The sequence below is a fragment of the Crinia signifera genome, chromosome 1, assembly GCF_055691185.1.
Source record: "Crinia signifera chromosome 1, ASM5569118v1, whole genome shotgun sequence".
Taxonomy (NCBI): Eukaryota; Metazoa; Chordata; class Amphibia; order Anura; family Myobatrachidae; genus Crinia; species Crinia signifera.
In genome coordinates this window covers 421795631-421919878 of record NC_139217.1, presented here as the reverse complement: position 1 = coordinate 421919878, position 124248 = coordinate 421795631, and the positions used below count along the sequence as shown (strand labels likewise).

At 45.3% G+C, this 124248-nt stretch overlaps 2 protein-coding genes across 4 annotated transcripts; both read left to right on the top strand.

Annotated features, from left to right (window-relative positions):
* The first annotated feature begins 6909 nt into the window (after nt 1-6909).
* Nucleotides 6910-49559, top strand: CCDC125 (coiled-coil domain containing 125). Its single transcript, XM_083151868.1, has 12 exons — nt 6910-7092; nt 14280-14619; nt 20649-20707; nt 25499-25585; nt 32308-32385; nt 36565-36650; nt 40031-40113; nt 43068-43183; nt 45503-45607; nt 46336-46513; nt 47765-47898; nt 49144-49559. The coding sequence occupies exons 2-12, from the start codon at nt 14304-14306 to the stop codon at nt 49486-49488; spliced, it is 1587 nt and encodes a 528-aa protein (XP_083007994.1). The 5' UTR covers nt 6910-7092; nt 14280-14303; the 3' UTR covers nt 49489-49559.
* Nucleotides 49560-65128: 15569 nt separating this feature from the next.
* ZFYVE16 (zinc finger FYVE-type containing 16) lies at nt 65129-113896 on the top strand. Of its 3 annotated transcripts, none has more exons than XM_083151865.1 (18): nt 65129-65257; nt 70287-70391; nt 74614-76685; nt 82015-82111; nt 83484-83591; nt 87583-87734; nt 87980-88223; nt 89943-90065; nt 90196-90351; nt 92652-92876; nt 93253-93335; nt 93580-93684; nt 95578-95728; nt 99494-99574; nt 100885-101047; nt 102508-102613; nt 104147-104314; nt 106882-113896. In XM_083151865.1, exons 2-18 carry the CDS (start codon nt 70322-70324, stop codon nt 107041-107043), a joined length of 4266 nt encoding a protein of 1421 aa, XP_083007991.1. In that variant the 5' UTR covers nt 65129-65257; nt 70287-70321; the 3' UTR covers nt 107044-113896. The 3 variants fall into 3 exon arrangements, with proteins under 3 accessions (XP_083007991.1, XP_083007993.1, XP_083007992.1); XM_083151866.1 differs by having other exon boundaries at nt 65135-65265; XM_083151867.1 differs by lacking the exon at nt 83484-83591.
* The last annotated feature ends 10352 nt before the right edge of the window (nt 113897-124248 follow it).

Genomic DNA, 124248 nt, shown 5'->3' with positions numbered 1-124248 from the left:
CTAATGCAGATTGTATGAATTGTATGTAAATAGTACAGAGTTAGCAAAGATTACATAGCACTCGAATCTCAAGTCGAATAGCAAGGGAATCTCACCCTGTGTACACACCATTACATTGCCAGCTGGCTGTGATACAGAGCAGGCACAATATATACAACATATGTAGCCCATACACTTATGCATACACTCATTTGATTTCGACCATATCTGTTTGATAAATTGAATTGTGTGCACATTATGTGTACCATATGATGTGTGGGTCCGCCGGTCTAATCTCGCGTCAATAGATATTATGTGCAGCACATAATATTTATCGAATTGGAGGAGCAATCACATGTGGTCACTCAAATGGGTACTTGTGTACTAGCACGGCGCCCATCGCATCGTAGACCATAAGGCATACGATGGTATGCGATGCGATGGCAGCCGATGTTATACAATTCTAAATTGTATACCATCGAATTGTATGCCATAGTATCGCATATACAATGGTATGCGATTTAAAATTGTATAAGCACCCTAATGGGTTTTTCAATGTTAAGAGTGCCCCCTATAACATAATTAATGGCGATGGGTGCTTAGTATGTTAAAAGCACCCCCACTATCAACGCCAACCCGAAGCGTGGCGAGCGGCGGCGGAACGCGTCCGCCGACCTTTTCATACCCCCACTATCCACGTCGGCGTGGAGTTGATTTTATATAGTGCGGCGAGCCACCGAGCCCAAAGCGTGGCGAGCGGACACGGAATGCATGTGAAGTAATCCGCGTCCCCTCACGGGGCTCACCACGCTTCAGGCTCGGTGACTCGCTGCGCTCGCCACACTCTATAAAATCAACTTTGCGCCGAATGGATAGTGGGGGTATGAAAAGGTCGGAGGACGCGTACTGCCAACCCTCGCTGCGCTTGCCACGCTTCTAGTTGGCGTTCATAGCGGGGGTGCATTTAACATTGTAAGCCCCCATTAGGGTGCTTATACAATTTTAAATCGTATAGGGGGCTTATACAATTTAAAATCGCATTGGTGTGCATCGGGTGTATGGCATGCGATGCGATTATATGTCGTGCAACTTAATATCGTGGGCGCAGTGATAATACACAAGTACCCTCCAATGCAATGTAGGTGGAGGGAGCGGTTTTTGCATGCTTTGGGGAGAGGGGCCGGAGGGAACACTGGCGGCATCCGTCGGAATAGCATAGCGCTGGCGGGGGTCAGCGGAGGCGGCAGAATTTGAAAAAAACTATTCAAACACTGGGCGGACCTGAATGTGAGGCCTCTGATTGGCTGAGCTATCTCAGCCAATCAGAGGGCTGCACAGTATTTTAAACTTTTTTTCAAATTTAAAGGCCGCCGCCTGCCAACACTCCTTCACAGTGCTACACTGCTCTGACTTACTCCCTCTTCCAGCACCCAATGTGGCATCGCAGATGGCATGTGACATCAGGTGCTGGAAGAGGGCACTTTAGGCTCCATAAGATGCATTCGGATGTGATGGGACATCACATTGCGATATCCCATCGCATAAGTGTATGTGCACCAATATATCTGCATTTAAACAATCTCAAGGAAGTGGTGTCCAATTTCATCCTTATAAAATATGGTATATTTAAAATTATTATTTACAACTGTCACCTGACACTGTAGGGATGCCGGACGGGTTCCCGACAGTTGGGATCTCGACAGTCATTTACCCGACGTCGGTATCCCGACTGTCAAAATGCCGACAGCCGGGTGCCCGACGGCCACCCGCTATTTTCCCTCGTGGGGGTCCACGACCCCCATAGAGGGAGAATAGAAAAGATTGCTTGCGTAGCGCGCCACTGTGCCCGCAGCATGGCGAGCGAAGCGAGCCCGCAAGGGGCCTTTTTGTGCTCGCCATGCTGTCTGACTCCATGACTATGGATAATGACTGTCGGGATCCCGACTGTCGGAGTCACATACCACACCCCACTGTAGTTAGAGTGATAAATACTAATCTTCTCATTTATACCACACCGTTATGGGCAGTGTGTGACTACAGGGGTAGATTATGGGGCAGTGTGTGACTATGGGGGCAGGCTATAGGGTAATGTATGGCTGTGGGGGCAGTGTGTGACTATGGGACAAGGCTAAGGGGTGGGGGCAGCATATGGGGCAGGCTATAGAGCACTCCCATAGTCACAGGCTATAGGGCACTCCCTTAGATGAGAGCATCTCCCAGCGCAAACTATCTCTTATATATTTAGCCAGATCTGTCACATCCCCTGTGTGTATAACGTTTCCGCCCAGCATTATACACAACCCCCCCCCCCCCAGGGAAAAGACCAGTGTTATACACACCACCACCACCCCCTTGACATCACCTCCCCCCGCCCAGCCAGGGCTACAGTACGCCCACCATGCCGTAAGCGGCACCCCCCAACCCCCTTCCCGCGATTCACGGCACCCCCCTCCCGTGATTCGCGACCCCCTCTCCCGTGATTCACGGACCTCCACAACCCCCTCCCGCAATTCGCGTACCCCCGCGACCCCCCCCTTCCTGCGATTCACACCCCCCCTCCCTCCCGCGATTCACACCAGTCCCGCTCCCCTCCTGTGATTCATTGACCCCCACAACCCCCCTTCCGCAATTTGCGGACCCCCCCTTCCCGTGATACTATCGACAGCAGGGTGCAAAATCGCCATCCATGCCAACCATCGATGGCGTCTGCACCAATGGCCATCCCTTCTCTGCAACAGCCAAAAACCTTTACTACCCCTCATACCCACACACCCCTATCACTGCCCTGCCTCCTGTTCTCCTGCCCCGTAACTTCCACCAGTGGGGACCCGCTCTCCCTGTGTTGCCCACATTCCCCTATCATGCTTTACCACCCAGCCTCCTGCTCTCATGCACCCTAACTCCCACCCAGTAGAAGGAGACACTGACTCAAGGGCACCGTCCTGTACTCCTGCGCTGGCATGCTGGATGCTCACCCACTGGCTGGAGCTGCACCCTCCTCTGCACCAGCGCAAAAGCTTTAGTCCCCCTCATACCCACACACTCCTATCACTACCCAGCTTCCTGCTCTCCTGAACCGTAACTTCCACCACTGGGGAGTCGCTGACGCTGTGTTGCCCGCATACCCCTATCATGCCTCATAGCCCAGCCTCCTGCTCTCATGTGCCCTAACTCCCACCCAGTAGGAGGAGACACTGACTCAGGGCCACCGTCTTGTATTCCTGTGCTGCCACACTGGACCCTCACCCACTGGCAGAAGCTGCACAGTGTCCCCCACCCTCCTCTTTAGTCCCCCCTTATGCCCACACACCCTATCACTACCCAGCCTCCTGTTTTCCTGTGTCGTGACCTCTGCCAGTGGGGAGCCGCTGACTCAAAAACACCCTACTCTACTATTGCACACACACACACACACACACCTAAACAACACGCACACACCCACACCCACAAATGTCACTGTACCCTCCACACTATCAATGTACATCTTACTCTGTAACTGCTTTTTAATTGAACAAAACGGTACTTGTTTCCTAGCACGGCGCCCACGATATTCAGTCGTATGGCATTGTATTCAATGTAAAATTGTATACCATTGTATATGGCATACAATGCGATTTTAAATTGTATATACAATTTTTAATTGTATAAGCATCTTAATAGGTGCTTATAATTAATATTAACATTGTAAGCACCTATTACAGTGCTTATACAATTATTAATGTTATAGGGGGCACATTTAACATTGAAAACACCCATTAGGGTGCTTATACAATTTAAAATCGTATACCATTGTATATGCCATACAATCAGGGCCGGCGCCACCACTAGGCAGCTCTAGGCATTTGCCTAGGGCGCCCGCAACTGGAGGGCGGCACTTTGCAGCCTGGAAGCAGCAGCCGCTGTAGTCTGCAGCCCCCGTGGAGTCAGGTAAGCTTTGCACGCACCCGCGTCCCTCTCCCTCCGGGGTTTGTGGATGAATTAAGATGTTTCTGCTGCGAGGAGGAGGGGGGGATGTCAGGACTCGGGTGAAGCTGCCAATGCCGCCGGGGGGAGGAGGGCTGTCCGCCACCGCTGCAGCACTGCGGGGAGGAGGGGGTGTTGGGAGTAGCTCCCCAGTGCCGCCCCCCTCCCGTGGATCGCGGTAAACGGTGCCCGCACCCTCCCCCCCCCCCCATGCCATGGAGCAGATCAGCGGCAGCCGCATCCACCCCCCCCCCCTTTCCTGAAACGGCTCAGAGCGGGAGGGGAGCGGAGGGCAGCGGGTGCAGGGGATTTCGCCTGGGGCGCGGACAGGGCTTGCACCGGCCCTGCATACAATGGCATACAATTCGATGGTATACAATTTAAAATTGTATAACATCGGCTAACATCGCAACGCATCGTATGCCTTATGGTATGCAATGCGATGGGCGCCGTGCTAGGAAACAAGTACCAACAAAACAATACACACCCCCTTCCAAATCATATGCTTTCTATTTAGCACATTTCACCTATAACTCAAGTTACAATACAGGGCATCTTTCATACAATTCTAACCATATTTCTCACAATACAAACGTTCACAAATTAAGGGGGCGCAGCCCCTTACGACGGTGTGAAGAGCGCCCGTAGGGCGCAATGAATCACCTACTTCTTAATAACACAATGTGCCTGATAGAGGGGGTACATTTTCCTGTGTAGTCACTGTTTATAACTTTTAATGGGCAGCTTGTATGAATGTGTATGTAACTTGTATAGGGCAGCTTGTATAGATGTGTATGTAACTTGTATAGGGCAGCTTGTATGGATGTGTATGTAACTTTTATAGGGCAGCTTGTAATGGTTAGCATCACTACCTCACAGCGCTGAGGTCATGGGTTCGATTCCCACTATGGCTCTAACTCAGGGTTGCCTACTTTTGAAAAATGATTTCAGGGAGAAAATTAAAAGCCAAGGGGCGGGCCTAGAGTCACCAGGGGGCGGGCCTAGAGTCACCAGGGGGTGGGCTTAGAGTCACCAGGGACCCCTGCAGTACTTTATATTAATATGGTCCGCAACCAATCAGAAACATATCTCTGTGGATCACCTGCACTGTAGTCCTCAAAGTGTTAAATGGTTTTGCAATGTGCCCTATATGCATGAAGCTCAAAACATGTAACTTACTCTCCGGAGGAGTAGGAGGACAGACTCAAGGAGGGAGAGGATGATATTATTGCAGCAACTCTGCTGCTGCTTGGGCACTGTTTACTTTAAGGCAATTGATTAAGGGGATATCTGCTGGCAGGGAACTCACACAGAAGCCTAGAGTATCCAATTACCTCAGTGCTGCAGTCTCCGTGTGCGCTCCGTGTGACAGCACGTCTGAAAGCCGGAGCCGGCTGTCACTGTGCTGCTGCTGGAGAAGACTTCACTGACAGCGACTACTAGCTGTACACTGCCTGGAGGACGGAAGTGGAAGCCGCACCTGTTGCAGCTAGAGCCGGCTTCACTTCCACACTGTATTGTCACTGTGGCCCTTATTCTGATCGGTGCGGATATTCCCGAATTCTTACGGTGCGGTCCGCACGCCACGGTGTGCTGCCGCGTGCGGCCATCGTCCGTAGAAACGCCCACGTGTCCTCCGCATTCGGACGGACTCACTCTTTAAGAACAGGGCGTGTTTACGGACGACATACAAACCATGCGTGTGCGGGAGAAACACTCCGATTCTGCACGGTATTACAGAGTATTACAGAGTATGCACGGGAATACCGCATCCAAACGGGAGTCAAGCGGTGCTTCCGCACGTAAGCGGAGTATTTACGCCAAACAACCCAACTATTATGTCTATTCTGCAATACATCACATGACCCACTTATTCAATTACCTATCCTCATACAAAAATGCTTATTTGGAATTGGAATCAATTAGATGCCAATATATCCTTACAAGCATGCCTAACACATGCATTGCACACATTAACCCTTACAGCAATTGAAGTGCAATGGTTTCAATTAAAGCACTGACAAGCGTCCTATTAGTGAGTAATGAGTAAAGGAGTCGATTCTATTGGGTTCAGGTGTTAATGCTTGTAGTCATTAGGCGGTCCGTTCGCCTACCGCAGGAACGAGTGGTGTCCGCAAAGCAATAGTAGCCTTTTGGACACCGCACATTTCTTCCCTTTTTGTTCGCGTGCATTCGGAGTGGTATCCGAATGCACGCCCCCCAACATAAGTGTACTCCCCCGTGTCCGCCCATGTTTCCGCCCCGTTTTGCCCACTTTGAAACTACGCCCATGTGTCATTCCGCATGACGCCCATATTTCCCGACTGATTGCGGTGAACAGTTTTGTACGGGATTTGCCCGAACAGGTACGGAGTCAAGGCGTGGCACATGCGCGTTGCGTTCTCCACGCATGCGCAGACGCCGTAAAGACGCGATCCGAAAGTATGCGGAAAAGTACGCGTCAATCAGAATAAGGGCCTGTGTGCCGTACGCGGAGACGGGGGAGGTCCCCTCTCCTCAGCCTGCAGGTACTATTATTGCCGCAATGTGTATGGCGCGGCTTCATCGTGTGACGTCAGTGGCGTCATCGCGCATGCGCAGTATACAAATAGGGGACGCAAAGCAGCAGCTGCGGGAGAAAGGGGCCCTCTTCCGGGAGTCCGTGAGATGTCCCAGGATTTCGGGAGTCTCACGGAAATTCCGGGAGAGTCGGCAGCCCTGCTCTAACTGTGCGGAGTTTGTATATTCTCCCCGTGCTTGCATGGGTTTACCCCGGATACTCTGTGTGTGTTTGGAAATTAGATGGTAAGCTCCACTGGGACAGGGACTGATGTGACTGTTCAAATATTCTCTGTACGGTGCTGTGTAATATGTGTGTGCGCTATATAAGAACCTGCTAATAAATAAATAACTTGTATAGGGCAGGTACACAGCCAGGTGAGAGGCAGAGCCTGGGACTCTCCCTCATTCAGATGTCACATGTGACACGGGTGGGGGAAGGCCACGTCTGTCTGCAGCAGGAAATCACTGGCTGAGCGAGCTGTGAGGAAGGATTAGAACCTTCAGCAGAGTAGGAGCCCGACAACAAACAGACACCATAGGAGAAGAGGATCCCGACAACCCAGACAAAAGAGACCACAACTATTACTGGTGAGAACCCACACTGTCTGGGTGAATGTGTATTTACTATTCTTCTTATGGTTCCACAGGGGAGTATAGAGACACATGCATTATAATATAAAAACAATGATGTATCCGATCTCAGGATTTGAGGTGACTGTGGCATCAGTGGGGGTAGTCGCCTGGGTCTGTGTGCACTGCATACCGTATCTCCTGTGCAGGGCTTATTATCAGTTGTATCTGGGAGCGGTCCTTTCCTGTACACACAAAGTCCCACACAATGCACCCGAGGTTTCTGTATCACACAGCAGCAACTTTACCGACAGGACACAGTAGGGGGGGGAGAGTGCTGCCAGCAAAGGGTTAAGTATGATGCACAACAACCTGCTGTATATTCAGTGAAGAGTTAATTAAATAAATTGTGTTTAGTAGTAAGCCAGAAGTAAGGACGATGGGGATCCCCATCTCACCCACCCTGTGTCCACACTGATGGGAGTGTACAGTACACAGTCCTCATATGTGTTTAAAATCTTGTTAGTTACATGCTATTATACTGGATTGTCAATTATTATTTGTAAGGTATTTATCAAACCTTGCAGAGTCATAAACTTGTAAGTGATAAAATACCAACGAATCGGCACCCAACTGCCATTTTTCAGATACAACCTGTTCATTGTATAGCCAATGCTGGCTAGTACTTTATTTCTCACAATTTGTATACTCTTCCTGCTTTGACAAATACTCTCCTTCATGTGGCACTGACTAATATTAGGTCAATTTTAGGAAAACAATGAGAGGAATTAATTAAAGGTGACAGTGCATTTAATGATGAATAAACTCTGGTGACATATTCCATTAAAAAAAAAAAGGATCCAATATCAAAAAAGAAATAGGGATGACCATGTATTATTCAAAATCATTGATGGTTTATAGCCGATGTCGAATATTTTTGCCATTGATTGGGGGAGAACCAGATTGTTTCCCTCCATCATTGGCACATGAGAACAGATGTTTTGCTGGTACTTGTTTCCTAGCACGGCGCCCACTAAGCAAATAGCTTAATGGGCTATTCTGCGTAGGAAAATCGCATCGCATCACGTACCGTGTATAGTGCTGCGCGAAGTGATGTTTATATTAAGTGCACAGGAGTGCTTATACAATGAAATATCGCATAGGATGGCATGGCACCAAATGCGATGCGATATTTCATTGTACAAGCACCCATGCCATGAGATGTGATGGGTGCTTGATGTGATTACATGTGAGGGGAGCTTACAATCGTAAGCACCTCTGGCATTGTTTTGCGTCACCCCCTGTATCCACGCCATCCCGAAGCGTGGCGAGCGCAGCGGAATGTGTCCTCCGACCTTTTCATACCCTCACTATCCACGTCGGCGTGGAGTTGATTTTATATAGTGTGGCGAGCACAGCGAGGGGAGCGGACATTAATACATGTAAAGTAATCCTCTACACTATATATACTCACTCTAAACTATATAAAATCAACTCCACGCCGACGTGGATAGTGGGGTTATGGAAAGGTTGGAGGACGCATTCCGCCGCCCTGTCGCGAGGCTCGCCATGCTTCAGGGTGGCGTGGATAGTGCTGGTGCTTTAGGAACACATTCACACCTGCACATTCATACAGCTGACACAGTAATGAAGACATGTGTTGACTAATAACTAATTTACTTAATAAATTTGATTAATGTAGCGTAAATAATTTAAGAACATTCATTAGTGAAAATCGCATTGCATCGCATGCTAGTACTATGCGTTATGCGATGCGATTTGGGCGCCGTGCTAGGAAACAAGTACCGTTTTGCTTTTGTTTTTCAAAGTCCCGGGACCCCGCCCCTGACACTGCGAAGCCCTGCCCCCATGTGTTGATTGGCCTACAGGCAAATCAGTCAAACAAAATGGATGACCATCGATAGGTAAAAATATCAATGGTCATTCATTGCATAGTTTAACACTATCGATGGCAACTATGGCCATCCATAAAAAGAAATCAATCCTCTATGACCTTCATTGGAGCATGGGTGCGAGTGGCTGCTCTTTTCTGACTTTCAGTTGTTGGAATTTTCTATTCACTCATTAATAGGCTGCCTGACAACATACATATAAGTATGGACTTATACTTCTATGGTTTTAGGTTCACATTTTTCAGAGCTTGTTACATTATTGCTTCCCATTAGCTTTACAAATCACATCTGTAGGTCTGCTCACTTTTCATCCCCCCGCACCACATGTTTTGGAGGTCATCAGTTTCTGTGTAAAGGTGTAGGGGTTGGAGTGGTCCCTGATAGTTCTGTGACATCACATGTGTTTTGGACTATGGACAATCAAACTGCTCGGCTTAACAATGACAATGTAGTTGTACTTGGAATAATGAGCAGTAACTTTCTATTTGATAAACATTATTTATTATGAACAATGCTGAGTTATGTGACCTTATGAGGCCTAAAACGTAGCGATTCAGGGGCATTTTCTAAGTGATCTGATCTACATCGCTCTGTGTATAGGGGCATAGCGATAGCAATGCACAGCCCTGCACATTGCTATGGCCCAGCGATTGGGAAGCGGTCATCTATTAGAATGAACTTAGGTCAACAGTCATTAGGTCGACCCCACTAGGTCGACTGGCAGGAAGGTCGACCTGACTTAAGGTCGACATGGGCCAAGGTCGACATGACTTAAGGTCGAATTTGCATAAATGTCGACATGAGGAAGGTCGACTGGTCATAAGGTCGACATGAGATTTTTCACTGTTTTTTGAGCCAACATGTGCCGACAGGCGGTATTTCATGCCCTACCATCCACTAGGGCGTGGAGGAGGTTATTAAAGCTGTGGCGAGCGAAGGGAGCCACCGTGCCGATGCATAGCGATGCAAGGGTCCGATTCTCATTGCCAACTGTGTCCATGTTGACTGTGTCGACATTCGGATAAAAAAACAGTGAAAACCCCATGTCGACCTTATGACCAGTCGACCTTCCTCAGGTCGACCTTTATGCAAATTCGACCTTAAGTCATGTCGACATTGGCCTATGTCGACCTTCCAGCCAGTCGACCTAATGGGGTCGACCTAATGACTGTAGTCCTAAATTCATTCTGACAGATGTACCGATTCCCCTGTGTGCAGGGGATCTCAGATTAGCAACACAAGTGGGAGTAAAGGGGCCTAGCCACACAGAACACTCAGAGTTGTGTCAGTGCTGTGTGCTGAGCGATGGGTAAAGGCCAGTGTTCTCCGGTGACAACACTGGCCCTGCCAGGCGATTAGGAGATTAATATTCAGCATGCTGGATATTAATCGCTGGGAATTGGTACATCTGTCAGATCCCCTGCACACAGGACAGGCGAGAGCCCAGACAGGTGTTCCTAATCTCTGCATTGGTATTGCTCTAAACGGAACTGTGCATGTTCTATCACTCACTCATGATTTGGCACTTGATGTGCCATTTTTCACATGGGATAAATTGCATGCGATTTATCCCATGTAAATTCCCGGGGAGCTGCAGGGGGTCTGGAGTCCGAGCTGGATGGGGTCCAGGGCAGGCAGGAGTCTCCACAGTGTCCGGCTGGATGGTCACTGCGGAGACCGTGCGGTCAGCGGCGGCAGTGTTTTGAAAACAATTCAAACTATAGGCTGGCCGCTGAGAGAGGATGCGCTCTCAACCAATCAGCGACCTCGTTGATGATTGGCTGGGAGCGCTCTCTCCCTCAGCCAATCAGCGGCAGGCCTATCATTTGAATTGTTTTCAAAACACTGCCACCGCTGACCAGCGCAGTGTTTCTGCAGAGCCGCCCCGGACCCTGCACTTGCCGTCCACCCCGCCGCCCCACTACCACTACAGACTAGGTCCCAAGTCGGGTGATCGGACGTGCAGCAGGTCCGACCACCCGACGCAGATCCAATGCGCACGGGACCACGCATCGGATCTGAGGGGGCATCAAAACTAGCCGATTTTGGTCCGATTTCGGCCAGATCCGGACGAAATCGGACCAAAATCGGCTAGTGTATGGGCAGCTTAAGAGAGGTGCTATATCTGCCCAGCTTTGATTATTATTTTTTTGTGTGTGTGTGTTAGTGATGTTTTAAGCTGAATACACACCTAAACAATTCGTCGGCCAGGTCTCACGATATCAGGTAAATGGCTGTTGGATTGAATAGGTGTGTATGCCATGCCGATGCAGGAGCATCAACTGATAAACGGCTTACAAAGCTCCTGCATTGGTCAGGACCAGGACATGCTGCACATGTGACCTCCTGATCCTCATAGAAAGAGCTGCTAACCCCATCTGCTTCCACCACCCCATATGCTTCCCCCATACCTATGGGTCAAAGTCAATCACAGTTTGATAAACACACAGCCTGGTTATCAGGAGTGTTTACCTGATCATCCAGGGATCGAACAAGTGTGTATCCTGATTTACTCTTCATGATTGTGAGTGTTAACTGTTGTTAACACTGCTTGATGCTAGGCAGATTTAACACCTCTTATCTGATTCACCTTCCTATATCTTTGGTGTGTGTGTGTGTGTGTGTGTGTGTGTGTGTGTGTGTGTGTGTGTGTGTGTGTGTGTGTGTGTGTGTGTGTGTGTGTGTGTGATTACTGCATTGGTTCAGCTTACTTAAATGAAGACCACAAACGGCAAGAATGTGGATTAATAACAGGGATTGCTTACAATAGGATTTTTTTTTTTTAAGTAGTGACGGTGTCTGTAGTCATAGCATGGGGACTCAGACGCACGGCGCCATGCCGGCGCCGTGAAACTACACAAGTACCAAAAAATTCACCTAAACAAGAATAAGTCTGGAAGAGATCCAATAGCTAATGGATGTTCTTGTACCACACCAGCTACTCAATCCATACTCCTCAACCCCACAGATTCCAGTGGCACATTTTAGGGCATGCCTTACAGCTTCTCTGATGTTTATGTTAGTAAAGTAACTATATTTTACTAGTTAAAAGCCTGTAAAATTATGGCTTTTGCACTGTACTATCATTTTAAGCTTTGACCGTTTTTAGCCCACAAACGCTCCACAAATGCTCCACCCCACCCCCCAGTTCCAATGTGCTCCTACCTTCAAACTCTGTCTTCGCCACTCCCTCTCTCCATATCCAGCAAGTTTGAAACAGGTCGGTGTCCCTGCAAAAATAGCTTTCACTTTCTGTTATGATATATTTTGGCACACAAATTTGTATTTTGATTCATCAAGTCACTGGCAGTACTTAACCTCATAGAGGTGAGGAGTAGTTGTATGTATGTATGTACAGTATGTGTGTGTATATATATATATATATATATATATATATATATATATATATATATATATATATATGTGAAAAGAAAAAGAAGGAGCGCACAATAGAGCCACAAGTTAAAGATTTTACTGAAAAAATCTGTGTAAACGCTCATACAAAACAATATAAATAGCCAGCATGAGAAGTATAATCACCGACAATTAAATGCACGCTGTAGGTACGGGATCCGGGGACACCAGGTATTCCGTCCAGAGTGTATAGCGGCAATGGCGTTCTCTGAATGAAGAGATGCGTGTGGCACGGGATCTGGGGATTCCAGCAACTTCCGACCAAAGTGTACACAGTGACAGCATACACGGCACACCATGCTGAAGGCACGGGACCTGGGGACTCCAGTCTCTCCGACCAAGATGGATCAGCGACGGCGGCAGTGGCAGCGTTCTCAGCACGGCAGCAGCGGACAGGTAAGAATCAGCGGTACTTGTGAGTTATCCGGACGCCCGATTTCTAAATCGGGTCGGATCGGGCACATCGCATCGCATTGCATGCGACCATCGGATGCGATGCGATGCGATGACCCGATTTTTCCATAGGAATCAATGTTAAAATGGACTGAGTCCATTTTAACATGGAATTCAATGGGAAAAAGGGGTCCTTTTCATACCCCTACTATCCAAGTGGGCATGGAGTTGGATATAAACCTGTGGCGAGCGTAGCGAGCCACCGAGCCCGAAGCGTGGCGAGCGTAGCGAGCCCCGCGAGGGGACACGGAATACCGTCCCCTCGCGGGGCTCGCTTCGCTCGCCACGCTTCGGGCTCGGTGGCTCGCTACGCTCGCCACAGGTTTATATCCAACTCCATGCCCACTTGGATAGTAGGGGTATGAAAAGGACCCCTTTTTCCATAGGAATCATTTTAACATTGATTCCTATGGAAAAATCGGGTCATCGCATCCGATGGTCGCATGCGATGCGATGCGATGCGATGCGATATCGCATCGCATCGCATCTGATTGTATGCCTTAACTTAAGGCATACAATCAAAAAATCGGGCGTCCAGATAACTCACAAGTACCGAATCAGCACAGGAGCTCTGATACGTCAGAGAACGCCATTGCCGCTATACACTCTGGACGGAATACCTGGTGTCCCCGGATCCCGTACCTACAGCGTGCATTTAATTGTCGGGGATTATACTTCTCATGCTGGCTATTTATATTGTTTTGTATGAGCGTTTACACAGATTTTTTCAGTAAAATCTTTAACTTGTGGCTCTATTGTGCGCTCCTTCTTTTTCTTTTCACAATTCTACTGTCTCTGAGGCCTGACTAGCCTCATTTGAAGTGAGCTGCACTACGATACTAATTGTCGGACAGACTTTCAGCTGATTTTTATTTTAGTGAGATTTTGCGCAGATTCTGCATTTTTTCATATATATATATATATATATTTATATCTGTGTGATTATTATTATAATTTTATTTATAAGGCGCCACAAGTGTTTCGCAGCGCCGTACAAAGGAACAATACAGGGAGACAAAGCTTGGCATAACATTGAATAAATAACAAAAATACAGTACAAATAAAGAGCGCCACAGATCAATACACATTACAGCTTAAATGTAAGTAGTGAGGACTCAATCAACATACAACTAGAGGCTTGAGGCCAATGATGGAGATGAGTATGCATACAAAGATGGTCACTGAGTGTTGGAGTATAGTAGAGCTGTGAGTGACATGTGAAGAGAAGTGGGCTTTGACAACAGGAGGGAAGATGGCCCTACTCGGAGGAGCTTACAATCTAGTAATGATGATTATTGATATTGGAAATTCTACTGTACAATTACATTGCTCTTTGGCCATTTTAACAGCTGAGCTGAAACCTGTGCTTAAGGCTTTATTCCATAAATGCCAATACATTCTAATGTTATTGACTATGTGTTTCAGCCTTATAGGCAGGACTTTCTGACCATGTGTGACGTTTTGACCAATGAGCATGACTGCCTCTCGGATGAGGGAGAAGACTTCATGGCAGGAGGAGACTTAGGGGAGGGTTTTGGGAGAAAGCCTGGTGGTCTCTATGAGGATCTTGAAGCTGAAGGAACAGTGGCAAAAACATTCAAGCTGAGAAAAGGATCTGATTCCCACGGTCACTATCATCTTGTTAGGAAAGGAGAAGAAGTTTCAACCACAAGACACCACGTTCAGAAGCGCAGTGTTCCTGATGACAGGAGTGCTATCAAACCTGGCACAGAGGGCTACACGCGGTGCAGAGAGAACAGCATTGGTAAGACGCTGCTAAATAAGGAATTATAATTGTTTGCATGTGGGTATTTGTATGATAATCGCAATGATGTGATTATAATGTAGGAAAGTGGGCATAGGCGAATCTAGAATTATGGTAATGGGTGGTCCCAGATCTAGACATAATAGCAGGGGTACCTTTGCGCGGCGTAGCTGCGCGGCAAAATGGGTGCGTGGCCTCATGGGAAGGAGGCGTGGCATCACAAAAAGACCATACACAGTAATGCCCATTACACATTTTAGCAAACTCCGTAATACCCATTACACATAAAGCCACACGCCGTAATGCCCATTACACATTGTGCCACACATCATGATGCCCATTACATACTATATAACAAACCGTAATGCCCATTACATATTTGCCACATAAGTGCTGCTTACCTACATGCTCATTGCTAGGGGGTTCTTGCTTGATGGCACCATAGTACCCATTACACATGATGCCGCACACCATAGTACCCATTACATATGAAAACGCACACCATAGTACCCATTACACATGATGCCGCGCACCATAGTACCCATTACACATGATGCTGCACACATAATGTCCCTTACACATGATGCTACACACATAATGCTGCTTACACATGATGCTGCACACCGTAATGCCCCTTGTATATTAAGCCACACATTATGCGTAATGCCCCCACATACTGCCACTTGTAGCGTCCCTTAAGCAATGCCCCCAAAAGTGCCACTTACTGTAAATTTTTATATGAGCCTTCGCTGCTGCTGCTGCAGGGAGAGATGGAGAGCGGTGCAGCTGCTTCTATGGTGAGAGGAGCAGAGTGCAGCGCAGAGCACGCTCCCACTCCCCTCCTGGTGTCCCCTCTAGCCGAGTGGACATTTGAAATATTGTGTGCGCTGTTGTTGTGCGTGACGTCGGGGGAGCACGCCGGGTGCCGGCACCACATGATTAAAGGGGGGGCGGGCTGAGGTGAAAGCGGTGAGAAGAATTGGAGTGGAAGCTGCAGGGGTGACAGTCATTGACAGCTGGGCAGAGAGCAGGGGGCTGCCCGGCTGTATTCAGAGCACTGCAGGTCACGGCTGTTTGAAATAATACCCCTTTCACAACAGAAAATGCAGGGATTTACCCAGGAATATGGTCCCAGGATCATGCAGGGACATTCCCAGGCTGACCCCTTATACACCATCCTAGTCCCTGCATTTTCTGGTGTGAGGGGGAGAGACAACCACTTCCCTCTCCCTACCCCCCTTTAACCAACCAGCTATATCTTCGGAACCAACTGACCCATTTACATGAGAACTTTTGAGTTGGCTTCGAATGATTTTGGTCCCGTGAAACTGGGCTGTTTGGTTCCAGAGAAATCTGCCCTCAAAGAACATAAACAGTCATGAAATTACATTTAAGAAATGAAAAAAAAAACGGTTTAACCTCAATATCCCTGGAACTAATTAACCCAATTGTGATCCAGCCTGGTATCAGATTGAAGGCCCAGCGATTTGGGTTAGACTGAGATCAACCTCGAGCTTCAGTGATGCCGAAGGGGGCACTGACAGCCGTTGAACTGGGTGGGGGTCGGAATTAGCGGGTCCCATGTTATCCTATACGGAAAACGTTCCAGATGTGCCTGGCAGTATCTCCGGTTCCCAGGGGGCTAGAGACACCGGGCTGGGCTCGTTGGAAAGCCCCAACCCTCAGCTACAAAAGTGGGTACATGAAGAACAAGGGTGGAACTGCAGCAAAGAAGGGTAAACCTGCAGGATTGAATGAAGCACAGACTTTCAGCCTTTTCAACGAAAGGCGCACAAACAATATTTTAAAATTGCCAAGGCATACTATCAGAGCCCCTAAAGGGAAAAACACATTGGACCCCACAGACAAACCCATTGGCCCCTATATGAAAATAACAATCACACTGGTCCTCACAGGTTACAAACATGAAAAAAATCAATTGCATTGTTCCCCCACAGAACACAAAAAAATAGAAAACACATGGACCCCCAGATGAACACAGGACAGCCTGTGCCAGGCTCATCTGCGGCAGAACACAGGAGAGACCTTATGCCAATTGTTTTCAGTGTGTAGCGCCCCAGGGGGTAGAGTTTAACCCCTTCATTGGTAATCCCGAGAATTTTCCCGGGCAATGCTTTAGTGCCCAGACTGGCAAACCCGGAAAATTCTCGGGATTGCCACTGCTTAGCGTCGGGCAGCACCGCTGAGCTGATCACATCTAATTGAACTGGAAAAAATCCAAAGAAGAGCAACAAAGCTAATAAAAGGAATAGAGAATTTAAGCTATGAGTACAGATTGAGCAAATTGGGATTGTTTGCACTAGAGAATAATAATAAGAATAATAGTTATTTATATAGCACTTTTCTCCTAATAAGACTAAAAGTGCTTGCATTAGCCTTTTACAGCACAAAATACAAACAAACTTAAGAGAAGAGATGTTTAAAGGGGGACATGCTTAACATGTACTAATATATCAGGGGCCAATATAAGGAACTGTCAAGCACCCTTTTTACTGCAAGGAAGGACTCTAGGACACGTGGGCACGAGTTTAGATTAGAAGAAATAAGATGTCGTTCCCTTAGAAGGAAAACACCTTTCACGGTCAGGGCAGCCAAACTATGGGGGTTATTCTAGTTCATTCTTTCTGACAAAATCCTTCTTAGATGGACAAATCCATGTGCACTGCAGGTGGGGCAGATGTTACTTGTGCAGAGAGAATTAGATTTGGGTGATTTTTCTTCAAAGTGAGATCTATATTGCAGTGTAAAATCATGCAGTCAGTATTTACCCTGCACAGAAACAAAAAAACTCACCCAAATCTAATTCTCTCTGCACATGTTACATCTGCCCCCCTGCAGTGCACATGGTTTTGTCCATCTAAGAAGGATTTTGTCAGAAAGAATGAACTAGAATAAACCCCTATGTAACTCTTCCTGGTGAAGTGGTGTCGGCTGACACAAGAATAAACCCCTATGTAACTCTTCCTGGTGAAGTGGTGTCGGCTGACACAATAAATATGTTTAAAATAAGGTTGGACAAACATTTATTGGTTAAAAACATCCAGGGGTACAAATAAGAATCATAATCTGTCTATCAGTATACACTACATATAACAAGGGATAAGCTAATAAAACCAAGGTTGAACTCAATGGACGCAAGTCTTTATTCAGCCTTAACGACTATGTAACTATGTAACACTGAAATCAGCTAGCTTCAGCGCTGCCCGGCTCCCTCTGCTCGGCCGTGCCTCCTCCTCTCACAGCCCCTCGGCTGTTGTATTACAGTCAGCGGCGCCAGGTTGTGACACGCTGGGTTGCCGGGGCAGAGGCGGGTTGCCGGGGGCAGGGCCGAGCAGCGGCTGACACAGTGCTCAGCGCCGTTGTCTGGTCGGAAACAGTATCACAAAAGACACCCAAGCAGCTTCTCACCTAGCTCCCTGTTTCCCGTCTTCTCTGAATACTATTCCTATGTCCTATTCAAATATAAAAGAAGATATGCACTGTGCTATAAGTGAAAGAAGCAACTCAATAAAAAACAGGCTATAACAAAAAATAAGATGAGCTTTAAAATGTAAAAAATGTGTTAAAAAAGACAGAAAGATAAGAAAGAAAAAGGAGCACCTGTAAGGGAAAAAATGAATTAGTTAAACAATGTTTACAACTCTTCTAGAGTTGTTTTTGATAGTCTGTGGGCCTGGTCTCTTTCCTTACATCTAAAGAAAGCCATTGGAGGTGTGGGGTGCTGGCGGCAGCAGAATGTAATGCCGCTTCTTCACTCACTCCGTCCGGTGTTCTTTGGTGCTTATGGGCGCCCGATGGTGACGTCAAACTTCTCCGGCGGCGTCACCATCAGGCACCCGCAAGTGAAGAAGAACACCGGATGGAGTGAGGAAAGAAGCGGCATTTACATTCTGCTGCCACCAGCACCCCACACTGCCAATTGCTTTCTTTAGAGCTAGGGAAAGAGAAAAGGCCCACGGACTATCAAAAACATGTTCTATGCAGTCACCGGGCACCTGGACTGACACTATCGATGTGAAAGAGGGAGCTCCAACAGCTGCTGTCCACCAATGGTGATAAGTAGATTATAGGCTTGCACCTTTAGGTATCTTTGGTAACAAGAGGGTCAGAAACTAATATCTGAAAAACTCGGAACACAAAAACCATAGTGCAATACTGTAAGAAACTTCCAATGTTTTTAATTTTCACAGGCCACTCACATGAAAGAGATCAAAAAGCGCATGTAACAGGTCTTTGATAGCAGATCTGGACGACTGATCAAAACTAAATGGGCTCAATGAAAAATACAATAGTGCAATCCTGTAGCTTAAAAGTTGGATCAATTTATTGATACACTCACAATTTAAAAGAAGATAAAAAGCATATCACCCATTCGGGTAGGTAGAACACAGATCATCAGCGGTCCCTCAGGTGAAGGTATTCCCAGGATACAGAGACAGTACTGGAGCATGAAGAGACCAATGAATAAAAACCAATAAACTAGTGGTGGTGGCTGTAAACTGGTGTTGACATCTCTAGATCTGGGGGCACACTGGAGAACAGCTCAAAGCACACTAGTGTGCTATGGCACAGTGGTTTTAAAAGGCTGTACTAGAGTGACCGCCAATGATTTCCCTTGAGCCCAGAACTAGCCCAATTGAGTTTACACAACATGCAATCTTCTGAATGACCGAGTGATATTGTATCATTTGGTCATATATGATTTTTCGTTGCTACTGTATACCCTAAAGCAATCTTTAGAGTTTGCACACTAATTCGCTGGCATGTATGTCTTCCGAGAAAAAAGAAACTTGCCGCGATTGTTCATAAACCGTTCCTACAAGTATATTTCTCCCCATAAATGTATATACATATAGTAATTTTGGACCTGAGGAGCCTGCACACTGCACGCACCGAGTGCAAAGCGTCTGGTTTTTCCTGTATTGCTTCTCTCTCCGATATCACCTCAAGATAATGCATACCTCAGTTTCTTCCCAGGTGTCTAAGCTATCCAATGGTGGAAATGGCATGCAAAAACATACAGGAGCGTTTGCATGATGCTGAAACAAGCAAAAATGACAACTTCATTATATATATATATCTTATATAATATATTCTGCATGCTTTTTCTGCAAATACGTGTTCTGTAAGGCAAATCTCCAAGATGAAGCCCTTTATTTAGCCAACCATTGACTTTTTCTTTTTTTACTGCTTCAATGACGCAGTACAGTATCGTGCTTGATTTATACTATTTTATATGAGCCATATGAAATATGTTAAATCGTAGATGACTTTTCTTTGCTAACCAAACAGCTTTTGAACAAAGATTTCCTCACACCCAATGGCAACTGTTTTTTCTTTTTTTATATTGATATGGTGTATTATACTTGAATGCAATACCGTAACATTAGAACCCCCCCCCACACACACACAAAGCTAATTCTGTATGTTTGTACCTGTGTGCTTTATTTAATTAAACTTGTGTATTCGCCTCAAATAATACTGTCTTCATATACTGTTTTCTGGTCAGCCGCCCAGCTTCTACATGGAGTAGAGCACTTTTTAGATTGTGTCTTTATTATGGTCTTCAGGTGTACAAGGGTCATGCAGTGTTACATTGAAGGCCCCGCAGGGTCAAGGGACTGTGCGAGAACCATATAACTGGTCATTTACATGTCATTTTGTAAGATAACATATCCATTACCTATTAGTAATCAAAGACATGCAGTCATGGTAGCCAGGAGAGGCAGTATTCTCCAAGGTTTTGTCTATAATAATTATAAGAATAATACAAAGAAGATAGTTCTAAGTTATAAATATCAGTATGTATTAATGCATTTTATAGTCAAAGTTCCCAATAAGTTGTGTGTGTGTGTGTGTGTGTGTGTTTGTTTGCGCACATACTCTTAACTAGTCAATGCCTCCCCAGCCACTAGCCACTAGCCTCACTGCACTTTGCTGTTAGTAATAGGAACCATTTTCCAGGTCTATACAGTATATTCTCATTGCTGTTTTTGTATTATATGCAGATGCAAGCTCAGAGATCTCAAATGAAGATCTGCGGCAGCGTCTTCAAGACCTAACAGAGGTAAGTGCACTTAATATGGAGTCTTAATAGCTCTGAACTTTGCTGATAATCGCTTTAAGGGCGGGATGTATTAACATACATCGCCGCCCCCGCCAGGATGCTAGCGCAAATGTACTAACATAATCGGCTAGCAGTGCGGTGACCGGAAATTTGGGGGGTGTGGCCTAATTTCGGGGGCGTGGCCTATACTCGTGGCTCTCCCGCGAGGCCACGCCCCCATTTTGCCGCTATGGGGGCATGACCCAGAGGCTCTGTGAGCCTCTAGCCATGCCCTCAGCCCCCTGGCTGCGGGAATAGACGCTGTGCGCATGCGCACAGCGTTTATTCCCCGCTGCTTAGCAGCCGACAGGGGGGACTCCCAACAGCCCCCCCTCACCGCGGGACACTGCCGCCCGCGGGTGGGACAGCGGGACAGGCCCTCATAATCGGGACTGTCCCGCTGAAATCGGGACTGTTGGGAGGTATGTGTCTGTGATGTGCCAGTGGACATCAGCGGGATGTCTTGCTGCGCACTTTACCATTTAATATGATAAGCAATCTTCTCTAATTTTCTTGAGCACCTCCATGCTTTGTGAGAAAAAATAAGTGTTGCTATGGGTTACGGTGTGCCTTCTTAACTTATGATGTGCTGTATTCTACTGGAATCCCATGTTCTACTTAACCAGTTCTACAGGTTCCTAGTGCTAAAGACTGCACACTGAGACAATGGTAGGGGCAACTATTGACATTGTCTGTGTATTTTGTTCTTACACTGCTGGGTTATAAAAGAAATGTCTCTCCATTCACAGCGGCTAGACATTGTTAATTGAAACCGTTTTTATTTGAAACAAGAGAAACAAATATACATCATATACAATAGGTGGACAAAGCATTTAATATATGAACATAACATTGAACGAAACATAAAGAAAAATAGTACAGCACATGTGGGAGCATGTTCCCCAAGGCCAGCGTAATGGGGATGAGTGACATTACCTAGCCTCTGTTAATGTGAGGAAATCTTTTATCTGCATTTACATTTCTTGTAAGATTAAAAACCCTTCCATGCACCAATCAGATTTGATCCCTGGAGATTTGAATTTGTTTGTGTTGAAGTCCAACTAAAAAAGATTTATACATTTGTTCACACAATAAGACACTTCTGTTTGCCTTGGAATCGGAACTAGTGCCTGTAAATGCTCTGGCGCATGATTTATTTAGACCATGTACCATTTCCTTTATTGACCAATTGGGTGGATGGTGATTAATGGCTCACCTAGAAATCTTTGATACCTACAGTATTTGTAGGTCACACTACCTGGCTCTGGGCACCAGCAACTAATGTCCAAGGCTGAGCGAGCGTTCAAAGAAGCACCAAGGAAAGTGCTGCTGTTTCAGGTCTGGATGACCTTGAAAAGTAGGGAACATCCTGTCACTATTAAAGGGAATGTACCCCAGACAGTAGATTTACTAAATGAAAGCACCTCTGATTTGCAGGTGTTGGCGCGATTCTGGCGAGATAGCCACTAGAATCAAAGCAGCAATTACTTTTAAAGTTAAAGCCAATTGTTTTTGCCTTTTACAATAAAAGATACCATTGCAGACCCAGGATGATCTAGTGCAGGGCTCGACAATTTGTTTTTAAATCTAGGAGCCAGGATGAAAGTGTAGGAGCCAGAAAAACTAAAAAAATATGGACCGTGCACGCCAAAAAGTTACACCATAATGCCCATTACACATGTCACACACCTATTACATATTATACCACATGCCACAAAGCCAAGTACACATTATGCCACACGCCGTAATGCACACCATTACAGGATAGTGGATGAGGGAGGTAGAGATGGATAGAGAGAGGCAGGGGGTGTTGCAGAGAAAAAAGGATGACAAACAGGGGGTGACTGACAGGAAGAAGCAGTGGGTAACAGGGAAAGGCAGAAAGTGACCAAGAGTGGGTAAAAACATAGAGAGTGATGATCAGCAGTGAGTGACAGGGAGACTGATGGAAAATTGTTTAAAATGTCAGGAGCACTGGCAGCAGCCTCTAGTGATCCTGCCATCAGACACGTAAGCACTGCAGCGGGTCCACGTGGTGGGTTATCCTATCAGGAGCACTTTTAGCAGCCTCTGTTGCCCAGACACGGGAGCAGCGAGCCCCGCGATATAACAGCCAGCACAGCAGCAGCCGGCAGAGCGGTGCACAACTCACCCGGCTGCGGACCCAGCTCCCGTTTAAAACAACGGGGAAGTAAGGGGCAGCCCAGCAGTTTACCTTGGTGCTGGGTCGTGGCCCCAGCACGACGATCGGTGGTCCCAGCGCTTGGGGATGATGTCACCTCAAAGCGCCTCTCCGTTTATATTGCGGGTAGGCAACGCAGTGTAAACAGTGCAAATCCCAGATCCGACCTGCCTTGGATCCGTGTTCCAAATGCAGGGCCAGATCCTGGATTTGGGTATAAAAGGGGTATTAGACACTGTGGATTACTAATCTGGATGATATAAAAGACATAAGGAGCATGTTTATACTTTGGTTGATATGACATCATGGTTTCTTTAGCCAATTTTAAGCAGGTTGCTCTGTAAGAGGAGGGAAGGGTATCGGACAGGTTATGTCAGTGAGTGACTGAAGTTTGGCACTTTAATCTGCATTAGGCGCTGGGTGGACTATTGGCTGCATACACAGGAGTAAAAAGCAGTGATTTTTGCAGAGGTTACACTCTTTGTAGTCTCCACTGTTAAACCTCTTTAAGATGCCTTAGATGATAAATCATGTAAGGATCCTCAGCTGTCTGTAATAAGTGGTGAGGTAAGTATCTACTGTGTCAGGTTATCATTAGTAAATGTATTTTACCATCATTATTCATATGTGGTTTTTGATTTAGCAAACAGGTGTAACTCCATCTCTTACAGACCAATAAAAAGGTACTTGGGCTATTGCTATTACTAGTACAAAATAGGGTACTTGTGTATTATCTTATAAAATAGGGTACTTGTGCCCATCGTATACCATTGCATGCCCTATTGAGTGGTATGCGATGCAGCCGATTTCCCCGTGAAATGAACGGGAGTGCTTGTACAACTGAAATCGTATAGCATTGTATACCATTGTATGGCATACGATGCGATGTGATTTAACCCTTCCCGCCCAATTGTCATCTCGCCTTCTGGCACATCTGGCAGAATTTCACTCTGAGGTGATTTTGTGAGGTGATAAGAAGTGTATTGGAGAGCTGCTGTGATTGTGAGGTGTTTTGGATTGGATTTAATCGATTTGATGATGGCTGCATCTTCAGCATCTTCTGTGAGCCTGTTCAGCCTGCTGCAGAGTGAGGAGGATGCTGTGCGGTTTTTACAGGACCGTAATCTGCTGCCAGTGACGGCAACATGCAGCAATGGACACCCAATGAAGCTGTGCATAAAAGAGCAATGTGGGGCGAGTATTACCCCAACAGTGGGTTTTTGGAGGAATTTCGAGAGAGACGGGACAATGTTTCATGACCCCTGTGCCGCAACGGGACGCAACCACCCTCATGGCAGCAATAATTGCGAATATTGAGCCCGACACAACTATATTTAGTGACTGCTGGTGTGCTTACAGCACACAGGAACTTGAACGCACTGGATACCAGCATGCGCGGGTTAACCATCGATATAAGTTTGTCGATCCTGACAGTGGAGCTCCCACACAGAATATTGAGCGACTTTGGGGATGTGCGAAATGGCGAAACAAGCGCCATCGAGGTACTGCTCGCCAGAACCTAGAATCATACATGCAAGAATTTGTGTGGAGGAAATGCCTTGCAGGAGACCAACCATTTGACCGCATCTTGCATGCATTAACACTGCTACCTAAATCAAATTGACTTTTCTATATTTTTTATTTGTTATTGTGATTCATGTTGTATTTACTCTCATTTTTATTGGCCTGTCATTGCCATTTTTATTGTTGTTTTTTCATGATATTTATTGTTCTATCCTATTTAATCATTATCTTCTAAAAATGAATACAGTTCTTTGTTAACACCTGTTGTCATTACTGTGTCAGATGATTGATATTGGTAGTGTGAATGTGTCCCCAAGGCCCACAACCAGGCCACTATCCATGCCATCCCGAAGCTTGGCGAGCCCGCGAGGGGCAGCGGTATGCGTCCTCCGACCTTTTCATACCCCCACTAGCCGCGTCGGCGCCGAGTCGATTTTAGATAGTGTCGCGAGTGCAGCGAGCCCGAAGCGTGTCGAGCACAGCGAGCCCCACAAGGGGACGTGTAATACCAGCCCGAAGCGTGGCGAGCGGACGTGGAATACATGTAAAGTAATCCATGTCCCCTCGCCACGCTTCGGGCTCGTATTACGTGTTCCCTCGTGGAGCTCGCCACGCTTCGGGAACGGTGGCTCGCTGTGCTCGCCACACTATATGAAATCAACTCCACGCTGACGTGGCTAGTGGGGGTATGAAAAGATCGGAGGACACGCCATGCTTTGGGTTGGCGTTGATAGTGGGGGTGGCATTAACAATGGGGGGTCATTTAACATGGTAATCACCCATCAGGGTGGCTGTACAATTAAAAATCAGGTCTGGGGGTGCATTTAACATAGGAATCACCCATCAGGGTGCCTGTACAATTAAAAATCGGGTTGCATCGTATCGCATGCGATGCGATACAACCGATATTTAATTGTACAATGCCTACGATGTAAATCGTGGGCGCCCAGATAATACACAAGTACCCAAAATAGTAGCAGTACTAACCATAAAATACCTCCACAAGTAATTTATGATGATTCCCACTCTGTTTTCTCACCCTCCAGGAAGTAGAACTCCTAACAGTGGAACTTGAGGCTTCCCAAAGACAGCTCGGTGGAAAGGATGAAGCACTGAAGATCCTGCAGAGCATGGTAAGATAGTAAGATCAGAAAAGCCACAACATATGCACATAGGAAAAAAGACCTTTTTTTACCAGCATTTAGTTTCTGTATTTTGCTAAGGAAAAGTTAAGTGATGCAGTAACTGGTTGTGTAGTGTTGTGTGCTGAGCGCTTCTGCTAAAGAAAAAATTTGAAGGAATATATGTGTTCTAGGGCGAGTTGTACCAGAAGTAAGGGACTTGTCTTCTTTACTACATATATATATATATATATATATATATATATATATATAGCATGCAAGAATCCCAGGAACCAGGAGACAACACGGCACTGCGGTAAAAAGTAGTTTTCTTTATTGCATCATCAGCCTCAACGGCTCGTTTCGGGGTCACTACCCCTTTCTCAAGAGGGATGCAGATACAATGTACATAAATCACATACCTTAAATAGAGTAGGTAATTTGGCGCCGTCTCCTCCCCTCCGCTCAGACATCCACAGCACGCGCACCTGTGTCACTGGTGCCCAATGATGACGTCGACCGCTCTCACCTACGTCAGCGTCACCATGGTAACCCATGTACACAGCGCACGGCTGGATGAAGATGCGTTGCTCACATGCGATACGTCATCAGTAAGCGCCAGTGACGGCGCATACCATGCCTCACACTCATGGACGCGTCGCCACGGCAACCTACATCAGCGCATTCATTCATGGAGCTCTGGGGCAGCAGACTGACAACAATGAAAACAATATAACCACATTTTTAATGCAAATAATAAAACAGCAACAACCCATGGGTCTCTCACCACCGGGGAAGTCGACATACACATACATATAATCAAAGATGATAGTGAGGGGTGGGCGGACACATCACAAAGGCATCACTGCTCACACCAATGAGTCCTCGGAGTGTCGGCCCCTCCCCCACTAGTCATACATACACAGAACATACTGTCAGTTTAGACAAAGCACATACAATATATAACCGGCATGGAAAGGAGCATATAGATCTGGAATATATCACATGAAAGAGCTCCAAACGATCCTTTCGTTGAGGCCCCTAGGGGCAACTGTATCTAAACGATAGATCCAATTAGCCTCTAACTTCAACAATTTCTTCATACGGTTACCACCTCTGTTAGATGGTGGAACGTGATCAATGATTATATATCTCAACGACTCCTGTGGATGACTATGATCTCTGAAGTGGATTGCCACAGGTTGGTCAGCCTTCTTGCCTGCCAAAGCAGACTTGATGGATGACCTGTGCATGGCCATCCTTTCCTTAAACTTCCTAGAAGTCATCCCAATATAATATAGTCCACAGGGACAGATGACCGCGTATACAACGAATTGAGTGTCACAGGTCAAGACATGTTTAATACGAAAAACCTGGGAACTATGGGGATGCTTAAAGGAATCGGCTGTAATCAAAAATTTACAGGTAGCACATTTTGGGCATTTATAGCATCCAGATTTTTTGAAAACTGTATTGGGGGGGGTTGTCCCAAACCCCGAGACATCTGCATGTACCAGAATATCCCGGAGATTACGACCACGGGTATAACAGGTGAGGGGCCTCAGATCTTTGAAGCCAGGGAGACTAGTATCAGTTTTTAAGATCGGCCACAATGCCCTACTGGCAATGGGTACTACCATACTAGAAGTATCATACCGTGTAATGAAAGGAAACACTTTATCTCTAGCTTTTTTGGTAGGTACCAATAAATTGGCCCTATCCAATTTGAGAGCCCTCTCTTTAGATGCCAACAATTTATTCAATGTATACCCCCGACAATGGAATTTCTCGACAATTAAGTCCAATTCAGCATGGATCTTATTTGGGTCACTACAGATTCGCCGGGCACGAACCATCTGCGAATAAGGCAACCCATTTTTGAGTGGAGGAGGGTGGTGACTACTGGCTAATAAAAGAGTATTTCTATCCGTTGGCTTACGGAATACTCCAGTTGAAATCACACCATGTTTGAGAGACACTGTGACGTCGAGGAAATCAATAGCTGTCGCACTGCATTTATGCGTAAATTTGATCGGTGTATCAGCATTGTTGATCTCCTCCATCATAGTCAAAAACAATTCCTCACCACCATTCCACAACATAAACAGGTCATCAATGTATCTACAGAACGTCCGGATGTGCTGGCCAAATCGATGTTTAAAAAACAGCTCATTTTCAAAATTGAACATGAAAACATTGGCATACGCCGGAGCTACCGCTGCTCCCATAGCACACCCGGACGTCTGTAGATACATTTGACCATCAAACAAAAAGTAATTTTTAGTTAGGACTAACCTAAGTAATTCCAAATACAGTGGAATATCACATTCAAAATCATTCAAATTGCCGAGAAACTCTTGCATGGCCGATAACCCCAAGTTGTGTGGAATGGATGTGTATAAGCTTGACACATCCATTACACACATTATAGTGTGCTCCTGAATATCCTCAGCTGCAGCAAGACAATTCAGAAAACTTGTGGTGTCTTTAAGAAAAGTAGGCTGTACAGTAATATGGGGCTGTATTAACATAATGTGCCCACGCTGGGTCGCTCTAGCCCTGAATTCTGCCGCAGGTGGGTCGCCGTGTTAAATAAATGCGGATTAGCCCTAATGCTATTGGTTATTGAACATGCTGGCCGGGAGCTTAAAGCTACAAGGGAGAAGTTAGAGACTTTTAAAGTCACACATGCACCGACTCTAAGTAACCATGAGCATGATGCATTGTGGAAAAAACTACAAGCTCAATGTGACCTATATAAAGCTGACTTGATTAAGTTCAAGAAAACAAAATTACACACTGTGCAGCAGGATTACGAGTATAATACTGTTTACCGCTGGGTGTCAGGGGGTGTCACCCCGAGACGTAACTACAGACCCAGGAATCCCCAACAATGGCGTAATCGCAGGGATAATCGTGAACAACAGCGGGCTTCTTCTCAAAGTGACAGCGACTTTGGTTGGCCAGAGTCGGATGATAATACAGCAGCAAGGCCCCCTTTAGGGTTGAATACCCGCAAAAGAGGAGGTCGTTCCGCCAAAGGACCCGGAGAGGGGGTCAAAATGAGAGAATCTTCAAGAGTAGCAGACCAAAAGAAGATCTAATTTATAATTTGTCTACAAGACCTTTATCTGACATTGAAAGACAGGTCTTGGCCAAAGGCCTGTCGTTTATCCCGACGACGTCCCATGATGACTTTGAGTGGCAATGTAATCTACATCGCCTTGGTAGGAATTTGAGGCTTAAGGAACATTTCCAAAATGCTGTTGACACCACTGACTCTAGCATTAAAAATGCATTTATTCGCCGCCAGAAGTTGTCTAAGTTTGATCCCACTAGTTCTAATGCCTCCATTAAATCGTATACACGTTTGCTTAATGATTCTATGGTTCGTTTTAATGCAGCTGAACATCCTGTGCACCATAATCTTTCAAAGGCTGAGCAAAATGCCCTTAATTTGCTCAGCAAAGATACCAGTATCACTATCCGCCCTGCCGATAAGGGGGGCGGGATAGTGATACAAGATATCTCAGCATATCGTATGGAGGTTTATCGGCAATTAGCCGATCAAAATGTATATTGTAAACTATCTCATGATCCAACTAAGGTATACCAACAAGAATTAGTTTCTGTGATTGATCATGCTGTAACTAGTGGGCTATTGGATTTGAAATGTGCGACAGCTTTGAAGGTGATGGATCCTGTGATACCGGTATTGTACACATTGCCAAAAGTGCATAAAGACCATCTGAACCCCCCTGGCAGACCTATTATCTCTGCCAGGGGGAGCTTGTACCAACCGGTGTCACAGTATTTGGATATGTTAATACAGCCCCATATTACTGTACAGCCTACTTTTCTTAAAGACACCACAAGTTTTCTGAATTGTCTTGCTGCAGCTGAGGATATTCAGGAGCACACTATAATGTGTGTAATGGATGTGTCAAGCTTATACACATCCATTCCACACAACTTGGGGTTATCGGCCATGCAAGAGTTTCTCGGCAATTTGAATGATTTTGAATGTGATATTCCACTGTATTTGGAATTACTTAGGTTAGTCCTAACTAAAAATTACTTTTTGTTTGATGGTCAAATGTATCTACAGACGTCCGGGTGTGCTATGGGAGCAGCGGTAGCTCCGGCGTATGCCAATGTTTTCATGTTCAATTTTGAAAATGAGCTGTTTTTTAAACATCGATTTGGCCAGCACATCCGGACGTTCTGTAGATACATTGATGACCTGTTTATGTTGTGGAATGGTGGTGAGGAATTGTTTTTGACTATGATGGAGGAGATCAACAATGCTGATACACCGATCAAATTTACGCATAAATGCAGTGCGACAGCTATTGATTTCCTCGACGTCACAGTGTCTCTCAAACATGGTGTGATTTCAACTGGAGTATTCCGTAAGCCAACGGATAGAAATACTCTTTTATTAGCCAGTAGTCACCACCCTCCTCCACTCAAAAATGGGTTGCCTTATTCGCAGATGGTTCGTGCCCGGCGAATCTGTAGTGACCCAAATAAGATCCATGCTGAATTGGACTTAATTGTCGAGAAATTCCATTGTCGGGGGTATACATTGAATAAATTGTTGGCATCTAAAGAGAGGGCTCTCAAATTGGATAGGGCCAATTTATTGGTACCTACCAAAAAAGCTAGAGATAAAGTGTTTCCTTTCATTACACGGTATGATACTTCTAGTATGGTAGTACCCATTGCCAGTAGGGCATTGTGGCCGATCTTAAAAACTGATACTAGTCTCCCTGGCTTCAAAGATCTGAGGCCCCTCACCTGTTATACCCGTGGTCGTAATCTCCGGGATATTCTGGTACATGCAGATGTCTCGGGGTTTGGGACAACCCCCCCCAATACAGTTTTCAAAAAATCTGGATGCTATAAATGCCCAAAATGTGCTACCTGTAAATTTTTGATTACAGCCGATTCCTTTAAGCATCCCCATAGTTCCCAGGTTTTTCGTATTAAACATGTCTTGACCTGTGACACTCAATTCGTTGTATACGCGGTCATCTGTCCCTGTGGACTATATTATATTGGGATGACTTCTAGGAAGTTTAAGGAAAGGATGGCCATGCACAGGTCATCCATCAAGTCTGCTTTGGCAGGCAAGAAGGCTGACCAACCTGTGGCAATCCACTTCAGAGATCATAGTCATCCACAGGAGTCGTTGAGATATATAATCATTGATCACGTTCCACCATCTAACAGAGGTGGTAACCGTATGAAGAAATTGTTGAAGTTAGAGGCTAATTGGATCTATCGTTTAGATACAGTTGCCCCTAGGGGCCTCAACGAAAGGATCGTTTGGAGCTCTTTCATGTGATATATTCCAGATCTATATGCTCCTTTCCATGCCGGTTATATATTGTATGTGCTTTGTCTAAACTGACAGTATGTTCTGTGTATGTATGACTAGTGGGGGAGGGGCCGACACTCCGAGGACTCATTGGTGTGAGCAGTGATGCCTTTGTGATGTGTCCGCCCACCCCTCACTATCATCTTTGATTATATGTATGTGTATGTCGACTTCCCCGGTGGTGAGAGACCCATGGGTTGTTGCTGTTTTATTATTTGCATTAAAAATGTGGTTATATTGTTTTCATTGTTGTCAGTCTGCTGCCCCAGAGCTCCATGAATGAATGCGCTGATGTAGGTTGCCGTGGCGACGCGTCCATGAGTGTGAGGCATGGTATGCGCCGTCACTGGCGCTTACTGATGACGTATCGCATGTGAGCAACGCATCTTCATCCAGCCGTGCGCTGTGTACATGGGTTACCATGGTGACGCTGACGTAGGTGAGAGCGGTCGACGTCATCATTGGGCACCAGTGACACAGGTGCGCGTGCTGTGGATGTCTGAGCGGAGGGGAGGAGACGGCGCCAAATTACCTACTCTATTTAAGGTATGTGATTTATGTACATTGTATCTGCATCCCTCTTGAGAAAGGGGTAGTGACCCCGAAACGAGCCGTTGAGGCTGATGATGCAATAAAGAAAACTACTTTTTACCGCAGTGCCGTGTTGTCTCCTGGTTCCTGGGATTCTTGCATGCTGTTTATATTTACAAAGGCACGTGGACTATTTGTTACATTGTGGTGAGTGCCAAACCGACACACATATATATATATATATATATATATATATATATAACCCTGGCTATACTGCAGATTGCACACATGTATTTTATTAAACCTGTTCAGTGAAATACAGATGTGGATAAATACAGTTCAAAGTGATGGAATTTTAGACTATTGACTCTAGAATCTATTGACTCATGTATACCTGGGATGCAATCAGGATTCTGGCAGTCCGAATACCAGCCATGGGATCTCGCTGGGTTATCACCCAATATTACATACACTCTGTTTCCCAGCATAGTGCAGCCCATGGATTTCATGATGGAGCCACCACCATCAAGTGGGGAACTACTCCAAAAATAGGAATACAGTATGTGTTAATGGGTGATTGCCCTGATAGCCTTCACTCTGCGAACTCAGATTTCTATTAAATATCACAGTTGTTAACAGCACTGGTGATTTTATTGTCTTTCTACAGTTGTGCATTGTTAATGTGTTATTGGAATAGTGTGTATTTTGTTTAGTCAACAAGTATCATTTGATTGGTAATATGAGGTTCTGGATAGCACTAAGCACTACAGTAAATACATGTTTTTATGGTGTCCTATCGGTGTGACTGTGTCTTTCTCAGGCCGTATTTAATAAGGCGACAAGTCACACGAAGGTAATGCTCCAGAAAGCCGTGGACCAGCGGAGAGCCCTAGAAAAGGTCAGTGCAGCACACAATGCTTTTATATAATCCAGTATTCTGATGAGGAAGTGTTCTAGGAATTTACATAGGTTGTAATCCTATAGACCTAGTGAGTGACCGCAACTGAGACTGTTCTTGATGTTTTGATTGCCAATTCCTGTTTATGATAAACATTTTTATGTATGTGTGTCAGTATCCAGTCCATATGTCAACAGTGTCTAGGACAAACGTGCCCGACTTTACAAGTGTTAGGCGCCGTCCCAGGCACCGCCGCCGTCCTAATCCATCAGCAGCATCTGCGCTGCTAGGACGGCGGCCATCTTCCTGGGACGCGTCACTGGAAGGCTTCGGGGACGTCACGCAGGGGGCGGCAAATTCAAAATATAAGCCGGCGTCTCTCTCAAACAGACGCCGGTTATAGCGTTCAGTCAGTCTATGCCTGAGTGTGTTCCTGGTCCTGGTGTCTATCAGAGGCCTCCTGTTCCTCCACGCCTGTCCTGCCTTGCCTGGTTTGGTCCTGCTGTGCCTGAGATTCAGCTTCTGCCTCGCTGTACACTCATCAGCCCAAGAGATCTGCAACTGCTTCTGGGATTCCGTCATCTTCTCAGATAAGTCAGGGGTTACCCTGTCTTTCTCCTTACACAGTTTTGACACACGGTGTCACTGGGCATTATTGTCATTTCTTTATATAACATCTTATTCGCATTGTTGCCATTCTCTTTATATAACATCTCATTCGCATTGTTGCCATTCTCTTTATATAACATCTCATTAGCATTGTTGCCATTTTATTATATAACATCTCATTAGCATTGTTGCCATTTCATTATATTATATCTCATATACACTGCTGCCAGTCAGGGTCTCCTGCTCAGCCTCATTACTTCTTTGGGCTTCTGGGAGTTCCCCGGTATAGGGATTTAGCTATCTTGTTCCCCTTGTTCTCTCCTGCCTCGGCGGACGTGTTGTCATTACCTAAGACCTGCCTGTAGCGGAGTGGGGCGGACCTAATTCGCCCTTCAGCCGAGACGGGCCCAGGTGAAGCCTAGCACCGCACACGTCCGCCGATTCCAGTCAGAGGCAACGGAGTTAGGGTACCGGGGATACTCCCAGAATCCTTACAAGAAGCAGTTGGGCACGTTCTGCCGAGAACGGTCGGGAATTGTCAAGCTCCCAGCCGCAGCTTGACTATTTCCATCCACATCTCGTGGCCACGCCCCTTTTCGATGCTCGGCAGGTGGGACATTGAATCCCACCTGCCAAGCTGCAGTTGAGCCGACTGAGAATGGGTCCAGGTCACGGCTGTCGGGCCAGCCCGACAGTTGTGACACCGGATTGAATACCCCCCTCAGCCTTAGTAGATAGACTCCTTGATATTTAGACATCTTACTTAGGTGTTGGTATTCTGACTGCTCGCATTCCCATCCACCGGGATGCTAACCGCTTCCCCATTAGAGGTAACCATTTTGTCTGCTATGATTAAATATGTGCATGTGTTTACACAAGGACAATTATTATTATTATTATTATTAACAGTTTCTTATATAGCGCAGCATATTCCGTTGCGCTTTACAATAGCAGACAGTGATACAACAAAACAGGGTATTTACAGACAGTCAAAATGTAGGAGGGCCCTGCTCGCAAGCTTACAATCTATAGGGAAATAGGCATTGATACATAAGGATAGATACTGTATTCTTTATTGCATCGATTCCACCAGAACGCAAGGTTCTATGACTGGTTCTGGAATTTGATAAGCTTGCCTGAAGAGATGAATCTTCAGGGAACGCTTATAGGTTTGGAGACTGGAGGAGAGTCTTATTGTGCTTGGGAGGGCATTCCACAGAGTGGGTGCAGCCCGGAGAAAGTCCTGCAGTCGGGAATGGGAGCGAGTAATGAGTGTGGAGGAGAGACGCAGATTCTCAGAAATACACTATCAACATAAGTATAATTGAACAATGAATGTGTGTTTGTGTGTGTTCCACGATATGCATTGTGATATGTCATTGGAAAATGTATAACTTTCTGAATACAACCCAATAAACAGACTCCCTTAAGTGGACCCTCAAAGGCCTATAAGGGTACATTAAATGAAAAACATTTTCACTTTTACAAAACATTTGACAAACTGAAATTAATACGAAAAATGGTGAGAGCAGCGCTAAAGAAATTAATATTGCAAGTGAATCAATATTTATAAAATTAACAAATTTAATAACACAATAATATATACAATTGAATGGGGAAAATAATTAAAAACTGTGATAGCTGATGTGGATTTAGACCTCATAAGGTGGTATAACCTGCACTGGACCAGGCATAAGTCCCTTGATGGAAGTCCTTGGGGGGACCAATTGGTTGAAATGCCGCTGGAGGTGTTGAGATCCTTGATGGAATTAGGGCAAAGTCTACCCAGCACTGGAAAACCTTGACGATGTATGCGGTGTAGGTCCAATGAGATGGTAAAAAGTTCTCCAAGGAAATTGGGGCTAGGTCCAGATCAATAAGCAGGTGGGTCCAAACCACAATGTAGCAAAGGGAGTATCGAGAAAGCAAAGGTGCTGGTCCAGTGCAGGTTATACCACCTTATGAGGTCTGAATCCACATCAGCTATCACAGTTTTTAATGATTTTCCCCATTCAATTGTATATATTATTGTGTTATTAAATTTGTTAATTTTATAAATATTAATTCACTTGCAATATTAATTTCTTTAGCGCTGCTCTCACCATTTTTCTTTGTACCTCTCTTAGGGAGCTGACTACTCCCTTTTGCAGCAGCTGCTTAGTACATTGAGGTAACAGCACAGAACAAGCGCTCCAAATCAACCTCGGTTGAATTTTTTCCTTTTTGAAATTAATAAGCGACTCATCGGCAGAGTGGTCTGTGAATCGAACACTAGATTTCATTGTGAAATCCATGTGAGAGCGAACCCTAGTCAGTTATTTTTTCTTGATTGTTTGCTTATTCATCAAGGGTTTTCGGGATCTTCTGTACCTGCTGCAGCAGCTCCTACCCAGCTGTGGTTGGCAAGGGTAGGTGGATAGTTGGAGACTTGCTCTGGCTGCTGCAGCAGCTTCTGCCCTGCTGTGGTTGGGTAGGATAGGTGGATAGTTGGGGACCTGCTCTCGCTTCTGCCCTTCTGTGGTTGGGGAGGATAGGTGGATAGTTGGAGACCTGCTCTGGCTACTGCAGCAGCTTCTGTCCTGATGTGGTTGGGTAGGGTGGGTGGATAGTTGGAGACCTGCTCTGGCTGCTGCAGCAGCTTCTGCCCTGCTGTGGTTGGGAAGTGTAGGTGGAACAAGAATTGCATAAGCATAAACTTTCTACCGTCCATAGGATGGGCACTAAGACTAGTACAGATATAAGAGGTGGTCCACTGCAAAGAAAAGCAGACACTTTACAACTTATTGGGACATTTTTTAAATACACTTAGTGGGGTATTCAATCCCGAGAAAACTTTGACTGTTTTTTTCTTTTTTTGGCAAATTGGACTCGCCCTATTCAATCCCCATGCCAATTTATTTTGTGCCTGGGCGGAAAATTCAGCATTGCGAAATCCACATGGAGTGGCAAATTTGTTGTGAATCCACGCGGTTTTCTCGAATTCGCTGACGATTTCACCCATGCCTATTCGTAAAAAAAAAAAAAAAGGGGGGGGCAACGGAATTGATGAAAATTAACTGAAAAATGAGTTGTCATGACAATGCAATGGTTTGCTACACTTGTGGGCACTGTGGTATTTCAGGCAGCTGTAGGTTTATTCATTCTTTACATTTAGGTCTAAGTCATATTGTTCGCTTCTAAAGTGATCATCATTGGAAGTTGAAATGTGATTAATGATTCAATTGTATAACTTCTTGCCCCGCTTGTGGTCATGACCTCCCAGGTACCTTAGGAACACAATTGCTGCTCCTGGCATTCTAGAAATGTTCTCATTAGATCTACTGTAGATGAATGATTTTGACATGTATGACACACGTTTTTCCTGCACACAAGTAGCATGGCAGGACCTTTCAGAACAGACTGTTTGCAGTGCACCCCGGTCAGGGCTTGTGTTTGATCTGAGGTTAATGAACACAGAAAACAAACAGCGAGTCCGTGTGAAATGTCAGAGTATAAAAAGACAATATTTAAGTTTAGTGCCTTAATGCTTAATCTGTATTAATGGTTTATGCTATGTCTGTGTGTTCACAGGAGATCAATGTTCTGCAGTGGGAAATAGAGTTTGACCAGGTGAGGCTTAAAAATCTGGAGGAGACCTGGCGGGAGAAGTATGAACGGTACGTTACTTGGCTAGATCATGAGAACGAAGTGTTACAAACTCATACACCTTAAATGAATATACCAGTGGTTCCCAAACTTTTTTGAATCACGGCGCCCTAGAGCAACAAAAAAATGTTCACGGCACCCCTAGGCGAATGTTTTGTTATTGAGAAATTCCCAAAACAATATTAAATTAAGTAAATTGTTTTTATATATCATTCTTAGGGTCATTTATGCTGTGAGGGACAGGACTTGCTACTTATTGTCCCCATATGTCATGTTTGGCAGCCACAAGCACTGGGATTGCCTGTTAAATTGATCATAAATAATTTTAATTTGTCCTGGACCACCAATCCAGGGCACCCCTGCAAGTCTCCTGAGGCACCCCAGGGAGCCACGGCACACAGTTTGAGAACCGGGGAGCTTCAGAGGACCAGTGGGGAGGCAGCGGAGGGCGGTGGAGGGCTCTGTCAGAATGAGGCGCGCTGTGTCTCGTGCGCCCCCTTCTGGCGGATGGCGAGCGGCAGCGGATGGCGATTGAATCGCCATCTGTATCTCAGAACAATCGTAGAACAATTTAAACATGCTTGGGATAGGCATATTGATATTCTTATAAAAAAAATAAGTAAATAGGTTTGAGGTAACATGTTTAAGAAAGGGGCGGCAGACTAGATGGGCCAAGTGGGCCTTATCTGCCGTAAAATTCTATGTTTATCTCCACTTTATCTCTTCACCAGGCTTAATACATCTGCCCCAAAGCTTCTTCTCAGTCTATTGTACTTGTGTTGCCTGAATTGCATAAGCTTATGTTTGCCATATCTGTATGTGTTTCACTTAAACAGGATGCCTCATTGTTAGCACAGATAGAGCAGGGTTTGCTACTGTGCCATGGCTAAGTGTTAAGTCAGTGCATCAAGGAGCTCAGCTGCGTAGCCATGGGTGCCAACACAGGTACATTTATGTGCATTGTACACACAACTCAGGGGGTGGGTTATGCCCACAGTGGACGTGGCTTCAGAGTGAGAATGAGAAAGGGAAGAGTCCTGCATGGAGAGGATTTTTTACTTGGCTACCACTATCGTGCACAGGATCTGGGAGTAGCAGTATGCTGTTTAACCTCTGTGTTATTAAAACTTTGAATGCACAATGATGTTCTAGCATCTAGTGTCCACCATTAATACAAAATACAATGGCTATCATTATCCTAAACTTCCCATAACGTCGGGTGCTGCTCACCATTTAACTACTGGTATAAGGTTGAGCACTGCTGGTGAATAGGTTTTCATTGAAGATTAAAAGAAAGTGCATCATTGGGCACCATATATAAATTTGGGTACAAAAGCAGTGTTCTGAGCTGATCAGAAAGGGCCTTGCCTGTGCTCATTTTAAACCAGCTTGGCACATATGAATACCACTAGGTGATTCATCGCGCCCTACGGGCGCTCTTCACACCGTCGTAAGGGTCTGCGCCCCCTTAATTTGTGAACATTTGTATATGAGAAAGATGGTTAGAATTGTATGAAAGATGGCCTGTATTGCAACTTGAGTTATAGGTGAAATGTGTTAAATAGAGAGCATATGATGTGGAAGGGGGTGTGTATTGTTTTGTTTAATTAAAAAGTGGTTACAGATTAAGATGTACATTGATAGTGTAGATGGTACAGTGACATTTGTGGGTGTGGGGGGCTGTGTGTGCATGTTGTCTAGGTGTGTGTGTGTGCAATAGTATAGTAGGGTGTTTCTGAGTCAGCGGCTCCCCACTGGCGGAGGTCACGACACAGGAAAACAGGAGGCTGGTTAGTGATAGGGGTGTGTGGGCATAAGGGGGACTAAAGAGGAGGGTGGGAGATACTGTGCAGCTTCTGCCAGTGGGTGAGGGTGCAGCGTGGCAGTACAGGATGGTGGCCCTGAGTCAGTGTCTCCTCCTACTGGGTGGGAGTTCGGGTGCATGAGAGCAGGAGGCTGGGCTATGAGGCATGATAGGGGCATGTGGGCAACACAGCGTCAGCGACTCCCCAGTGGTGGAAGTTACGGTTCAGGAGAGCAGGAAGCTGGGTAGTGATAGGGGTGTGTGAGTATACGGGGGACTAAAGAGGGGCTTAGTGGTGCCGTGAATTGCGGGAGGGGCGCGGGGGTGCTGTGAATCAAGGGAGGGGGCGTTGCGAATCACGGTAGGGGGGTGCGCGGGGGATCTGTGAATTGCGGGAGGGGGGGGGCACGGGGCTCGATGAATCACCTAGTTGGTTATATATTCTTGTAGAAGGATGGTAGGATGTTGCTGTCATTCAGAATGCATTTACATAAACAGTAATAGTAGCAGTAAGGGTCTGACTTAAAACACCTACAGTAAAACAGAACAGGTGTTATATATTATACAAAGAATTGGTTGATGATGTGTAGGTTGACGTGCACATAGTTCATAGTTGTCACTGGAAAAAAATTGCTACAAGAAAAAATCAACACAGAAAGTTCAACACATGTAAATGTTGACATAAGTGTGGCACTTCATCGGTGTCCATGTCGACACATGAGAATGAATATGAAAACATTCAAAAAAAGAAAAATAAATCTTCAAAAACTCATGTCAACCTTTTTCATTGTCGACCATAGCCGTGCCAGTGTTTTGCATGTGCCATTTAATCCTGGGGTTGCCGTGAATCACGCGCGGGGGTGGGGGGGGGAGGAGGTGAGGGGTGTCCGCGAATCACGGGAGGAGGGGTCGTGGGTGGATGCCGTGAATTGCGGGAGGGGGGGTCGCGGGGGGGGGGTGTGCCGCGAATCGTGGGATGGGGGGGGCGCGGGGGGTTGCAGTGAATCGCGGGAGGGTGGGTCGCGGGGGCTTGCCGCAATGACAGGAAGGGGGGTCAGGGGTGGGGAATCGCGGTAGGGGGGGTCGTGGGGGGCACCGTGAACCGCAGAAGGGGGGGCCCGGGGGTTGGCGTGAATCGTGGGAGGGGGGGGTCGCGGGTGCCGCGAATTGCAGGAGGGGGGTGTCACGGGGTGGGGCCGCGAATCGCGGGAGTCACCGGGGGTTCCCGCGAATTGCGGGGGGTGTGCTGCAAATCGCGGGAGGGGGGTCGCGGGGGGTGCCGCGAATCGCCACAAGAAAAAATCAACACAGAAAGGTCAACACATGTAATATTGTGATGTAACTGCTATAACAGTGGCAGTTTCCAGGACCGCCAAGTATAGGTTGGTAGAAGTATACACTGATGATGATGATACAGGCATATACATGAATTTATTTCCATACATTGGAATTGTTACTTCTAAGGGATACTTTAGTGTTATATGCCTGGCTGGTTCATTTTAATGTGTGCTCAAACTGTCCTAAGTGGTCACTGATAAGTGTGTGTTGTGGTACAGTAGAGACTTAACTCATTACTATTTTTCCCAGATCACAGTGTGAAAATGTAGCATTGAAGGAGAGTCTGGAGTTACGAACGCATGAAGTGAAGGCTCTCAAGTCTGAGAACACAAGTAAGACTATGTGCTAGCTGTTCAGTAAGCATGTACTGGATGAATGCCTACAATGTGAGCAGGCAATTGGACTGGTTCTGATCCTGATGTACTGTATCTGTAGTCTTTTTTTTTTTCCTGTCTGTTTGTGGTAGTCTACTTACTAGGATATACTAATGTGAGTGTCTGTACTTCTGCGTGTGTTGTCCCTGTCACTCTGCTCACTGCTTTCCCAGCCACATCTCTCATCATACATCCAATCCATGCTGCCTGCAACAGATCAGTCAGACACAGGCGTCCCAGCCACTCTGCTCACTGCTTTACCAGCCACATCTCTCATCATACACCCACTCCATGCTGCCTGCAACAGATCAGTCAGACACAGGCGTCCCAGTCACTCTGCTCACTGCTTTCCAAGCCACATTTCTCATCATACATCCACTCCATGCTGCCTGCAACAGATCAGTCAGACACAGGCGTCCCAGTCACTCTGCTCACTGCTTTCCCAACCATATCTCCCATCATACACCCACTACATGCTGCCTGCAACAGATCAGTCAGACACAGGCGTCCCAGTCACTCTGCTCACTGCTTTCCAAGCCACATCTCTCATCATACATCCAATCCATGCTGCCTGCAACAGGTCAGTCAGACACAGGCGTCCCAGTCACTATACTCACTGCTTTACCAGCCACATCTCTCAACATACACCCACTCCATGCTGCCTGCAACAGATCAGTCAGACACAGGCGTCCCAGTCACTCTGCTCACTGCTTTCTCAGCCACATCTCTACTAATACACCCACTCCATGCTGCCTGCAACAGATCAGTCAGACACAGGCGTCCCAGTCACTCTGCTCACTGCTTTCCCAGCCACATCTCTCATCATACACCCCCTCCATGCTGCCTGCAACAGATCAGTCAGACACAGGCGTCCCAGTCACTCTGCTCACTGCTTTCCCAGCCACATCTTTCATCATACACCCACTCCATGCTGCCTGCAACAGGTCAGTCAGACCCAGGCGTCCCAGTCACTCTGCTCACTGCTTTCCCAGCCACATCTCTACTAATACACCCACTCCATGCTGCCTGCAACAGGTCAGTCAGACACAGGCATCCCAGTCACTCTGCTCACTGCTTTCCCAGCCACATCTCTCATCATACACCCCCTCCATGCTGCCTGCAACAGATCAGTCAGACACAGGCGTCCCAGTCACTCTGCTCACTGCTTTCCCAGCCACATCTCTACTAATACACCCACTCCATGCTGTCTGCAACAGATCAGTCAGACACAGGCGTCCCAGTCACTCTGCTCACTGCTTTCCCAGCCACATCTTTCATCATACACCCACTCCATGCTGCCTGCAACAGGTCAGTCAGACCCAGGCGTCCCAGTCACTCTGCTCACTGCTTTCCCAACCACATCTCTACTAATACACCCACTCCATGCTGCCTGCAACAGGTCAGTCAGACACAGGCATCCCAGTCACTCTGCTCACTGCTTTCCCAGCCACATCTCTACTAATACACCCACTACATGCTGTCTGCAACAGGTCAGTCAGACACAGGCGTCACTCTGCTCACTGCTTTCCCAGCCACATCTCTACTAATACACCCACTCCATGCTGCCTGCAACAGGTCAGTCAGACACAGGCGTCACTCTGCTCACTGCTTTCCCAGCCACATCTCTCATCATACACCCACTCCATGCTGCCTGTAACAGATCAGTCAGACACAGGCGTCCCAGTCACTCTGCTCACTGCTTTCCCAGCCACATCTCTCATCATACATCCACTCCATGCTGCCTGCAACAGGTCAGTCAGACACAGGCGTCCCAGTCACTATGCTCACTGCTTTCCCAGCCACATCTCTCATCATACACCCCCTCCATGCTGCCTGCAACAGATCAGTCAGACACAGGCATCCCAGTCACTCTGCTCACTGCTTTACCAGCCACATCTCTCATCATACACCCACTCCATGCTGCCTGTAACAGATCAGTCAGACACAGGCGTCCCAGTCACTCTGCTCACTGCTTTCCAAGCCACATCTCTCATCATACATCCACTCCATGCTGCCTGCAACAGATCAGTCAGACACAGGCGTCCCAGTCACTCTGCTCACTGCTTTCCCAGCCACATCTCTCATCATACATACACTCCATGCTGCCTGCAACAGGTCAGTCAGACACAGGCGTCCCAGTCACTCTGCTCACTGCTTTCCAAGCCACATCTCTCATCATGCATCCAATCCATGCTGCCTGCAACAGGTCAGTCAGACACAGGTGTCCCAGTCACTATACTCACTGCTTTACCAGCCACATCTCTCAACATACACCCACTCCATGCTGCCTGCAACAGATCAGTCAGACACAGGCGTCCCAGTCACTCTGCTCACTGCTTTCCCAGCCACATCTCTACTAATACACCCACTCTATGCTGCCTGCAACAGGTCAGTCAGACACAGGCGTCCCAGTCACTCTGCTCACTGCTTTCCCAGCCACATCTCTACTAATACACCCACTCCATGCTGCCTGCAACAGATCAGTCAGACACAGACGTCCCAGTCACTCTGCTCACTGCTTTCCCAGCCACATCTCTCATTATACACCCACTCCATGCTGCCTGCAACAGGTCAGTCAGACACAGGCGTCCCAGTCATTCTGCTCACTGCTTTCCCAGCCACATCTCTACTAATACACCCACTCCATGCTGCCTGCAACAGGTCAGTCAGACACAGGCGTCACTCTGCTCACTGCTTTCCCAGCCACATCTCTCATTATACACACACTCCATGCTGCCTGCAACAGGTCAGTCAGACACAGGCGTCCCAGTCACTCTGCTCACTGCTTTCCCAGCCACATCTATACTATTACACCCACTCTATGCTGCCTGCATCAGTATGGTGAGAGACGTGGCTTGGGTGTCCATGCTGTTATGAGCTGTATTTATGCCTCTTTTGCCCATTTCTTCTAGTGGTGAATCAGCAGTGCCAGGAGCTGCTTGCGATGCTTGATGTCAAGCAGCAGAAAATGTTCCAGGACAATCTGTCCCTCCATGAGAGCTGTCTGTCGGAAGTCACTGCGCTTGAAGTGAGTATGTTACTATAATAACACTGATATTTCACATATAGGGCGGTGTCCGCAGTCCTCTAACCACAAGTACTCTGAGGGTGCGACCAGTTCTAAGTGTAGGTTATGCTTGCTGCGTATTCAGGTTTTCTATAGCCCCATTAGATGTAGTGTCACTCCATGTCCCCCTATCAGCACCTTTATTGGGTTTTCCCAAAGGTTGGGATATAAAGATTAAAACATGCATATCATAATGACAGGCATGAGACAGTATGCAGTCAGTGGATAGACAATGTTGTTTATATTTGGTGTCTATGTAATCGTACGTCGTCATGGACACCGTATATATGTACCGCTTTACTCGCCATGCTTCGGGCGCTATTATATCCCCATGCTATGCCCACTTGGGTAGTAAAGGATGGAAAAACCACCTTTAAAAAAAAAAGAAAATCATGAAAAACTCATGTAAACCTTTTGACCGTCAACCGTGCTTGTGTTGACCTTTTGGCAGTGTCGAATTAAGGTATGTTGACTCTTTTCGGTGTCGACCGAGTCACTGTCAACCTAGCGACTGTAGACCAAGAAATTGTCTATCATCTATACCGTAACTGCATGAGACCTCTGGTAATTATGTCAAACATATGCCTCTTTTTAGCCGATTTTTCAGCCCGATCCATCAGAATCTGATAAAAAGGGCCCAAATCGCACTAGTGTATGGGCACCTTTATAGTAGGGTGCTGTTTATTGGTGAAGGTGCATCTGGTATTGTGTGCAGTCATTCACTACACATGTGAATGAACACTGCCGGGGCATTCAGACATGTGTGAGGGGATGCTTAGCTATGTACCCCCAAATTGGAATCTACATTATAACTTAATCATGTTTTATTTAATCCCAGGACTGAAGAGACTATGCACAAATACAGTACTTTATTTTTGTTTGTTTTATGTACAATATTTACCGGGTCTGAGCTTGGTTGTCCAGTAGTATTAGGAAAACACCTTTGATGCCACAGGTCACATGTGGCTGCATTTAGTGTACAGTGATAACCAGCACTTTTGGTCAGAGTGAGTACTAGGTCAGTGGTAAATATGCCATTGACCCCTCATGAAACAAATAGCGCAGTCAGTACTTAAAGCACTAGGGCTGCAGGGGATGAGGGAATAGCACCGGACGCCTCGCCTCAGATTGAGGTTGGTATATGATAATGTAGTCACTATATCAGGAATACTTTATATGTTCTCATGAGAAAACAGAGATTAGAAACAAAAAGTTTTTAACGTTCATAAGTTATTTTTCACCATTTACTTTAGTGTTAATGGTCCATCTGGAAATCAAAACTTAGGGGTAGATGTATGAAGCAGTAAAAAGGGAGGAGAGGTGATAAAGTGCCTGGTACTTCATCACCAGCCAATCAGCTCCTGACTGTTAAGTTACAGGCTGGGTTTAAAAAGGGACAGTTAGGAGCTGATTGGTCGGTGATAATGTACCAGACACTTTATCCCTTCTCCTCCCTTATCACTGCTTCATACATCTACCCCTTTGTTTTGAGTTGGGTTAGGCAAGTTCATTAAGAGAAATGCTCTTTCCCTCCAGCAAGTCTCCTGATGGTTGTAGTCTGTGCAGGATGCTGAGGTCTGAGCAGGAGGTATTTTCTTCCACTCTGGGCCAGGGTGGGTGCTTTCTATACCATTAGATTTTTTAAAAGGGGAAAAACCTGTACATTTAGGACCGTATTCTGATCCACACGCAGCGCTGTGAATTTCACAGTGCTGTGTGTGGTTTTAACACCGCCCATCGGCCGCCACCCCCGCCACGCTCGGCGAGGTCCCTGCATGACTGCGAAACTAAGACTCTCTCCCTTCCTTAGTGTTGCGTGCGCCCTGAACAGGACGGGCAGTTGACATCTGGGGAAGTCAGCTGCCCGCCCTCGGGCAGCCGCTTCACTACCTAATTTCCATGGGAACGCCCAGCGTTTTTACGGGAACACCCATGAAACGCTGGGCATTTCAATGGGCACCCACCTGCCGCCCCACCCGCACTGGTGGGTGCAAATGGGACGGCGAACCTGTGCCCGTTCGTACCCAGTGCATGCGCATTAGGAAAACATGAGTCCCCCGTGCGAATGCGTGGGGGACTGAGCAAATCTGAATAACCCCCTTAGTCATCTATACATCTAATAATAAATAAGATGAAGAATACAGCTGTGGAAGGCAGGGAGCCAGGCTAAAGAATATACTATACTGTATAAACAATTGTTTGAACTGTAGCTGATCAACTGCCATTGACAAAATGTTCCACAGTAAGTATTTAATAACATGGTGTAAATGTGTTCATCAGCTTGCGGTGCTTGGGACTTGTACATGTAGGACTGGAGGAGAACCCTGTTCCTGTGCGAAGATGTCAGCCGCTACCCGCAAACAGCTGTTGCAGTTGCGGCAAGAGGTACATTGTTGTGACTGTGTTATAGTTATGTTGTATATGTTACTATTATATAATGAGAATATGGGAAGAATTATGTTTTTTTAATTTATTAAGGGCCTGATTCAGACCTGACCGCTAATGTGACAATTTGCAGTGGCCTGCGAGGAGAAAGCCGCCAACAAGGAAGAAAGCGAAAACGTCCCTTGCATTGAGAATTAATCTCTAAATCGCGATCCTCTCGCAAATCCCGAAAGCTCAAACTGTGCAGATGTGCATTACTCTGAGGCTTCCACTAATCTGCGACAGAGACAAACTAGAAGTGGTGATCGCTGAGTTCGCAAAAGACCCTCCTCAAAAATGCCTGGGCACTCCTACGTGTTTTCTGATCCACCCAGTAAACGGCAGGTTTCCACCCCCAAATGCTGGCTTCCTGTCAGTCAAATTCTGAGGGGATTCCGTTTCCGTACGCATTCACAGCCGTTCGATAATCACCCGATTCGCACATTTTCTAATTAGCGGTCAGTTCTGAATCCAGCCTTAAATGTCAATCATTGCCCTATTTGTGAGGTTTGTATGTTCTTCCCAGGTTTGCGTGGGATTTTTTTCTTGTGTAATAGAAATGATTACGTATCCATGAGTGATAAATAAGATTTTTTTTCCTTGAACCACTAGCCAAATTGGAAACAAAGTAATGAAATGAATTAGTTTATCATTTTACAGCCTGCTTTGTTAATTAACCTAATTTGCAGTTTGAAGTCGAGAAGAAGAGTAAGGAAGAAGCCTATGTGATGGCAGATGCATTTCGCATCGCCTTTGAGCAGCAGTTGAAGCGCAGGAATGATCAGACGTTGCCTCTAAACAACATAGAGAAGCTCTACAAGAAAGGCAGCAAACACATGAACAGCTGGAAACGTCTGAAAGAGAATGGTAATAACTGTCCTTAGAAAATGAACAATTTTCATATTAATTATTACTGAATTCGATACTCGGTCCAGTTTTTATAAACAGTAAAACTTCTTGTATATTTAATACATCTGATACTCCAAATTGTTGACCGTTAACTATATTGATGTCAAAATCCCTTTGGGTAACCCTTACGGTCTATAGTAAAATACCACAGTCGGGGCATATAAAGGTCTGAGCGGACCCGTCTGCAGGAAATGCTCTCCTCTTGGCAGCCCCCTATCCCTTACCTCAGATATGCATAACACTTGTGTGCTGGCAAGTGGGTCCCCTAGACTCCGGTCTACTCCCTGATCCCATTACAAATACGCCTATTACCGCAAGGTGGCAACTGATCACCAATGAGTTAACGGAGGGGAGCACTGGGCTTGTTATAGTGGTCCAGGACAGCTGCGGGTGACAAATGTCCCCTTCTTAGCTTGCCATGCAGCTGGGATGCAGTTGGAATCCCGGTGGTCAAAATCCAGATGCCGGAACCCCGACCGCCGAAATCCCGCCACTTTCTCCCTCTATGGGTGTCCACGACAATCATAGAGGGAGAATAAATTAGTGTGCCGAGCATAGCGAGCGCACCAAGCCCACAAGGGGGGGGGCGAGCCACGCCCCCCCCCCCCCCTTATCTGGATTTCGCCGTTCGGGATTCGCCGGGATTTCGTACCAATTCCACGCAGCAAAGTGATATACTTACCCCAGTACTTGGGGTGAGTATACATTTATCTCTTCTCTTGTCTCAAAATATCTACAAACATGACCCCTCAGCACAGAGCTACCATTGGTGCTTCAGGGCTCACTGCTGCCATCCACTGCTGTGTGGCATATTGTGAACTTGGGTTGGGGTAGAGAGTGGGGGGGGGGGGCAAATTCTATATTTGCAGCTGGGCTCACCACTCACAAGTTCTGCTACTGCCTCAGCAGCCACCGCCACCCCATGCCCCGCGCTCGCAGTGTTGGCCGCACGAACCTGGCGTATGCACATGCGCAGGAATGCGGCTGTGCATATGCCTACCACCGGTCCCCGTGTGAATGAACTGGTCCGTGCCAGAATATCCCCCATGGTCTGTTGTCTTTGTACTCAACAAAATTTTTTTTTTTTTTCTATGCAGAAAACTACCATTAAGATCTGTCCTCTCTTTGTCACCTGGAAAGCTTATTCATGTAAATGTCATGGTTTAAGCAAGTTACTTTATGTCTCAATTGGCATTGTTTTCCCTTTAGGGCAACTTTCCTTAAGGGATAAAAACAAAACTTTGGGGCAGAAATTAAAGGGCATGCTTCTATCATCGGCTGACAGTACGAACTTGGAGTCCATTAATGATCCCCAAGAGATTCTGCGAGTGTTAATAGATATGGTAAGTGGTATTGTGTTTTTATATATGAATTTACAGAATAAGGTAGTATTGTATTCACTTCCTTCTATGAACGAAATGTCACAGGCTTATTTTACATTTTTAATATTATAAAAGGGGGCATCCAGGGGTCCATTTAATTAGACTCACCCAACTAATCCATGCTGGTCATATTCAGCATGTATGGTAGCTCTGGGCTCACTGTGTTTGTATCCCATAGGGTTGTTGCCATTGTTTCTACACCAACGCAATGGCAGCTCGCCCGCTTTGTGGCTCATTGATTTGACCCCTTACACTGCTTGCAAAACATAATATAGGCCACTATAGAACTAGAGGGACATATTTGTAAAAAGGAGTATTTTGCACTTAGCTTTGGGTAAAGGCTCCGGTGGGTGTCACTATACAAATCCATGAGACTTCAGTGTTTACATATTTTTTCACAGTCACTGCATACACATATGCAGCTGAAAATGCATTAGCATACATCTCTACGTTTCTGAGCAACCCCCAAACATGGCCACCCTACTATGTTGTAGGGGTTTTGCCGGTGTGTGTGCTGCTCGGAGACACCAGAGGAGCTGCATGACTTGCTCCTCCCCCAGTGTCTCAGTCACTGGGGGAGGAGCTGTCCGCAGATTGGAATAAAGTTTTCAGGTATAAAGCAGCAGTGAGCCCCATCTCAATCAGTGAGGGGACATGGCTAACGTCATTCCAGTCGCGGCCCCCACAACTGTGGCAACCCATGAGTCACTCATTTAGGACATTCCCAACCTTCCGCAGGTCCGTGGCTTGGAACTTCATACCTGCGGACCACTGGGGCAAAATAGCAGGCGCAGCAAGTGGAGAGCACAGAGGTGCCCCTACCTGCAGAATTCAACATAAGCAATACAAAGTGCATCGCTGTACTTAAAACGAATGCTGTTAGAAACAATTTAAAAACATCCCATTATGCCCTGACACAATTTTAGCATGCCCTATTAGCAATACTGTAACAGGACATACTGGGTTGTATAGTTCCATAACAGCTGGGGGACTGTGTTGAGTACCACTGCCCTACAGCATTACTTCAGGAATCAGGAGACTAAGTGGATTATGTAACGGGTTCCAATTTTTCAGGGATTTAAGCTATATTACGTTAAAATTTAAAGTGGTAATCTGTTATAAAGAACCAGCCTTATAATTAATTGTTACTTGGGGGAAGCCCTAATAAAATGTTAAATACTGATGTCATATATTTTGAATTTGCAGCTGAATGACAAGGAGGAGGCTTTGGCTCATCAAAGGAAAGTGAGCTACATGCTTGCTCGGACTATAGAAGACAAGGTTGAGTCCTCCAGAGCAGATGAGAGAAGTCATTCTGTGACAGAATCTCCTGTGAGTGGGAATCAGCACAACCTCTCCGAGACCAGACAAATTGTTTCCTATCCCTCCCTTACAAACACTCCCATAGAGAACAGCATTAGATCACAGCAAGGATCACTTAGGGCTATTGAATCCTCCTTTTCTTTGCTACTTAAGGATGTTTATCCTCAAAAAGAAAATGCAGAAAGGACCACTTCACACCCTGAGGATGCGGAAGAGACTCAGACATGATGTTATAAATATGTTATTTGAATATTTTATAGTGGTTATTAATACTGACTTTATCATTTTAAATAAAACTTTTAAATTGTTAACTGCACAAAACTGATTGAAAGCTTAAAGGGACTCTAGGGTAATTGCCGGGTTATTCGGCGGCTGCTGTGTGAAAGCGGTTGCTGTGTGAAAGCGGTATACATTGTAAGCACCCTAATGGGTGCTTACAATGTTAAATGCACCCCACGCCACCCCCAGTATGAACGTGAACCCGAAGCGTTGCGAGCGCAGCGGTACGCGTCCTCCGACCTTTTCATACCCCCACTATCCACGTCGGCGTGGAGTTGATTTTATATAGTGTGGTGAGCGCAGTATTACTTTACATGTCTTCTGCGTCCCCTCGCTGCGCTTCGGGCTCGCTGCGCTCGCCACACTATATAAAGTCATCTCCACGCCGGCGTGGATAGTGGGGGTATGAAAAGGTCGGAGGACGCGTACCGCCGCCCCTTGCGGGCTCGCTGCGCTCGCCATGCTTTGGGTTCATGTTCATAGTGGGGGTGGCGGTGGGGGTGCATTTAACATTGTAAGCCCCCATTAGGGTGCTTATACAATTTATAATCGCATCGCATTGCCTTATGGTCTGCGATGCGATGGGCGCCGTGATAATACACAAGTACCGATTTATTTATTTTTTTGCTAAAAGCACTACTGGGGACATCTGTAACAGCACTACTGAGGACATGATTTGTAACTGGCACTACCGGGACATTTGTAACAGCACTACTGGGGACATGATATGTAACTGGCACTACTGGGGACATCGGAAACAGCACTACTTGGGACATGATATGTAACTGCCACTACTGGGGACATCTGTAACAGCACTACTGGGGACATCTGTAACAGCACTACAGGGGACATGATATCTAACTGGCGCTATTGGTCACATCTGTAACAGCACTACTGGGGACGTGATATGTAACTGGCACTACTAGGGACATCGGAAACAGCACTACTTGGGACATGATATGTAACTGCCACTACTGGGGACATCTGTAACAGCACTAATGGGGACATGATATGTAACTGGCACTACCGGGGACATCTGTAACAGCACTACTGAGGACATGATATGTAACTGGCACTACTGGGGACATTTGTAACAGCACTACTGGGGACATGATATCTAACTGGCACTACCGGGCACATCTGTAACAGCACTACTGAGAACATGATATGTAACTGGCACTACTGGGGATATTTGTAACCGCACTACTGGGGACGTGATATGTAACTGGCACTACTGGGGACATCGGAAACAGCACTACTTGGGACATGATATGTAACTGCCACTACTGGGGACATCTGTAACAGCACTACTGGGGACATGATATGTAACTGGCACTACTGGGGACATCTGTAACAGCACTAAAGGGGACATGATATCTAACTGGCGCTATTGGTCACATCTGTAACAGCACTACTGGGGACATGATATGTAACTGCCACTACTGATAACATGATATATATATATATATATATATATACAGAGTTCGCAAATACTCGCTATAGCGAGTATTTTACCCACTTTGGAGCACCAGGGACTCATTTTTTATGAATGGCTTGGTCCCCTGGGACCCAGCCATTTCGGCGTGCACGCCGTGTTAATAAGTGTGACAAAGGTGGCCGCTTCGTAAATCTGCTGGGCGCGAAAATGAAAGGGTCCCTGTCACCGCAGATACATAGGCAGCAGTGCACGGAAGCCGCGTAAGCTGGCTCCTGCACTGTGCCTCAACAACAGATGCCTGGAGCCAACACCAGAAGCAGCTGCTCAGCAGGGGAACAGAGCTGCGGCTGGTGTGAGGATGGAGCACGAGGAACTGACACCAGATTTGGGGGCCAGAACCAGCGAGGTGTGACAGTGAGGACGGAGCAGACCCGGGCAGGAAGTAGAGGTAAAAGGGGTGCGTGGTCCATTTAGCAGGCTGCTTGGCTGTGTCATGTAAGGGGATTTATTGCTAGCAGGACTCGGGCTGCAGACTTCCCTCCTCCTCCTCCTCTCCTACCTCGCGGTGCTGCTCTCTTGTGTGTCACTGTCACCTCCTCCAGTGCTGGCTGTTAATGGCCCACTCGTCCCCTCCTACAGTCACTGCACAGCTGGCAGAGAGGCTGCAGGTCACCAATTAACTCTTAACAGGCAGAGCTGCCTGTAGGGGAGGAGCCTATAGACTCTGCTGGGAATTCACTAACCCTATCCCTCCTGTTCCTGCTGCCATTACTTTTACAATCCTGATCGGTGCAGCACAGGTGTCCCTATTCCGACATTATGCCTTTTTCTAGTATATGTGTATCTTGCTTTATGTGAGTGGGCAAATTGCCAATTGATTACACACACACACACACACACACACACACACACACACACACCCCCCCCCCCAATCGCACAATATCCACAGTTTTGGGATGTTTAAATCTACGTTTGCTCGCCAAAAAATAAATAGGCTCAGGCTGGCCCTTGGCTCAGGGTATATGCCATATGGAAGAGAGGAGGAGGCTTCTGTATGTGCCATGCTGGGGAAGGGGAGAGAGGAGGGTTTATTCCGTTGGGACCCAGAAAAGGTCAAGTAGGACCCCGATTTTTTTAAGTGAGGGGTCCCAGGGACCCATCATTTTTGGGGGTTTTCGCGATCACTGTATATATATATATATATATATATATGTGTGTGTGTGTGTGAAAGAAAATGATTGCTTGGCAATCAAACTCAGTATCTGAGATAGTACACAAACTTTGTTTCATGTTTTGAAACCTTGTTTTATGCACAAACAAAATATATCTGTGTGTTTTTTTATGTGTTTGATGTGCTTATACAACATAAATGCAAGATATCTCAAGATACATTATTGAAATATAAAAATATTCTGAAATATGGAATAATCCGTTATCCAAAATTGTTCTGGTCCCGAGCATTTTGGATAAGGGATACTCAACTTGTATTGCATTAGTTGATACATCATCTGATCATTCTGAATTACCAACCTTAGTAGTTCTGTGTTCTACTACTGTCACATTATTGGTGTTGGGGAAAGTTTTGGTTACCCTAGCGTGAGCCCCATCATTCCATCCTGTTATTATCTGACACAGTCCCCAATAGCTGCCTTGTCTGATTATAAGTCCAGGGGGTATCCCGGTAATTAGTGGACGTAATCCAGGCGGCTGTTATTGGTGAAAACTAAGGGGGTTATTCTGATTCACTCCTGGCAAATTCCTTCTCAAATGGACAAAACCATGTGCACTGCAGGTGGGGTAGATGTTACTTGTGCATACTGTACTTGATGTTGTCAGACTGCGTGCAGGTGTGTGACCGGTACCTGAAACTCCTGTTCTTCTCTTGACACTGCCTGTCTGCAACCTGCCTGCTTCGCTCACCTGTAATTCGGAGGGTGGAGGGACAGAAAGACCCCGGGAAGACACAACCACACAATGCTGTCACCACACGTGAGAACGGTGATACAAAGGTTTTAGTGTACGGCCGATATAATCACGGATCACCGCTATGAGATTAAACGATGCAATTACAGTAGACAGTTGGCAGTAAATGACAAAAGGTTTAAAGAATGTTTCGCCTATATGATATTGTGCGCGATGGGGTCACTGTAGGCCGCACTTCACACAATACACTGCGTAGTAAAGGCGATATACCACGTCAAGCAACAAATGCAATAAATGACAAAAAGAATAATAACAATTTGTAAGAAGGATATCATGTGCGATGGGGCCACTGTAGCACCACAGGCCGCAATTGGCACGTTATACCGCACCTAAAGTACTGTACACTTATGCAATTATATCACAATGCAATCAATTTCAATTGATTAGAGGATATACAAGACCATTTCAAGAAATGACAATAGTGTAAGGCAATTGCTTCTGTTCAATATAAGAACAAGTGTCCAGGCTTAAAATACTGAGTCCATGAACTGCACAGGTCTGTTATCTAAGGTACCTTTTTGGCCTAGGGGCACTGTAACTTGACATAAAGACTAATGAAGGAATTTGTAATCCAAGGCAAAAAGAAATGTCCTGAGCTCGGCAGAAGGTCGACTTTCACAAAAGGTTCCAATAAATGGGCGGTGTGCCTCCTGGCTTAAGATGGCGCCTGAGTGAGGCGGCGTAAGAACATAGGTGGGCCTGAAGGGTGGACTGGGTGACAGGTGTTACAGTCAAATGATGTCAGGCTCCCATGGGGCACTGTAAGTGCTAGTCTCTGTGGGGCCTGCAGGTGAAGGCTGTCAGTGTGGGGGGCTGTAGCACAGTACCTGCCCGTCTGCTGCTGACTCTGGTCAGTCACGTCTCCCAGCTCTCCATGTGGCCGTGAGATGTGCTGCTGGCTCTCTGGTACTGGAGACCTCTCTGCCCCGGCCTTCCTCCGGTCTGCCGTGCACTGGGTCACTGCTGGTCTCCCTCTCTCCTCCTGCTCAGCACTAGTCAGGGGTTGAGCAGGGTCAGCTCCTGCTGCTGATGCTGTCAGCGTCCCGTTTCTCCTGTCCGCCTTCTGCAGCTGTCACCCCTCAGACCGGGTCACGGCTCAGCTGCCTCGGCGCCTCCTGTCAATCACCGCCGGGGCTCTTATATCGGAGGTCACTGCCGGGTTCCGTCTCCGCCACTCCATGCCCACATCTGCCTGCTGTCAGTCACAGGCGTGGTTACGGGCTGCACCACTCGGCTCCCCTCTATCCGTGCTGGCTCCCTGCTGTCAATCAGGCAGCGTCTCACCTCATCAGCGGCTTCTCGTCTCCCCGTCTCCCCGTCTGCTCTGCTGCTGCAGCCCAGCGTGTTTTTCTCTTCACTCTCCTCCCTAGGGATGGCAATCGACCATCGATAATTCAAAATCATCGATGGTTCATGGCCGATGTCGAATACTTTTGCCATCGATGGGGGAGTACCAGATAGTTTCCCTCCAACGATGGACTAGCCATGAACGATGTTTTTTTATTTTTCCCAAAGTGCTGGGACACGGAGCATAGCTCCGCCCCCAACACCAGTGAAGCCCCGCCCCCGTGTTTTGATTGGCCCACAGGCCAATCAATCAAACACAATGGATAACCATCGATATGTAAAAATATCGATGGTCATCCATTGCATAGTTAATCACTATCGATGGCCAGCTGCCGAATTGCCATCGATGACAACCATCGATGGCAATGGCAACGATGGCCATCCCTACTCCTCCCTCTGTCTCCTCAGCGGCACACACTGTTCTCCGCGCGCTCAGCCCGACTCCTCCTTGCTCCTTTGGTGCCCAATGACTACCAATCAGAGGGCACCCTTTCTTTCCCGCTCTCACAGGACCAGGTAATCTCCCCCCCCCCCCAGCCTATATTTCAGGCTACAGCACTTTGTAAAGGCAGCACTGGCCACCAATGATCCAGAGGGGTTTTACTTCAAAGTGAGATCTATATTGCAGTGTAAAAATAAAGCAGTCAGTATTTTCCCTGCACAGGAACAAAATAACTCACCCAAATCGAATTATCTCTGCACATTTTACATCTGCCCCCTGCAGTGCACATGTTTTTGTCCATCTAAGAAGGAATTTGCCAGAAGGAGTGAACCAGAATAACCCCCTTAGTGAGCACTGTGTCAGAGTAATCATAAGTTCAGAACAGTAGCACATAAAGGGGATATGCAATCTGGGATCACGGTTGTCGATCCCCCCGTGATCTTGGCCCGTTTGCGGTCAGATCGACTGCATAACGACAGACGGGATTCAATGTCCTGCCTGCCAATGGGCGCAAAGGGGGCGTGGCCGCGAAAACAGCCGTGGATTGTCGATCTGCAGCCCGGATGACGACAATCCACGGCCGTTATCGGCAGAAAGGGCCCGACAGCTTCTGAAGTCGGGCCCGTTCTGCCGTGATCCCGCATCAATGCTGTCGTTAATGACAGCATTGAATAGGGAGCCGCCGCTATTTCCTACGTCGGAAATAGCGGCGGCACATTGCATACCCCCCTAAGACATGAGACCTGAAGTCAATCAAGTACAATGCACAGAAAATAGTTATAATGGTTTGGTTTGAGAAGTCTGAGATGATTCATCACACTACCATAAGCAAAAATATTTAGTATTGTCACCAACAATATAATTATGTAGTTGCATAAATATGTCTGCTTTCATAATACAGTATATAGGGCTTCCTTGTGTTGCAAGGATGGTGCTTTCTAAAGATGTTTGTGACAGGGTCATATAACTAGACATTTTGGTGTCCTAGGTGACAGTACTGCACATCCCTTCCCAATAAGTGATACAATAGTTTTTATTTGTCCCAGAATCAACCTGGTATAACCAGGCAGACTCCACTGACCTTATCCTTCTGAGCATACTCCACCACCACATACCTCCCAACATTTAGGGGGAAATTTACTAAGATGTGTATTCTACTTCACATGTGATGTTGCAATGGGCAACCAATCAGATCCTGTCTACTATCTTCTAGAGCAGAGGATCCCAACCTTTGTTGTCTCCCGTACCCCTTGATCAGGCTTTTCATTTATGAGTACCCCCATGTGTCAAACCACCCCCACCCATATCCCTTCATTCTGATGCAGTGATCATTCTGATCTCATGCAGGGGCAGTACAGATGGTGTAATGGTTAGCATTACTGCCTCACTGTACTGAGGTCATGGGTTTGATTCCCAGCATGGCTCTAAATGTGTGGAGTTTGTATATTATCCCCGTGCTTGTGTGGGTTTCCTCCGGTTTCCGCCCACATTCCAAATATATACTGGTAGGTTAAATAGCTCCCAACAAAATTAACCCTAGAATGTATGTATGTGTGTATATGTGTACATATGGTAGGCAGGGAATATAGATTGTAAGCATGGGAAGATCATCCAGGAGAGAATAATGAGGGCTGAAGGCAGGAGCTGGATGGCAGATGGCAGCAGCTCAAAGTGGAGCTCTATGCAAGATCAGGTAACCAGTGCAGGAGGGCTGGTGTAGAGGGGTTAATTCCCAAGTGTCCAATCTGGATATGCCCTGCCATGTGTCCTGTCAGGTGGGTATTAGCTGCACAAAAATAATTGATCCCTCATGTTGAGTAAAAGTAAATTGGTACTTATGTATTATCTGGGCTCCCATGTTAAATGCACCCCATTTTTTCATACCCCTACTATCCAACTACGCATGGAGTTGATTTTATATAGTGTGGTGAGCGCAGCGAGCCACCGTGCCCGAGCGGACGTGGTCTCATAAGAAAAACGGGAGCCCAGATATTACATAAGTACCAGTAAATTAATATAATATACTGTATTATACTCCCAACTTCCCTCCCCCCCCACCATGGCACACTGCCAGCCCCGAGTGGGACGCAAGGTGATCCCAAAAAATGGAACGTTCTCACGGAAATCAGGACAGTTGGGAGTTATGCCACCAGATGGTAAACCTTCTTTCCCAGTTGAATTTTCTTTTAGCGTTGCTCGACTTCAAAGAGCTGCAAACAGAGACCTGCAGCTAGAAGCAGAAATCTGGGTGCCTCATGAGTTGGGCAGCGGTGCTGTAGGGGCTACAGCTATGCTGCCCCATGGCTTTGTGTCACGAGCAGTGACCCTGGCTGCACAGTTACAGCTCTGGAGTTTTCCTATTGTCTGCAAACGTAGGGCTAGGGTGTGTGGCCTAAAAACCCAGTCAGTGAAAAAAATAAGCCAACCCCATATAAGACATTTTTACACATATCAGCACTGGCATCTCCCCCCCCCCCCCCCCCCCCCCCACCACCATCACCACCTTCCCCATTCTCTGCTGCCCCCATCTCCAGTATGTTCACTGTGCCCTGAGCTGTCTCTTACATTCTCCTCTGAGACAGAGCCTGGGCCTGGTGTGCGCAGCTAGCTGGTGGGTGTGCGAAGCAGCTCCCACGTTGATATTATATTATGGGCGCGTACAGTGCTTCTGCGCATGTGCAGAAGCTACTGTTTGAGTCTGAGAAAGGAACAGCAATGTGCAATCGGAGAGAACTGATTGCGAAAGCCGCCGCCGCTGCAGCAATGTTATTAAGGGCAATAAAGGAGGACACTTTTTGAGGGAGTACAGAACTTACAAAAGAAGGACTGTTGGTCACCTTACTGTAGGGAAGTATGAGCAGCTTTTAGGAGGTAGCTGCGCAAGGTAGTCGTGATAGGGAGGGGGTGCCAATGGCGGCGTTGTCTGCAGCACAATGCACATCCATTACTCTGGGTATTTTTTTTATGAAAAATACCCTGATAAGACTTCAAAGTGGCATTGCAAGGACAGAACTTTCTCGCAAGCTGTTCCCACATGCGATAAGTGATACATCAGTGATATGTAATCAAATGTCACATTGTACATTGGGCCAATATTATCACGTTACTTTTGCAGCTGAGGATGGTGATAAATCGGCCAGAGAGATCAAGTTGATGGAGATAAAATACCATACTTGCCTACCTGACCCTCTCCATGAGGGAGAAAATGTTGTTCCTGGACTTCCCTGGTAATGTATGATTGTCATCACCTGTGGTGAAACACCTTTCTTATCAATTACCTAGCTCCCCACAGGTGATGGCAATCATACATTACCAGGGAAGTTCAGGAACAGCATTTTCTCCCTCATGGAGACGAGGCTGAAGTTGGCTTCTTATTCGGCCAGCTTCTTATTCGAGCTCCAGCTTCTTATTCGAGCTCCAGCTTCTTATTCAGAAAAATCACTTTTACAAGGGTTAATGAATGATGGACCACAAATTTCACTGTAGAAATCAACACAGGGGGGTTGCCTACATATGACCCACTTGCAATTTCTTTTGACCAACAATGATTTGGGCAGAAAATGGGCACAAAAATGGGCATGGGTCCCAGATATCATTTTGAATAAGTAGCTGGTGTCCTGCAAGGGTTAAACAGCGTTGGTCAAAAAATATTACACTGGAAACCCGCACAGGGGGGTCACTTACATATGACCCACTTGCCATTTCTTTTGACCAACAAGGATTTTGGCAGTAATAGGGCAGTAAAGTGGGCATGGGTCACAGATGTCATTATTTTGAATAAGTAGCTGGTGTCCTGCAAGGGTTAAACAGTGTTGGTCAAAACATATTACACTTGAAACCCACACAGGGGGGTTGCCTACATATGACCCACTTGCAATTTCTTTTGACCAACAATGATTTGGGCAGAAAATGGGCACAAAAATGGGCATGGGTCCCAGAATCATCATTTTGAATAAGTAGCTGGTGTTCTGCAAGGGTTAAACAGCGTTGGTCAACAAAAATTACACTGGAAACCCGCACAGGGGGGTCACTTACATATGACCCACTTGCCATTTCTTTTGACCAACAAGGATTTGGGCAGTAATAGGGCAGTAAAGTGGGCATAGGTCCCAGATGTCATCATTTTGAATAAGTAGCTGGAGTCCTGCAAGGGTTAAACAGCGTTGGTCAAAAAATGTTACACTGGAAACCCGCACAGGGGGGTCACTTACATATGACCCACTTGCCATTTCTTTTGAGCAACGCTGTTTAACCCTTGCAGGACACCAGCTACTCATTCAAAATGATGTAATCTGTGACCCATACCCACTTTACTGCCCTATTACTGCCCAAATCCTCGTTGGTGAAAAGAAATTGCAAGTGGGTCATATGTAAGTGACCCCCCTGTATGGAGTCCAAGTGTAACATTTTTTGACCAACGCTGTTTAAACCTTGCAGGACACCACTTACTTATTCAAAATGATGACATCTGGGACCTATGCCCACTTTTGTGCCCATTTTCTGCCCAAATAATTGTTGGTCAAAAGAAATTGCAAGTGGGTCATATGTAGGTAACCCCCCTGTGTGGGTTTCAAGTGTAATATGTTTTGACCAACACTGTTTAACCCTTGCAGGACATCAGCTACTTATTCAAAATAATGACATATGTGACCCATGCCAACTTTACTGCCCTATTACTGCCCAAATCCTTGTTGGTCAAAAGAAATGGCAAGTGGGTCATATGTATCTGACCCCCCTGTGTGGATTTCAAGTGTAATATGTTTTCACCAACACTGTTTAACCCTTGCAGGACACCAGCTTCTTATTCAAAATGATGATTGTGGGACCCATGCCCACTTTACTGCCCTATTTCTGCCCAAATCCATGTTGTTCAAAAGAAATGGCAAGTAGGTCATATGTAAGTGACCCCCCTGTGCGGGTTTCCAGTGTAATATTTTTTGACCAACGCTGTTTAACCCTTGCAGGACACCAGCTACTTATTCAAAATGATGATTCTGGGACCCATGCCCATTTTACTGCCCTATTTCTGCCCAAATCCTTGTTGTTTAAAAGAAATAGCAAGTGGGTCATATGTAAGTCATGCCCTTGTGTGGATTCTAAGTGTAAAATTTTTTGACCAACGCTGTTTAACCCTTGCAGGATACCAGCTACTTATTCAAAATGATGACATCTGGGACCTATGCCCACTTTACTGCCCTATTTCTGCCCAAATCCTCGTTGGTCAAAAGAAATGGCAAGTGGGTCATATATAAGTGACCCCCCTGTGCGGGTTTCCAGTGTAACATTTTTTGACCAACGCTGTTTAACCCTTGCAGGACACCAGCTACTTATTCAAAATGATGACATCTGGGACCTATGCCCACTTTACTGCCCTATTTCTGCCCAAATCCTTGTTGGTCAAAAGAAGTGGCAAGTGGGTGATATGTAAGTGACCCCCTAGTGCGGGTTTTCAGTGTAATATTTGTTGACCAACGCTGTTTAACCCTTGCAGAACACCAGCTACTTATTCAAAATGATGATTCTGGGACCCATGCCCATTTTTGTGCCCATTTTCTGCCCAAATCATTGTTGGTCAAAAGAAATTGCAAGTGGGTCATATGTAGGCAGCCTCCCTGTGTGGGTTTCAAGTGTAATATGTTTTGACCAACACTGTTTAACCCTTGCAGGACACCAGCTACTTATTCAAAATAATGACATCTGGGACCCATGCCCACTTTACTGCCCTATTACTGCCCAAATCCTTGTTGCTCAAAAGAAATGGCAAGTGGGTCATATGTAAGTGACCCCCCTGTGCGGGTTTCCAGTGTAATATTTTTTGACCAACGCTGTTTAACCCTTGCAGGAAACCAGCTACTTATTCAAAATGATGATTCTGGGACCCGTGCCCACTTTACTGCCCTATTTCTGCCCAAATCCTTGTTGGTCAAAAGAAATGGCAAGTGGGTCATATGTATCTGACCCCCCTGTGTGGATTTCAAGTGTAATATGTTTTCACCAACACTGTTTAACCCTTGCAGGACACCAGCTTCTTATTCAAAATGATGATTGTGGGACCCATGCCCACTTTACTGCCCTATTTCTGCCCAAATCCATGTTGTTCAAAAGAAATGGCAAGTAGGTCATATGTAAGTGACCCCCCTGTGCGGGTTTCCAGTGTAATATTTTTTGACCAACGCTGTTTAACCCTTGCAGGACACCAGCTACTTATTCAAAATGATGATTCTGGGACCCATGCCCATTTTACTGCCCTATTTCTGCCCAAATCCTTGTTGTTTAAAAGAAATAGCAAGTGGGTCATATGTAAGTCATGCCCTTGTGTGGATTCTAAGTGTAAAATTTTTTGACCAACGCTGTTTAACCCTTGCAGGATACCAGCTACTTATTCAAAATGATGACATCTGGGACCTATGCCCACTTTACTGCCCTATTTCTGCCCAAATCCTCGTTGGTCAAAAGAAATGGCAAGTGGGTGATATGTAAGTGACCCCCTAGTGCGGGTTTTCAGTGTAATATTTGTTGACCAACGCTGTTTAACCCTTGCAGGACACCAGCTACTTATTCAAAATGATGACATCTGGGACCTATGCCCACTTTACTGCCCTATTTCTGCCCAAATCCTTGTTGGTCAAAAGAAGTGGCAAGTGGGTGATATGTAAGTGACCCCCTAGTGCGGGTTTTCAGTGTAATATTTGTTGACCAACGCTGTTTAACCCTTGCAGAACACCAGCTACTTATTCAAAATGATGATTCTGGGACCCATGCCCATTTTTGTGCCCATTTTCTGCCCAAATCATTGTTGGTCAAAAGAAATTGCAAGTGGGTCATATGTAGGCAGCCTCCCTGTGTGGGTTTCAAGTGTAATATGTTTTGACCAACACTGTTTAACCCTTGCAGGACACCAGCTACTTATTCAAAATAATGACATCTGGGACCCATGCCCACTTTACTGCCCTATTACTGCCCAAATCCTTGTTGCTCAAAAGAAATGGCAAGTGGGTCATATGTAAGTGACCCCCCTGTGCGGGTTTCCAGTGTAATATTTTTTGACCAACGCTGTTTAACCCTTGCAGGAAACCAGCTACTTATTCAAAATGATGATTCTGGGACCCGTGCCCACTTTACTGCCCTATTTCTGCCCAAATCCTTGTTGGTCAAAAGAAATGGCAAGTGGGTCATATGTAAGTGACGCCCCTGTGCGAGTTTCCAGTGTAACTTTTTTTATCCAACGCTGTTTAGCCCTTGCATGACACCAGCTACTTATTCAAAATGATGATTCTGGGACCCATGCCCACTTTAGTGCCCTATTTCTTCCCAAAACCTTGTTGGTCAAAAGAAATGGCAAGTGGGTCATATGTAAGTGACCCCCCTGTGCGGGTTTCCAGTGTAATATTTTTTGACCAACGCTGTTTAACCCTTGCAGGACACCAGCTACTTATTCAAAATGATGATTCTGGGACCCATGCCCACTTTACTGCCCTATTACTGCCCAAATCCTTGTTGGTCAAAAGAAATGGCAAGTGGGTCATATGTAAGTGACCCCCCTGTGTGGATTCCAAGTGTAACATTTTTTGACCAACGCTGTTTAACCCTTGCAGGACACCAGCTACGTATTCAAAATGATGATTCTGGGACCCATGCCCACTTTACTGCCCTATTTCTGCCCAAATCCTTGTTGGTCAAAAGAAATGGCAAGTGGGTCATATGTAAGTGACCCCCCTGTGCGGGTTTCCAGTGTAATATTTTTTGACCAACGCTGTTTAACCCTTGCAGGACACCAGCTACTTATTCAAAATGATGAAATCTGGGACCCATGCCCACTTTACTGCCCTATTTCTGCCCAAATCCTTGTTGGTCAAAAGAAATGTCAAGTGGGTCATATGTAAGTGACCCCCCTGTGTGGATTCCAAGTGTAACATTTTTTGACCAATGCTGTTTAACCCTTGCAGGACACCAGCTACTTATTCAAAATGATGATTCTGGGACCCATGCCCACTTTACTGCCCTATTTCTGCCCAAATCCTTGTTGGTCAAAAGAAATGGCAAGTGGGTCATATGTAAGTGACCCCCCTGTGTGGGTTTCCAGTGTAATATTTTTTGACCAACGCTGTTTAACCCTTGCAGGACACCAGCTACTTATTCAAAATGATATCTGGGACCCATGCCCATTTTTGTGCCCATTTTCTGCCCAAATCCTTGTTGGTCAAAAGAAATGACAAGTGGGTCATATGTAAGTGACCCCCCTGTGTGGATTCCAAGTGTAATATGTTTTGACCAACGCTGTTTAACCCTTGCAGGACACCAGCTACTTATTCAAAATAATGACATCTGTGACCCATGCCCACTTAACTGCCCTATTACTGCCCAAATCCTTGTTGGTCAAAAGAAATGGCAAGTGGGTCATATGTAAGTGACCCCCCTGTGTGGGTTTCCAGTGTAATATTTTTTGACCAACGCTGTTTAGCCCTTGCAGGACACCAGCTACTTATTCAAAATGATATCTGGGACCCATGCCCATTTTTGTGCCCTATTACTGCCCAAATCCTCGTTGGTCAAAAGAAATGGCAAGTGGGTCATATGTAAGTGACCCCCCTGTGTGGGTTTCCAGTGTAATATTTGGTACTTATGTATTATCTGGGCTCCCATGTTAAATGCAGCCCTTTTTTTCATACCCCTACTATCCAAATACGCATGGAGTTGATTTTATATAGTGTGGCGAGCGCAGCGAGCCACCGTGCCCGAAGCGTGGCGAGCGCAGCGAGCCCCGCAAGGGGACGCGGTCTCATAAGAAAAACGGGAGCCCAGATATTACATAAGTACCTAATATTTTTTGACCAACGTTGTTTAACCCTTGCAGGACACCAGCTACTTATTCAAAATGATGAAATCTGGGACCCATGCCCACTTTACTGCCCTATTTCTGCCCAAATCCTTGTTGGTCAAAAGAAATGGCAAGTGGGTCATATGTAAGTGACCCCCCTGTGTGGATTCCAAGTGTAACATTTTTTGACCAATGCTGTTTAACCCTTGCAGGACACCAGCTACTTATTCAAAATGATGAAATCTGGGACCCATTCCCACTTTACTGCCCTATTTCTGCCCAAATCCTTGTTGGTCAAAAGAAATGGCAAGTGGGTCATATGTAAGTGACCCCCCTGTGCGGGTTTCCAGTGTAATATTTTTTGACCAACGCTGTTTAACCCTTGCAGGACACCAGCTACTTATTCAAAATGATGAAATCTGGGACCCATGCCCACTTTACTGCCCTATTTCTGCCCAAATCCTTGTTGGTCAAAAGAAATGTCAAGTGGGTCATATGTAAGTGACCCCCCTGTGTGGATTCCAAGTGTAACATTTTTTGACCAATGCTGTTTAACCCTTGCAGGACACCAGCTACTTATTCAAAATGATGAAATCTGGGACCCATGCCCACTTTACTGCCCTATTTCTGCCCAAATCCTTGTTGGTCAAAAGAAATGGCAAGTGGGTCATATGTAAGTGACCCCCCTGTGTGGATTCCAAGTGTAACATTTTTTGACCAACGCTGTTTAACCCTTGCAGGACACCAGCTACTTATTCAAAATGATGATTCTGGGACCCATGCCCACTTTACTGCCCTATTTATGCCCAAATCCTTGTTGGTCAAAAGAAATGGCAAGTGGGTCATATGTAAGTGACCCCCCTGTGTGGGTTTCCAGTGTAATATTTTTTGACCAACGCTGTTTAACCCTTGCAGGACACCAGCTACTTATTCAAAATGATATCTGGGACCCATGCCCATTTTTGTGCCCATTTTCTGCCCAAATCATTGTTGGTCAAAAGAAATTGCAAGTGGGTCATATGTAGGCAACCCCCCTGTGTTGATTTCTGCAGTCACATTTTTGGTCCATGATTCATTAACCCTTGTAAAAGTGATTGTTCTGAATAAGAAGCTGGAGCTCGAATAAGAAGCTGGAGCTTGAATAAGAAGCTGGAGCTCGAATAAGAAGCTGGCCGAATAAGAAGCCAACTTCAGCCTCGTCTCATGGAGAGGGTCAGGAAGGCAAGTATGTAAAATACCAACCAATCAGCTCTCATGTTTAAAACACATCCAGTAATATGGCATTTAGAAGCTGATTGGCTGGTACTTTATGTCCGTCCAATTTGTTTCACTCCAAGGCTCAAGGTCTATAAATAGACCCCATTAGTTTTATCTGCAAGAGTAAATAGGAGGGGAGCTACTACTACAGTACTGAACAACAAGGACTGATAGATGATCATCGAGCAGACTGCGTATTAGCTCGATCATCAGCTAGCTGGCCTGTTTACAGTGTGCTAGAGTGACTGCGATGCACCTGCCGGCGCCGTATCACGTGATCTAGCGTTCCGCCCACCCTTCGTGTGACTAAGAAACGTCACACCCCCACGTGATTGGAGGAGGAAGGCGAAGAAGTGACGTCAGGGGGGAGAGGAACCTGGAAAAGCGCAGAGAGAGGGCAGGAAGACAGAATGAGTTCGGGCTGACGCCGGAGGTGAGAAGGTCAGCGATCGCATACATGTCGCATGATCAACCACCCCAGTGGCAGAACGGTCCCCGTCCATGCCATCTGCCCTGGGGACCCTTCTCCCCTGTCCTTATGCAGTAACCAGTCACACTTCCGAGAAAAATCAGCTGCTTACCTGTTATGTGTGATGCAGCCAGTGTAACATGTACAGCTGCATCCTTATTATGGGTAATGCAGCCAGTGTAACATGTACAGCTGCATCACTGTTATGTGTGATGCAGCTAGTGTCACATGTACAGCTGCATCCTTATTATATGTGATGCAGCCAGTGTAACATGTACAGCTGCATCCCTGTTATGTGTGATGCAGCCAGTGTCACATGTACAGCTGCATCCTTATTATATGTGATGCAGCCAGTGTAACATGTACAGATGCAGCCAGTGTAACATGTACAACTGCATCCTTATTATGGGTAATGCAGCCAGTGTCACATGTACAGCTGCATCCCTGTTATGTGTGATTCAGCCAGTGTAACGTGTACAGCTGCATCCTTATTATGGGTAATGCAGCCAGTGTAACGTGTACAGCTGCATCCTTATTATGGGTAATGCAGCCAGTGTAACGTGTACAGCTGCATCCCTGTTATGTGTGATGCAGCCAGTGTAACGTGTACAGCAGCATCCTTATTATGGGTAATGCAGCCAGTGTAACGTGTACAGCTGCATCCTTATTATGGGTAATGCAGCCAGTGTAATGTGTACAGTTGCATCCTTATTATGGGTAATGCAGCCAGTGTAACCTGTACAGCTGCATCCTTATTATGTGTGATGTAGCCAGTGTAACATGGATGCCGGATGTGGTCCTGACAGTCGGGATTCTGACAGTCATTTACCCAACGTCGGGATGCCGACTGTCAAAACGCCGTCAGACAGGTGCCCGACGGCCACCCGCTATTTTCCCTCGTGGGGGTCCACGACCCCCATCGAGGGAGAATAGAATAGGTGGCGAGCGTAGCAAGCCACCGTGCCCGCAAGGGGCTTTGTTGCGCTCACGATGCTGTCTGAGTGCGGGTAGCCGGGATCCCGACGTCGGGCTAATGACTGTCTGGATCCCGACTGTCGGAACCCTATACCACACCCGTGGCACATGTACAGCTGCATCCTTGTTATGTGCGATGCAGCCAGTTTAACATGTACAGATGCATCCTTATTATATACCATGAAGCCTGTGTAGCACTAATTTATTAATTTATATATATATATATATATATATACATGTAGCAGCCAGTGTAGCACTTTGCTCTGTTATTGTTTCTGATTTAGGTTTATATAGCGGTCATTCAGTTGTTACAATGTACAATGTATCAGTCTGTTATGGCTATTAGTCTATATTTCCTGCTCCATGACCTTGGTGAGATATCATTGCAGTAAATCTATTAGTCATAAGACTCCTGTGGATTAGAACTAGCCCATTTCTCAGTAGGGAGTCTCTTACATGGCATGTGCAGGCCCCTATGGTCTTGTGTGTCATTGCATGTCCATGTGTGGCACCATTGGAAGGCTGCATTTATTTCCTCTACATACAGTTACTGAATACTTTATAAGAAAGTTACCATTAAATATCATTTGAGATTTGTTCTGTGTCTACAGAATAAGGGCCATTGGGATTTTTTTTGCTTATGATATTATTAAAAATAATGGGTACTTGTTTCCTAGCACGGCCACAATCTTATGGATCGTGTACCTTTAAGTTAAGGTACACGATCCATACGATGGAACCGATTTCCTTTGAAATCAGGTCCATTTTGCCGGCTAGGACACAATATCGGGGGCATCGCGTCGGTCGGGACCATTAACATTGGTCCCGACGCGACCGACGCGATGCCCCCGATATTTCCATAGGCTTCAATGTTAAAAAATATTTTAACATTGAAATCGTGTCGGGAAAGGTAAAATATCGGGGGCATCGCGTCGGTCGGGACCATTAACATTGGTCCCGACGCGATGCCCCCGATTTTTCCATAGGCTTCAATGTTAAAATATTTTTTAACATTGAAATCGTGAGAAAATGTGAAAAATGTGAAATGGGCCAATATGACCCATTTCACATTATAGATGTCCCCGTCGTCACCCCACGATAGACGCCAACCCGAAGCGTGGCGAGCGGCGGCGGTGCGCGTCCTCCGACCTTTTCATTCCCCTACTATCCACGTCGGCGTGGAGTTGAGAATAGAATAGTGTGGCGAGCCCGAAGCGTGGCGAGCCCCGCGAGGGGACGCGTATAACTTCATAGGTATACGCGTCCCCTCGCGGGGCTCGCTGCGCTCGCCACGCTTCGGGCTCGGTGGCTCGCTGCGCTCGCCACACTATTCTATTCTCAACTCCACGCCGACGTGGATAGTAGGGGAATGAAAAGGTCGGAGGACGCGCACCGCCGCCCCTCGCGGGCTCGCTGCGCTCGCCACGCTTCGGGTTGCCGTCTATCGTGGGGTGGGGTGTACGCCGTTAAATTTGGGGGGGTTGGGAATATTTTACATTGAATCCAATGTAAAATCGGGTCCCAGGGACCCGATTTACATTTCATTCAATCAAAAAATCGGGTCGAAGGTCGGTCGCGTCGATCGCATCGCATGCGACCAAATCGCATGCGATGCGATCGACCCGATTTTTCCAACACGACCACCCTGATGTAAATCGGTGTGGCCGTGCTAGGAAACAAGTACCAAATAATGTGATCTTATTTTTTTTTAGAATAGGAAGTGGAGACATTTAATATGTTATATTGCTGCACACCATGATCTTCTTTCTGCTTAGAGTGCTGTTACAGTTTGCAGTATCATTGTATAAATGTCTTTGTCCTTCCGGTGCCTTGGTTTAGGCAGTGAATTTGTTATGTAGACAAACTATTTCCACATCTCCTTTTCCTTTATTTTATGTTTGTATGGTTCTGTGACTAATTACCTACTGCTTCGCTGCATTATGTAATGACTTCCTAGTTATTTATTTATTATACTCGCTTTACTTATCTGGTTACAATATATATTGAGCAAGTAAAATCACTTTGGCCTTACATTTAAAACTCATGTAATACTGCTTTCACATCGCACAACCTGCTTAGACCCAAATATTATGAGCTGAAATGATAGAAGTGGTTGTAGAACTAATCATGGCCATCAGTGTCTGTGTTAACTTCTGTTTCACCATTAGGTGGAAGTATAGTGTACATACTTGTATGTACTGTATCTTGGCAGGAGAGATGTACAGGTGCTGCATGGAAGTAGTATATTTATTAATTCTATTTTTAATACAGCATTCAGTTCAATTCATCTTTTTGCCATCACATATATGAAGTCAACGAACATTGGAATAATGCTGGAACATGTGTATCTTTGTGTTCTAGTTACATTGCTGCTAAATCCAAGGTCCAAGATTCTTTCATTATTCTTCTTGACCTTGTTGCTGCTTTTGACACTGGACCACCCTGTCCTTCTGCAAATTCTTCACTCCATTAATATGCATGATGCTTCCCTGTCCTGACTGTCCTCCTGACCGTTCTTTCTCTGTCACCTCTCATGACTTCTCTTCCCCCTCAAGGTTCTGTTCTTGGTCCTTTTTCACTCTAATTATAGTCCTCTTTTAACTACCGCTATGACCTCTCCACTGCTCTCCTCATTTATATGAACAACTGTCTCTTTCTGTTATCACTCATTAAACACCTCTCACAAACATGCTGCTTTCATCTAAAAAATATTTCCAGGATCAGCCCCTTTTTCACCCAGGAAGCAAGAAAGACCCTTATCCACTCACAGGTTTTCTCCAGACTGGACTTCTGTAATCTCTTTTTGGCATCCCTGTCAAATGCCTGTCTCCACACCTATCAATCCTCAATGCTGCAGTCCAGTGAATTTCCTTAAACACACTACGTCCACCTCCCCTCTTTTACAAGCCCTTCACTCTTTTCCCTTCCAATTCAAGCTGTAACCAGTGCAGATAGAATTAGATTTGGTGAGTTATTTTGTTTCTGTGCAGGGAAAATACTGACTGCTTTATTTTTACACTGCAACATAGATCTCACTTTGAAGTAAACCCCACCCAAATCTAATTCTCTCTGCACATGTTACATCTGCCCCCCTGCAGTGCACATGGTTTTGTCCAGCTAAGAAGGAATTTGCCTCTAAAGGTGCCCACACACTAGAACGATTTTTGGGCCAATTGGCCGTTTTCCGATAAATCGGCCGATGTTTACCGATAATCGGTCGAAAAATGGCCGATTTTGGTCCGATGCACGGTCCCGTGGATCTTTAGCTGAATCTTTTGATCTTAAGTGCTGCACAAAAGATCAGAAGATTTAACAAAAGATCCATAGGAACGCACATGGGATCTTAAGAAAAATCTTTGGTAAAGATGTGCGCTTGCCTGAAATCTTTTGTCCAGGACGGAAAAAAAGATTTCAAGGCTAATTTATGCACACATCTTAAGATCGCAGATCTTTCTAGTGTGTGGGCACCTTAAGAGTGCACTAGAATAAGGCCCTATCTTCCCAATCAATCTGTGTCACCCCTGTTTTTCTCCCCAGTCCCCTTTAGAATGTAATGTCTCAGGAACAGGACCCTCTTCCCTCCTCTGCTTGTCCTTACGTACAGGGTATATTGACATAGTTGCATCAGCAGACAACATAAGGATCAGGCTGGCAAAAAAACCCAAAAGGATTTGGTGCAATTGTAGGGAGTATGGAATAGAAGATGGTCTACTGTATTAAACTATAAAAGTCACTGTTATGACCGCAACAAAATCCTGGGTCAGACCGTAGTCAGCGGTGGTGTAAATGGACCCATGTCCATTTACACGGGACTTCTACCAAGGTCCTGACCTGGTTAGAGGGCAGTGTAAACAGGTACGCCGGGTCATCCGACTGGGCTCCCGTTTACATCAATGGGGGAAGTCCAACCTCTGGACCGCAGATGAAGATAATAATAATCTAAAATTGCAGCCAATATAAGTAATAATATGTATGGCTAGGCCTGTATTTTTTATTTGATATTCCCTTTTAATTTTAGGTGCAGAATAAAGCTGACTGCAGATCCATTAGAAGATGGATAACTACTTCCAGGCAGCAGTCGTGGATCTGGATAAACTGCTCGATGACTTTGAACAGAACACAGGTTTGTTATTGTTTATGAATTCAGTCAATGTGAAATTAGGCGCAAAAGAGCTCTGTCAATGGGTCGGATTCGGTATACAGTCGAAAGGTCGACACACTCAATGTTGACATGGAAGGTCAACACAACCATTAGGTTAATTTCTTTTTGGCACCGCGCTGTATGTAGTAAGAGCAGCTCAATAAAAAGTGATAATAATTAAAAGGTTGTGGGTAAGCGCTAATTCTTTACCAATTAGCGCTCACCCATAACCTTTTAATTACAACCATTAGGTTGACAGTCAAAAGGTCGACTTGGGTTTTTTTACTTTTTTTTTTTTTTTTGAGGCAGTATGTGCCGACAGGCGGTGATTCATGCCCTACCATCCACTAGAGCCTGGAGGGAGACTAGAATAGTGTGCCGAGCGTAGCAAACCACCGCACTGACGCATGGCCGACATCTGGGACAAAAAATGAAAAAAACATGTCAACCTTTTGACTGTCGACCTAGCCATTGTCAACTTAATGCTTATGTAGACCATCCATGTCGACCTATTTCAGGTATCAACCTAACCCTTGGATTCATAGTTGTACTATGTTCTTGCAGTTGGGTTATTATTGTGATCTGTGCATACGTCACTGCCGCCGCGCATACAAACGGTGATTAAATTGCGACTACGTTTGCAGGAAAGATTAATTTGCAAGTGATGCAGGAAGCGGACATTTTGTGTCTAGTTACGTTGAGTAGTGGTAAATTCGCAGGACTGTTGGGGCCATTTTGGGGCTTATCAGCATCTGACCAATCCTGTGCGCAGGAAATACATCTTCAGTGTCTCAGTTGCGGCAGCCATTCTGAGTGACCATAGATTCATACCGGGATTTGAGGTTTCCCGGTTCTGATGCCGTGAATGTGTACACAGTTGTGTGCATCTTCGTTGGCTCCTATGGGCGTCTCAATACAAATCCTGTTGGCAGTTACGTTAGCAAAGTCAGATATTGCATCCGCAGCAGCATCAATGTGCAACTATGAATCAGACCCAACGGATAGAAGACTATTTACCTACAGTTCAACACAAGGTTGATGTCACAAGAAAATGCTAATTTCTATAGCAAATGCATGTTTGTGTGTGTTTAAATATATACATATATTAGAAACATGGCTATTGTTAAATAATAACAACAGCTAAATATTAATGTTTAGTTTTATCGAATGTGTTCCATTACTGTGGTGTCCACTCAGGATCTGGGCTGTCACTGTCAGCTATTGGTCCTTGTATAAAGGCCAGGAAAGTGTTTAGGGGTTCCCCTCTTATAATTTGTGATCAAAGTCTTACCACTTTATTGATTGTATTTTTAAACATTCTCTTTAAAACCATTTTTCACATGCCAGGTAAGTAATTATAATTGATACAGTCATTGCCTTGTATTACAAACACTGCACTATGTATGGCTGGCGCTACTGCTGCATATACCGGGTTACTGTGATCGCTGTATATGTCTGATGTATTACACACTGCACTATATATGGCTGGCGCGCTACTGCCGCATATACCGGGTTACTGTGATCGCTGTATATGTCTAATGTATTACACACACACTGCACTATATACTGTATGGCTGTCGCTACTGCCGCATATACCGGGTTACTGTGATCGCTGTATATGTCTGATGTATTACACACTGCACTATATATGGCTGGCGCTACTGCCGCATATACCGGGTTGCTGTGATCCCTGTATATGTCTAATGTATTACACAAACACTGCACTATATACTGTATGGCTGGCGCTACTGCCGCATATACCGGGTTACTGTGATCGCTGTATATGTCTGATGTATTACACACACACACTGCACTATGTATGGCTGGCGCTACTGCCACATATACCGGGTTACTGTGATCCCTGTATATGTCTGATGTATTACACACACACTGCACTATGTATGGCTGGCGCTACTGCCACATATACCGGGTTACTGCGATCGCTGTATATGTCTGATGTATTACACACTGCACTATGTATGGCTGGCGCGCTACTGCCGCATATACCGGGTTACTGTGATCCCTGTATATGTCTGATGTATTACACAAACACTGAACTATATACTGTATGGCTGGCGCTACTGCCGCATATACCGGGATACTGTGATCGCTGTATATGTCTAATGTATTACACACACATTGCACTATGTATGGCTGGTGCTACTGCCACATATACCGGGTTGCTGCGATCGCTGTATATGTCTGATGTATTACACACTGCACTATGTATGGCTGGCGCGCTACTGCCGCATATACTGGGTTACTGTGATCCCTGTATATGTCTGATGTATTACACACACACACACTGCACTATATACTGTATGGCTGGCGCTACTGCCGCATATACCGGGTTACTGTGATCGCTGTATATGTCTGATGTATTACACACTGCACTATAGATGGCTGGCGCTAATGCCGCATATACCGGGCTGCTGTGATCCCATTATATGTCTGATGTATTACACACACACTGCACTATGTATGGCTGGCGCTACTGCCACATATACCGGGTTACTGCGATCGCTGTATATGTCTGATGTATTACACACTGCACTCTGTATGGCTAGCGCGCTACTGCCGCATATACCGGGTTACTGTGATCCCTGTATATGTCTGATGTATTACACACACACACACACTGCACTATATGGCTGGCGCTACTGCCGCATATACCGGGTTACTGTGATCGCTGTATATGTCTGATGTATTACACACTGCACTATATATGGCTGGCGCTACTGCCGCATATACCGGGCTGCTGTGATCCCAGTATATGTCTGATGTATTACACACACACTGCACTATGTATGGCTGGCGCTACTGCCGCATATACCGGGTTACTGTGATCCCTGTATATGTCTGATGTATTGCACACACACTGCACTATGTATGACTGGCGCTACTGACGCATATACCGGGTTACTGTGATCTCTGTATATGACTGATGTATTACACACACACTGCACTATGTATGACTGGCGCTACTGCCGCATATACCGGGTTACTGTGATCCCAGTATATGTCTGATGTATTACACACACACACTGCACTATGTATGACTGGCGCTACTGCCGCATATACCGGGTTACTGTGATCTCTGTATATGACTGATGTATTACACACACTGCACTATGTATGGCTGGCACTACTGCCGCATATACCGGGTTACTGTGATCTCTGTATATGACTGATGTATTACACACACACTGCACTATGTATGGCTGGCGCTACTGCCGCATATACCGGGTTACTGTGATCCCAGTATATGTCTGATGTATTACACACACACTGCACTATGTATGGCTGGCACTAATGCCGCATATACCGGGTTACTGTGATCCCTGTATATGTCTGATGTATTACACACACACTGCACTATATATGGCTGGCGCTACTGCCGCATATACCGGGTTACTGTGATCTCTGTATATGACTGATGTATTACACACACTGCACTATGTATGGCTGGCGCTACTGCTGCATATACCGGGTTACTGTGATCCCAGTATATGTCTGATGTATTACACACACACTGCACTATGTATGGCTGGCACTAATGCCGCATATACCGGGTTACTGTGATCCCTGTATATGTCTGATGTATTACACACACACTGCACTATATATGGCTGGCGCTACTGCCGCATATACCGGGTTACTGTGATCTCTGTATATGACTGATGTATTACACACACTGCACTATGTATGGCTGGCACTAATGCCGCATATACCGAGTTACTGTGATCCCTGTATATGTCTGATGTATTACACACACTGCACTATGTATGGCTGGCGCTACTGCCGCATATACCGGGTTACTGTGATCTCTGTATATGACTGATGTATTACACACACTGCACTATGTATGGCTTGCGCTAATGCTGCAAATACCGGGTTACTGTGATCTCTGTATATGACTGATGTATTACACACACTGCACTATGTATGGCTGGCGCTACTGCCGCATATACCGGGTTACTGTGATCTCTGTATATGACTGATGTATTACACACACTGCACTATGTATGGCTGGCGCTAATGCTGCATATACCGGGTTACTGTGTGGGAACCATTGTACATAGCAAGAATTAGCCCGAATAGAAGAAGCGCCTAGTAACTAATGATGTGTTATCCCTGTTTATGGCTATACAGATCTAGTGAAACATTTCAAACTTTTAATTTGTATTTTTTTGTTTATCCACAGATGAGCTGGAAACCTATCCGCCGTGTGACAGCTCCTTAAACTCCAACCAACAGGTTCTTTCTTCAGCTGACTACTACATGCAGCCAGATTTCCCTCCATCAGGGAAGCAGCTGTGTGGGAGCAATCTCCAACCATCAATATCCTCTGTTTGGCCTGCAGACAATGAATCAGAGTGTGAACCTGTAAGCCTCCCGCAAGGTGAAAAGAATGTGGCTGGCCTCGATCTTTTATCCTGTGTAGATGGGGGAACGTCCAATGAAGATGAATCCAGTACAGGGAGAAGCAGTGTACCTATATGTGACCTCATCAGTGACACAGGCAGTTTGCTCCATACTGCAAGTAGCAACGAGTCCTTGATTCCCGATGCTCTACACTCCAGTGCAAATGTTGTCTCTGACCTTGAGTTGCTCTCTGATCCCGGTTTCTTCACAGTTCCGTCTTCAGGCCCTGCCACTTCGTCACAGCATGAGAATAGCGCGGACTTATCACAGATCAATTCCAGCTGGCTAGCAATGAGTGCAACTAACGCACCTGATCTAAGCCCTGAAGCCAGAAGTCCAGACCTTCATGTTGACTCTGAGCTTTCTGCCAACTTGGACGATGCAAGAGAAGCGTCTGACTTTGTTTCCAGCAGTGACTCTATAAGTAGTACAAGTAGCTCGAGCACTGACGGATATGTAAGCGATGATCTGTCCTATGAGGCATTAGCTGAAGATCACACAGGCCTGGTGTCACGTGACCATGCAATGGAAGCGGAGCATAGGTTAAATTGTGAGCACAAGGCAATGATGGCAGCAGCAAGTTCGCAAGCCGCAGTCGACACTAAGCAACATACCGACTTCGGAGTTAAATGTGGAACTTCCAGCGATTTGAGGAACAGTCAAAATGAATGTCCATCTTTGGAGAAACCTCAAGTTACAAGTATGATGTCAGAGGGCGGTGATGTCATGTCTACTGCGTCCATCACATCTGCAGACAGTGCACTTACTCCTAAGGACTCTTTAGGCAGCAACACTTCAGATAACTCAAGAATCGAGGGCGATCTAGTTCAGGATCATAGTACGGTGCTATATAATCGTTCTGCAAGTACAGAGATTGTAGAAGATATTCCTGTAACTCTTTCACAGGATGATCTCACAAGTGCTAAAAATGTGTCTTTCCAACCTGCGCACCTATTAAATGTAGCCGTAGAGAATGTAGCAGCCAGTGAAATTCATTTAGAGAACAAAAGTTGTCATCAAAAACCTTCTACTGAATTACCTACTACAGCAACAAGCCAAGTTGTTCCGTCTATACCAGTGCTTGACCGGATTGGTAGCAGTGAATTAGATGATGCTGTGTTGGGTGACTACATGAGTCACAATTTGCTAACTGACCCTAATGACCTGTTAATAGGTGACGCATACATTAGTGACTCTGAGCTGGATGCTTTCCTCAGTGAGGAAGGTGTAACTATAAATAAAGAAAATGCTTTGGGAAGCCTCCCAACCTGTGATTTAAGTGGCGCTGATTCAGATGGAACTAGCACCGATGCTCCCAGTGACCGGTTGCAATCTCAGACGATAGAACAAGACAAAGGAGAGGACAGATCTGATGTAGCTCAGACGACTGCATCTTCTCCAAATTTAACTCCAAGCCAAGGAAATCTTCCAGGTGCTAATATGGTTTCTCACATTGGAGGTGCTAGGCCTAAACAGCTGCTACACCAGCCACCAAAGTCTCTGCCCATCAACCAACCCGAAAAACTAAATAATAAGGGCCTAGAAAGAAATCTTGATGAACAAGCAACTAAAGGATCGAGTCCCAACAACATTCCTTCTCCTGGTGAAACACCGCCAACTCCTTATCACAGAAGTATTTTGCCAAAACCTGTGAATATAGATTCGGATGAGAGCCCAGATCTAAGCGCGAAGGAGGCCTTAGGAAGACCAGAGAGTGGGGTCGTTGAAAACCCTGCTCTTGGCCAGAGACAGCCAGCATGGATCCCTGACTCTGAGGCGTCTAACTGCATGAACTGCAGCATTCGTTTTACCTTTACGAAGCGGAGACACCATTGTAGAGCTTGCGGAAAAGTAAGTTGGACAGATTGTTCCTTAATGCTGGGTATTTGGGAAAAACACAATGTAATTTGAAAATACTAATCCTGCTAATCACATTGAGCAAAAATCTGGAAGATATTTTATTATACAGGAACATGATCAATGAAAAATAACAGTAGCTTGAGTGTCACAAATAGCTAAAATATCATGTGAAAAGTGGAACAGGACAAAACAGATATAAAAAAAAAAATCGGTACTTATGTAGTATCTGGGCTGCCGATTTCTAAATCGGGTCGGATCGGGAGATCGCATCGCATCGCATGCGACCATGCGATTCGATGCGATGCGATGCGATGACCCGATTTTTCCATAGGAATCAATGTTAAAATGGACTGAGTCCATTTTAACATGGAATTCAATGGGAAAAATGGGTCCTTTTCATACCCCTACTATCCAAGTGGGCATGGAGTTGGATATAAACCTGTGGCGAGCGTAGCGAGCCACCGAGCCCGAAGCGTGGCGAGCGAAGCGAGCCCCGCGAGGGGACGAATACCGTCCCCTCGCGGGGCTCGCTTCGCTCGCCACGCTTCGGGCTCGGTGGCTCGCTACGCTCGCCACAGGTTTATATCCAACTCCATGCCCACTTGGATAGTAGGGGTATGAAAAGGACCCATTTTTCCATAGGAATCATTTTAACATTGATTCCTATGGAAAAATCGGGTCATCGCATCCGATATCGGATGCGATGCGATGCGATGCGATGCGATGCGATATCGCATCGCATCGCATCTGATTGTATGCCTTAACTTAAGGCATACAATCAAAAAATCGGCAGCCCAGATACTACATAAGTACCAAAAAATCTTCATTAACAGTAAGATTAATAAATGATGGTCTGTAACATGGGGCCTTATTCTACTTCACTCTTAGAGGCAAATTCCTTCTTCGCTGGACAAAACCATGTGCACTGCAGGGGGGCAGATGTAACATGTGCAGAGAGAATTAGCTTTGGGTGAGTTATTTTGTTTCTGTGCAGGGAAAATACTGACTGCTTTATTTTTACACTGCAATATAGATCTCACTTTGAAGTAAAACCCCACCCAAATCTAATTCTCTCTGCACATGTTACTTCTGCCCCACCTGCAGTGCACCTGGTTTTGTCCAGCTAAGAAGGAATTTGCCTCTAAGAGTGAACTAGAATAAGGCCCATGGTGAGGGGGGCATAAGGCCACGTAGCCAATTTGGTGGGGTAGGAATTATAGATTGTTAACAAAGGGGTGCAGAGATAACTGATAAGGCGAAGGTGGGAGGGCAAGGGATTGGATAAAAGTGAATTGACGGTGTGAAGCAGGGCTGGGCAACACCGGCCCTCCAGATGTTAATGAACTACACATCCCAGGATGCTTTGCATTAGTTTTGCTATGTGGCCATGCTGAAACTGATGAAAGGCATGCTGGGATGTGTAGTTCATCAACATCTGGAGGGCCGGTGTTGCCCAGCCCTGGTGTGAAGGATCATGGCATGGAGACGGGTAGCTGTGAATGGGATACGGTCATATTGTCTATAGCAACTAGGCCAACAAGAATTGGGTCGATAGCACTAGGTCGACATGCAGGAAGGTCGACATGGGTCTAGGTCGACAGGTCATTAGGTCGACACAAGCATTAGTTTGACAGTCAAAAGGTCGACATTGGTTTTTTGAGCTGACATAGTCCCATGTCGACCTAGTGGTGCCGACCCAATGCTTGTCGACCTAGTTGCTGGAGACAATATCCACACCCCTGTGAATTACTCTAGTCCAGGGAGGGTCTCCTTATGAGTAGCAGGGGGATCCAACTGAATGCTACTTTTCCATTGTATCGAGTGAGTGGACTAGGTTCCACTAGGGAACGTTTTTAGTAGAGATGAGTGGGTTCGGTTTCACGCTGATCTCAAAGCGGAGTAAATCCCAGTAAAACCGAACCCGCTCATCTCTAGTGTTTGGGCACTGCCACCCTAACATGTAATGTCTCCAACATAGGCCAGAGGCGTTAAGATTTATTTGCTGAAGGTGGTCAGGAACTATGGGGTCTATGTATTAATCCTTGGAGCAAGATAACGTGGACCGAGATAAAGTACCAACCAACCAGCTCCTGATATATTGCAAACCTGGCCTGTAACATGACAGTTAGGAGCTGATTGGCTGGTACTTTATCTCTGTCCCATTTATCTTTCTCCAAGGCTATGTAAATGATCTTTAATTGCCACACTTATAGAGCAGTTGTATATATAGGATGATATGGTAGCCCCCTTGTCATTTTTAAGAGGGGGAGCATATGTACAGATCCCAAGCTAGTTCATGGCAGGCAGATATGATTCTTCTAGAACACAGGTTCTCAAAGTCAGTCCTCAGGTTTCCTTACACAGTGCAGGTTTTCCAGATCTCCTCACAGAATCAAGTGAAATCATTATCTCCACCTGTGGATCTTTTAAAATATGTCAGTCAGTAATGAGTGCACCTGTCGGGTGACCTGGAAAACGGGAACTACGTGTGGGGTCCTGAGGACCGATTTTGAGAACCACTGCTCTAGAATCAATATAGAGTGCTATAGAGAAGTTGCGGTGCCCATATAATTCGATCTAGTGATCCCTCTCTAGGATCAGCGATGGGCACAGGGGTACTGGAGCAGTATGAGTGCTATGGGCTGTCCCCATGGTCATTACTGTTGGGGGCGTGCCCAGCTCCAACGCAGGTGCTGGGCTTCCCCCAAGCTCTCTGGTCAATGTGAATAGTTGCTGGGGGCAGGGGGCATTTTGCCCTTTAAAAACCATCAGCTCATAGGGCTCTGCTAAAGCAGCCTGGCATGAACACTAAGGTCTGTACATGCTAAGCCGGTTGAATGATGACCAATGTGAGGGAAGAGGTGACAGAATGGTTAGCATTACTGCCTCACAGCGCTGAGGTCATGGGGTCAATTCACACCATTGCCCCAACTGTGCCGAGTTTGTATATTCTCCCCGTACTTGCGTGGGTTTCCTCCGGGTGCTCTGGTTCCCTCACACAATCCAAAAATATACTGGTAGGCTAATTGGCTCCCAATGTCTGTGTGTTCGTGTACATGTGGTAGGGAATATAGATTGTAAGCTCCACTGGGGCAGGGACTGATGTGAATGGTCAACTATTCTCTGTATAGTGTTGTGGAATATGTGTGCGCTATATAAGAACCTGCTAATAAATAAGTAAATAATGATCAGAGCAAAAGCGATGTGAAAGTAAGCAACTCAAAGGCGCTATGCCATGGCAAGATGTTATATTACATGTATGTTTTATTATATGTATGTTATAGTCCATCTTGCTGTTCTTAAGTTGTTCACTTTCACAGATTTTTTGCTCATGTTAGGAAACCTCAAAAAGATATGATTTAGAATGTACCCCCAAAAAGTTGACCATAAATTAATTGAGGGCTCTTATTTCTTGACCATAAACAATGTTTAAATACAGGAGATCTAAATGCACTAAAAAATCAAATAAAAATTATTGAATTAAAAAAAAAAAAAATACAGGAGATCTACAAATTTTTGTGAGATATAAAATATGTAGAATATCGTTTCACTTCGCTCCAAATAAATAGTTGCAACAGGTGGAGAGTGTTAAACCCTTTGTTCTCATAAATCTAAATGTTTGCCAATAAACCTACTATTAAAACTGCATAATAAAGTAAAATGTTTCTGAACCAATAAAACTTGTAGCAGCACTGCATCAACAACCTAAAAGAACAGATAATTAAAAAACACTTAAAAAAACAAACTATATTTCGTTTAAAAAAAAAATGTAAAAGATGCAAGTCTCACTTAAAAGGCTGCAATGTGTTTCTTGATGCAGCTGACTGCTCCCTCAGACAATGAAATCAGTAGCAGTAAGATTCTAAATAGTTTATTTTTGTTTAGTTTTTAGAAAATGAAAGAATTTCTGAATGATTTATTCATGCAACATTACATGTAATACAGGTTGAGTATCCCTTATACCGAAATGCTCGGGACCACAAGCATTTTGGGTAAGGGATTTTTTCGGATTTTGGAATATATATATTTTTTTACTTACTAACCTGGACTCCAGGAGAGAAGATTTCCATATGCGGAATCTTTATAACACTGGCTTTGACGATCCTGAAACAGAACCATCCTTGCGGTTATATATACGTTCACAGGCTGCACTACTCCCTGCTATAATAGTATACAGTAACCCATTATTATCTGACGGCGGCCTTCAGGATCCTCTTCAGCGGCATCTCTGGTCCCAGGGGTGCATTGCGTGAGTGCGCAGGCGCGCCGGTGACATCACTGGCTCACTCGCGCAATGCACCCCTGGGACCAGAGATGCCGCTGAAGAGGATCCCGGAAGCCACGTGGACATCGGGGGACGAGGTAAGTAAAAAAAAAAAAAAGGGTGGGGGACAAAAAACGAAATATTTTGAAAAACCATAGTTTTTGGAATATTTCCGTTTTTCAATACACGGATAAGGGACACCCGACCTGTACTGTGTTACTGACTTATTATTTAAACCAGGTAATAATGGGTTACTGTATAATATTATAACAGGGAGTAGTGCGGCCTGTTAACGTATATATAACCACAAGGATGGTTCTGTTTCAGGATTATCAAAGCCAGTGTTATAAAGATTCCGCATATGGAAATCTGCTCTCCTGGGTAATGTGCCCAGAGCTCATTATTTCAGTCAGGCATGGCCAAACTGTGGTCCTACAGCTGTTGTGAAACTTACATATCCCAGCATGCATTGCCATAGTTTTAGCATTCCCTAATAGTGGCTGTGGCATGATGGGACTTAGTTTACAACAGCTGGAGGGCCACAGTTTGGCCATGCCTAATTTACGTAGACTCCGGCGAACAGCCTGAGGCAGTAGGTAATGTTTTCTGCTTGCAGAGTTGCCTCTGCCCCACACTTTATACTATGTGTGTTTATCATATATCTTGCTTTTATCTCTTGTCGTGGTGTGTCCGGCCTAGTCAGCTGAATGCAATAAAAATAAATGTACAAACGTGACATATTACATGTACTGTGATGCTGTTCTAGAGCCTAGACAGAAAGGGGAGAACAGACACAGGCGTACCAGTGTATTTCATTCTTTTGCGGATTCTAATTGTGAGATCTGCTTCCTGCTGCATTATTTAATTGCAAGCCTGTACATCAAGAAGAAAGCAATGAGGATGTATTGTTCATGAAGTCAATTAAACGTTATTACCTGGGTGTAGTTGTACTTTGGTCATTCTCCAAAACTGGTTTTATGTAGTCGTACGTAGTTCATTAATCAGACAGGTGCAGGATGTTGACAACAAGCTCATTGACTATGTTTTGTTGTTTAGGTTTTCTGTGCTGTATGTTGTAGTCAGAAGTGTAAGCTGCAGTACATGGATAAAGAAGCCAGAGTGTGTGTGGTCTGCTATGATTACATTACTAAAGGTAAGCATCGTGTCCTTCTTCCCTCTGTAGTGCATGCCCACCGCTGTCACGTTCACTCACTCACTGTGGAACTCTTTGTGGGTTAGCACCTCTCGGTTAATGTGGATTTGGATGTGATGGCCGTCTAACATTCCAATTCATTCTTTATTACCTTCTCTAACCACCAAGCCTAACATTGTAACAGATTTGCGTAATACGCCTTGTGCAATTTACAGCCTGCCATACAGTAGATGGCAGGACTGCTTGTTTGAAACCTTTCAATTTGGATCTTTAATCTATAACGCAATTCAATGTTTAATATGCAGAACCGTATTACAGATTGAGTATGCCTTATCTGAAATGCTCAGGACGATGAGCATTTCGGATAAGGGATTTTTAAGTTTTTATTGGATTTTTTTTTAACATACTTACCTGGTCCCACGGGGTCCACGGCTGCCTTCAGGATCTTCTTCAGCGGTCCCAGGGGTGCATTGCGTGAGTTTGCAGATGTGCCGGTGATGTCACCCGTGCAATGCACTCCTGGGACCTCTGAAGACGATCCTGAAGGCCGCCATGGACATCAGGGGACTTGGTAAGTATGAAAAAAGGGCAGGAAAAAAATTCCGACATATTCTAAACACCCCCCCCACAGTTTTTGGAATATTTGGGATAAGAGCTCTCCGGATATTGGAGACTCTGCCTGTATTAACGTGGTGCAAAGTGATGTGCTGTGACCATTTGCAGCCAAGCGCATGTCCTATATGTTGCCATGTGCATTGATGGCCGTCCTCTGTTCCAGTGGATCGAGCTTTGTAGACACCCATATGGCTAAGGTTAATTTGACAAGGGGTTTTTCAAAAGTGTACACCTTCTTTAATGTCTAAACAAAAAAGGCACTTGTGAACTGGCGCAAATAGATGCTGTAATTAATTAAATAATCAGCAGCCTGTAGGTCCCCTGGAGACCATCAACCTCCAAATAACAGTCACCGATGTCTGACTGATTGCCCACTCGATTTGTATTGGAATAGGTGGCCGGGCACCAATATTATTGTGCCCTGAGATACGCACATCCACATAGCGCCAGTGGTTCCCCAACATCTTGTCTTTTTGAGTACCTTCTTTAATGTGCTTGGTTTCCATGGGTTACAGCACGTGCACTATTTCTATACACTTCTGCTTTGTCGATCAGTGAGAGTGTGTCTTGCACAGTACTGTCTACCTCTGTATACTACTTCTGTCTTGTGCTGAGTGTGTTCCTGAGTCTTTGATGTATCTGTCTGTCCTCTTGGATGAAGGTGTCTTCCTACCTGACAATTCTTTGTCTTCCCACTACTTGATAGACTGCTGCAAGCTAGTGTCATATGTTTTCTATTTTGTTTCCCTTACTTTAGTACAGGCTAATGAGAGGATGATGAGCCCAACTGCTCCTAATCCAAATCCCATTGTCCCCTCTAAATCCTGTTCTACCATCCCATCTTTGGCGCAGGCCCAGGCCGCAGGTACACCTAACTCTTCTTCACATACTGTTAGTGCCCAGCTCGGTTCTTGCACAGTCTGGCGCTGAAGGTAAATCTCAGCAAATTACGAGTTGGAACATGTTGTTTGGCGAAAAACATGAGCACCTACAAGTTCAAAGGAGGAATAAGCACTTATATCATATTCCTACTTGATAAAACCGGAGTGAATGATCTAAGGATCCAGTGATCTCTTCAGAAGTGAAACCGGATCATAGGGATTATCCCAAAGCTGGAATTGTGTCTCTTTAACACTAGACAATAGTGGTCAAAAGGTTTTCTAAGGACATCATTTGTAGCCATGTGTATCTTAAGCGCGTTTCCATTATGTATACAGAGCAGTGCTGAATTGCTACTAAAAGGGTCCAAACACACTGAGCAATTATGCCCAGCGTGTATGGACAGTAGGGAAGCCAATCCCGGTGCATTTTTTTTCAATCCCGGAATTCGGGATTGAAAAATGCCCAATCCCGGGATTGGCTTCCCTAATTAGAAAATACGCCCGGCCGCCCCGCATATTTACTTACTTGTGCGGCCGGGCAGGTGGTCGGGGAAGCTGGGAGGGTGGGCGGGCGATTGCTGATGCCAGGAGGCGGCCACTTCACGCCGCAAGCTGGCAGCAGGATCCAGGCAGGCGGGCGGGCGATGACATCATCATGCTGCGTGCCCAGGGCGGGGCTGTGCAGCTGCTTGGCCTGCTCAGCGTGACCTCTGGCCACGTCACTCAGCGCAGAGCCACAATGCCGGGACGGGAGTAGCCGGGCAGCATCTGAGCATGCGCAGTCTAATTCCGAAATCCCGGGATTGGAAACTCAAATCCCGGGATTGAAATCCCTGCGTTTTAGGGGCCAAATCCCGGGATCCCGCCGATACCGATCCTGGGATTGGCCACCCTAATGGACAGCGATGAACGCTGTAATCGCTGGGGGGAAAGCCGCTCAGTGCATACAAACTGAGCGGCTTTCCCCCTGCCTGACGCCATGAGCGAGGGGCAGATGGCTTTGCATAGCGCAGCGCTATGCAAAGCTGTCCTCAAAGCCATTCATCTGTTGATAATACCAGCAGATGAGCGGCTTTCCCAGTGATGTTGCAGGTGCGCGCAGCAGCGCTCACCGACCGGGCCATACACACTGGGCGGCTTTGAGCTAAAAGCCACTCAAACCTGCTGCTTTGAGTGGCTTTCAGCTCAAAGTTGCCCAGTGTGTATGGGCCTTAAGTCTTCAAAGTAAAGTAATCACACTAGGTGTAAGGGTGCTCTATATATCCCTTTGTGACAGTAGGGCAAAGGGTTCACCATATCAGCAGCAAGGTTAGTAAATAATTGGGATGCTTGCTACTCAACATGAAACATCCACATACGGGAAACTACGTAGGACACGTTGATGCCGCAATGTGAATAGATGACTTGGCGAAGGGGCTAGCGATGGGCACCAGAGGTTTGCATGAGTTGTATGTGCCTATGTTTATTCATTGTCCAAACACCCCATTCAAATTTGGCACCATGATGTATTAATGTTCAATTATAATGTTCATTCTAGCACCCTGCATCTTTCAAAAAGGGGTGGGGTCCCCCTCAAAATCAAAACCAGCCCTGGATGTCTGGGCCCTTTTTGCTACTGAAAAAGGATGGGGGGCTGATGAGGGGAGGTCTATATAGTGGCTGGTTATGGTTCCACACACTCCTGATCTAAACCCAAGTCAGTGATAAAAAGGACTGGACTGTAGTTTTATGCTCCAATATTAGAGGACAATATGATAAGCAGTTATGCTATAAAGGGTTGACATTGAAATGGCCAACACGTGACTTGGCCAAGTTTTTCATGTGTATTTGGTGTACATGTGTAGATTTCATCAGGTGGACTCCAAATTAGTTACGTGGCTTGCTTCACTCACCATGCTTCAGTCCGGACTCCCATTTGGAGTATGTTTGGATGGTAAAGTGGGAAAAAGAAAAATTAATAACAAAAAAAACTCATGTCAACCTTTTGCTGGTGTGATACCATGGTAAATTCTTATTGCCATACATGGGCTTAATTGGACACAAATACATATGTCAATTGAAGTATACAAATTTGAAACCGTGCACGGGAGGGAGAGCAGTTGATTTACCGTTCAGGTGTTACCTCCTGACAAACAATGCAATACAAATGTAACAGGAATTACCGCTCTACTGGCACACAAACACAACAATGTATCTTCATTCGAAGATACATTGTTGGGTATGTGTCCATCTCAAATCACCTCTCAGTAGAGCGCGTATTACCATTACATATGTCAATTGGGTATTGTTCTGATCAGAATTCTATAGCTGGTGTGGCAGGAACAGCATACTTCCACATGAAGGTATTGTGGAAGATCCAGTCCATGATTTAGAACAGCAGCATTAGGGCTATCGAGATCCAGTCAGGGTTTTTTGTATTGTGAATCGCTCTCTGATGATTAACAGCACTTGTTACTTCTTGCTCCCAATGCCTAAAAGAGGCTGGGTGATAGGTGGGGATTACATATAAATACAAATATAGCCAGGTCAATTAATTGAAGTTTAGTTAAATATAGCACCCAAAAAAAGAACAGTCGCTGTGAGCGACGCTGGCATTTTTAGTGGAAATTTTGAGGATCTCGTATAGCAATGTTGGCACTCAAGGGGTTAATAAAAAGGTTTGTTTGGCAATTTTCACACCTATTTTGACAAATTCCCTTGCCACTCAAAGGCTTAATGGCCCTCAAGCAGAGCGTTAGTATGGAGGCACAGATGCTGTTTATCTGTCCGGGAAGGACTTCTCTGCTGGGGATCTGTGCCAGAAGCTGCGCACACTGTGTGAAGGAGACTGTACATATTGGTGCTGAACAAGGATTTATTTCGTTTTGGCACCCTCTAAATAAAAGCCCTTGAGCTGCTTACACTTTGCTGTGCTGTGTCTAAGATCTTGGTGTACATGCTGAATACGCAAGACTGTTATAAACTGTAAGCATTAAAATATATTCTGGTTGCATCCAATGAAATCCTTTTTTTTTTTTTTTTTTGAAGATGTAGACCATGAGGAATTTATTTAAATGTTATTCAGAAGTTTGTATTCAGAAATGTGAGCTGAAATTTTTTTTTTTTGTTCATGTTACCTTGGTATTCATCGATGTGCAATAATGGAAGTCCTTGGCATTCTCCTTTTTCTAACATCCTTGGGGAACACAGGATACAGCGAGGTATAGTGTACGGGCTAGTGCAGTACTCGGAATCCTGGGACTGGAGCATTAGTCGTGTACAGTCCGTCTGTGGCACTGCCGTATTAACTGTCCATGTGCTGCCAGAGGAAATCCGTAGCTGTGGAGTAATGGCGAACCATCTGTGGTTCTATGTGCTAATCCTAGAAAAGTAGGAGCCAGTCAGCTAGTAACTGTCATTTTATAAACCCAGCCTTGTAACATGGCAGTTGGAGCTGATTGGTTGGTATTTTATTTCTCCACTTTCTCACCAAGGCAGGTGTGTACACATGGGGCAATACGGTCCTTGAGCAATTTTGGCATAATATCTCTCAGCACTAAATTGCTCAATGTACTGGCTTAATATCTCTTAGCAATATATTGCTCAGTGTATCGTTTTCATCAGCGACAAGTGATTTTGGTTGAAAATTGCAAGCTATTCTGTCTCTACCTCATTTTGACTAGAACTCGCTGGTTGCTGGTGCACAGTGCATTGTACACCAGCGGCCAGCAATTTTTACACCATTGAGGGCTGGCTGCAGGAGCAAGCTCCTTGCAATTTATCCCCCACAACACAAAGAAAACCACTGATATGGTCGCTCAATCGCCCCGTGTGTACAGGACTTTACAGTTGTGTGTGTTGCCTTTATTAGTAAGCATACCCTATCATTATTATCTTTTCTGTATGTATTGTTATGCTCTGGCTGTGTATCACAAACTTCCTATGCAAAGTTGTTGAGCCTCTAGTAAGCAAATTTTATTATTGTTAATATTTAAGGGATAAATCCGAAAGAACAAAAGCGGGTGTGGTTTGCCGATGGCTTGTTACCCAATGGAGAAGTTGCCGACACAAGTAAGCTTGCCGCAGTCGGCAAGAAAGTTTCACAAGACTCCAGCCCAGTTACTCCAAGCACACCAGATTCTGCCATGGTGAGAGACTATTTATGTATGTGTGTGTGTGTGTGTGTGTGTGTATGTAGTTATTTTTTACCTATTATATACTTAATTCGTAGATTCAGTATAGTAGTTATAGTAAACCTTTGAAATGTTTATTTATTTCATTACCCCTCCACTCCATTTACTTACATAACAGAGACACAATATCCGCTACAAAGAGGAAGACAGTTGGCTTTTGATCTGAAAGCAATAACTTGAAATTGAGTTTCTTTCTCTAGGCTGCTGGATGTTACCAAGATAATACAAAGCAATCTGAGCCACCAGAAAAGTTGGAGACTAATGTGGAAGTGTCCAGTGTGCCGTCCTCTTCCACTGAAGAAACACCCAGTGTGTTCCAAGTATCCTCAGCATCGGACTATAAAATGCTGTGTGGGGTTGACAAATGTGTGAGCAGAGAACAGAGTCTTATCCCAGATGAGGAGCGTTTGCCTCCTCTATTAATGACAACCGGAGAAAGCGGAGGTAATTGTAGTTTTATTATGTTTTGCAAAGATTCTGTGTTGGTACGGTGTATGCTTTGTATAACCCCATAACGCTAACTGAAGAAATAAATAGTACTAGGGCGGCTTCTGCATCCATGAGGTTGAAGTCATTTTGAGGACTTTTTAACAGCTGTCTCATTACCTTCCGTCTTAACCACATGATGCCCAAGAACATTGCAGGCCATGTCATCGTGTTCACGCTGTTGTCATTTTGTCTAGAACAGTGTTTTTCAACCAGTGTGCCGTGGCACACTAGTGTGCCTTGAGCTGTGCCCCCGCATCTAGAGATGCCGAAACCAGTTTACAGTCACCATCAGTTCAAATGTTATTTACTGGTCTCTTCTTTTCATGTAAAGGGCCAATGTGTTTTATTTTTGTTACCTGTGGGGACCAGTGTGATTGTTTTTAATGTGGGGGCCAATAGTTTTTTTTTTTTCCTGTGAGGGTCAATGTGTTTTGCCCTGTGGGGATCTCATGGTGTGCCTTGGCAATTTTAAAGTCTTATTTAGTGTGCCGCAAGGTAAAAAGGTTGAAAATCACTGGTCTAGAACCTCTTTCTTATTCTGATGCAGTTGATCATGAATACCAATGTAGATGGCACACGGCATGACCTTGCCGAGCACCAAACTGATGACATAGGTTAAGTTTCAGGGATAGGTGCTTTCAAGTTTGGAACTTCTAAACCCAACCCCTGTATGATGATCAGACCCTTGTAGAGATCATTGTTGGATCACAGACTGATCTCTAAGATCCAGGAGGCTGGGTATGGCCTTAAGTGCTTTGTGTCTGCTGCCCCAACGGCCTTGTGTACTCTTCTGTTTCTGTGTTTCCATTGCTTGCTTTCTAGATGCAATGACAAGGAGGATGCCTCCTGGGGGGAGATTTATCAAACAATCTCAAGTGTGAACGAGTGTAGATGTGGCTTATAGCAACCAAACAGCTTTGTAGTAGTGTATTATATAAAGTACATTTTATAAAATATGTAGAAGCTTTTGCTTTGTGAAAATTTATCTACTTCACTTTTTATACTAGTTGATACATCCCCCCCCCCCTTTAAGCTCCGTGCACACAGAGCAATGTATCGCTCAGTGTCCCATTTTCATCTGCGACCAGAGATGGTCGCTGATGAAAATGAGACATTGCTGGGGGAAGAGCCAGGGGAAGCCGCTGGTCGCAGCTCCTCCGACCAGCCACCACCCCAGGGCACTTCCATCGACCGTCGCCCTGTATATGGTTTCTTAGCGAATTGAAATTGCTCCGTGTGTACGGGGCATAAGTATCCTGCTGTTCAGATCACGATCCCAGTTTGGCCCTCTAGAAGTAGATTTTCTTGGCAGGAAATTGCTCATGCTGGCCCTATATTCTAAGAACTTATACAATGAAGGTCCAGAACATATTAAAAACTTTTCAATTGCCTTCTGTAGGGTGGGACATAATGCTAGAACACCAACTATCTTTCATTTTACTTTGTTCTCAAGAAAAATTAATCATTTTGTTTAACATATAAGAACTTGCTTTGTGGAAATTAAACATGGACTGATGTGAATATTTTTTAAATAAAGCGCTGAGTGACCCGTCCTCGCTGTATTAAAGTCAATACATTCATTACCCGGATGTTTGAAAGTAAATGCAGCTAATTTGTTGATTGTCTAGGTCTGTTTATTACCAGCGCTCAGACTGAGACCATCTTGTGTTGCAGATGCTGTAGTGGAAAACAGTCCTACGCATGCAGGGGTCATGTTGCTGTTAGAGGAAGGTGGACCAAACCCGCTAACATTCATCTTAAATGCAAACCTGCTTGTCAATGTCAAGATGATAACTTGTAAGTAAGAACATAAAGAATTCTGAGCCGCCTCCTGGAAGTGGATATTCTCTTATCCTCCTTTTGCATGTCTGTTAGCGCTCTGACGGACAGATTCGTTAAGCATAGTTCCACTTTTGTTATTATCCAGATGCTGCAGAAAAATGCTGGTTCTTCGCATCTAATGGATTACATGGCCTAGGCCAGGCTGAAATTGTAGTACTTCTAACGTGTTTGCCAAACGAAGACTCCGTTCCAAAGGATATATTTAAACTTCTGATGAACATTTACAAGGAAGCACATAAAGGTAAGCTTACACTGTCTAAGCTGCCTATGTCCAGGGTTGATGGAAAGCTAGTATTTTATGCTCGATCATCCCTCTATTGTCAATGATCTGCTCATAAAATAGTCCCAGCTGACGATTGGTTGCCAGTGTTTGGGGTTACAGTAGGTGTGCGTCCGCTATGTGCTGCAGCCCCTCCTCTTCAATTGCCACTGGTTTGTCTGTATTTCATAACTATATGAAAGCAGGGGCAAATTGAGCTGCTTATAAATGAATGATTGTTTCTTAGTTGCATAAACCATACGTTACTTCCTCGGTCATTGGATAACATTAGATGTTATAACCTTATTGGTGGGATTAAATAGAGTCAGAGTCCACTGGAAGTGCGGGATACCAGACGAAATTTGATTGCTTAAAAAAAAAAAAAGAAGAGTTTGGCTGGTATCCCGCACTTTCGGTGATTTCTGACTTTATATTACATCCTGATGTATATTTTAATTTGACAGCTTTGATGGCAATGAAAACCTTCTATCTGCTAATTCCGTGGGCTACACTAACCCTTAATAATGAAATACTCACACACTGTCTGATTCTGAGTTGCATGCGATGCGGTTATTCACTAAAACGCACCGTATCGCAAATGTAAAGTAAATATAGTGGGAGTTACTGGGTAGATATTGAGAAAGTGGCTCCACATGCACGCAGAGTTTGTCCATGTTATAGGGCTAACAGTTGCGTGATGCTAAACTGGTTGCGAAAGCGGCTTAATCGCTCACAATGGGAATACTGTGACAAGGAATCTGCTTTGTTACAGTTGGGGAAATTTACTAAGGTCAAATGCGCTACGAATGCAGCCATATGTACTCATTCGATCTTGACCCCTTTGGTTGGTATGCCTGGTAATTTTCTGGGCTTAGCAGCAGCTTGCTGTCCCGGAAAATTTACGGGCATACCACTAATATGCAATAGGTGCACGCCAGTGGTGTCGAGGTGGGCACCACTGGCGCACCACCTCTAGAGGCCCCCCCGTCACATCCCCACAACCCCCCCCATCTCCTCTGCTCCGGTGATCGTGTGACAGAGCTCCGCTGACCCTTGCCTCCATTCACTTTTCAGCAGTAACGTAGGCGGCAGGCTCGTGAATGTTCGGGGCAGCTCATGGGGACTCAGGAGCGCTCAGAAGTTCAGGTGCCCGAATCCTCCCGAGCAACTGCGAACATCCCAGAGCCTACCGCTTTAAAGTGAATGGTGGCTGGGGCAGCGGCGGCAGTACAAATACCGGAGCGAAGGTGAGGGGGGGGCTCCTACATTCTGTTGTGGGTTTTGCTGGGGCATCCCAGAGCCTGCCGTCTGTGGTCGCCGCTGTAAAGTGAATGAGAAGGTGAGGGGGGGGGGGGGGCTCCTACATTCTGTGGTGGGTTTTGCTGGGGCAGGACAAACCTGCCCTGGTAGGTTTGTCCTGCCCAACAAAACCCACCACTCTAGGGGATAAATTTAACCAGGAACCCTGAACGGCAAATTTACAATTGTATGTAAGTATGGCATGCTCAGCTGAATTCGGCTGACCAAATTAATACACCATTGGTAGAACTTGTCCGTATATGGCCATAGAGTTTTGTGATCTGCAAATTTACTATCATTTGTACTGCTGAATTCAGCCAGCAGCCCCGTGCAGGCTTCTCTGTGTAATAGCAGCCCCGAAATACAGGAGAACAAACAACTGGGTTCCCTCTGTAATTTTTAAACCAGCACCAGGCTCCAACAGCCAGCGGTGTCATGCCACAGCCGGTGAACACTTATTAAATAAGGTCCTACAGTCAAAGCATGCTATCTTGTAGATGGCAGCGCCAATAATGACGGGCAAATAGTGCCCTGCACTGATACCTCTTCTACTCAATAAGAACCATTCATACATTTTGTCCCTGAGTGTCATCAGCATAGAGATGATATTGGAGGCCAAAGTCGCTGATGATCACCACTGGTCATCTTTTGTTCCTTGCAGAAGAGTGCTATTTCCTGTGTTTCATACATAAGTGTGTATTCTCCAGAATATCCTGAATGTCCAGAATGTTCTTACACAAGTTGGGAAGGAAGTTCTCAAGAGGGCCCCGTCCCTTCCTCCACCACTGACTGGAAAACCATGTTCAACTTCTCATCACATAAAGAATCTATGTTCTCTATTGTCTAGGAGAAAAGGGGTTTTAAACAAATAAACATTGATATCGAAATTGTATCAAAGCCTGGAAAGACAAATATATATTTTCTGTTTCCACTGGTTTAGCTATAATACTAATTTAAATGTGTGTATTTTATTTATTTACCAGGAAAATATATAGGCAATTTGGAAAATATTACATTTACTGAAAGCTTCCTGGGTAGCAAAGACCATGGCGGGTTCCTTTTCTTCTCGCCAACCTTTCAGGATCTCAGTGGCTTACCTGTACCAAATAATCCATTCTTGTGTGGCGTCATCATCCAGAAGATGGAGGTTCCTTGGGCAAAGGTCTTTCCCATGCGTTTAATGTTGAGATTGGGAGCAGAATACAATGGTAAAAATTGTTACTTTTATATATCCTATTTTGTTATTTTTTATTTTTTGTACCTTAAAAAAAAAAAAAATGCTTTCTTAATATTCTACAAACCTAATCCGAAATGGGGATTTTTGCAAATTTACCATGAATGTCCCTTATCCGTATTGTATACATGCATTACTGTACGTGCCTCTCCCCAGCCATTATGGAGGCTCCTAGCCTCTGCTGAAACTTGTAGTTGGGGAGCCCCAAGTGTTGGGGAGCCCCAGTCTGGTCTGGATGGAAGCTATATAACTAAAATTTTATAAAAACAGTAATAATTCTACAACCCCACAAGTGGTCTGCAGCGCCGTACATCTGTCATAACGACTTTTTTTCTTTGATTTTTTTCAAGTATATCCCTGTCCTATAACAAGCCACAGATTTCGAAAATCTGTATTTGGAGAGATTGGACACACTATCATTAACTTATTAACTGTAAGTACATTTCTATATTTCGATATTGATGTGCCATAGTGCGAGTTAACTATTTAGTGTACTAACACAAACGGCAGGATGTAATACAGTTCGAGTTGACCGTGGTGCGGGATGGTGGCCTAAATCGGACATATTGTGAAGGGGGCAATCAGTCGGCGCCCCGTAACTTCAGCGAACTTTGACTGTATTAAATCTTGCCGCACATGTTGTAGTATTATTATTATTATTATTATTATTCTTTTAGGACCTTCGAAATTACCAGTACACAATACCACAGGTAGAAGGTTTGGTAATTCACATGGAAATGGGAAAAAGCTACATAAAGATACCTTCAAAGCGGCATAATGAGGTGAGTGAAATGCATATTCTCTAAATCCCCAAGTGCTTTCAGGGATACAGTCATATTGACTTAGGTCGACAGGGTCATTAGTTCGACTTTTATAAGGTCGACCGGTTCATTAGGTCAACATGGGGAAGGTCGACAGGCAAAAGTTCAACGTGGGGTCATTTGACTGTTTTATGAGTCGACGTGTGCCGACAGGCGGTATTTCATGCCCTACCATCCACTAGGGTGTGGTGGGAGAATAAAACCGTGCCCGAAGTATGGCGAGCGGACGCCGTGCTATGTTGACTGTGTTGACGCTTGAAAAAAACAAAAAACATGTTGACTTTTCACTGTCGACGTAATGACCCTGTCGACCTAACCCATGACGACCTTCAGTCAGGTCGACCTAAATGCAAGTCGACCTAATGGTGTAGACCTAATGCTTATAGACCTAAATGCAGTCTGATGAATGATCCCATTCCGTGCTTCCATTCCCCAAATGATGGCACTGTCCATGTTACATCTAGCCCTATCGTACACAATCACACATTACTGGTACACTATTGTCCAGTAATACTCTGTGCTGCTGAGAAAAGTCTACTTTCTTAATTAATATTTTTTACCTGTCAGATATAGCTGGTTAGACTCAAACATACCAGGGACGATCAGCTAATGCAGACAGTACTCACATTTAAATATATCTATTTGTTGTTGTTTTTTTTATTATTATTATTATTATTATTATTTTAATTTCAGGAATGTTTTTTTTGCTTTCATAAAGAAGTCCAATATTTTCATCCATCTGGAAACAATATAGAAGGGATCATAGCAAATTCTTACTCTCCCATGTTATCCCAGACCTACTCTAGCATGTGATTAATACCTTGCTTTATATACTTTGTGTCTTTAAGAATTTTCAGTCCCCTTTCCAGTAAATCAATTTACAAAGCGATGCAAGTTGTTAGCAGTATTATCCTACAGTGTTACACATTGGGCCTGATTCCGGTTCACTCGCAAAATAAAAATTTTTCTCTAAGTGGGGTATTCAATCTGGGGGTCACGGCTGTTGAGAGTGCTCGACAGCCGTGACCCTATTCCTTTCTCGGTCTGCTCGACTGAGAACACGCAGGCGGGATTCAATGTCCCGCCTGTAGTGAAATGAGAAGGGGGCGTGGCCGCGAGTAGCAGCCAGGACGGGGCGAGCTGCAGCCGGCCACTCGTCACTTCCCAGCCGTTCTCGGCAGAACGAGCCCGACTGCTTGTGAAATAGGGTTCGTTCTGCCAAGCTCCCCTGTTCAATGCTGTCAGGGAAGCCAGAATTGAATAGGGCACGGCGGCCATCTCCCCCTCAGGAGATGGTCTCCGGTGATTGAATGCCCCCCTAATGCGTAAAACCATGTGCGCTGCAGGTGGGGCAGATGTAACATGTGCAGAGAGAGTTAGATTTGGATGTTATTTTGTTTCTGTGCAGGGTAAATACTGGCTCCTTTTACACTGCAATATAGATACAGTTTGAAGTACAAACCCCACCCAAATCTAACTCTATCTCTATATGTTGCATCTGCCCCCCCCCCCCCCCCCCCCTGTAGTGCACATGGTTTTGTCCATTAGATAGAGAACTTACTTTTGTGAGTGAAACAGAATCAGGACCATAGTTAAATAGCTACATAGTAGTTAAGGCCAAATAAGGACTTGTGTACATTGAGTTCAACCATTAGTTGACATATATTGTTTTTATTGATAAAAAAATATTGTCAATAGCAATCGTTAATTAGGAACATATATGTGGGTCGTCTTTTTATATCATTTACAAAGCTATTGATTTATTTGCATCACAAACTCGCAAAAACTTTAATAGGCAACTGTAATATATTTATAGTCCTTTCCTTTTATTTCTATTTTTTTTTTTTTTTAAAGATACTTAAAGTAATTCATTCTTGCAATGAACACGTCATAAGCATCGGTGCCAGCTTCAGTGCCCAGGCAGACTCCCACCTGGTCTGTGTGCAGAACAGCGATGGAATTTATCAGACACAGGCCAACAGTGCTACTGGGCTGCCCAGGCAAGGTGAGGACCCAACCTGAATACTCAATGTCTACATTCTAAAGAGCCAGTAATACTGTGCTATTGGTTTATCCAGGGTAAAAATAGCATGTTCTAATGCTTACAGATATGTATTTGTTTGCAAGTATCCTTGTCATTCAAAGAGGAAGATAATGTCCTTTTCTAAGAAGCCATTACTAATCCCAAGAGGGCCTCTTGGCTAGTGATAAGGTTGTGGTATGGCGGTCCAACAGGGGGGATCCCGACGGTCCGCATCCCGACTGCCGATGCTCCTGCAGGCAGGTGACCACAAAAAAGACCCTTGCAGGATCGCTGTACTCACTACACTGTCGGAGCACCGGCAGTCGGGATACTGACCGCCAGGATCCCCCCTGCCGGGCAGTCATACGGCAACCAGTGATAATGTGTTAATATAAGCTGTGGTTCGGATTGCTAATTGGCTTCAAATTTGGTCTCAACGTCATTAATGTGCGGACCCAAAGTGACTATTGATTTCATTCCGTATCGGATCTTGGTGAAAAATGTGGCAGATATTACTTGCTATCTGTTTGTGTTAACATTTTACTACAGAAATAATTGTCCTCTCTATAATCTGAACCCCAGCACTAACCAATCCAGATCTTTATTATTTGGAAATATGTGTTCTAACAATTGTACAATGGGATGGCTGGCCAAAGGATGAAAACAAATGTTGCTTGTAAAATGTATTAGAGTAGTTGGCTCAATTTCCCAGCTCCCATCTCATATAATTTTTCTCTTGCATCCTGTCTGGGGTATAGACGGCGCTGTCTGAATACAAACTAAAATTGGGTTTTGGGCTGCCCCTCTCTGGCAAGGAGTTGGGAACCATTTTGGAGTTTGGGGCAGTGGACAATAGTGATCACAAATGGCAGCTGCAGGGTTTGGGTGCAGTGATGCGGTGTCTATGTCTCCAAATGTTTGGACTTGGGCTGAGGCAAGATTTCCAATAAACATCTTGGAGTTATGGGCCACTCATCAGGCTTTTCTTCAGGCACTCTCAAATTTGAGAGGCCACTCAATCCAATCACACAATGTCACAGCTGTGGTTTACATCCACTATCAAGAGACTATGGTAATTGTAAAAACTAATGGATGGAAAGGCACGTGCCAGTTATCATCCGTGTTCATCCCAGGTGTAGATAACTGGGAAGTGGATTTTTGAAAGGTTTATTCCAGTATGGTCCCTTCATGAAGAGGTTTTTGACCAACACATGGACTGATGAGGTCTGCCAAAGGTTGTCTTGAATGCCTCTCGATGCACGAACACTGGCATACACGTGAGAGATCCAAACGCAATCCTCCTTAGTTTTTCTTAGTATTCTGCCGAATCTGCTGCTCTCTTGTGTGTTCAAGACAAAAGCAGAGGGAGTTCCCTTTTGGTGTGGCCAAAAAGCAGTAGTGGTGCACAGACATCCTCAGCATGGTGGCGGCTCATTCTTGGCGACCAACCAACCAAATCTTTTCAGTCTGGGTCTGTTTTTCCATCAGGACTAAAGCTGGTTTTGATGGCGTTGCTTTTTCATGATTCTCTGAATGAAGGGTGTCTCTAGTGAGGGTGTACAGACTATGATAAAGACCAATGAGTCCACCTCTGTCCCAAATGATCACATTGGAGGATATATATCTCCTGTTGTGAATGGAAGTGAGCCCATACATTTATCTTTGCTCATCTGCTGTCATTTCCTGCTGGTTGGTTTGGAAAATAGGTTGAGACTGTCTTCACAGACTGTTCAGCTTGGCTGCTATACCGGTACTTTATGTTCAACACTTCTCAAAATCATGGATCTCCACTTTTCAACCTGTTTTTTTTTTTTTCTGACCATTTCTATAACAGACGAGGGTACTTGTGTATTTTGGCGGCGCCCATCGCATCGCATACCATAAGGCAGGGGTGGCCAAACCGGTCCTCGAGATCTACCAACGGTCCACGTTTTCCAGTCTCCCTAGCTGGTGCACAGCTGTAGTCATTACCAACTGTCACATTTTAAAACATGCTGCATTCATTCCTACTATAGATCCACAGGCTGCCTGGAAAATCTGCACCGTTGGTAGATCTTGAGAACAGGTTTGGCCACCCCTGCCATAAGGCATACGATGCAACGCGATATTGTACAATGCCATACAATTTTAAAATTGTATGACATTGTATATGGCATACAATGCCATACAATGCGATGCGATGCGATTAAACATTGTATAAGCACCCTAATGGGTGCTTACAATGTTAAATGCACCCCCCCCCACTATAAACGTGAACCCGAAGCGTGGCGAGCCCGCGAGGGGCGGCGGTACGCGTCCTCCGACCTTTTCATACCCCCACTATCCACGTCGGCGTGGAGTTGAGAATAGAAAGTGTGGCGAGCCACCGAGCCCGAAGCGTGGCGAGCGGACGCGGATACCTGCGAAGGCCGCGAGGGGACTCCGATACCTGTGAAGGTATCCGCGTCCGCTCGCCACGCTTCGGGCTCGGTGGCTCGCTGCGCTCGTCACACTTTCTATTCTCAACTCCACGCCGACGTGGATAGTGGGGGTATGAAAAGGTCGGAGGACGCGTACCGCCGCCCCTCGCGGGCTCGCTGCACTCGCCACGCTTCGGGTTCACGTTTATAGTGGGAGGGGTTGTGTGGGGGTGCATTTAACATTGTAATCACCCATTACGGTGCTTAAAAGCACCCTTTAGGGTGCTTATACAATCTTTCATCGTATAGGGGGCAAAAATCGCGTTGCATCGCATGCCATCGGGTGCATGGCATGCTATGCGAGACGATTAAAAAATCGCGCGATGGAAATCGGGGGCGCCGCTATAATACACAAGTACCCAGACGAGTTTTTGGGTTTGACGGCTCTTTCTTGCAGGTCACCGGTCTTCATTTTTCACCAAGACAAGGGGTTTCTGCTTACCAGACCTTCTTTTCAGGTCATCCCATGGTTTCATCTTCAACATGGATATTTTGATTCCAGCTATAAATGCCATATGGACCAACTTGATGTCTGTGGGCCAACTTGCATATATTTGGGGAGAGTTGTTTTGTATGCCGTAAAATGGACATCCTCCTAGAGCTCTATGATGTGCACAAAAGAGGTTGGCCAGTGGCTTAAGAGTTTATTTCCAGATGACGCACAGGGACCTCCCTCCCTGACAAGCAGATGTTTCTGTGGGGGGCCCAGTTCCAGATGGTCTGGTGGCCAATTTTACCTGATCAGTGAGCACCTCTGTGGTGGGGTGACACTGCATCTGTGGAGCTACATTATTATGCAAGACACTATCCCATTTTTATGAGGTTCTACAAATGTAATGTTTTTGTAGCTAGAGACACCAGTTTTGGGTGAATATTTTTCTTAGGGGGTGTCTATTAATATCCCCATGGTAACCAGTGTCCCTCTTATAGAATTCAAAAGAAAATAGGATTGTTGGTTCCCTCCCTTTTTATGTTACACTTTTTTCTGGTTCTCTCGTTTGCGTTCTTTTGTTAGGAGTGTTATCTCCTATGGCTTAATTAAAGTCTAAACTAAAACACGGTGCGATGTAGAGGGGTAGGAGACAGCCCACAAATACTTTTTCCAGCTACTTGACAATGCCCTCTACACCTCATGGCATTCGGTGTTCCCAAGATGGGTTGGTGGTACCAACAATTTTATTATGAACACACAGTATTGTGGTATCTCCTTTTTTTTTTTTTTTTTTTTTTTTTTTTTACTGTTTTTTTTTTTTATTTAACATTTTTTCTTCTCTTGTTTTCTTTTAAGTTACTGGAGCAAGTTTTGTTGTTTTTAATGGAGCCCTAAAGACTTCATCTGGATTCCATGCTAAGTCCAGCATAGTGGAAGGTATGTGTAAATGTTCATTATGTCCAATGTTCTAGTGTGCAATGAATAGCCTTAGGAATGTACAAAGGCTTAATATTTGCATATCATCTACTTTTTATAAAATTATTTTGGTACTTGTGTAGTTTCACGGCGGCAGCCTAAGCTACGTTATCAGCATAATCTGCCGCCGTGAAACTACACAAGTAACTACCATACTGTTGCTGGGAACTGCATCTCTGTCCCCGGCTTCCCTGGCAAGCCTACTCAGCGCCTCTCACACCGCCGTCGCCTGCATGATTCCCTCTCTTTGGCAGAGAGGGGATCAGACGCTCCAGCAATGAGACGCTCCTGCGTCTGAGTAGCTATTACGGCAGGGTACAGCAACCCTGCATACAGGGTTAGGGTTTCTGTAGCGCCTTTTCAAACCCCCACTATCCACGGCAGCCCGAAGCATGGCGAGCGCAGCGTTCCCAGCAAGGGAGCGTGTTACGCGTCCTCCCGACCTTTTCATACCCCCACTATCCACTTCAGCATGGAGTTGATTTTATATAGTGTGGCGAGCGGACGCGGATTACATGTAAGGTAATCCATGGGGCTCGCTGCGCTCGCCACGTGTCAAACAGATGGAGCACCTCTCCACGGCACCAGCATGATCCCCTCTCCAAAAGAGAGGGGATTTTGCTGGCGACGACGGTGTGAGAGAGGCGCTGAGTAGGCTTGCCAGGGACAGAGATGCAGTTCCCGGCAACAGTACGGTAGTTACTTGTGTAGTTTCACGGCGGCAGCCTACGATGATAACGTAGCCAGGGACGCTTAAGCGGCCGCGGGAACACTACGCTACTTGTGACAGAATCAGCGTAGTGTTCCCGCGGCCAGCGTAGTCAGAGAGGAATGCTACGTTGACGGCGTAACTGTCGCCGTGTAACTACACAAGTACCATTATTTTTTATTTTGATGAATGCTCATGAATTGCGGCTCATGTGAAGGTGTATACAGATGTAGAAGCCCCAGTTTTGCCATGATGCGTGCTCAAAGGTAGCGACAGCAATTGAGTGCGTCCAGATGCGAATATGACCACCCGGAATCACACAATGCAAAGTCTATGGATCGTGGGAGTGACTATTCTCACGTGCCTGCTAACGTGTGCACTCACCATGTCAAACCAGTCGCCCCTGCAATTAGTTGAAAATAATGGATACATCTGTATAAAACTAAGGTTTTTTGTCAGATGGTCTGTCTTCTAAATCCCTTGCAAAAGGTCTTGTTCACCATTCATTTTGACACTTTTCAGTCTTTTTAATAGATATTATCTGACTTTATGTATTTATCAGATGGGATAATGGTACAGATCACTCAAGAGATCATGGAAGCTTTACGGCAAGCTCTGAGGGACAAGAAGGACTTTAGGATAGCATGTGGAAAAATAGATTCAGGAGACTCGTCTGAAGAAGTGACCATTTGTTGGGTAGAACCAGAAGACCAGCAAAATAAAGGGTAAATAAAGAGAGAAAGATAGATTTGTTATTCCACTTTTTATTTTAATATTGCACATTATACCTTAACAGGCCTTTGTTACACCTACCCCCTCTACATTGCAAACAACTAGCCAATCAACACACAATTGGCATTTTTAAAACACAGCTGTTAACATGACAGTTAGGAGCTGATTGGCTGGTTGTTTATCACTCTCCATTTTATCACTTTTTTGAAGCTTTATACATCTGGCCCTAAAGGCCCATACACACTGGGCACCTTTGAGCTGAAAACATCAGGTTTGAGCGGCTTTCAGCTCAAAGCCACCAAGTGTGTATGCCCCAGCGATGAGCGCTGCTGCATGCTCCCGCAACATCGCCGGGAAAGCTGTTCATCTGCCGGTTATACCAGCAGATAAGCGGCTTTCAGGACGGCTTTGCATAGCGCTGCGCTATGAACGCCGTCCCTCCTTGATGTGGTTTAAGCCTTCGCTATCTATGGATAAATCTTGTTGTATTAGGCTGTTCTATGGGCTTTGTAATGTTTAATCCAAATCTGTGGGCTCCTTAAAAGTAAAGGGAAGGACTTCTAAGCAAACACACATAGATTGATGTGCCCACGCCTCACAACTAATGGTTGCCAGTGTCCCCAAGATCCTGTCCATAGCATAAGTTCATGTTCTTAACATCTCCTTCATTTATGTGCTTGGCTCTGGTGTAATTACTATGACTGCCGTGACAGTCGTTGCATATTTATTTATTTATTTGCAGTTTCTTATAAAGCGCAGCAGATTCCGTTGCGCTTTACAATATTATGGGTCAATTTAAAGGCTCTTTGTAGAGTAAATTTAAATTCTGCTGATAAAGATAAACTTGCATGTGTGTGTGTACAGTATGAGTATTTGTGTGCATTTAGATTATAAGGCTTAAATATTATCAAGCTACTGTAACCTTTAATTTACTGTAGTTTACATTGTAGCCATTTAACACACTTCTCTAGCTCTGTTCTAAGTATTAGTATAGTGTTGACCATTGATCATTTGAAATCGATGGTGTATGGCCGATGTCGAATACTTTTGCCATCAATGCGGGATAATCAGATGGTTTCCCTATATTGATGGCAAAGGAGAACCAATGTTTCTTTTTTTTTTTTTTAAGGTGCCGGGACACAGAGTATAGCTCCGCCCCCTGACACAGAAGTCCGGCCCCCGAGTTCTGATTGGCCCATGGGCCATTCAGTCAAATATAATGGATGACCATCGATAGCTAAAACTATCAATGGTTATCCATCAAATAGTTTACCACGTTCGATGGCTGGGTGCAGAATTGCCATCGACGGTTGCACCGATGACCATCCTTAGTTCTAAGTCGTTCTTTTCTTCTGCTATTATGGTCCAGCACATTCTCTTCTCCACTATAATGTCTGAGGTACTGGTAGCCTTTTCGTACCTTGGTCATTTGAGTATTTTATTTATTTTATAGGATCATTAGTCCCATTGATGGGCAGTCGATGGAAGGAATTCTAAGTGAGAGGATTTGTCAAGAAACCGATTTTGAAGCTCATGACAAGACTGTGAAATGTACAGAGGTGAGACTCTTCCCGTCATCTCTCTTACAGGCTGCATCCATTCTAAGGATCTGATGGGGTTGGCACTCTGCATATTTGTACCGGGTCATTTTACTGCTCCATAATACATATGCAGAGTTTTGTATAGCTAGGCTAAGGGGGGTATTCAATCACAATCACCCGCAGCTATATCCCAACGGGGGAGATGGCTGCGGGGCCCTATTCAATGCTGTCTTCCCCAACAGCATTGAACAGGGGATCTCAGCAGAACGAGCCCGACTTCACAAGCAGTCGGCTCGTTCTGCCGGGAAGTGGCGAGCTCCCGGCTGCAGCAGTTTGCGGCCACGCCCCCTTCTCGTCCCGCTGCAGGCGGGACACTGAATCCCGCCTGCTTTTTCTCGATCGAGGAGAACGGGACAGGGTCACGGCTGTCAGGCCAGCTGGACAGCCATGGCCTATGATTGAATACCCCCCTAAATCTTTTACTGTAAAGTTATTAAAGACTCTTGGCAAGATCTGTTGGTCATCTTACTCTTGTATGCCTATAGCCATGGGCATACATAAGTAACACACTCATTTCGGACCAGGAAACCATGGCGTCATAAAGAAATTATATATTATATTACACTTGGCATAACGTGAAGCTTATTGGGAACTGTGTTCCCCATTCACATTCATGATTTACCTAGTGAATGTGTCCTTGCTATAGAACAGAGATGGAGAACCTTCGGCCTTTCAGCTGTTGTTGAACTACATATCCCAGCATGTCTGCTACAGTTTTAGCATGAGCAAATAGCATAACGGTAGCAGGGCATGCTGGGATGTGTAGTTCAACAACAGCTGGAGGGCCAAAGGTTCCCCATCCCTGCTATAGAAGAACATTGTGGTTCCTTGGTCAGAACGGAAGAGTGTTTTAACCCTTTGAGTGCCAACATCTCTGACAGATGTTGAAAATATCCGCTAAAAATGCCGGCGTCACTTACATTTGTTATATAAATTGAAACATAAAATCTGTAAAAAAAAAGTTAAACATTAAAGGTCATTATGATGAATAAAAATGTTTGCTTGGCAATTTTAACACCTATCTTGATAAATTCCCTGGGCACTCAAAGGGTTAAGCACTTTTGTGGCCTGCCGTTTTGGTACAGGACACTGAGAAACCGTAAGACCCACATTAAACTGCACACATGTGTTCTGGAAAGCCTCTATTTGTTTCAAAGCTGAACACACACACACACACACACACACACACACACACACACACTAGATGACGTGTATGTACCCAGCCAAACCGATGGTTGATGGGATCCGGCATTGGCAAGTGCACACAAACTTGTCAGCACAGGGGCCGAAGGCACGACTCAGGATGCCACACTGCATTATGGCTGTTAGAGAGGTCTTCTGTCTGCTAACAACAGCGGGGGCGTGCATATTTTGCATACACTGCCCAATATGTACCTATTCAAACTATGTTTTTGATTAGACGGAATGTCACCTAGTGTTTACCCAGTGTAAGAGAGCAGTGATGGTAAGGTTCTTATTTACATTTTTCAGGTGTTTTATCTTCTTCGAGACCGTGAACCGGCCAGTGCAACCGCCCACTTTCAGTTTGCTAAAGAAATGGCTACGGCCTGTGGAGCTGCCTTATGTCCGCATATTAAAACCTTAAAGAACGGTGGAATGAACAAGATAGGACTGCGCGTCTCCATGGATATTGACATGGTAACTGTCCTCGCCTCATATTTAGTTGGGCTGCAGCATCTTTATTTATTTTTTAATGACCACAACATGGTTCCCTCTTTATACAGTCTACTTTGAACACAAAGTATCAGAGGCAGAAAGGAATGCACAGTTTTAGGGCATTTACATCTATAAACATACAGAACTCGTCTTTGTAAAATAAATTCTCCTTAACAGCTCAGCCTGATGATTCAAAGGCATAGCTGACAAAGTAATAGCAATCTGCTTGGCATTTGTTGGAAATCAGGAGTCTCCTGAAACTTCAGGGAGACTAGGTAAGTATGGGTAAGGGGGGCATCGTGGGTATGGCCATTCTTACTGTATTGGTTTGGAAAGTGGTAGGCTCCACAGTACTCCTCTGGCGAGGCCTCAAGAGTGGAGTTCCTGGAAGTGATTATAGCGTAGTTCACACTACATTTTCCAATGCATCCTGTTCCATTAAAGTACCACTGAATCTGGGTCATGTTTGGGGTCTGCGCATGTGCATGCACAAGCCCTGGGAACGAACGAGATTCACACTCGCAGAGCTTTTCGCTCTGGACAGGGAGGTCCGGGTGTGGCCCTCGAGTGATTTTTTTTTTTTGAGCGGCTTCATGTTTGAGTGGGGTGGGGTTGGGCGTTCCGCCGGGTGGCACTTACCTGTTTGCTAGGCTGCGAGTGGACGCAGCCACGTGGTGTGAATCAGGCCCATTGTGTGTTCTGTTCTTTTATTTGTCTGCGCCCCCTTAATTTGTGAACTTTTGTATTGTGAGAAATATGGTTAGAATTGCATGAAAGATGCCTGTATTGCAACTTGAGTTATAGGTGAAATGTGTTAAATAGAGAGCATATGATTTGGAAGGGGGGGGGTATGTATTATTTTGTTTAATTAAAAAGCGTTTACAGAGTAAGATGTACCCTGCCATCGATAGTAGTAAAATATTACTTGTATAACCATCGATTGTTGTAGCTATCGATGGTCATCCATTATATGACTGAATAGGCCATGGGTCAATCAGAACTCGGTGGCGGGACTCCGGGTGTGGGGGGGCAGAGTATGCTCCGTGTCCCGGCACCTTTAAAAAATTTGAAACTTGATCGGTTCTCCTTTGCCATCGATGTAGGGAAACCATCTGGTCCTCCCACATCAATGGCAAAAGTCTTCAACATCGGCCATAAACCATCGATGATTTGAAATCATTGATGGTCGATGGGCATCCCTAGAACTGGAGGAGGGTGGGGGACAGTATGCAGCTCCTGGCAGTGGGTGAGCATCTTTTCCCACTGGGAGGGTGTGAGGGTGCATGAGAGTAGGAGGCTGTATAATAGTGGTATGTGGTCAAGACATTGATAAAAGTTGTGGCACTGGTGCAGAGGACCGTGGGGACAATTCTGGCAGTGGGGGAACCTGCAGCGCGGCAGCCAGGGCCGGATTTCGCACATAGGGGCGGCACCTGCTTGTGGCGGTACAGGATTCCCCATTCACACGGGGGTCCGTGAAATGCGCGGTCGCGGGGACCGTTGGGGGGGGGGGGGGGAAATAGCGGGAAGGGGGTCCGCAAATTGCGGGGGAGGGGGGGGCGTGAATCGCGGGAGGGGGCAAGGGGCGCATGAATCGCGGGAAAGGGGGTTGCGGGGGTCCATGAATTGCGGGAGGGGGGGTTGTGGGGGTCCGTGAATTTGCGGGAAGGGGGTCGCGGGGGTCCCTTGTGTAGAACACTGGGCGGGAACGTTATACACACAGGGAATGAGTGACGGATCTGGCTAAATATATAACAGAAATATATATATATATATATCAATTCACAACATCAATGTCTAATTATTTGATGATACTAATACAGTGTGTAATACTGTATGTGGCTAAATGAGGATAAATAGGTGTAATCAATGCCAAATGGCGAGCAGTGCCGATAGCTCGCAGGTCAGTATTCAGCAAGGCAATCAAAACAGCAAGGCTTGCTACATTTGCAGAGGACAGTGAGGATTTCCCCAGATCATAGAATACAGCGAGCGGCTGGATGGCAAGGATGGTTTTCCTCGCCAAAAAAGTAATCCTCTCTGTACAAATTTCTCTCACCGCCGCTCGTCGAGCAGCATTGAATACAAAAATGGGTGTGAGCAGCAGGACCCGTAAGAGGTTATAAGCCCTCCCCATTCATAGGCTGTAGTGCAGCAGAAGTTTATAGTGCTTCCTACAAAAATTGTGAAGCCAGTGGGGTAAAAAAAATGTTTCATAGTGTAGTTGCTGGGTCTCTGCTAAGAGGAAGGAGTGGATTTAAAAAAGCTGTCGACGGAATGGTGTTGCTGCTTTAAAACATGTTTATCAGCAAAACTATACAAACCTCTAATGAAAGGTGCGTATAATTAATGTGTGTGCATTTATATTTAAACCAGCACCCTTGATTTTTTTTCATGCATTATTGTATCTGACACCACATCACTGCATGTTACTTTTGCATACATATTTGCCAGTGTATCTGTATTGTATCTGGCTATTTGAATGTAGCATTTTGAAATCCTCCTACAGAATCCCTTTAACACTTCTTCTTTTGTCATCCCATGTGCAGGTAGAGTATCTGGCAGGATCGGGCGGACAGCCTCTCCCACAACTCTACTTGAATGACCTAGACAGTGCCCTGATACCAGTCATTCACAACCGGACATCGGACACCAGCATTTTACCGCTGGTGATGGAACTAATCTTTTACTTGATAGAGAGCCTCAGTTAGTGTGAGCCTCCGCTCCTCACGGGTATCTGCATGGAGGCTGACCAAACCACTGATATTTTGGTAAAAGAATCAGCCAACAGATTTAGGAGGGTAAATGCTTATAGACATATATCCTATTATTTGTTATGCAAACCAGCTACTGTCTTGTTCTAAAGCCAAGTTTTGACATTTATAGAAGACTCCCACTGTGGAACACGCCATGAAAATGATCAATGCAAGTTATTTTAAATACGGTTTGCTTTTACGGTTAAAAATTGATTTGGTAACTTAAAGAAGAACTTCACACAAACCTTACATTTCACTAATGGGTGCATTCACTTTACGAATATATAAAATTCAGATGTTGAGTTGATCTTGCCTGGGATTTGTTATTTGCAAAATGTATTGGATTTGGAAGCATCATGTAATCCAGTAGCGCTCTTCTGCATGCTTTCTGCACTGGCTAGAGTAAGATTCACAGGGAAGGGGGTATCCACCCCACTGGACACAGGGCATTGACATTAACAATAACTAAGGACTGAAGGCATTTTATGTAATGTTTGAGATGGTCCCTAAACCGTGAACGGCTTTAAAATTTAGTATTCGTTGTTTACGCTTTGGTTGAAGACCCCTTAGATAAAATGATATCCGCAAGAGTTCAGAAATTATCGGTTATCAGTCCGCTGACTTCAGGAGGTTTAAACATATATGTGTGACAATATAAATCTCCTACCGTAACCTTTGTGTATTGGATCAGGAGACTCTTTGAGGACTCTCCATACTATTACTGGCATGATACACTCAGTGTTCCAATTATCATCTGGGATAAATACATATCTATTCATGAGCACTAAAATGTACTTGATACTGAAGGACACTTGGTTCTGCTGATTAGAAAACACTACATTGGCACATTTATTTATTTTTTGCAGCTCATATTGGCTAGTTATCCTATATAAAATACCACAGGGCTTAGTGTATTCTTAGTAAGGCCTGTCGTATGTACATAATTACATGCAGCGCTTCGTCAGAGACCAGACCATTACAGTGCGGTCTCAGGCAACACTGGTGCAATTTTTTTGTATGATTTAATACTAGTATGTAATATTTGCTTATCCTTAATATGAATACCTTCTCTAACCTTGTTATTATAAGGCTGCATCAATTGCGTGCACCCAAAAGCTGGGCCGGTAAGTCTGGTTGCGGTTGTGTTGGTGTCTCACTAGTTAGAACTAGAGAAAGTGTCACTTGTATATATTCATCTAAGCCTAATACCCTATTCTGAGTCACAGTCTATATCTGACGGTCTACAACATGATCTCTCATAGACTTCATCTGATGTATATATTATGTATTTTGATTTCTATTTAATCTTGAAATGTATCCTTTAGAAACCACCTCTGTAGAACTGTACGGTTCTTTTTAATAACTTTATATGCAGAAAAAGCTATATTTAGATATAATGTTCCAATACAGCATAGATGACACAAGTTACTTTGTATATTTATAATGATATATAAGCAATAATTTAGAGAAAAAAAGGCACACATATATTTTTCTATGACATTAAATTCCATTGCATAATGTATGTAGTTTAATTTGATCTGATAATATAATTTTGCATAATCAAAGAATCTATAGAAGCTTTACATGTGGATGTAAAAATGTTGCATTTCCACCCCCAGACATTTTTTATTTTAGGTTTATACTGTACATACCCTTCTGTAACTTACTAAATGCTTTTGGAAGTCCTGTGCTTTTCACCGAGGCCTTTATATCAACCACTCGCAGCTTATGTGCGCTGTGGTGGGTGCATCACAGCTGTACTATGCCATTTAGATAACTTTGTCACAGATCAGTACTGCATGGTATCCAAGTACAGGAAATATACAGCATGATTAGTGGGATTTAGAACACAGAGGAACACATTGAAGAAGCAAGGACAATGTATTTAGCGAAACAACCAGGCAGGAGGGGGTAATGTTATGCTGGAAAACCTGTCTTTCTGGAGAAGTTGTGATCCTCCTAGTCGTAGTGACCGACTATTTGACTTGTAAATTCACAACTGCATTATTTCCTGTATCAAGCATGGTTTATACTTGCCTTACATATATGCTCTACATAAACTAGTATGAAGCTACATGAATGAGAAGACATATTGCCTGAGTGCATGCACTAACTTATACATATCTGACGTCAGCTGTTTTTTGTTTGTTTTTTTTGCACACACAGAATAGTGAACTGTCCAGACATTCATAACCGCACAAGCAATCTGTTCATTATGAACCAATGGTGTCATTAATGCACAAAGTCATGTGTGTGTGTGTATAAACACCATGCATAATAATTTACTTCCTTTAGTCAGGATTGTTACCTGGTGTATTTCATTCTAGTTGATTCCTGCGTGGGTTGGCATGTTTGCTAATGTAACAGTAACTCCTTATCCGTATTTGCTCTGACGTTCTGTGCATCATGCAGTGGATTTATTCCTATACTGTAGTTTGATCTATGCACAACAAGCACCCTAACATACGCACACATTTAGTGGCAGAACTAATATGCTAGTTTCCAGAATACTGGCTTAAGGGTCAATGCATCTGGTGAAGAGAAAGTAGAGCAGGGGTGGCCAAACCTGTCCTCAAGATCTACCAACGGTGCATGTTTTCCGGGCAACCTGTGGATCTATAGTAGGAATGAATGCAGCAGGTTTTAAAATGTGACAGTTAGTAATGACTACAGCTGTGCACCAGATAGGTAACCTGGAAAACTTGGACCATTGGTAGATCTCGAGGACCGGTTTGGCGACCCCTGAAGTAAAAGGTGATTAAGCACCAGAAAATCAGCTATGTTTTAATAATGACTGCTGTTTGGCTGGTGCGTTATCACCTTCCACTCTCTCTTCACCATGTTTAGTACATCTGCCCCATTGAGTACAAAATTTATGGAAATGTGAAAACTTGGGGGCAAATTATTTTGTTGTGGGTATCCAAAGTAATGGGCACCCATCAGAGCAATTGTTGCTCAGATCAGGTACCAATTACTTTTTTAAATGGACAAAAGCAGCGGGTTTAGCCAAAAAGTCCTGTTTGGATGCCCAAAAGGGCAAGTTTTTGCGCACTTCTGCTTAACAGCTCAGGTGTTGTGAGTAGAAATGTCTGCGATATCGGTGATTGCACCAAACAACAATTGAATTTCAGCTGTTGGGCGCCATCTAATGGCCAGCACCCAAAAAAACAACAACAATCGCCCTCTTGGTGTAGACATTCCAATAATGGCATTGTTAGGGGAATGTGGAAACTTGGGGCCTGCATTTTAATTGTTCAATGTATTCTCTGTGTAGAGACAATTGAACACTGGATCATTTATTGTACTATTCTATGTATACCAATTGCAAGCTAATAGTTTTATATATTTTACTTTCGGTTGATAATTCCCGAACTGTAATGATTGTAGGTGCTGCATTATATGACAGGAAAAAAATTTGAAATATTTAAATGAATTTCTCTATGATGAAATTGTATGTTAATTTATATATATATATATATATATATATATATATATATATATATATATATATACATATAGAGGCATGTATGTTCCATTACTTCATCTTATTTATTCTTTGGCAGTGTCTCTTTGGCATTTTTGAGGCAATGTAATTTTTGAGGGCTTTCTTCTTTAGGAGTTATCTAACCAGATGGGAGTAAGTGTGTACATCTGCCGCACATTAGGTTACTCCTTAGTAACTGCACCAACCACACTAAGCGTTCTAGACTTAATTTCCTGTAAATGTTTGATCTTTGTAACTGTCCACCAAATAATGGCAGGAAATTAATGTTGTATTCTATTATAGGGGGAACACAATTTGCCTGATCTAGAACTGACACTTATGAAATACATTATGAGGAGGAATCTGTAAAATGAATGCAACTTTTTTGGAAATCAAAACTGATGTTATTCCAAACGAATAGTACTGAATACACATTGATAACCTACTGGTAGCCCGTTACGATTACTTTGGCAGTAGCAAGACTTTTCTGTAGTGCTTCCTTATTTTATAGTATGCTACATGTCCATAAAAGGTCTCTAAATATTTGTATCGTCGCACTCAGATGTAATTATGTACTAATAATGCTTCACATGCCTTTTCCTGATGCAAGGGAATATTTGAGTTATTTTGCCCATTTTAATGTCTACACCTCCTCTTTAAACCCAGAGATGCAGGGTCTGTGGCCAGAAAGTGGTAGTCTCCTTATGGGTCTTCCAGTGGGCCACATCTGGAGGCTCCAGTAATGCTGCAGCCTTAGCAGGAACCACTTGGGTGTGGTATAAAAGCCCGACAATCGGGATCCCGACAGTCATAAGCCCGACGTCGGGATCCCGACTGCCCAGACTCAGACAGCGGGGGGAGCGCAACGAAGGCCCTTGCGGGCACAGTTCCTATTCTATTATCCCTCTATAGGGGTCGTGGACCCCCACGAGGGAGAATAGCCGGTGGCCGTCGGGACCCCTAGTGTCAGGGTTTTTGCAGTCAGGATCTCGACGTCGGGCTAATGACTGTCGGGATCCCATCCGGTACCCGAACCGCTTAGGTGGACAGATTCAGCCTGCTAAAAGGAGACAGTGGTGCAGAAAGCCTTGTGTGTCCATATTTTTTGGGTGTCTGTCAATAAGTGTGGCTTTGTATCTTTTTTTTTTTTTTTTTGTGTTTGTTTTTTAATAACAGAAGTATTATAAAGAAGATTATATTCCCTATTGTAGATATTAGAAGTCACTTTGCTTATTGTGTGCTCTGATTTAGAAGCATTGGGATTCCATCTTATTCTTCGTCTGCAAACTACTTGGTATCCTCCAATATCCCTGTAACTTACAGGGGATACCTTCTCTTATTAAGATTTGGATATTGCCTGTGAAGACAAGCAAAACTGTTGTCTGCACAGTCTTAAGATTTAGAAACACATACGGCAGGCATGTCCAAACTATGGCCCTCCAGCTGTTGTTAAACTACATGTCCCATCATGCCTTGCCACAGTTTTGCTATTATGGACTGCTAAAACTATGGCAAGGCATGCTGGGATGTTTAGTATCACTACAGCTAGAGGGTGACATTTGATAGCCTGTAAGTTACAGACTGCGTTGGGCGAGTTTGCCTGGTTTTGCTGTGTAAATGATTGCTGCTTCAAAAATATGGGTAGACTAGAACAAAGTCCTGCTGCTTGCATACTAATTAAATGTCATCCAAAATGTGTCTGACTAGTTATCAAAATTTATTTATAATGGACACCATGGGGGTTGGTCACAGAATCTGAATTCGTTGTACATGATAATGCTGAATGTACCAAAGACATCCCATTGGCATGACTGGTTGGAACCAGTGATCCCTACATCAAATCTTTGCTACATGAACTCAAACTTTAGAAACAGTTCTTAATAGAACGCAATGATAACAATGCCACCTTGTTGTAATTGGTCAGTTCAAAAGTATTTTGGGTCTTGTTATGTAATGCAGCTGCTTTAAGATGAAGTACCAAAGTCCCCCCACTCCTATCCACGTTTCATTTGTATTCTTTAGTCTATTCTACAGAGAGGCCTACTTGGATTATGATTTCTACTTTATTTTCACAATAGCAGAATGCAAATCTTACCTAACAATGGCATATAACGGATTCGTACCGCATATCAGGGATATTTAGTTTTAAAGCTCAGGATTTTCATAACTTACACATCTTTTGTAAGAGATTTGCTGGTGCTGCGAAGATACACAACCGTTCTGGAGCACTGATGGATCTTGTTAATGCTGGGCTGCAGGGGTATTGTGAAGTGTGTTATTCTAAGATACAAGAACCTGCATCTCTCAAACTAATTTGCATTTTTCATCTAAATCTCATTTTTGTGTGAAATTGTCAGTTTCCATTTTTAAACTGTTTTATGCAAATTTTCAGCATTTTGGGACATCTGCTACATTATTCTAAATCTCACTCTTCAGGCTTAGATTAATCACACTTAAATGATACAGTTTGGCATTAACATACTTTTTGCACCGTTTAGTCTCAGTTTTACTGACTGTGGCCCTAGATAGTAGGATCATTGGGTCGACCACTGAAGGTTGACAGGGCGGCTTAGGTTGACACCTGAAATTAGTCAACGTGGCTAAGGTTGACAGGGTTGGAAGGTCTACACAAGTAGGCCGACCGTCAAAAGCTTGACATGGGTTTTTCACGTTTTTTCTCTCCCCAACTGTTGATATAGTCGACATGGATACCGTCAAAGTGGCTCCCTAGGCTCGCCATGCTTTGGACACAGTGCCTTTATTTTCCCACCATGCCGTAGTGGATGGTAGGGCATTAAATACCACCTGTCGGCTCAAAAAACCTCATGTCGACCTTTTGACTGTTGACCTTGCCATTGTCGACCTAATGCTTGAGTTGACCTTCTAACCTTGTCAAACTTAGCCCTGTCGACCCACTGCATGTCGTCCTAAATAGGGTCCACCTAGCGACCGTTTTCCTACAAAATGTCTCCCCTTTCATCTGCCATAAAAAACATTTTCTATTCTATAAGTCCATAAGCTCTGTAAGCGTACAACTCCATGTTAAAGTACCGTTCAAGTAACCCTGTCTTTTTATTGATTCTTGTAAGAGAAATACTGTACTTCTATATATAAAATATTGCACATGCCCACTCTGTATGTGATTATCCCCCGCACTTTGCAAAATAGGGGGAACAATATTATTCTATTGGGGTTTTTTTTCTTTTTCTTTTTTCTCTGTAGCCTTTTGTCTGCTGATTTTTTTTTTGGATAATTTGTAAAGTCTAATTGAGTGTACAGTAAAGGAATTTGTATTTAATAAAGTTCATATCTGATTCAAACCAATCAATTTTGTTTGTTTTCATTATTAGCAGAGAGCACTCACCAGGTTTCATACGTCAATATTCAGAAGTTTTATTCAATCACTAGGGTAGTAATAGGGTAGGGTAGTAATAAAAAATAAAATAAATATATATAATATAGTGGTCTCTAGGCAGGCAATGATTAGACTTGATGAGGTAAAATGATAGACCAAACTGTGGTGAAGCGAACGTTTTGGGCAGCAATCCCCTTTATCAAGGCATGCTTTGTCGCTCGAAACGTTGGCTTCACCACAGTTTGGTCTATCGTTTTGAATTGTTACCTCATCAAGTCTCATGAGTGCCTGCCTAGACACCAATATATTCTCTTCCTTTCTGGAAAGAAGGCACCGGAGCAGCTGCTTATAAGTATTGTGAGTGCCGGGACCTACTATGTATCATATCCTCTATCCATAGATAGTCACATATCCCAGAAAACTGATTGCACTCATTGGGCGGTATTCAATGAGAATACCTGCGAGGTGCAGCGAATCCTTTTTAGGATTCGCTGCACATTCGCCACGTTCCGGAGCCGGCGGGCTCCGGTATTCAACGTGTCAGGGGCTCGCTGCCCCTGACTGGCGAATATGAGCTCCTGCGGCGATTGCCGCAGGGAGCCTGAGGACGGTGCCAGGCAGAGAGATGGTAGTCTCTCTGCCTGCCCCAGACCTTTGTGGGGGGTAGGTGGGCTCCCCGGGTGCCAGGCAGCACAGGCTGCCCCCCGGGGGTGCCAGCAGGGGAGCGTATATTCACTATACCCGATCGTAACGATCGGGTGCAGTGAATATATGAATATGTAATGAGCGGCTCGGCTCCGGCGCCCCCTGCTGGCTGCTGTGTAAAAAAATATATATATATTTTTTTTTTATTAAATATATATTCATGTGCTTACAGCACATGAATAAAAATAGCATGCCCCTCCTCAGAATAAAATTCCTGATTTTTTGACACCAAATGTAAAAAACAAAACACTTTATTTTAAAAGTTCACATTCCACTTCACCATAAAAAGATAGCGATTGCTACTCGGTGAATCATGGTGAAAAAAACCTTGAAATGTATTCAGCATGTGGTCATTGAATAGGGTGATTCACCGTTTTAGTCAGAAATTCGCCAAACAGCACAAATTCGCCATAAAAACATGGCGAATCAGGCTCATTGAATACCGCCCATTGACTTCATTTGTAAATAAATAAAGGAGCTGTACACAAGGGCTTTTTTTGCCGCAATGTTTCAATGTTAGTACATTGTCTTCCGGCTTACAAATACAACATAAAAACATACCTTAAATAGAGCTACATCACCCACTGTGTAAGCTAGGTGATAGGTATGCACAGGAGACGCTGTGTGGTGCGCTAGGAAACTGAAGCACCATGATGTCATTATGAAAACGGAGTCTGGCTGGGTGCGTGGTCCCGCGTCCGGAAGTGCCACTTACACAGTGGGTGATGTATTTCTATTTTAGGTATGTTATTATGTTGGATTTCTAAGCCTGGTGACAATGTACTAACATTGAAACGTTGCTGCAAAACATGTATATGTATGTCCATTTTTTTTATAGTAACGTGATGTTTGTAAATAAAAAAAATAAGAAATGAGTGACTTATAAAATTTCTTTATATACCACATTTGACATTTTTCCTACGGACGTTAGTATAAATGTTTTTTTTTTTTTTTTTTTTTTTTTTTTATGTAACCCGAGATAAACATTCCCCATTCAACTCAAGCTACATTAAGTGTTTGACCTTGTGCTTTATGGTCATGGCAAAGCACCCTGTTATCGGGAACTGGACTCATTTTAAACGGTAAATTTGAGGGAATCTTTGGGATTCTGGGTATTAAAACAGTTTCTCCAGTGCCATAGCCAGTAAGAATAGTACCCTAAATGAGAGAGTTTTTTAGTTTTAAAAAACTTTTTTTAAACTCGTATATGTTTTGTTGGAATCTGCCTCCAATGCTGTCGTAAATGGCAGCGTTGAATAAGCGATGGGCGCTATTTTTCCCCGACGGAAATAACAGCCGAGATTGATTTACCCCCCCCCCCCCCCTTAGGGTTAGATGTATCAAGCTTCAAAAAATGATAAAGTGGCGAGTGATAAACAACCAGCCAATCAGCTCCTTACCTGTCTTTTTTTAAACCCAGCCTGTAACATGGCAGTTAGGAGCTAATTGGCTGGCTTTTTATCATTCCATTTTATCACTTTGTGACGCTTGACACATCTGGCACTTATTGTCCATTATGGCTAGTTGAAACAAAATCTGGTAATTTATGGGAACAAATGGCAGTTGCTTCGAAATGCTGGAAAACTGACAATAAGTAATTCAGATATTACCAGATTTTAGCTCCAGCCAGCCGGATCGGACAATAAAATCCTAGTCAATTGGTGGGTGACAAATCCGGTTTAGTCAACCCGAGTCTGTTTTTTCACATACTGTATAGGCACAACCTGGGTCAATCCACATGCACAAGAAGGCTAACACTCTTCAGATGGCATTAGCCGCTTTGTTCATATAGACATAGTGCAAGATTTCATACCTTCCAACACGACCCATTCCAACAGGGGCACATGCTCTGTATTTAGACTTACCTCTTAATAAATGATTTGTGTCACTTGTTTTGGTGTTACAACAGAGGTGATGACAATTATAAATTGTACTGGTAAAGAGCATTTTGTCCCTCCCGGAATGGGTCATGCTGAGATTTACCAAGCTCTGGTTTATTAAAGCCATGTAGCGGTTTTAAAATGGCAATAGGAATTAATCCTAGGCAAGGTTTATTTCTATTGCTGTTTAATTCAATGCTCAATCTCTGAAGGTTTTTGTAAATTTGATGCTGAACATAACGGATATTCTGGGTCTAAAAATCACTTCTAGTGCAGTGACGAGGACAACGGGGCATGGCAACACATAATAGGACTATAGCCTCACAATACATCCCATCGAGCCCGAACATTTGCCAGTCCAGTGGCAGTCTCAGATAAGGGAAAAAAGCAGAGGTTTCTAAAAGTGGGCAAGGTTTCCGGAAAACCAAGCTTGGGCAGAGGTGACTTAATTAGTTCATAAAATAATTTAACAGTCTATGATCTACCATGGTTATCCTTAAAACCTGGACCATTAGGGTGCCTTGAGGACCATGTTACGGAACCTCTGCAGTAGCAATGCTGTTAAAGTGATAGTTGTTCCTTCAGGCCAAACTCTTAGTTGGGAAAAATCCAATCAGAGACACTGGATTTGAATAAATGACCTAAAAAAATAATCCTCATTGCTGCAATGTCTGCTAAATAATGGGGTTGATTAAATTCAGTGCACAGTACAGTGGCGTAACTAGGGCTCCTAAAGGTGGCGGGGGGAGCCAGTACCACATGGGCGCAGGACAAGGCCTGCCTGACCATTAAGCCAGGTGCCCAGCCGGCAGCAGTAACTGACAAACGGTGCCATTTCTTTTAAAATTTGGAAGTGGCCGTAAGCCAATCAGGCAGTGGCGACTCCTGATGGGCTGTCGAACCATGGGCTCCAATTGGCTCGTGAGTCAGCTAATTCGCATTTCAAATGGCCGCAATGGTCCGGGACCAAGGAGCAGCGGCAGTGGCAGCTGGATGCCGAAGAGAGGGAGACCAGCAGCTGCGAACCAGGGAGCAGGAGAGGAGTGATCGGCTGTGGAGCAGGAAAGCCGAGAGTGCGGAGTAGGGGAACGGGAGACCTACCGATCAAGACCTGCCTCCTTTCCCCACCCTCTCCTCTTCCACATGTCACCTCGCCCCCATCACCTTGCACACCGCCATCTCACACTCTCTCGCCCCCTGTCAGCTTGCTCCCCCTCACCTCACCCCCCGCAACAAGCATTTAATTGCATGTAACCCCTGGCAATGAACAACAAAGCCCTGGAAATTAGCATTTAGGTATCTAAATGTTTAATGTTGGGGGGGACGCCAGAGGCTTTTTTGGCTGGGGGGCACAAAATTTCAAGTTTACTCAATAGAACTAGAAAGGTAGATCCCAAATCTATTCCAATCAGTACATAAGTCCAACCAGTGGATTTCTGCTCACACCCCTTAATGGGGTGTGAGTGGAAATCCGACAGCATCACAGTGGGGCACTTAAACCAGAAAATGCCAGTTCTCGTGACTAAACACCTGCAAGTACTGGCATTCTCCGACATAAAAGATGGAATCAACCCCACTAATATATTTCAGGGGCCGCACTGCAACAAATTATAAGTAGGTCTCTCATGCCCCATACACACGTGGCGACTGTGCCTTTGTGCTCAGTGATCTAGTTAAGCACAGATCGCTCAGCACACAGTGATGTGTACTGAGTGATCTGTCACGGCCAGTGTTCTCTGGTGAGAGAACACTGGTGCACGATCAGCATGGGGGCCCCCCAAGGATGTGTACCCTCCCCTCGGCCTTTCTCCCTATACACCAACGACTGCACCTCTGAGGATCAATCAGTAAAAATATTGAAATTTGCTGATTTTTATTTATATTTTTATGCACTTTTATAGGCCTAATCAGCGACAGGGACGAGTCTGCCTACAGACAGGAAGTGGGCGGGCTGGCATTGTGGTGTGGCAGCAACAGCCTTGTTCTGAACCTACTCAAACCAGTAGAGATGGCTAGTGGACTTCAGAAGGAAACCAACTGTTATGGCCCCACATGTTATCACGACCTGTCGTTAGTGGAGTCCTTCAAGTTCTTGTGTTGTAAGATCTCCTGGGACCTAAAATGGGGGTCCAACTCTGCCGCCATCATTGGAAAAACCCAGCAGACACTGTTCTTCCTGAGGCAACTCAGGAAGTTCATTGTATCTCAAGCTGTTGCTTCACTTCTACTCTGGGATTGCCAAGTCTGTGTTAAGCTCCTTGATCATAGTCTGGTACGAAACTACCAGTGAGGGGGGGCAGCGCAGGCTACAAAGGGTGGTGAAGTCATCCGAAAAGATCATCAGTATTAACCTCACCCTTGTTCAGGACCTGCACTTTTCCAGAGTCAAGAAATGCACCAGATAAATCGCAGAACACCAACTGCATCCTGAGCCTCCCCTGCAGGGGTTGGCTGGCAACTTTCAGCCTGGGGGGCAAGTCCAGGACACTGGCCCATAAGTAACAGCGCATTGTTAAATGGTGTTTTTTTAATTGAAAAAAGATGCATTAATAAAAATCTTGGAGGGGGGGGGGGGGGGGTGTTTATTAATTGTTAATGTAGCCTGTAGGTATTAAAAAGGGGTGGTTCTGAATGTCAATGCCCCTAGCAGCAGGGCGGGTGTGTCATTAATAAGTTACGCTCCCCTGTGTGAGGCTTGTTGTGCATGCTGTGTGTGCTCAGCTGTCACTCCCTAAGTGGAGCACAAGGGGTGCCGGACGGGGTCCCGACAGGCATTTACCCGACGTCGGGATCCTGACTGTCAAAACACAGACAGCTGGGTTCCCGACGGCCACCTGCTGTTTTCCCTCGTGGATAGAATAGGTGGCTTGCGTAGTGAGCCACCGTGCCCGCAGCGTGGCGAGCCCGCAAGGGGCTTAGTTGTGCTCACCATACTGTCTGTGTCTGGCCAGTCGGGATCCCGACATTGGGCTAATGACTGTAGGGATCCCGACTGTCGGACCCCTGTACCACACCCGAGCACAAGAGCCGCACACAAATGACTCACTGACTATGATACGGACGCCTATGAACGGCAGTATCAGTTTGCTTTGTAGCTAATTTTGGACCTGCAGAGCTTCCGTAACCCTGCAGGACACAGAGGGAGGTTGATCAGGACAATACATTGGACCAACAGGACCCTTTTTAGTTTTTAAGGCGGCCCCAGTTGTGCAAGTAAAGAAATTTTATTATTGGTACTGATAGCTAAAGATAGGCGTGGCCATGTGTCATGAGGGGGTATGGTCACATTAAACTAGGGGAGGGGTTACATGGGAATATGGGGGTAACCACATTATGCCACACTCCATAATGCCCCTTACACATTATGCCACACATCGTAATGCACATTACACATGCCACACACTGTAATGCCCAATACACATTATGCCACACATCAGAATATCCATTACACATTATGCCAAACACCCCAATGCCCATTACTCATTATGCCACATACCCCAATTCCCATTAAATATTAGGCCTCACAGTAAGGCTTCTAATTACTCTCTTATAGGGGTAACTTGAGTGAGACAGCGAGGGCGCCATGGAAAAAGAGATTCCCTCTTTTTCCCATGAAGCCCTCTCTTTCTCACTCCTCAAAAGAAAGAGGTGTGCGAAAAGAGAGATGGTATCAGAGAGAAAGGAGGAGTGTGGAGTATAAGTAAGCGAATGTCAGGGAGAGAGAGAGAGAGAGAGAGAGGAGCAAGAGTGAGTTACAAAGAGAAAAAATAGAGAGTGTGTCATGGAAAGAAAGGGGGTTGGAGATGGAGTGAGAGAGGGTGTCGGAGGGATTGAGAGACAGCGCCAGGTAGAGAAAGAGAGGGGGTGGTGAGAGAGACTGTCAGAGAGGAGGAAAGAGAGAGAGAAAGAGGAAGCATGGAGAAAGGAGAGGAGCTAGAGAGACTAGGGGAAGAGAGAGGTAAAGAGAGGGGGTGGAAGGAAGAGAGGAGGGAAGAAAGATAGGAGAGGGGGCAAAGGGAAAGAAAAGTGGAGAAACAGCAGGGGAGAGAGGGTGATAGAGAGAGAGCAGAGGAGAGAGAAAGGGGATTGAGACCGAAAGGTGACGGTGGAGGAGAGGAGATGACAGGGCAAAAGCGGGTGTGAGGTGATGGGGCACGAGAGGGGGTGAGGTGATGGACAGTGAGAGGTGATAGTGTAATGGGGGCAAGAGGAGGTGTAGTGACAGGGGGTGATTACCAGCATCGATGGGCCTCCATCTCCTGGCTAGGTGCCACTGCTCCTCCTCTCCCTGGCTGATTGCCACTGCAGCTCCTCCATCTCATCGGGCGGGCGCTACTGCTTCTGCCCTTCTACACATCTGGGTGATGCTAATGCTCCACCTCTAGCCAGCCGGGTGCCGCTGCTCTTCCATCTCCCTGGCCGGGCACCTCTGCTTCTCCTCCTCCTTGGCAGCTGGGTATGAGCAGGAGGAGATGGGGGGCTGGGTATGGGCAGGAGATAGAAGGCTGGGTATGGGCCGGAGATAGGAGGCTTGGTATGGGTAGCAGATGGGAGGCTGGGAATGGGCAGGAGATGGGAGGCTGGGTATGGGCAGGAGATGGGAGGATGGGTAGGGGCAGCAGATGGGAGGCTGGGTATGGGCAGGAGATGGGAGGCTGGGAATGGGCAGGAGATGGGAGGCTGGGTATGGGCAGGAGATAGGAGGCTGGGAATGGGCAGGAGATAGGAGGCTGGGAATGGGCAGGAGATTCCCATCTGGGAATGGGCAGAAGGAGATGGGAAGGGTAGGTGGAGATGGACAGCTGGGTATGAGCAGGAGGAGATGGGAGGCTGGGTATGGGCAGGAGGAGATGGGTAGGGGAGTTGGGAAGCGGCAGGGTAGGAAGAGGTGGGCAGCTGGGTATAAGCAGGATGATAAAGGATGTTGGGTATAAGCAGGAGGAGATGGGCAGCCACAACCTGGTATGAGCAGGAGATGAGATGCTGGGAATGTTCAGGGGGTGGGCGGAATAATGGGTGGGACAGGCAGAGTGTCATCACAATCCAACCCCTATGCACCCGAAGCTTCCTGCAATCAGTTACGTGGCGCCTGCACAGCACTGGGAAATCTGGTCGCTAGTCGGAGCAGCAGCTGCTCTGTATCACAGAGGAGCAGGAGGTAGAGCAATGGCACCATACAGCGGCAGCATCTCGGCCATTTCAAATGGCGTCGACTCGCGAGCCAATCAGAGCCCACGGCCCAGCTTCTAGTACACAAGCTCTGATTGGTTAAAGTCAGGAGCCGCGCAGCAACTGGTCGAGAGCCGCCGGAGGGGAGGGAAGTCCTACTCGCCACTCAGTGAGTAGGTGGTGCGGGTAAAGAATATGACAGGGGATGTCGGATGCCCTGACTGGCATCACTGGGCGGCCCGCAGCACTAATCAATAGAGCGGCCCGGGGGGCATATGGCACCCTGTCCCCCGGCCCAGCCCGCCTCTGCTCCCCTGTCGTGTTGTCTCCTGACCATTGCATTGTAACTGTAAACAAATTCCTAGTATAGGGTAGTATACCTGGATAATAAATCGGATTCTGATGACTAGATTTATACTGCATGTAGTATAAATCTAGTCAGGCAATGGTGACGTGCGGGACAGCATATATCCATCGCAGGGGTGGGGTATAAACACGGAGCGATCTATGCTATATTTCTAAAAGATCTAGCCACATCGCTTAGAAATAGCTCTCACATCGCCCCTGTGTGTATGACCCATTTAACACACACTCAATTTGAGAATGATATGCTCTCTCTTTAACTTACTAGTTGTATCGCTAGACTGTTCCTGTCCACAGAACATAAATTTGAACTTCTAATAACGGGTTCCATACTGACTTTCATAAAGATTTTGTAAAAGCATTGAATATTACCAAATCAGTGGTTCTCAAACTCGGTCCTCAGGGCCCACACAGTTCACGTTTTCGAGGTCACCCGGCAGCATACCTCCCAACTTTTGACCTGAAGAAATAGGGACACTCGCGCAGCGAAGCCGCGCGAGTGCCCGTAAAGGGGGAGGGGCGTATGCAAATGAGGGCACGGCTTATGCTAATTAGCCGCGACCTCATTTTCATACGAGAATAGACGCTGTGCGCATGCGCACAGCGTCTATTCTACTAGATTGGGGGGTCTCCCAACTGCCACCCCCCGCAGCGGGACAATGCCTGCCGCGGGTGGGACAGCGGGACAGGACCCGAAAATCGGGACTGTCCCTCTAAAATCGTGACAGTTGGGAGGTATGCGGCAGGTGAACTCATTACTCACTGATATATTTTAAAAGATCAACAGGTGGAGCTAATTATTTCACTTGATTCTGTGAGAAGACGTGTGCCGAGTACCGAGTATGGGAATCTGTGTATGTGTACTGAGCCGTCGGTCCCAAAAAAAAGTGATCCGTCGATCCCCAAAAGGTGATCCGTCGTTCTTTTACTTTCAGTTTCGTTTCTAATTACAATGCATTTTCCTGATCTCAGCACTGCCACCTGTGGCAGTTGAGATGACTCCGGAGACTGAGTTCAGTGCTGCTACTGCAAGTAAAATAAAGAATAATAAGGCTGCTGCTGCTAGGGATGGCCCTCGGTGCAGACGCCATCTATGGCGATTCAGCACCCAGCCATCGATCAGTGTTTTACTCGGTTATGTATGTTCTTATTTGTTTAGCTCAATGTTTTGTTTTTTTAAAAAGTAAAAAATAATGGGAATAAATGATTGTAAGAGAAAGTATGCTTCGCTATTAACAAATTACCCCTTCTTTCAAAGCGAACTGTTGGTCTGCCTAAAAGATACGGATCTTTACACTAACTGATCTGCTGGATCCCAGCTCTCGCTAGTGACCCGTTTTACCCATCTCTAGTACTAGATTGTATTCACATTCAGGCACTGATGAGCTCCGCAAAGGACCTTGGGAGGAGCTGCGCACTGCTGCACATGCGCAGTGGCCATTCCACTGCCATTTTGTATTTGGGAAAAACACTGCGGTCGGGAGCCGCAGCCCAGCCGGGGGGAGGGGAGGTAGAGCGGCCGGCCCGGTTCTAATGTGTTATGGGCCGGCCGACCGGGAAATCTCCCGCTTTCCCGCCCAGGCAGGCCACCTCCTTAAAGACCCGGTATAACACAGCTAAGTGGAAACAGCTCCTCCCGATGCCATCTATCGGACTCCATCCAGTCCCAGGAATTAACACGAACCCCCCCAGTACTGGTCGATCCAAAAGGGTGACTATTCGCTTAATCAATCATAATTCCTAATCATGGATCTATATGAAGTACTTACCTGCTAATAATTGTTAACATTTGTATTATAATTTTGTGCATATTTATGTATGCCGTATTAATTATATTAAATATATTAAATGTATCATTGATTTTAATTGCCACATGCCTTACATATTTTAGTGCAGTTTTCTAGATGTGCAGGTTCGGATTTACTCTGATTTACACATATCTCAGAACGGGATCTTATTGGCTATCAACTGTCACATGTTTTGGCTAACCAATAACGGGATCCGGGTAAATCCGAATAAATCAGGGGCATATTGGCTCTGGCGGGAAACCGGGCTTTTTCCCCAGTGGGCCGGCCCATTTTACACAGGTTGCGTCCGCTCAACCTACTGGCAGGGCCGCAAACCACCTGACCGCCATCTCTGCAAATCAAAGATGGCCGCAGCCAGTCTCGACTATTGGAGCAGTAAAATTGGCAGCAGGAGCG

Bases quoted from the DNA above. Each gene is read 5' to 3' on its own strand.
- CCDC125 (XM_083151868.1), top strand. From the start codon at position 14,304: ATGTGTGACGTTTTGACCAATGAGCATGACTGCCTCTCGGATGAGGGA. The intron at 20,708-25,498 runs GTAAGTGCACTT...CTCACCCTCCAG, and splicing joins GTCTTCAAGACCTAACAGAG to GAAGTAGAACTCCTAACAGT. The intron at 36,651-40,030 runs GTACGTTACTTG...TATTTTTCCCAG, and splicing joins TGGCGGGAGAAGTATGAACG to ATCACAGTGTGAAAATGTAG.
- ZFYVE16 (XM_083151865.1), top strand. From the start codon at position 70,322: ATGGATAACTACTTCCAGGCAGCAGTCGTGGATCTGGATAAACTGCTC. The intron at 76,686-82,014 runs GTAAGTTGGACA...TTTGTTGTTTAG, and splicing joins ATTGTAGAGCTTGCGGAAAA to GTTTTCTGTGCTGTATGTTG. The intron at 82,112-83,483 runs GTAAGCATCGTG...CCCTTACTTTAG, and splicing joins CTATGATTACATTACTAAAG to TACAGGCTAATGAGAGGATG.